Genomic DNA, 115244 nt, shown 5'->3' with positions numbered 1-115244 from the left:
CTAATTTACAATTTATAGATAAGAAGAGAGGCAAGAGGCAAACAGAACCAGCCATCAAATCTTGAGCTACTTCTGTGTAACCCAATAGTGAGATGCGACTGTCTCAATTATAATGCATCCACGAACCCAAAGTCTGAGCACGATTTTTTTCATTTGCAGTAATGAGACACGAACGTGTAACCAAATATCCACAATTCGGTACACTAACAAATGGACCGCGCTTAGACACAAACGAAAGAGGAATTTGCTTTATTTTTAATGAATAATACAAATAGAACCCATCCAACGATAAAAACCATTACAGCTGTGTGTTATTTTCTTCTTGTCACTATATTTATAAACTAAGTATAAATGTTATCCTCCATATGGAGCAAACAAATCAATACTTTCGTTCATCTATAACACAATATGTAATATACAACTGTTGAATTACACCGAACAACAAAACGTTTGTTACTGAAGAGAGCTCCCTATTAAGATTACGTACAAATGCATCTAAATATATACTAAATGAAAGATATATTTTTTAACTCAGCCGAATTTTCACTTCCCGCTTTCCCGGTTTCTCAACGATTAACCTGGGTTTTCACATACCTATTAGACCCAACACAGATAGCCAGTTTTATTGCTTTGCACGTAACAGGAAACAAACAATTCAAATTCTGTACAGAAAGTTTTAGCATTTTAATAAAATTATGATACTAAATGATCGTTCTGTTTCCATTGTGTCATATTTAAGTGTAAACTACATAATGCTCCTCTATCTGTCGGAATCTCACTGCCAAACCACTGACCATTTTGGTGTATGTATCTGTGTAGTCTTCTGTTGCTCAGCTGCCAGTCTGTAGGAATACAACGTTGAAAATCGGGTTTCGGTGGTGAACTTGTGGTGAACAGAGCAGAGATAGTCCATTGCGTCGTTTAGTATTTAACAACAACAACAAACCAGCAATCTTTAAGTGTAACATATTAATGTAATTGATACGTTTCTCCTATACATCCCGAAGCAGGCATTGCACAAGTGGCCCATGTGTAGTGTTGTGCCCAACAACAGACAAACAAAACTCTTACATATGAGGCAGAGAAATATGTACGTTGAATTTCTTATAGTACATTTAACATGGAACAAATATTACCAAAGTAAAGTGTTGTTTTTTAATTCAACTTACAAAGTTTGGTGAGTTTTAAAAGCAGAAGAAACAGACATACTTTTATAACAATCTCTGAATTATGATATTCGAATGTTTAGTCCAGGTTTTCGAATCTAAACTGCATTGCTATCTAACCTTCACTGGGATGTTTTTTTTTATTTGGAGACTAATTCAACTTCTTTGTAGAATAGCTAAGATAATTTTTAAAAGTTATTATAAATATTTTCTAGCACAAAAAATGTTTACAGTTGTTGAGCAATAGCTAAAGCACTTAATAAGAGCAAAATTGAACAAACTATGCTTTTAAGCTTTAACTTATATATTAGTTTTTCTCAATAGGTACAACAATGCTGCAACCTACCGGTTACATTCTTATAATATTACACCACCATTCGAACCTGAATAACGTTGCTATCTAAAATAAGGAATAATAGAAGTAGAATCTTCTATCTCGTTTTCCGAAAAGTGTTATTTTGTTACAAAGGTTATGTATTATATCCAGGTTATTCGAGTAATTTATGTGTTTGTTATTAAGTGCAAAGCTATACAATGGGATATACCTTAGGCTCAGAGAAAGGCTCTGCCCATCGCCAGTATGGTAACTCGAATTTTAGAGTTATAGCCTCTCAGACTCACAGCTTATCTTTAGGGCTACTCGAGTACATATTACTATGTCATGTATGAAAAACGGGCAGAAACATTCTTTCGAATATTATTTTAAGCAAATGACAGATACGAGTGAAATGTAATTCACGTTTTGATAACACTTAGAAATTTCAAAGACACAGCTTTCAATAGTTAGAAAGAAAACCATTATATTGTTAATATGATTAAGTTGTTTTGGCTTCATTTTCCACAGAGCTTATGCTAACTTTAAAGCAACGAATTCTTCAAAATTAAATTGAAAGACGAACAGAATCTACCGTCAAGAGCATTATACAACTTGAATATATCATAATAATATGGAGATGGTTATGGAAGTTCTCAGAGATTTACCGCCTGATTATGAAAAGTTTAGCTTTAAAAAAGACAAATTTACCATTCTGTAATTCTTAAAAAGCAATCTTGTGAATAAAAGTATATTCTATATCTATCATTAAAATCATATTTCCTGTTTTTATTATCCCTTTTATTTTATGGCAATATAACAAAAAATATAACTTTTTCTTGGAAAACCAAACAGTGTAAATTGTTCATAATTTAAAAAATTGGTCTAAAGCTAGCTAATTGACACTTTCACTCCCGCATTGCTCACATATGAGAGACAGATTTACTGTAATGTACAGCGTCACTCACATATGAGTGACACACGATACGTTGTAAAATCCGTGTCACACAAATGCGATTCGCAGTACTTTAAATTTTAAGAGGCTATTTGAGTCTGGTTCGTAAGGCTTATTCTTAAGCTTCCGTTATACTTTTAAAATAATGTTTAGACAGTAAAATACTTACCTGTATACACATGTGTTATATCCTCATACAAAAAGTGATTATATTTATACATATATGTTTGTACACAAAGCTACACGAGGGCTATCTGTGCTAGTCTTCTCTAATTTAGTAGTGTAAGACAAGAGGGAAGGCAGCTAGTCATCACCACCCACCGCCAGCTCTTGGGCTACTCTTTTACCAACGAATACTGGGATTGATTATCACATTATAATGCCCCCGTGGCTGAAAGGGCGAGCATGTTTGGTGCGACAGGGATTTGAACCCGCGACCCTCAGATTACGAGTCGAACGCCTTAATCCATCTGGCCATGCCGGGCCATTAATATCCTAAAGATGTGACACATTGGTTGAATGATACACGATTATAATGTGCTTGAATTCTGGTGATAATTCTGTAAGAAATACATTAAGTCTTAATTGATTTCTGTTGCACGAAACAGAAAATGTTACTCCAATGGTAAACAGTTGTTACGTTTTATCTTTTACAGCTATTATTCGAAACGACTACTTCCAGAAAATGATATTTTTATCCATTACTTATCACACGTTATAAGGCATAGTTCCTGGGCAAAATTGGGAATGGGAATTAAACTGATCTGAGAGAAAATACACAGGAGAGCTCAGTATACACAGGAGAGCTCAGATATCCAGTTACTTATATGGATGAACTGTAGTGGAAAAATACAGGTTCTTTGTTTTACTTAAGAAGTCGCGAAGTGCTGATGCGTCTTTTACTTTAAGAAAAGTGTTTCTTCTCTCCATTAATTTAGTTTTCATCTGAAAAGCTATCATCTAAAATACAAAGTAAATACTATTATAAAGAAACTTTAAAGTTTTTAACCTTATTGAATTTATATGTATATATACTTACAACGTTTCTGATTTTCCCGATTTAATTGTACCATATTTAGTTATTTAACGTTACCGAGCTATAGCTTGGCTTTATTGAACTGTTAATTTAAGTTTCATTATTCCCGTAAACAAACTACTCTTTCTTTTACTGTATTTTTTCTTCTATTTACTTCATGCAATAGTAATTTATACTTAACTAACTTTGTTTACATTGGTAAGAGTGAGACGCTTCGAGTCTATTGTTAATTATATCACGTCTTCCTTCAGGGATTCTACCTACAAGTACATATAGATATATATATGTGCACACTACGTATTACTAAAACTTTATAAACAACAATAGTTTATAAAGATTATTATGATTAACAAGTAACCTTGATAACAATAATTTGCGAAACTTCAGAGAAGATATACATTAACTCTGTCATCAGTGGTATAAGTGTTTGAAACATACCAAGCTGACCTACTCATAAACAAATCAACTGTGAATAACGTATAAAACAAATGTAAAGTTACTGGGTATGCTAATGCAGAATATTCGCACCAAAATAATCTCTCTTTGCTCCAAGAAAACCTTAAAACGTGTTATGAAAGGAAGTTGCACATTTGGCATGATATCCATCGTCTGGTAGTTTACATATGATGTAAAACTGTTAACTAACACGTGTACTATATGCAGGAGGAGCCATCTTGCTGGATATCACGATCCGATTGAGACCGTAAGCCGCTCAGCAAATTGGTAAATTCAAGGCTTCAACTCTACTGATAATATCAGTAACGAAATAATGGACCTATGGACCCTGTTACTCAATTTTTCCTTAGAGTATACTGTTCTGGACTAAGCAAAGTATCCTGTAGAATACTTTGAGTTTAATTATGTAGTCCTAACTTTAAAAGTAGTTGGAGAATAATGAGACGGCTTGTTTCTTTTCTGCTGTTTTACACTTGTTTTACTTGAGAGTAAGTAGAAAGACATGTGCCTTTTAGGTTGTTTGGACGTAGCTTAGTTATTATTGTTTAGAGAACAATTAATGTTTTCTTGTGTTGAGACATTCTGAAGAACTGTTTCCAAAGTTTAATTTTTTATTTCCTATTATAGTATTCCACACTCCATTATACGTCGCAAAAACCATTTATCTGAAATAAACATCACAAAAACTCTTCCTTAACCATCCCAGGGACTCCTAAACGAACCGATTTGGGGTGTTTTGAAACTCTTATTGAAGGACAAAAGAAACAGATCCAAATCTCATTAGTGTCGGAAAGCTGTTTTATAAGAAAAGTAGTTGATAAGAAGTGTTCGTTACAGTGTTCATGCTGTAGTTAGTGCCAGTTGAAGATCCGCTTCCTATTTAAATAGAATGGAAAAGCACGACACATGTGATGCATTGTTTTATGGTGGAATTTAGCATTCTTTTATATAATATAAATGGAAATTAATTAAATAAAAATATTTTATGCACATATATTTTATTTACTTAAATAGTACGACTCCTGGGAAAGAAATCTAGTTATTATACCAAAAAAATTCATTTTTTCTTGGACATTCAATGTGCCATAATCAATTTCAATCGTTTCGAATTATAGAATAACTTTGCATAATAAGAGGTTCTGCACACATTCATAACTAATGGCTCTGCCAAATCAGAAATATATCTATCAAATAATTATTTTGTAAATCAATGCTAAAATAAAGTCAGGCCTAGCTTAAAGGATAACATATTTAACGCTAAAGCAACACAGTTAGACAATTATGCACAGACTCTATATACCCACACAAATAGACAGATATCTATATGTACACCATCATAAGTATACATAAGTATATGTATGTACAAATACATATAGAAGTATAATGCACACGCTTTAACTTTATGGTTTGTATACAACTGTACATTAGCGTTTAAGTTGCAACATAATTTATTTACTTTCCTTGTAATGTGTCATAATCAATACGTATTTGATTACTGAATTTTCATTTATGATATAATTCTTTGAATCCAATAGGCAATGTTTCTGTCCTTAGAATTCAACTGTTGGACTTCTTGACCTCGAGACTGGACGTTCACGTTATTTTTGCTTTCCCCAATGAACGTATCTTTATGTACGTAAACCTGGATTTTGGAAGATTAACTTTTTACTGCAGTGTATTGTACAATAAATATTAGAAATATCAAGAGAGTATGTAAATTCCAACCAGGGTTTAGTTTTAAATGTTGTTGCGTTTAACTTTCAGCCGATGTCAATGAAGTATTGATAACACAATATTTGTTGATAACGCGAATTGTAAAAAGTAAAAAAGAAAAAAACCTTTTTTGAACAAACATGTCACGTAAGTGCTGTCCTCTACCAGTAAAATACGTAATCACGTGCTATAACAAGAATTCCATTACAAAACCAGTCTTTGTCACGAAGAGAGTAAATTTTAATTACTGATAATCCAATACACCTAATTTAATAATTGTTCATAGCATTAAAGAAGTTTTTTTTTGTCTTTAACTAATTATTAAATATAGTTACTTACGAAATTTAACATTTTCTCACATCTTGATTTTTCTTCCGATGCAATAGAACTTATAACAAAAACGTTTCAGCAAACTTTATAATCATTTCAGAAGCGCATATTTTTCATAAAGTATACTCCTAAAGACAGTAAACATATTTGTTCTTCAAGTGCGATAAGTATGTGTGTGTGTATAATTGAACTATGTTTTAGTTACAGTTTTATTTATATTAATAGGCATTAACCTTATATCAATCAGTGTATTAGCTTGTATTAATACGTATAAAATAGCAACCGAACATGCTCGCTCTTTCAGCTTTGGATACGTTATAATGTGACTGTCAAATCCACTATTTGTTCGTAAAAATGTAGCTCAAGAGTAGATAACTTTAAAGCCTTGTTTACAGTAAACTTCTAACGCTATTAAGTATTTAAAATTATATTTTAACTTGAAACATTCAAGATTGAATTAATTAGATATAAGTACAGAAAAGTGTTTATGAAATAGTGGAGACTTGGGCTAAGAGTTGGGAGCAGTTTAAGAGTTTTTACTTACGGGATTAGGCCCGACATGGACAGGTGGTTAAGGCACTCGACTCATAATCCGATGGTCGCGGGTTCGAATCCCCGTCACATCAAACATGCTTGCCCTTTCAGCCTTGGGATCGTTATAATATTACGGCCAATCCCACTATTTGTTGGTAAAAGAGTAGCCCAAGAGTTGTCGGTGGGTGGTGACGACTAACTGCTTTCCCTCTAGTCTTACACTGTTAACTTAGGGACGACTAGCGCAGATAGCCCTTGTGTAGCTTTGCACGAAGTTCAACACAAACCAAACTTAACGGGATTGGTAGCTCAAAAGAAACAAAATATCTACACATACCAGCTTTTTGGCGCGTAAGACCAACAGAAGCTATATTTACCATTTTTGTAGCTGATTAGACCAATAACAGAATCTGTATTTACTAGTTTTGTACAGACAAAACCAACAGTGGAATCTATATTTATCTGCTTTATAGACGGCAAGAACAGTAACTTATTACTTGCTAATAGTTAAATGTCCTAAAACTGATATTACAGTTAATTTTGTTTCAGTTTCCAATAATATAGGAAAAAGAAAAACGTTTAAGTAACATGATTATCTATCTTAATGGTGATCACAGTAGCATAATGTATTATTTCAGAGCACGGAAAAATGTGTTGGTTATACACTTTCTCAGATTGTATACTCACAATCAGCTGCGTTAAAACACTTTTTATAGTGGGAAGGCCGAAAGCCATTTTATAAAACTGTAAACCCTGTATACGTTTATGATTGAAGCTGTGTATTCATTTTCCACGATTGTATTAAAATACGTTAGTAAACCCAGAAGGTGTACAGGTCCACTGTTCTTCTTTCTACAACCTTACAACCCGCACCTTTGTTAATGACAGACTACAGCTTTAGTAAAGTTTGCTTTGTATTCACAAGAGCAGAAAAGAACCATACTCTCTAGCCCCTGCATATTCGTACACTCTACTGAAGAGTTTATTTGTAACCAAGGTTATAAAAATGTTACAACTACAAAACATACAACTGGTGTTTCTATTAACAGTTCTTGTTAGATAGATTTATCTTTCATTCCATTCAATAAAGCTGCAGAAAATAGTCAGTTAATTTTGTTTCTATTGTTTTTCTATTTCTATTACTTTTAATGAATTATCATTCATTATTAAACTTCTGTATTAATGATAACAAACCTTTTATGAAATTCTCGCTATGATTTTAAAAGCAGGGTATACAAACAAATTAAGATCTTCATATTATTTTCTGCGCGGGTTTGTCCATTCTTTCCGATTTTTCTTGTTTTAACCAAATGCCATTATCACTAAATCTCTTGGTATAATGTTTCCATTACAGTGTATTCATAACGCCCTCTTTTTCATTTATCATTCCTATCCAGACATTTCAGTTGCTTCACAGACAATCTGGTGCAAGACATCTCAAATAGTCCAATCAGTCACTTTACCAAGCTTCTACCAACTGGCTTGATAAATAACTTACGCTTATTCCTATCGTGCCCGGCATGACCAGGTTGTTAAGGCGCTCGACTCATAAACAGAGGTTGCGGTTTCGAATCCCCGTCACACAAAACATGCTCGTCCTTTCAGCCGTGGGAGTGTTATAATGTGATGGCTAATCCCATTATTCGCTGGTAAAAGAGTAGCCCAAGAATTGGCGGTGGATTGTGATAACTAGCTTCCTTCCCTCTAGTCTTGCACTGCTGAGTTAGGGACGGCTAGCGCAGATATTCCTCGTGTAGCTTTGCGCGAAATTCGAAAAACAAACCAAAAACCAAACCTTATCCCTATCAAATCTACAGTAAAGATATTTAAAAGTAGTATTTATCGGGAATCACACGAAATATTCAAACCAGAGAATGATAATTATTACTGGTTAATTATCTTTAATCTCTGATCAAAGCAAACTACCTCCTGCACAAATCAAGAATAAAAATATTAATCTAGTAATTAATGCACCTAATTTAATGTATTGGCCCAACTAGGAGTATGTGATGCCATAGACGAAACCTTATAATGATCAAAATGCACTGATTCATTGGTTAGCTCGCTGTTAGTATTAACGAAATATTCAGCCATAAGTAGAAGACACTATGTTCCCAATTTTTTGTAATGATTTATACTTATGTTTGGGTCCTGATAGTTTATTCTTCTGACGATTAAAAAATCCTTTCTATTTCATTTCTAATTCCATTGGCATTATATTTTGTATATAAATCTTATTTAAACGGCCCGGCATGGCCAAGCGTGTGGCTCGTAATCTGAGGGTCGCGGGTTCGCATCCCGGTCGCGCCAAACATGCTCGCCATTTCAGCCGTGGGGGCGTTATAATGTGACGGTCAATCCCACTATTTCCGTTAGTAAAAGAGTAGCCCAAGAGTTGGCGGTGGGTGGTGATGACTAGCTGCCTTCCCTCTAGTCTTACCCTGCTAAATGAGGGAGGACTAGTACGGGTAGCCCTCGTTTAGCTTTGCGCGAAATTCAAAAACAAACTCATTTAAATATAGTATGTGGCATTAAAACAGCTCTCATTTTATCATTTGTGATTTCCTATTTCGAAATATACACAGAACTTTTATTATTTGTAACATATTTTTTTCAGAAAAAGGACGTGTGTGATTCCGTGAGTGGTATTTATTTTGTATGAATATTAAAATACTTTCTTTATAAAACGTAAATTTTTTGTCTCTAATTTAATACTAGAAGAATCGCAAATCTAGGAACGGCGTTTTTGTGTTATAATTATTAATCGTGGTATTCATACCTCATTCAAAGCAAGTGAACATTTTATTTAAAATAAGAGGGAGATTTTTTTCTAAGAAGCACAGGAAAGTATTTGGATTGTGTTCTTTAGTCAATGAGTGGCTATTACATCAAAATAATTCAATGTACACAGTTTGAAATTTTAATAAATGTTACTGATATACACTGTAATGTATTATATATTAGAAGTGGTACCGAATAATAATATATATTTTAATAACTCCATTTTCTCAGAAGTACATTTGCAAATTACGTCAATATATGACACTAAGTAACAAAATATTTACTTTTTCTTGTTCCTGGGCAGAAAGTGTCATTTCCCAATTGCTTATGCCTAAAGTAAAAGGAAAAGACCTATTATTTTCTTCAAACTTTGCTTTTGTGACCTGGGTAATGAAATTTTCAAATTTACCCATTTTCCAGAACATTCCAGGTAGATTTTGTGCCGAGTAGCTGATAGAGAATTTTCTCGAAATCACAAGAATTTTCAAAAACTTTCTAGAATGTTGTAGAACTTCACTCTTCAAGATGGGCTCTGCTTCTACCACAATGTATCTGGTCTGTGCAGCGATTGGAATTGCCTGTAACCCAAACGAGTGGCGCCTCTTCATTGACAGCTCATAAAGAAGTCTCAAAGCTGTGCTGCTCCATAACGGGAATAAGTATCCGTCTCTTCCCCTGGCTCATTCGGTGCAGCTCAAAGAGGAATACAACAGCGTCAAGATCTTGCTAGAAGCTTTGAAGTATGATGAGTATGGCTGAAAGGTTATCGGAGACTTCAAAATGGTGGCATTTCTGATGGGTCTCCAAGGAGGCTTTACCAATTTCCCTGTTATCTTTGCCTTTGGGACAGCAGGGTTACCGCAGCGCACTACAACAAACTAAGCCAATTATCCACAAATTTCTGTCAATCGATATGCTTATCTCCATACCTAAATTCGTTTATCCATGTCTATATGTGACATATTCGTACCTTTATCTTTGCATCATTGTTGTGTATCTATTTTATTATACCCCTATCTCTGTCTATTTATCTATCTGTCTATCTAGTTACAGATCATTTCATTATATTTATCTATGTATATTTCTATACATTATTTTTATAAATATTTATCTATTTATCTCATCATTTTTGTCTAACGACTTTTGTACTTTGTTAATGTATCTATTCATTTATTTACCTAAGATTAATCTATCAAAATAAATTACGTCTCCATATTTTCATTCTATAATCTCTGTTTTATGTATTTAACTATATTTTTATGTTTCTGGCTGATTATTTAAGCATTTAATCTACATTTGTCAACATGCAAGATATTGCTATAGTGATTGAATGAATTACAATAAAACAATTTTGGAACCTCACTATCTCGTCACGTCCATTATTGAGTGGTTTTAACTTTTATTGGCTCACAAAGAAATTTACCGATGTTTGAAAGCCTCGACTGCACTTTTCTTCCTCTTTGTTGGTCAAGTTTGATTTCGTAAACTTTATTTATTTCAGTTATCTATGAAATGTGACGTACACACTAATATGGGTTTGGTTTGGTTTTTTGGAATTTCGCACAAAGCTACTCGAGGGCTATCTGTGCTAGCCGTCCCTAATTTAGCAGTGTAAGACTAGAGGGAAGGCAGCTAGTCATCACCACCCACCTCCAACTCTTGGGCTACTCTTTTACCAACGAAAAGTGGGATTGACCGTCACATTATAACGCCCCCACGGCTGGGAGGGCGAGCATGTTTGGCGCGACTCGGGCGCGAACCCGCGACCCTCAGATTACGAAGCGCACGCCTTAACGCGCTAGGCCATGCCAGGCCCAATTTTTGAAAACACCGAGTCCACCACTAATATGGGATAGAGGGTGATAGTATTTGCCCATTCATTTTTGACGGGCTATACAATAGCTTATAATGAAACAGGGTCCACTTTGATTCATTTTGCTTTCTCATGAAGTTAATGTTAATTGGTGAAAACGGAATCCAAATTTAAGATGTTCGTCTTACTTTATCCTTTCATAATAGTTTAAATAGCTTCACTTTACATAAGAACACAGACGTTTTTTACAAGAAAAAATCAATTTTGTGTAGTTTAATAAATCTGTATTGATATAATCAAATAGAGTAAATAGGATGAACCTGAACACAATGTTTTCAACTAAAAATACAAAGCAAAGAGTCGTCCATCTAAACATGGTATGTACTTTCCTCCCTTTGGACACTTTCATTGATTAAATAACTTGATATGTAATATTAGGTGAATATTAAGAACGTGACGTAGCTAGTGGGATAATATCTGATGCCAGTTGAAACTTCTCTCATATAAGCTTTCCATATACGATCTGCTAGTCGAAATTTTAGTTGCTTATATGGGTATTTTGATAAGATTTGCTGTTGATAAAACCTAATTATTTGGACTCGTCTGATAAGATGATGTCAGTTGAAACTTTAGTCAATGAAAGTGCTTGTCTGATAAAACAACTTGTCGAAAATTTAACGTTTGAGATAGCTAGTATGAAAAATGTCGGTGTTTGTGAAAAATTATTTTCTGATATTTTCTTTGGGTAAAATACATAATAATATTTTATTTAATATTACAAATAATACTCGTATGTGTGTGTGTGTGCGATGCTTTTTAGGGATTAATAAATTAATAAAAGACTAAAATGACCGCAAAATAATTAAAAGCTCGCGTATTTTTTCTGGTTGTTTTAATGAGAATATTTTGTGTTATTTCTTTATAATTCAAAGCTTTACACATTAAGTTACAGAAATGTTTTTGTATCAATCTCTAGCTGTACGGTGCACATGTTGCGTCACATGAGTAGTTTTATGTTTTTGTTTGTAACAACATTCAGTATCAACAACTGAAGAAGAACAATTAGTTGAAACCTCTCAGTTCATCTATAGCTACAAAGGAAACCTCAGCAATAACTACTGAGGTTAACTGTGATAATGGTTGATATTTGCATTTAAAAGTTTAAAGTTTTTCCTAAAGAAAATGAACTAATGTTTGCATGGGTGACTTATGCTATTTCGAAATTAGTATACAAAGTTTGGTTGTATTCCTTTAAACAAATGTTTTTTAAAATTTTAAAATCGGATAGAATTAGAAGTGTATTCACTTTGAGGTTTTGTTTTGAGTACAACATTTTGTGCATACTTCAAATAAAATAAACCGTGAAACAAGGAATGAAATCCTAGTTTGTTTACTGACATGAAGCGAATACAATCCACAGAGCACACAATTATTGTTAAAGCTACGATTAAGATTACAGAGAATATGAAAGTGGTATGTACAATGTTACTGGAATATTACTCTACACTTCGGTTTTCCAATTTTCACCTGCTTATCAACCTGAAATAGAATATAAAGATAAATTAAATAGAAAACAGTTTTGTTTAAAACAATAATTTAATACATAGATGCTTAAGAAACATTTAAGAATTAATTTTATTTAAATATATACAATATTGTGTTTCCATTCCAAAGAGTTTGGATTATTTATCACTAAAATAGAACTTTTCGTATTCTGAAGAAAACAATATTGATTTAATTTAAATTTTATTTACAAAATTACAGCCATATAGGATAAATTGTTTTGTTTGTTTTTTAAATTTCGCGCAAAGTTACGTGAGGGCTATCTGTACTAGCCGTCCCTAATTTAAGAGTGTAAGACTAGAGAAAAAGCAGCTAGTCATCACCACCCATCGACAACTCTTGGGCTACTCTTTTATCAACGAATAATGGGATTGACTGTCACATTATGATGAACCCACGGCTAAAAGAGCAAGTATGTTTGATATGAAGGGGATTCGAACCCGCGACCTTCAAATTACGAGGCAAGCGCCTTAACCACCTGGCCAGAGGATAAACAATCAAACATCCTAAAATATGTCTTACACAAATGTTATTCCACTTAAGAGTTTAAGTCTTAATAAATATGATTCTTAGAAAGCAAACTGACTTTCTTGATCCTGTATGTTTTAGGGTAATCGATATATTTGAACTAACCATAGTTTTAAAAAATAAATAGATTAAATGAGAAACAAGTTGGACTTCTAGTGTTTTTTGTTTTGTTTTTTTAGATTGAGCTTCCGAAGAATCATAATAATAAGTGCAAGCAAAGCATCCAAACAAAATTAAACTCCAAGCTGGCAGGGTATTGTTCTAAACAATCGCTATACCAGTGTAATACGTTATACAATAACATTGAAGTAAATTAGAATCTCATGAAGCCTCATTTTTAAATCTTTCTTTTCATAAACAGGCTAATGTAAGTTGTTGTTTTTTATTAAATTTAATACTAAATCAAACATTGAGCTCGGATTTTAAAGAAAGCTTTGACTTGAATTTAAGTATTTTGCATTATTGGATGAAAAATAATTAAGCGACGTAAAAAGTAAGGAAGTATTGGTACGATTTAAAATTGCCTATTTAAGAAAAGTTCAAATAAAAGTTCAAACTCATTGCACAGTCAACAACAAAATTACAATGTCGTCATGTAAAACACTACTTAGAAATTATTAGACCCAAAATATAAATGATAAGACTGAACTGGTTATTTATTTAAATAAAGAGAAACAGTGGCACTGTTTATTAAAGAGTTAATAATTATATTTAAATTAAAAAAACACTGCCTGATAAATCTACTATAAATTATTAGTTCAGAAAAACCAACGTTTTAAATATATTAGTCCCAGATAACGAGTAATGAAAAATAATTCAGATAATGAACAATAATCCAGTTCTGTTGTGGTTTTTCAAAGAAATAATATTATATACACGATTAAGTCTACTGAACAGCCAGCATCGCTTAGCGTAACACCTGTTCATTTCACTTTGATTCTCTCTTTAAAAAAAAAATAAAACGCATATTTATACCAAATTTAGCAAATCATAACTACTACTGTCATCTCAAATAATGGCATTGTAATAGCAAGTTACACACACTTAAAGAAAAATATTTTGTTTTTATTGAATGTGATAAAAAATCATTCTTGACTAGAAATGTATTATCACACTCAATTTACGGATTTAACAAACGAATAATAAAAAAGCTTTATAAATACGCTTTGTTTTTGCTTATAAATCAAATGCTCTTTCCATGATCTCACAACTGATTTAAAAGATGTGTGAAAATGTAAGATATGTTAAATTACGCACGTTTGATGGAATATAAAGCTCCTAAATAGTACCAGTTACTTAAACACCGAACAAAGAAATTTCATGAGAAGACAAAATTATTCACTGTAAGTTATTCAAGTACGTTACTGTTCAAATTAGTCTCAATAGATATGTTAGAAGTCTTTATTACGTATTCATATGCTGTTGGCATCCGAAGAAATTTACTGACTTAAAGACAAAACATTTATTACTAGGAGAATAGTTATGTAAACCTACACTTTAACTATTTGTAAGGACATTTTCCCACGTTACAAGGTTTTCGTTCTATTAGAGGTTTACAGGGAAGACCGCCACGTTTTCGTTCTCTCTTAACTTTTCTGATCCTTTCCTGGAAGCCACCTGTACCACAGCTCAAGGAACAGCTAGACCATTGACTCCAAGATCTCAACTTGCAGTGTACAGCTACAAAATAGTTATTAATTAATCATATCATAAATTTTTCACAACTGTTTTATTCATAGTAAATGAAACTATCCAACAATGTACGAACAAATGAAAATTGAAAAACGTGTTTTACTTAAAGGGAGTGTGCCATCGTATAGCACAATTTTCTGTTACAACTGACACGAAACTGTGTTGTGCTAGCACATTAAAGTTTGTACTCTGGAAACACGATTAATGCATGTAATTAAGGCATTTAACCTTGTATGTGTTTTCTGACTGTGGTTTATTTCTTTTAATTGACAACAAAATAAACAGTGAAAGCGAAAATTATGTTTATCTATCGTAATTATTTTGTTGGTCAGTTTATCAATAATACGCCAATAAATTCTGATTAAAACAAACGGATTTGATTCTAGAGATTATTTATTTATTTAACTGGAAAGCTGTAAAATGGGTTATCTTCGCTTTACCCGCCGTATGGATTCAACTCCTAATTCAACTGTTATAAGATAATAGCTGAGTCACTGTGGTCCAAACACCGATTAGATGCGAATTAACTTTTGTTTTCATTGGATTTATTGTAGAGCAAAAATACGGTGTTAATAGTAATTAGGATTTTTTTATCTGAATCTAAATTACTAAAATACTAGAAATTTATAAGTAAAAACAATGGAGTTGAAATTAATGGTTTGATACTGAACTTAAGCTTTCGATTGCCATTTCAATTTTGTCACGTTGTGGCGACAAAACATGGCTTATTTTTATGTAGTTGGATGGCCAATCAACAAGTAAGTCAGTAACCATGCACTGAAATCCATATTATGCATTTCTAGCACTTGAAATTTACAAAGTTTAATATTAATTCACTAAAGAAACAGGCAAATTAATCACTTAAAAATGAAACAGCTGGGACCCTTCTGTAAGAAGTTAAATATGAAGGCAAATGAAAGAAGAAAAGATATATGAGAAGCAATAGGAGAGTCTGAGATAAGAAAAGGTGAATTTAACTGCACTACCTGAAGGGATGGCGACTGTAGCAGCATATTATTTGTCCAGAAGTGATGAACATTGTGGCAAGATGTGCTTATACAAAGCAAGAGTAATGGAGGTTAAGGCTGAATGTTGCTGTACAAACCAAGATTAAGGAAGATCGTGCCAGGATGTAGCTGTACAACCAGAAGTGATGAAGGTTGTAGCAGCATGTAGATGTTCCACTGAAAGTGATAAAGTTTGTAGTATCATATAGTTGTTCCACTGAGAGTAATGGAGGCTGTAGCATCATGTAGTTGTACCAGCAAGAGTGATGAAGGTTGTAGCATCAAGTAGATTTTAGAGTGATGTGATTGTACCTTCAAGTAGTTGTTCTACTATAAGTGATGAAGGCTATATCATCAAGTAGCTGTTCCACTAGGAGTGATGAAGGCTAATCATCAAGTAGCTTTTCCACCAGAGATGATGAAGTGTGTAGCAGCATATAGTGTTCCACTAGAAGTGATAAGGTTCGAGCGCCATGTAGCTATTCTAACAGGAGTGATGAAGGCTTTAGCATCACGAAATGTTTCCACCGGGAGTTATAAAGATTGTAGAATCATGAAGCTGTTCCACCAGGAGTGATGAAGGTTGTAACAGAACGTAGCTTTACAAAACTAAGACTGATAAAAGTTGTAGGCAAAGAAGAGATGTCAGTAACTGTATATAGAAATCCACGATGTAGAAGTTTTGTGGGTTAAGGAATTCAACAGTTTAGGCGTTATAAAACGGATGTGATAAAATTAATATTTGTATGTTCTTCTTGTCATTGTAATAGTCGCAACGTTTACTCGTGAAAAGCTATCCTAATGTGTAAAGAGCTTTCAATGAGCAACTGTATGTGTTTTCATATGGGTTTGGGATAAATAATATAAATGTACGTATATAACCACCGTTGTGGCTTGGTTTGTTTTGAAGTTCTGCGCTAGCCTGCTTTGATTTAGCAATGTAAGATCAGAGAGAAGGCAATTAATCATCACCACCCACCGCCGACGCTTGTGTTACTCTTTTACCAACGAATAGTGGGATTAACCCGTATCATTATAACGCCTTCACAAATGAAAGGGCGAGCATGTTTAGTGGGACGACGATTCGAACTCGCAACCATCAGATTGCAAGTTTAATCCTAAGCACCTGACCATGCCGGACCATTACCATTGTAACAATAGTAAGAATGTTTCCTAGGGCTATGTTAAACGATGTCTGTTTATTTTTCTCGAACAAGGGAACTAAATAAAACTTCCAACCGCATATTTACATGAAATGAGTGAACGGGATGCCATAGAAACCTCTAAATGAAAAACTCAAGTGGTTAAAAGAAGACGTAAGTAGTTAATTATCAAGATAGCGACAAAGTTTATTAATTTTTTAATTTTAATTTCGTATACTTGACACACACACAAAACTAACTGTGATGACGAGAAACCCACTTGAAGTAAAATGTTTCTCATGATGGCTGATATGGATATTAAAACTTTTATTAAAATAAAGTAGGGAACAACGTTTTGACCTTCTTATGTCATCTTCAGGTTAACAAAGAGAGTTTGCAACTGACCGTTGCAGGGCATATGTCTTAGGGACGAGAGCATAAAGAAGTACGGGATTGTAGGGATGTTAGGTTAGTAATTAGTATAGGTTTAAATGTGTTCCTTTATATTGGTTTAATTTTGATTTAAATTGTTGTATAAGTTGGGTTTCCTTGATGTTTGGTTTGTTTATGTTTGTTTCCCTACTTAGTATTTGGGAGATTTCTATGGATATCTTGTGTTTATTTGATTTGCAGTGTTTTTTATGTTATTTAAATCTAGCTTCCATTTTTCTGCTTGTTTCTCCAATATAGAAGTCTTAGCAGTTGTTGCATTGTATGTTATAAATAATGTTGGTGTTGTGTTTGTCAGTGTAGCTCTTACTCAGTTTTGTTCTTGGTTTTTGAATAAATTTGGTGTTTACTGGAATTTTGTGTCTTGTTATAAGTGGTTTTCCAAATGTTGGTTATTTTTACGTTGATATCAGGAATATAAGATATGCAGCAGTGTAAGGTTTTGTAATTTGTTGTTTCTTGGGATTTATTATTGTTTGTTTGTTATTGAGCGTGTTGTTAATCTAGGTGTGGGCATATCATTTCTTTAACAGTTTTTGGAGAAAGTTTGTTGATATTGATCAAGTGTTGTTTTGTTTTGTTGATTTAATCGTTAATTTTATCGGGTGAACATAGTTTTGTGGCTGTGTTTATTTGGTTTCTTAATATGTTGAGGTTTTGCTTTGTTTCACGTGCTGCGTTCCAGGGAATGAATAGTCAAGTATGGGTGATTTTTCTGTGAATTTCTGTTTCGAATTGAGTATTTTGAGGTTGAGAAATGCTGTTTGGTTAGTATTTTGTATTCACAAGTAAATTTAATGTTAGTGTGTATAGAATTAACTTGGCTGAATAAACTAAGTATGTGTTCTGTAGATGTGAACCTTCTTTTGACCTTCTTATGTCATCTTCAGGTTAACAAAGAGAGTTTGCAACTGACCGTTGCAGGGCATATGTCTTAGGGACGAGAGCATAAACAAGTACGGGATTGTAGGGATGTTAGGTTATTAATTAGTATAGGTTTAAATGTGTTCCTTTATATTGGTTTAATTTTGATTTAAATTGTTGTATAAGTTGGGTTTCCTTGATGTTTGGTAACAGGGATGTAAGGTATCATCAACATATATGTACCATTATAGTGGCTGGTGTAATGCTGAATTGATCGCTTGAGATTCAGTCTGTGTCATGAAAATGTTGGCACCTTAGTTTACCTAAATTTTGTTGTAGCGGATACTTTGTTGGTTCATTGATGTTTCAAATAGCACAGCCATGCGATGGTTTTATTGTCTTGAAATGTTTACATGTTCTACGCTAATTCTTGTACACTAAATCCGAAAATTATATCCATTGTCCTCCATCACGTATAAATGTTAACAAAGTGTGATGTCTATTTTTACATAGGTGAATCATTTTCACTGAAACTGAATCACATTTTGTTATATTTAAAATGTTGACCACCACTGGCTATAGAACTCCCTAGCCCAATTGCGACGTAAGAGTCTTATCGATTATTCTAGATAGTTTTTTGTAATTAAGCACAAATCTACACAATGGGCTATCTGTGCTCTGCCCACCACAAGAATCAAAACCCAGATTCTAGCGTGATAAGTCCACAGACATAGGCTGTGTCCTAGGATTCCGATCATTTTACAACCCACGGGAAGCACACTACTAGAGTATTAATGGTTAAAAAGTTACATGACGTTTTATTTTTGGATAATATTTGTTTGTGTGTGTGCTTTTGACACTATTTTTGTATTTTCAATATTATCCATTTGTTGTTATGGTAACAAGAGGTTTTGTAAATAATCCAACCATATTCTGTTATATTTTTGATAAATCTGTTGTAAAGAAACCAACGAAAAACATTAATAAAATTTGTCAAAAAATCATATTTGGAATAAAACTTGAGAAACTAAAAAATCATGGATTTCGCACAAAGTTTGTACCTTTTGTATCGAAGAGTTGAGACAATGGACTGAAGGTAAGAGAACTTTTTTGCCCTTTTGAATTCCAGTGATCTGGCGTGAGCCTAAAGTTCATGGAAATAACTAATATAGTTGCTTATGTAACGTGCAAAGCTACAACACTCGAAATACAAATAAACTTTCTTATCCAAACCTCAAATCTGTTACAAGATTTGTTCCTCATTGACCTGTACTTACTCCACCAAAGACTCTTGATAAAGTTTCGTCTGATTTTAAATCTGGTGTCAATAGAAAAGATGATAAGGATTTTTTCAACCTGAAAGGTCTGGTAAACCACAACTGTTCACACAAGGTGAACTTTATAAGTTGGTGAGAGATTTTGATCTTCCAAAGGATTCTCAGATGTTGGGGTCCAGGCTTAGGGCTGAGAAATTACTTTCTTCAAGAACATCATTTTACTGGTAAAGAAATCATTATAATTAATGTCAATAATCGGAGCTGCAGTTTCTGAATCAAGTGAGTGACGATTGTTCGTTTATTTGTCCAAAAGAACTCTGAAAGGTGTTATCCTTCACAATGATAACATCTATATTATGCATCTATTCTTATTGCTCATTTGATTCACTTGAAGGAAACGTACGAAAATCTCAAACTTCTTAATAAGGTAAAATACAAAAACATGGCTGACTATTTTATGGAGACTTTGTATGTTGTTGGGTCAGCAAACCAATTATACAAAGTTTCCATGGGTTTTTTGCATAAATGGAAAAGCAAAGCACAAAGTCAGCTGTGGATAAAGTAGCAATGGCATACAGAATCAATATGATACCAGGATTGAAAAACATTATACGTTAAATTTACGTGACACAAAGAAAGTCCTATTACCTTTACTTCATATGATACTGGGTTTAATGAAACAGTTTGAAAAGACCTTAGACAAATATGGCAACTGTTGCAAGTATGTACTGGGCAATTCCCAGCTCTTTCAGAAGTGAAACCTAAAACAGGGATTTTTGTTGAGTCTCAGATTAAGAAATTAACTTTAGATGAACAGTTTGAATTGACTTTTAAAACGTTATTGGCCATTTTTTTAGGAAACAACAAGGACCCAAACTACGACAATACGTCAATAACATGCGCGATGAATTCACAACTTGATTGTAATATAAGCTTAGAAGTTCAGTTCTTACACTCACATATTAAAAAAAATTTCTGAAAATCTCGGTGTCGTCAGCTAAGAATAAGGGAAAGAGTTTCATCAAGACATCAGAGAAATCGAAAGAAAGTATCAGGAAGATGGAACATCAGCATGATGGCTGATTGCTTCTGGTCATTGAAACGAGATGCTCCACATGCAGTACATAAAAGAAGGACCAGAACACTTAGTTTTGAGACTAAAATACATAGAATTCACAATACAAATCAGGATAAATGAGGATACATATCCGTTTAACATCAGTATTCCTCCCTTCTGTTCCATTTGTTTCTATTCTTGTTAAGAAACGTAATAATAAACAATGTTGATTATGGTAAATAAAATAATAATTTGTTTTACTTTTCTTAGAGAGTTTTTTTCTTCCCGATTTGTAAAACATCCTTACGCATTATAATAGAATAAATATCATTTTCGAAATATGCATAGCTGAATTATGGAAAATCCGTTATTAAAACCAAAACAACTTTTATCAAGTTTAAGTTCGCAGCCTTGTGTAATTTACGATATAGTGTGATTTGAAATTTAACACGTCTCTCATGAGCCAAAGGGTATTTTTACACTGCAATTTGTTTAATATTAAAAGTAAGTTCAGCCAGAAACTCCTAAAGAGGATTGTTATCGACGTTTCTTTCGAGACAAGTTTTTGTTTGTTAGTTTATAAATATTTAAATGAAATACAGCATCCTCAAGTCTTCATACTAGCTAGTACTAAGGTCTACCTGCTGGGAGCAGATTCAGTATATATCAATAAAACCACATTCTCAGCATCATTGTTTTGGCAAATTGCCAACCTTTTATGCTCCTAGTATTACTTTTTTTATTTTTCGTTTTCAGTTGAGATGCGAACAACTTCAGCTGCGATTCAGTGCAGAAGATCGAAACATCACGATAGTCAGCAGTAGGATAAGCAGACAGAAACACTTTGAAAGCAGCTACAGGCATAATATTTTACTTGGCTTACTGTATTATATATACTTAGGTTCTTGAATAATCCTGCGTGTCATCTGGAAACATCCGTGCTTCTCATGTTTGGCTGTTAAGCTCGTGATGCACTGACGGATTTTAGTCACTTTACCACTTTGAATCACTTTTCACAGCCCCAACACTAAAAGAGTACGGGAAGTACCTTCTTTCAAGCCTAGAAATTCATCCAAAAATTTTAGTTCAAATTAAGAAAAATCAGATTGGGTTGGTTTTATTTTCTACAAAAAATACTCCCCACTAACTCGTGAGAGACCTGTTAGTGTTCTTTTGAAATACCCAATGCAGGTTTAAAAATAAAAAAAAAAGGTTTCAAGGGCTTAAGTCTCACACTCGTGAATATAAGGGCACTGTGTTGATGAAAATGGTCATTTGTAATAAATGGTCTTGAAACGTCACCAGAAATTAAATATGACGTGAAAATTAAGAAATATGTTAGCAGTTAATCCTTAACTTAAAATGTAATTTGGACCGAAAAGTTAAAAAATAATTGATTCCTCAGTTTATTAAATGCATAATTTGAATTACAAGTATCACAGTTTCATAAAACTATAATTAATCTATTTTAATGTCTATATAGATCATTACGAACGTAACGAACGCTGAAACTACTGATATTTGTACTCTGAACTCTATAAATTCAAGCTGTAAGAAAATCTGTGTAAAACAAAAGTGTTCTAATGTATTTACAGGAAAGTTTATAACACAAAGTTACACAATTGCCAACCTGTGTTCTCTCCGCCACTGAACCTAAATTTCAGTGCCGTAAGTTCGAAAACGTACCACTATCAACCTATGAACCATAAGTGTTTTGTGAAAAGCTATACTATACAGAAAAACAGGGCGAATATATATTTAACATCAAGGATACTCAACTGATGATATAATATTTTGTAATCTTTCTAAATAAGAACGTAAGAAAAGTATTTAATTGGCTACAGTCATTAGGAGTTTGATTTTTAATAGATAACTGGCAGTGACTGGAATTCATTTAAATTTAAAAATTAAAGCTAACGTGATTTTAAAGATATAGGGAACTTATTTATTTCTGGAATTACACTTAACTTAGAAAGTGTGGGTAAAGCGTCATTTGTGTTGACTGATCTTAAAGTTATTATATTCTAGCAGCTGAATAACCATGCAAATATCGCTGGATTCATTTGCATATTGGATCATGCGTGGGCTAGCGTAAAAAATACTGAAATTATATGCAGGATGTGTTTTTTTTGCTGTAATTTCTGGTTTATTGCTGTGCCTGACGTAAACACTGATAAAATTTGGAATTTTAAATGCTTTCGAATTATAGAAGTTTTGAATATTTTATGGAAACAGACTATAACAGAGTACTGTCGGTAAAGAACTGAACAAAATTCCAAGAAATTAATTTTTTAAACTTTTTTTTAATAATCTCTAATAAAGAAATCGCAGAAATGTTAATGAATTGCTGTTTTAGTGTATTCAAATATCGTAGTTTGTAGACTTGACAGCAAATCTAAAATTATTTTAATCTGTGTATAAGTTGTGTAATCAGAGTAAGACTGAAAGTGGTCTCGGTGTAAATTCGTGACGATTATTTTGAGAAAGCGCATCTGGATCTAATTTTTTTTAGGATTTTGTTTTTGTTGTTGACGGAATTAAGAATATTTATTCAAACGAGTTTAGCGCAAGAAATTAACATTATTTTATAGGCTTTTCATTAACATTCAGAAGATTCAAAGACATCACAAAGGCGAGGGTAACTGTAAGTACCTGTTCATAACTGAAAGAGGCTTAGGAATAGTAAACTGGGAAAGTTTAAAAGGTATATTAAAGAAGGTTCGTATTTTTTTATGGCAAAAATACTGAGGCTTTCTGTAACTGTCTATAGTTCTAAGCTACTGTTCAGAGGGAAGACAGCCAGTGATCACCATCCTTCCATTTACCACCCACGCTAGCGTATTCACTGTTACTAGTATAACACACTCACAGCTTAAAGTACAGTGAACATTTTGTTGTATCATACGAAGCCAAACCCAACCTTTCAAATTCTAGAGCTGTATCACAAGAAGATATGAACATATATGTAGATGTAGATGATTCATGAATTTTAAACCACCATTAATCAAATTAATAAAAAAAAGAGCAACACTGAAAGATCTGGAGCACGATTCTGATGAAATCACAGGTTCCAGACTCATATCTGTTCAAGAAGCTGAAAATTTCGTAATTTTCATCCTAGAAATGTCAAGAGGGCACAAGATCAAAAGCTAAAATGTCACAAGATGTTTCAAGTTCGAGCTTCACAAGTCAGGCAATATGAGAAGAAATCATATCAAAGTTTTAAACACAGAGAATAGTTTCCAAGTATTTAGATTCTGACAAAACTTCCAAAATTTATAAGAAAGTAAAGGTGGTATTATTGGACCACAACATTGTGCACTCTTCAATTTTATTCTGAATTTGTTTGCTTGCTTTTGAATTTCGCGCAAAATTATACGAGGGTTATCTGAACTAGCGTTCCGTAATTAAGCAGGGAGTGGATAGAGGGAAGGCAGCTAGTCATCACCACCTGCCTGGCTATGCCAGGCCTTTTGTTGTAAACATTAATGGAAAATAAGATCCATTAGCAGATTTGGTCACTGAGTAATACAGTAAATATGAAAATTATTTCACAGAAATCAATTTGTGAGAGTAAACTGTTTTACTGTAACATGTCGAGAGTGGGTGATTAGGAAGTCAAAATCAACAACGATTACTTGAGTAAACAATTAAAGAAAAGAAGTCCAAAAGACCTTACAAGGTTGATGATTTCTTGATTTAGCATTCAAATGTTATCATTTGTAGAAGTTTGTTTGTTCGTTGTGGATTTTGCACAAAGCTACACGAGATTTATCTGAGCTAGCCGTCCTTAATTTAGCACTGTAAGACTAGAGGGAAGGCAGCTAGTCATCACCTCCCACCGCCAACTCTTGGGCTACTTACTCTTTTACCAACGAATAGTGGGATTGACCGTCACATTTTAACGCCTCACGGCTGAAAGGGCGAGTAGGTTTGGTGCGACGGGAATTAGCACTGAAGAATGAAAATAAAATATCTAACTCTGAAACAAGTAAATGTGGATATGAGTGCTAGTTGAGTATTGACACGGGTTATAGGTCTACAATATTAAGGTTAATATTAAAGAAACTATTAAAGTCAACATAAGAAAGATTGACCGTCACATTATAACGCCAACCACGGCTAAAAGGGCCAGCATGTTTGATGAGAGAGGGATTCGAACTCAGGACTTTAGATTAGGAGTCGAATGTCTTAACCACTTGGCCATGCCTGGTCTATTTGTAGAAGGAATAATAAATAATAAAACTTACGATAGGCCTACTTGAAATCGGGATTAACTTTATCTAAGTCACTTTATTCCATATCAGTAAACATTAAACGTCTGTCATATGTGCCCCAGCATGCCCAGATGGTTAAGGCATTCGACTCGTAATCCGAAGGTCTCGGTTTGAAATCTGGGTTGCACCAAACATGCTCACCCCTTCAACCGTGGGGGCGTTATAATGTGACGATTAATCCTACTATTTGTTTGTAAAAGAGTAGACCAAGAGTTGGCGGTGGGTGGTGATGACTAGCTGCCTTCCCTCTAGTTTTACACTGCTAAGTTAGAGACGGGTAGCGCAGATAGCCCTCACGTAGCTTTGCGCGAAATTCAAAAATAAACTGTCATATGTAAATAATTTTAGGCAAATAAATTAATTAAAAGTTATTATTTGTGTTTCACAGATCATCAGCATATGTTTATTTCCCATTACGTTTGTTAGCCATCGGTCAGGTTAAAAAGTCTCAGATGAATCCAGTTAAAACGTTGATATATTTGCGTACATATACAGACAGATATGTTTTTCCTCTTCTTATCTTTTTGTTTTTTATAAAATAAACGTAGTTGTCATTGCAACAATATCGCAAAAGATCAGGCAACACAACCTTGTCACACGTATTTTAAAACTGAAAAACACAGAGCGTTCTTTGTTCATTGTTCATTCGGACCATTCTGAATTTTGAGAAATATTTAAATTACACCTATTTATCAGTTTAGGAATACTTTCGACACACCTGGTGCTAGCTGCATGAAAGTAACTTACCTTGTATATGCGATAATATTAAAAACCCATAATATTACATTATGTTACAAAATAGAAATGCTTCACGTTTATTACGTCACGTTATACCTGAAAACTGTTCATTGTTCTCAGGCAATTAATTAATTTTTCAGGAGATTCACGTAAAAGAGCAACCTCGAACAATAAAATGAATTATTAATCTAGTTTACAAGTTCCTACAAAGTACATTCTTCTGTTATAAGCCGCTGAGTGTTACGGCAACTAAGAAAGGTTTTATAGTTAGTATTTCTGACACAGTTATAAACACAAATAGCACCTTGACACTCGATTCTTGATGTTTGTGTTTTTGACTCGATAGGTTTCAAGAATGTTCATAATTTATAAACAAACATGCTGAAATAATAAAATACGTAAGATATTAAAGATTCATCCTTTGTGACTCCCCCCCTCGTGGTTGAACAGCAAGTTTACACTCACAAGAGTAATTCCAAATGAGATAAGGTATTCCTGAATATTGTCACAGCTCTCATGCACACTCTAAAACAAATAAAATATTGTATACTTGGGCGAGATATCTACTTTTTCACTTAAAAAATAGTTTGTTAATATACTCTGCCTGACAGGTTGCGACGTAGTTCTAGACTTCATATTCTCAAACAGTTTTAGTAAACAGTATTAAACTGAAAATTGTCCATTTCAACAGACAAGCTGAGAGCGATGGGAGAAAAGACACGTCAGAAGTTAATAATATTTTTATAAAAAAAAAAAAGTGTAGGTTAATTGGTTTCTAATGGTTTGCCGTCTTTTGGGACTTAGAACATTATTTTTAGCTACATAACTAGTTTATTTCTTTTTCAACAAAAATTTACATTATAGACTATGTACGCCATTTTTACAAGGGAGAAATCGAACCTAGAATTTTAGCGATTTAGTTCCGTAAACTTACAGTTATTTCACTATACGAATTACTTGACTAGTGACTAATTAGATCATTATAATATTTGTCAGTCAGCAGCCACCAACACTACTATTATTTGTGAAGATGGTTAGTTTAAAGAGAAATTATTCTTATTTTCAGAATTTATATCAAATCGTAAATTTGAAACAAAGCAACATTACGTATTTATCACCGATAGAGTCGTTCCTGTTTTCATATAGCTAAAAATAAAATACTTGAACATATGTATTTAGCTTTTAATTGTTTTAAGTAGTTATAGCCAAAATAAAAACATGTTAATATCACTTGATACGTGACTATAAAGTAATTGCTAATGATTTGTTAAACAATCGTTTTTATCACTGCTACATTTTACCATCTAATATAGAACCATTTTTCTATCACTAGTAGAAGCAGTTTGTACACTTACCACATTTAACATTATTTCTGCATTTTCGTCGCTGAATAAGTTTCTTGGGACACTGGGATCCTCCATTCTGAGGATACACCTCAATCCTTCTCCGACGTATCCTCCGCGCTTTACCACAGGTGGCGCTGCATGAACTAAATTCGGACCATTCAGAAACTTGACAATCAGTGGAAGGCATTTTGATCTGATCGTACGTTTCAGCTGGTGACGTTGGATGTGTGGTTAGAGGTACTGAGGAAAAGTATTGAAATACTGAGTATTATTAAAGGATTAATCGTTTCTAGAAGTGTTAATGGTGAAACACTAATGGAAAAACCTTAATTATCAGTGTTGATTATTTATGAATACGCATTTTTGTATGGTTTGTTTTGAATTTTGCGCAAAGCTACTCAAGGACTATCTGCGCTAGCCGTCCCTAATTTAGCAGTTAAGACTAGAGGAAAGACAGTTAGTCATCACCACCCACCGCCAATACTTGAGCTACTCTTTTAACAACGAATAATGGAATTGACCGTCACATTATAAAGCCCCCACGGCTGAAAGGGCGAGCATGTTTGGTGCGACGGGGATTCGAACCCGCGACCCTCAGATTACGAATCAAGTGCCTTAACCACCTGGCCAGGCCGGGCCGATCTTTGTATGAACATGAAGAGTAAAATGTTTTTAACTTTATACCCCTTGTTTTAATTATTCAAATGTAAACGAGTCTGATTAATCCAGCTACTGTTTATCATCAACTGTCTACCTTTGGATAATTTTTAATATTTAACATAATATTTCTAGAATGCGTAGATTTTAAAGAACGACAAAGGCTCGTTTTTGACAAGTCCATATAAATCAATATAGGTGCTGATTATGAAGGAACCAGAGCCTACTAATAAAATAATCTTGTTTCACGATATACCACATTTCCACTATCAAAACCTAAAGATATATAAATAGTATACCATCAGATTTATTTCAGAGGAAGCCTGTTGATGCATAAAGTGTCTTTCTGAAGATGTCAAAAACGGATTTATATATACATTTTAATTTTCAGGCAATTTTAACTTTTTCTTGAGATTAAAACTAATTTATAAATATATTAATTAGGTGTAAATCTAAGTAAAAATGATATAGTCACCTATTGTGTTTTTTAATCTAACTATCTACTTCATCTATTTTCTCAGTGATAATCTACGTCAACAACAATAAGGATTAATGCTTTATTTGTTATTTAGTAACTGGAACTGAGTGGGCGGGGAGTTGGATAGCAGAAAAACAATTCGCAACTCATACGAATAAGCGATCTGTAAAACTAACACAAAACACTCGGTTCCTCAAAGTAGCCCTAGAGCTAACACAATAAACTCAGTTCCTCAAGGTAGACCTATAGCAAACGTAATAAACTCAGTTCCTCAAAAGAGCCCTAGAGCTAAAACAATAAATTTGAAATATCAAGGTAGTCCTAGACTCTAGAGCTATCCTTATAAACTCAGTTCCTTAAGGCAGTCCTAGAGCTAACATAATAAACTCGGTATATCAAGGTAGTAGTAGGTAAGATCATTTATTACTTTAAAATCAAACATTCGAATCTCCTCTCAATCTTTGTTTTTCTTTCCAATTTAGTATGATTGATCCACCCTCTGATATTAGATTTTCGTTAGACTTCATTAAAAGTGTATCCAGCTTTGCCATTTCTTATCAATGGTCGAAACTAATAATCAAATATTGGATTGAATTATCACGTATGAAAACAATTAAACCATTTTACTAAAGCACTAGCAGTAATATCATTTGATTCTTCAAAACGTGATTGATTTAATGAATCTCTTTGTTATGCAGATATATTGTTCCCGCAAGAAAACAATAAAAAAGTTTAGAATAAAATCGTGCCACAAAACCGAGCCCTTATAAAAGATTTACACGTTATATAAAATATTGGAATGAGTAAAAAAACAATAATATATTAACAATCCAAATTATTTCAATTATACGTTCATTAAGCCTATAAATAAACACGTGTTGATACCGAAAAGTCTTTTTATTCGCACAAGTATCAAAATTTGCAGAAAATTAATTTGTTTATCATTCTAATCTTTATTAATAAAAACAACAAATTCTATTTATGTTTTAAGCCTTTGTTGGTTTGAAAGTAAGCACAAAACTACACAATAGACTATGTGTGCTCTGTCCACCACGAGTATCGAAACCTGGTTTATAGCCCTGTAAGTCACACATACAATTGTGCGGCGGCATTAAGTCGTCCCAATGTTAGAGAATAACTTAAATAATACGTGTATACACCTTATTTTTAAAACCCATATCAAAAATGATAATATAATAAGAGTTTTAATTCAAATGTATCTCATAATAATAGATGTAATGACATAAAGCGAAACAGTAGCTTTTTTATAGCACTTAACATGCAAAAAACTCAGACACGTGAAACGAAATCAACATGTCTTTCAAAGGAGAAACGTTGCGCTATAAATGTATTTCTGTTGGCCCTGTACGGCCAGGTTGGTTAAGGCGTTTGACTCGAAATCTGAGAGTCGCAGGTTCGAATCTACGTCGCACCCAACATGCTCGCTTTTTCAGCCGTGGGGGTGTTATAACGTGACGGTCAATCCCACTATTCGTTGGTAAAAGAGTAGCTCAAGACTTGGCGGTGGGTGGTGATGACTAGCTGCCTTCCCTATAGTCTCGCACTGCTAAATTAGGGACTGTTAGCGAAGATAGCTCTCGTGTAGCTTTGCACAAAATTACAAAAAAAAAAAAGCATTTCTGGCTGCAAACACAACAGCTTTTTTATTCCGAATTTATAAAAAAACGATGAAAAATCGATATTATTAGCAGTTTGCTAAGTTCTTATAGTATTGTTTGTTACACCGCTTTATTTGTCAGGAGATTCCACATATTTGTTATACACAAAAAAAACATTTTGGAGATTATCTTGGTCAGGGGGAAGGTCACAGGTCATTATAAAACACATCGCATCACAACACATAGGAACCATTTACAGAAAGAAACACGTTAATAAACCCACGGCGTGCAAAAAAAAAAAAAAAAAGAAGTATATGCTCAAAACCATGTTGTTATTATAGCACAACATGAAACAAGATCAGATAGTTTTTAAGTCAGCTTTGTAGGGTCATAAGCGGACGTTTTTACACACAATAATGCAAAAAGTCTAAACATATGATAAAGAATTATATTTATTAATTATTAACCACACATTTAGATTGCACTGCTATGATTTACAACTGCCACTGTGGAATTCATTAATATCTGGCACACGAGGCTAACTTTGCCCAAAACAATTGCAAAAGTAGCGGAACCTAAAGGGGACCAGAATGACCTGACAAACTTGAGAAATGCCGACAAGAAGAGAGACATAGAATTCAATTTGTGTGAACTAATAATCATTCACACTATTTCTGTAAAGTCAATGATATTAATATCACTCATCCATAATAGTAACTACAATTATCGGAAAATAAACTTAAGGCATCCAATTACCCTTTATTGGAGGAGGCATTTTTTGCTGTTACGCAATTGATCTTAAAACAAAAGATACTGGAAGAAACATTTTTAATGTTTTAGCTACAAAAACATTTAGTTAGGCCGAAGAAATTTGAACAAAACCTCAAGATTACTCTTTTGAAGAGTTTTAAATGAATATTAACTGAATCAGAGTTTTGGTTTTTATCAATAAAAATAGTTCTAGCATAGACAATGTTCCGAGATTACTCAACATTGGTATCTAATGATTTAACCTATATTTGCCATAATAATACTGAAGCTTTGGAATAACTTTAGCACGTTTCAGTAATTTTAATTAAAACTAGAACAAACACTTCTTTACTGCTGTTTAAGTCTTTTTCTTTTCTGTTTCTTAAACAGTAAGTAAATAGGAGACGTTGACAGAATAATTTAGGATTAATTCAATAAACGTAATGCCGATGTTTAAGCCGAATTAGTTTCACATTCTTGGAAATAAAGTACGAGCGCATGCGCATTTTCAAGGTAGATAAAAAGTTAGTTTTAACGTAGTAGATTGGCTTACCAACCACTTGCGTACTCTTCTCGTCGAATGAGATGCGTTTTAAGTTTTTAGGATTTCTCCAAATTTATGCTTCTTAATTCGAGTTGGTAAACAAGGTAAATAGACAGCATAAAGTTATAAAATAGCTTTAGGTTAAACATTACAAAACATATAGTTTTTCACATAGTAAATGAATTCGTGTAGTAATTAATAAGTGACTATAACATACGTTCACATTTATGAGATAAGTTTTAAGCCAAAACCAGGTCGTTTCTATTACCACCCAGAGAAGAGAACTATTTGATGTACGAATATCTATTTATATTAGTGGATAAATATCGCTGTCATGACATTCATGAGGCCCGAATGGAATGGGAGATAATTAAAGAAACAGAAATACCTTGCCTCTTAACATACCTCTCAACATGTTTTCACATGTTTTTCTACAATCAGCATAGAGAATGAAGTTGTTTCTGTTGCCACGACAACCACCGTAGACAAACTGAATACAAGCCTGCATGTTTGTGTCGTAATACCAACGTTTAAACATACCTTGACAGGGACCCGCATTTTTTGGGTGCGTACAGATCTCTAAAATGTTTAAGACAAACCAATTAAAATAATATTTCAAAAAATTATAATACTATACAATACAATATCATATCCATTTTAAAATACATTCACAACTAAAGGCAGAGGCATTGAAAACAGTGTATTTAGATATTTCTGATTAACCTATAAAAAAATATTTTGTTTACGTTGAGTTCTAAACATCATTTAGCATTTTTAACATTTACTTACAAAACGTAAGTACCAATACAAGCGTTGCGTTTTAACACGTTATCAGAGTAATGACCATATATAAACAATGATAAACCCCAAAGTTCTTGTGATTAATAGTAAAGCTAATTAAAATAAACAATAGTAATAAGATACAAATAAATAAATAAGTGGTTTTAAGAAGATATAAATATTAATTTTTACCCTAAAACCCAATACGTAAATGACTCAAATAACATTGATAATAATTACAATTCACTTGCTTAATCTGATTAACATCATAACTGTTGATGTACATAAAAACTTATGATATATATATATAAATATAGAGTGTGCATCCAATGTCTATCTTATCTTCCCCCTACCCTTATAAGACTTGACATTGGATGAAAAGCCTCGCTGACGTTGGTTTGTGACCTGTAGCATAGTTAACATATCATTGTATGTTCTCTGCTGGTTTTACTCATAGGTCGTTAGAATTACAATACGGTACGGGTCACATTCTCTGTGCTACTTCTTCCTTACTTTTTATATAAAGTTTTGAACAAAAGAATACTAAAACATTATCGTTCAGGTGAACTTTTGTTTCGGTATTTTACTACAGTGTTTCGAAAACCCTTGTTCAAAATAACGTAATATAATCATCGATTTTATTAGCGAGTTCTTAAGTCAAAAAACCTGAAAGTTGGCGAGGGGTGTTAAATAGGTTTATCTTTCTTTCTTCATTTTTTCAAAGAAGTGAAAACTATTAAAGATATTTTGGCTAAACAACCACCTGTGTTCCAAATATTGTAATTTTCATTTCGTGGTTGATAATAAGAGATCTTTATAGAAACAAGCTCAAAATAAATATTTCGTTCATTCCCATAAAACGAAACTTAAGTGTTCGATAATCAGTAGCTAACTAAGATGGCTAAGTCATATACATGTTAAGAAGGTTCGAACTCCTTAAGGTCTAAGTATTTTCTTGAAATAGATTATACATTCGTACGATCTATTTCTTCATAATCTCTGGAACTAGTCTCTCTTTGTTTAATACTTTATAACAACTTACCTACATTAGATAAGTAATAATGTTTATAAATGAGATCAATGTATAGGATTTTGTTTGAAGTTAATTACAAAGCTAGACAATATCTGTGCTCTGCCCATCATAGTTGACGAAACCCGGTTTCCAGCGGTGTAAGTTTGGAGACATACCACTGTGCTACTGCGGAACACTATCCAGGGGCACATTACAACTATGTGTTATGAAAAGGCCAGTTACTAATTTTAAGTGTAATATACTACTATGTAGTATAAAATGTTCGAGACTAAAAGCACCATCAATACATTTAAATATAATTTAGAATTTATTGCCCGGAAATAAGAACGTTGAATTAACATTAGACTTTAACATGGCATTCAACTTAAGATGTGATACTTATATTTAAAGGCAACGTTATACAATGGGATATTTCCACAGTATCTTCCACGGATATTGAACCTTTTACACAGCGCCATACGCCCTCAAGCTTAACGCTGTGCTGTCAGGTAGTCATATGATGACACTTCTGTGAAATTAATTTAAAAAAAAGATCTTACGAAATTTATTTTAGGAATAGTAATTTAAATAAAACAATGTTTTTACCCCTGGCGTCTGAAAACTGAGAGAAACAGGCGGGGCTTTCTCTTTCACATGTGGTTTTCTGCATAAGTTCCGTGTTACACAAAGACAGTACAGAAGGAAGAAGGTAGAGACGTGTTCGAATCTTCATCCCCCTACCGCAGGTGACAGTACATGGCGACCACTCAGACCACTGAGTTACAGCACATTTGTTGTTTACCTGTGGAGTATAAGTAATAATTTACAGTAACAAGTCTTCAAATGCTCTATAGCGTCAATTCTTACACCACTTGAGATATCATTTATCTATATAAGTCTTTGAATTATTATTGTAATTGGAAACAACTGATTTATGTTGTCGCATGAACCTTTACATCACTTGATAAATCATTAATTTACATTACTAAGTGAATCATTACATCGCTTGAAAAATCAATAGCTTACATCAATTGAGAAACCATTACATCAGTTGAGAAATTATTACTTTATATTTACTGCGTGAGCCATTATATAGCATAAAATATCTAATTTACTTTTTTGTATGAACTATTACATCACTTGAGAAAATGTATTTACAGGGAATTATGAACTAGTAAAACATTTAGTGTTGTGTCTATCAGTACATTTCCATTGGCTGTCATTATGTTATATGTAAATAAAAATATAAATTTATAATGTGCTGTGAATATTTCACAATTTTAAAAGGAAAAACAAAAACAGGCCCGGCATGGCCAGGTGGTTAAGGCACTCGACTCACAATTTGAAAGGCGGGGGTTCAAATCCCCGTCACACCAAACATGCTCGTCCTTTCCACCGTGGGTGCGTTACAATGTGACGGTCAATCCCACTATTCGTTGGTAAAAAAGTAGCTCAAGAGTTGGCGGTGGGTGATGACGAGTAGCTGCCTTCCCTCTACTCTTCCACTGCTAAGTTAGGGACAGCTAGCGCAGATAGCCCTCATGTAGCTTTGCGCGAAATTCAAAAAGGAACAAATGAAAAAATAATGTATTTTAATGTTTCTCCGACTGTTAAGTTAGTAAAGAAATACCTTGAGAAAGAAAATTTTAAATACACTTATTTAATTAGACATCCTTACATCAAACTTTCGGACGCCAAAATAATGTAAGACATTTTCCTAAACTTTAGTTCAACATTATCATGTTTAAATGTTTATGATTTCATTGTTTCAGTACTTTGGTTGAGTGAATGTTTCAAATTACAGCGAATGATAGAATCTGTTAATTGTTGTTGGTTTGTGTGCATGAGTATGTTTTTCGATCGATAACAATTATCTTCCTCTTACGTGAGAATAGATCAATAAATAGAAAGTGAGTAAGGTCTAGCGTGGCCAGGTGGGTTAAGGCGTTCGACTCGTAATCTGAGAGTCGCAGGTTCGAATTCCGGTAACATCAAATATGCTCGCCCTTTCAGCCGTGAGAGCGTTATAATATTACGGTTAATCCCACTATTCGTTGGCAAAAGAGTAGCCCCACAATTGGCGGTGGATGGTGATGACTAGCTGCCTTCCCTCTAGTATTACACTGCTAAATTAGGGACAGCTATCGCAGACAGCCCTCGAGAAGCTCTGCGCGAAATTCAAACGAACTGAATAAATAAATGTTATTTTGATAAAAGATACCCAACAAAATGTAAGTATTTTTAAACATGAAATGTGACGTGTTGTAGAGGTTATAAATAACAGTTGATGATTATTAGTCAACTATTTCAGGCAGAATTAAGTTACTGTTAGTGCCATCTAACAACTAAATAACTAAGTGTGAAATTGAGATATATTTGCCAGGTAATATAATAAAAATAAGATTAATACAACGAAAATGATTTTTATTGTAAACATCTGAATGCTAGAAATACACGACCTTATAACACCTACAAAAAAGCTATCAGTTTCGGTTTGTGTTTTAGTGAAACGCTCGTAAAGGAGCTGTAAAACGACATGTCGAGTGTTTAATTAAATAAAAACAACTAAAGTCATTTATTTCGAGAATTAAAATATTTTCTCAACACCGATAAACACTACAATAATTACATAATGGATTTTTATCCTTCCATAATTACTAAATTACACTATTTTGTTGTAATTATTAATCATTTTTATATTACTTTTTGCATACGACGTCAGTGTTGTTAGGTTTGTTTCATCTTTACACAAAAAATATTTATTTCTATACAATGGAAAACATGTTACTTTGTTCTAAAGTAATATTTCATAAATATATATCAAAATATTAATAGTATTGACAAATCCAAAGATGTCTAGCGATGATATACTGAATAAAATATTAAAGATCGAAACCAAAAACATTAAAAATTTGAAGCGCTGTTTGTGTGGTTTTAGAGTTTTATCTGCTGGGAGGAATCGAACTCATTAACACAGTACTGATCCACTGAGAGTAAAATTCAACGTGTATTACATCTTAAAACATATAAAATAGCTATTTCTGAGTTATTCTAATCTAACGATAGCATTAGAAATTAGCAAAAAATAGCTATTTCTGAGTTATTCTAATCTAACGATAGCATTAGAAATTAGCATAAATTCAGTTACATTTTCTTACATAATCTATTTTAAATTTAATTCAGGAAAATTCATTTTTCTTTAATGCAACAGTATTTTGTTGCAGTTCTGTCTTTCGTAAAGTAAACCAATCTTAAGTACACGAAAAAAAAATTTCATACATTGTGTTACCAAGTAACCACGAAAAACATTTTTTAAAACTAGATACGTTTCTAACCTTATATAGTTTTAAACTTTAATTTATATCCTAATCCTATTTTGTATGTTTAACTGCATTTCTAATAACGAAAAAAATACTATTTTAGTTTGGTATCACAAACAAGTCCAAACATATCAACATAAAAATGGAAAATTTAAATAAAATTCCCAGGACACCTCAGTAAGGAAAGTTTATTTTGCCCATGAATTTAACTGAAGCTTACTTCACAGTTTCTTCTTTCCGTACATGTTTCTTTTTCTATCAAGTCTTCCCGACACACGTGATAAGCAATAAGATTCTTATAATGTCTACGACGAATCCTTAAACCAGTTCCACAAGTCACATTACAGGAAGTCCATTCACTCCAGTCACTTTTCTGACAATTCACATTCCTAAAAATTCCGAAATGTTTACAAGTCTTAGAGTTATTAATTCATAAAATATAAATGCAACCTGTCAACATACAGCATAGTTTAAAACTAACAACAGTAGTCTTTCTTTCTTAGCACGTTTTACTTTCTGTCATATGGTTCTGTCACATCCTGAAAAACAAATTGAACAATTTATGGATAGACCTCGAAAGCTATAAAGCTCGTCTTCTTTATCGTATTTTTCTATTAGTAATTTTATTTTTATTTTATTTCAATTTTAAGAAGAATATTTTTCCGTTAACATTTTATAAATGAGAACCTGAGCGTCGTTGTTACCTAATCTAGCCAAATAATAAGGTAATAAAATTCAGTTGTTATCGTTAGTAAATTTTAAGTTAATGTTGTTGATGAGCTCACTTCACTAGATTATACTAACTTCACGAGTTAAACTATTAATGAAATCTCAATTAAAACTAGTAGCTATGTTTAAGCTATGATTACATGATAGGGCTTTTGTTAACAACTAGTATACTAGCTTCAATCTCATAGCTGTTGACTTACTGCTATCAGCGCCACTGTTGTTGTTTAGATGTGATTATATATATAGTTATAGCATCATTTAACTAAACGAGAGATGTCTTCAACATGTTTAATGGATATGTTATTTGATTCGTGGTAAATTAATACCAAACACATGTGGTGAGCCTTATATGCTTGTAAACCATTTCTTCAGTTTGTGGGTTTTTTTATTGTTAACTAAACTCCCTACTTTTAGTATTGTTTTATTTTAATATCCATGCATGTTGCTTGTTTCACATTAATAGCTTACTTTTCGCACACCGTATCACAAGACTTCTTTTCCACTAGATTCGTGACGCATTCCACAGTTCGAGCCTTTTCTTCATTTACATAGCTTCTGGTTCTCAACCGTATTCCTCGTCCACACGACACGCTGCACGAGGTAAAGTCTGTCCACTCTGTCACCGCACATTCTCTCAGGTCAGGATAAGATAGGTGTTTTCTAAAAGGAACTAAATGCAGTGACATGTTTGTTACTGTCACGAGACTAACTCTTTTTTTCCTTCCACCATCAAAACCTTTGACTTTTATCATTTGCAATAATTTTCCTGCAGGTTAAGTATTTATAATATTTCTAAATAAAGTTATTATTAAAACAAAATCTGTAACATAATTGTAAACACAATTATATGGGTCAAAACTTCAGGTATGCTTATTCAATTCAGAAACATGAGATTCCATAGAAACACACAGAATCTTTATTACATACTGTGCTTGTAAGTGTGAATAGTGATCTTACTGAAAAAAAAAATCATTATAAAATTCTGTAAGTTAAAAAAAGGTTGTGTAAGTTTTAAGCAGTGTATATGAAGTACAAAATTTTCTGTTAAATACGACATTGAAGTCAAAAACTAGTGTAATTCATATATAGTTTTCATAACTTCAGAACAAAATAAACGTGTAGGTATTCAATATATTAAACCACGATTTTAGTAATGTTTTAGTTATTGGCTTCTTTCTCGTATTATTAAAATTATCATCATTATGTGAAAGGTAAAGACAAGAAACAAGCTTGGTCTTTAATATAAACTGCAAATGAAAACCTGACCTGTGTGTCCTCTGGTGAGACTAAAGAAAGTCTATGAACTTGCATCCTTAAAATGCGAGGTTCTATTATTCACGGTAAACACAGAAAATGACTTTGCTCTTATAAACGTGTATGTTTCAAAGCTCAAAGTTTTCAGTGTTTAACTTTTTCATACGATACAAAGTAATCACCCACTGGTACTTCAGTGGTAAGTACTAGTTATAAGGATAAAAGTCGGATTTTGACACCTGTGATGTGCAGAATTCAGACATTCATCCCATTGTGTAGTTTTATGTATCGCAAGAAATAAACAATACGAAATACTCTACAAAATTCAAGTTATTCGAAAAGTGTTTAAGGAATTTCCACAATAACTTGTAAAACCTTTCAAAATTTAGTTTGTTTCATTATTTTAACTGGTATTTAATCAGTTTTCTTGAAGTATTCCTACGTAATGATCAAATAATCTCGTATAAGCTCGAACGTCCGTTTTCATACTGTTGTCAATATGATTGAATCAGTGGTAGATTCAAGGTTGTGTGGGCCTAGTGGCAACTAATTTATGTGGAATCTACATCCTATGTAATTTTACATAGAATAAGATTATCAAGTAGCCACCATTAAGACCTTGGGCCTTGGGGTTAAGCCTTCTATACTGCCTACCTGAATACGCTACTGGATTCAATCCGGCGCACTGGCTATTAAAAGAAAACCCTAAGATAATTATTACAGAAAATTCTTAAGTATTTGATTATACAGTCACGAAGTCAAACATGTTTGTTTAACTTCATTTCTGTTTTATTGTATATATATTAGAAAATGACAGATTTGAATTTTATGTTTGATATGATTAAGGCCCGGCATGGTCAGGTGGGTTAAGGCGTTCAACTCGTAATCCGAGGATCGCGGGTTCGAATCCCCGTCGCACCAAACATGCTCGCCCTATCAGCCGTAGGGGCGTTATAATGTGACGATCAATCCCACTATTTGTTGGTGAAAGAGTAACCCAAGAGTTGGCGGTGGGTGGTGATGACTAGCTACATTCCCTCTAGTCTTACACTGCTATATTAAGGACAACTAGCGCAGATAGCCCTCGAGTAGCTTTGCGCGAAATTCAGAAAACAAACAATGATATGATTATAGTTGTCTCTTTTTAACTATAATAATAAAAACAGAATATTGACATGACACAACTTAATCTAAGACGTTAAAAAATTAGTCAACGAAAGTTAATTACTGTTTATTTTATAGTGCAGAACCGTAAAAAAGTACCTTACTCATACTCGTATTTATTACCTATGATTCGGTTAGGGCTTACAGTTACTTCACATGATTTCTCATAAATTCTTTGTCTTGTGATTGTTAGTCTAACTACTGGTTTCATAGGATTTCCAGTAGGATCGAAGAAAGGCGTTTCTGGGTCACTCGAAATTAACACTTTTATTCTTTCTTGTGGTATTGTTGGAGACGGTTCAGACTAAATGAAATAGAAACGAAAGTAAAAAATATTATCTTATTGTAATCAAAGCTGTATATTAAGGAAAATCTATCTATTAAAAACAGTTACCAAATTATTCATTTTTTATTTTTTACACAGTTTTGCAAAATCATTAGAAAGATAATATTCTTCAGTTCACATTTCTAAGAGAAGCATCTGTTATTGTATTTCTGTTCGTATTTTTGAAAATTCTGTTCTCTCCTTTTTAATGGTCGTATGTTTGTATTAGTCTATAAAATATTTTATCTTGGTAGTTGTAATATAAAAGTCTTATATGTGTTTATATTTCAAAGTATAGCTTCAGTTGCACTTTAATTTGTATTTGTTTGTTGTTTTTGCAATCAAATAAATTTGCGATTTACTATGATTTCTCGACTATTCACATGGTCGGCAATCATCAAGTGTTCTCAAGGTAAAGAGTTATTCCGTTACGCATCACTACGACTGCCTTTTTTCAAGAAAGAACACACGACTGAATTGCTATAACAGAAAGAAACACGCGGTTTTTCCTATTGAGTTTCCCGTTATACGTCGCTATCAATAATTCGAAACACTTAAGTTCTTAGTCTCATTTATAATCAGAATCAAAACTGAAACAACGACGCTTATCGTTAGCAAAACTTAGTAATTAAATTGCTGGTCGTTATTGCACACTTTCTATTTAGATTAAGTTACTAGTTGTATTTGTTAACTTGTTGACTGCCAAGTATTTCAGCTGCTACGGCAACTCCGAACTAAGTTCAAAATACAACTCTAATGCTTCTTCATTTTGTAACTTTTTCGTGACGCCATTTTGAATCGAAAGTCAAACAATTTGTACATAGGTCAAATGCGTGTGTGGTGCTGACATCTAGCGTTGAATTTAGGTATTATTGAGAACGAATTAACTCGTCCGTAGCACTGTGTTACCGATCGGCTTGGACGAGTTATTTCGTCTATGGCACTGAACAGGTTAAAGCACATTCTTCGAGAATTATTAGCACGAAACACTGTAGTTAACTTACATAATTAAGAGCTTTCGAACTATGAGTTATATGTGATACTTAACATCTTAAAGTCTCTATTTAGGAAAACTGTTGATAAAAATATATCTGTTCACATATATGTTTAAAATAATGAAGTATGATTCATAAGTTAATAAAGTATATTATGTTACTTCTTTCTTGGTTTCATATTTCTCATTATTCTTGATTTTTCTGAAAATTATTAACTTAACAAATTGATTTAAGTTTCCTCATGGTAAATTCACGTATAAGGAACAGTTTGGTAACAACTGGGTCAAAGTTACAACATTCGTGAGCTTCCACAGAATATGTTAGTGATATCAAAGATAAACAATAAAAATCTGCACGTGGATACAAAGTGTTAAAAACTGGTCTCAAACAAACGTAGATAAAAAACGTTGAGAGACCTTTATTAAATTAATATTAACCGTTGGTGAAACAAGTTATCTAGATAAATGTGAATTAAAAACCAGTCCTGTAATCCGTATAGCTAATTGAATGTAAGTGTTCTTACATTCTTATTTTAAAACATTAGAAGGTATTGTTTCCTTATTTGAATTTCTTTGGTCTAAGCGGTGTTCCTGATTAGATTTTTAATTGACACTTACTAAATAGGATCGTCCATCATTTATTCCAGCATCCCATGGATAAAGATTCATAACCTTTTTGGTTACCCATGAACAGTTTTTCATACATAACTCCAAAGCACTAATTCCAACGAACCAATCAGGACTCGGATTTAGCTTGCTCAGTAGTGATATTAGGTGGTGTGTTTTGTCAACTCGAAATACAGCAAATGTTTTCCCGTTCAAGTTTGGATACCGTAGTCCCCTTGCTTTGATAACAGTTCGGATTTTTTCTGACTATGACGAGGTAGAGAAATGAGAAAAATCCTGAGCGGTTAAACGGATTACATTTGTAAAAAAAGAAAAGCAAAAAGATATAGCTTTTATTACAATGTAAAACAAGCACATTTACTACTTTATAACCTAAGTTTTATATCTTCACAATTATCGAATCTATTTCCTAGACTTTTATTACATTCACAAGAACAGTTGTGCTGTCGTGATAACAGTATTTTATCATAAATGCTTTTTATATAATCAATTATATTACTTCATAAACGTTTATTATTTTACAATAAATAATATGGTACAAAAATCTATCATCCTACTGATCAACAGTACACATCCTTAAAGTGCATCGTCTTCATAACAAACAGAACCAGTTTATCATATTCCCAGAAAGTCAGGAATGCACATATATTATGATATGTTATATTACCTACCGCACTTATCACTATCTTGTTGATGAATGAAGCACAAGAGTTAACATGTCTGAAAGGAAATCAAAATATAATAAGAATGTTTTGGAAAACGATACAGAACTTTCTTACCTGTGTTTTTAGTTCAGACTCAAGCTTTTTGGATGTACCTTGCTCCCCTAAATGACGCACACCCTCAGTAGCAAAACCGCCATATTCCCACATACGAAAATTAACCGTGTGTGAAGCACCAATGATGTCCAGAAATTGTGTCATCCATTCATCTAACATACAAAATTAAAGTAACATTACTGTGATTGTAATAAGATTTTCCTCTTTGTACAGAAAGTTAATTACACTAATAAAATTAGTTGCATATGTTATTGCAGTGGCGATGTATTTAATATCCATATATTTGGCTCGCAAAGAATTCTCAACCAACCGACAACATAATGCTACCACTTATGGTTAGAGATTATGGTTGTGTTTATCGTTCGTTTATTATCTCCTTCTATCATTTAGTTTATCTATGAATTTTTAATTGCATTAAAATACTAACTCACCTTCAAACTAATCATTTGTATTTTAAGTAAATATTTGCTTGCATGATCAAACTGACATCAGCTTCCCTACTGGTGGTGAAGTACAGATACTATTAACGTAACAGAAGATTATGAAAATTTACGGTCACGTGAGGTGTACTCTCGTGATCTACTCTGTGAATTAATACTCTGCAAGAAGCTTCACCAAACGATAAAAGGAATAATAAGATAGCTATTGAATGATATAGTTATTGTTGTTGAAAGGTATTGTTAAAATATTGTACTTGCTGTGTTTTTAGGGGGTGAGTAGGGTTTTCTGTGTGGTTTTTTTATATGATTCTGTTATTACCAATTTATTAACATTTATGATAAATTATATATTAATATTTGTGTGAAGGCCAGGCACTTGTTTATTAATTGTGTTTCTGATAAGTGCTGAATTTATTTCTAAGTGTCCCCGTGTACCAGGGACGGGATAATTTTTCTGTTTTATAACGCTAAAATCAGAGATTCGATTCCTCTCGGTGGACACAGCAGAGAGTCCGTTGTGGCTCTGCTATAAGAAAACATTTTTTTTTTTTTTTTTAGAATGAACGTATATTGAATGTTATGATATGTACTTAAGATACTTTTCATTTTTCTTACAGGAAAATCGCACGGAGCTTTAGTAAAATTCATGAACTATCCTTTCTGATGAGATTTCCCCCGAACCACAACTTATGTTCCATTTCTTCTGTTACTTAAGATAACGCTTAACGACTAAAATATTTAAAATTTAATTGCAAAAGTTTTGAACTTAAATTATTAATATGCACTGCATTGAATTTGCTGGTATTTTTATAATATTCGAAAAAATTATTATTTTAACATTTTAAGTTCGAAAAGAATCTAAAATGGAAACACCAATAAAGTACGAGACAGCTTATTTAAAACGCTTTTAACGTAGAGAGAGTATGACATTTGTGAGAAGAAACTCTCAACTTTGGACTGTATTTATACGTTCTTGTCATTTGTTTTAGTTCTATATCTCAAAACGGACGCGGCATGGCCAGGTGGTTAAGGCACTCGACTCGTAATCCGAGGGTCGTGGGTTCGAATTCCGTCACACCAAACGTGCTCGCTCTTTCAGCTATGGGGGCTTTATAATGTTACGGTCAATTCCACTATTATTTCGTAAAAGAGTAGCCCAAAAGTTGGTGGTGGGTGGTAATGACTAGCTGCCCTCCCTCCAGTCTTACACTACTAAATTAGGGACGGCTAGTGCAGATAGCCCTCGAGTAGCTTTTGCGCGAAATTTAAAACAAACCCTCAAAACGATGAAAAATATTCCATTTTTAAACCGTATTTATGCTTTTGTATCATTTTCTTACTTCTACCAAGCAAAAGGAGTAAGAACATTTCATTTATTACAGTTTGTTTGGTTTGTTTTTATTTAATTTCGCACATAGCTACACGAGGGAATTGACCGTAACGTTATAATGCCCCAACAGCTGATAAGGGGAGCACCTTTGGTGTGACGGGGATTCGAACCCTCGAATCGAGTGCCTTAACCACCTAGCCATGCCAGGCCTTTATTATATTGTATTTTTATAATGGTGCGGTCAATCCCACTATCCGTTGGTAAAAGAGTAGCTTAAGAGTTGGCGGTAGGTGATGATGGCCAGCTGCCTACTCTCTAGTTTTACACTGCTAAATTAGGGGCGGCTAGCGAAGATAGCCCTCGTGTAGCTTTGCGCAACATTAAAAACAAACCGAACAAACAATCTTTAGTTCTTTCAAAAAAAAAAGGATTGTTTTTTACATCAAATAATCATTGTGTTAGAAAACTGGCACCAGTTAAAACTTTTAAAGAACCGAAGTTATAGGCTTTTCCTCTTTTTAGAAGTGTTTTTTGAAGAACGAATGTAAATCTTGATTTTCATTCATAAGGTGCATGAAATCAATAAAAGAATTAGAGATTTGAAATTTGTCGTCTTAATGGGGAAGAGTTAAATAACGAATATTTTTATTTTATTTAACTTCACTTAAATTCAATTTAGACTATTTTAATTAATCCATTAGCATAATAAGCACCTAGAAAACAGTACTAGTTAAATAAAACTAAGACTTACTTTCATAAAATAAACTTTTAAAATGCTTATTTTTTCTTTGTATCAGTTAGTCTCTGTTTTGCAAAACTGGCGTCAGTGTAAAACGTATTTTACGTTTTTCAATATCAAAGTATAAAAATAACAACTATGTATTTATTTTATTTTTGACCTACTTTTATTAGTCTAAAATGAAACATTTAAAAACATCTCACGTGTTCAATATTAGGAAGAAAGTCTTCATTTAAAACTTTGCTTATGACAATTAAACTAAATTATTTTGAGAATCAAAATGCATACGTAGCTCATTCTTATCAACCAATAATTAACAAGTCTGTTTTGAATTTCGTGCGAAGCTAACTAGGGCTAATTGTTCCTAATTTAGCAGCGAAACAATTCAAGAAAGCAGCTAATCATCACCACTAAGATTTGGGCTACTTTTTTATTAACGAACAAGGGTGTGTTTGTGTGTGTTTTTTGTATAGCAAAGCCACAAAGGGCTATCTGCTCAGCCCACCGAGGGGAATCGAACCCCTGATTTTAGCGTTGTAAATCCGGAGACATACTGCTGTACTAGCGGGGGGAAACGAACAAGGGATATACTGAAAGGGCGAGCATGGTTGGAAGAATAGGAATCCAACTCGCCTTCCTCATATTACGAATGTAGCGCCCTAACCACTTGATCATGCTAAGCCCAGATGGGGTTAAATGGCACTTTAACTTATTGTAATTTTCACCGTTGAAAATTCAGTTCATGAAAATGCACATTATTTTAAAATGAGTCCAAATTTATTATAAATTCAACATCTAGCGAGAACAAAGGGGTGATCATAGATATTTACAAAAATGCGCTTCTTGTGATAAAGTGCTATTTTACCTATACGGTTGGAAAATAGGTAGCCCCAAGTGTGGGAGAGATGGTCTATCATCGAACCTTTAACAAAAACTGTTGTTAAATTTTACTAAATTTAAACTTTACTAAATGAATCTGTCAAGGCTGTGCGCCATGTTCAAGTTATACGTTCTCTAGAACAATGACATAAAAATTGAAGGTAGTAGTGTGAGCCAGTAACATATATTGCGGATGAAGCCTGTAGCAGAAATGTATATCACTGGTATGGTGTAAGATGACTAAACAATTCAAGGATCATACCCGAGTTCAGCGAAAAACTATTGCACATTGAAGAGATCAGTGAATTTGAGCTGTGTTCCCGTTAAGACATATTGTATTTGGCTGTCTATAAGTCCTCATTGCTTGAAATAGATTAAAAATTTAAAATGTTTACTTGAAACTAAAGTTGTTAAAAAAATTAAGTTGGACTTTGATAAATCACACACGCACAAGTTCGCCAAGGTCTTTATGCACGAGATCCCGTGAACAATAATTACATGTAATTCACCCTGATGGTGCTGAAAATATACCCTAGAAAACTCAATTTTGCACAAGAAGACCGTCGTACCTCACTTTCCCCTAATCACAGGAAGAGAAACATGTATCGCTTACTTCTGAAAGTATTGTTGGTTTGTTTTGAATTTCGCGTAAAGCTACACGAGGGATATCTGCGCTAGCCGTCTCTACTTTCGCAGCTAGTCATCATCACCCACGGCCAATTCTTGGGCTACTCTTTTACCAACGAATAGTGGGATTGATCACCACATAATAACGCCCCCACGGCTGAAAGAGTAAGCATGTTTGATGCGAGGGGGGATTCGAACCCGCGACCGTCGCATTACGAGTCGAGTGCCTTAATCACCTGGCCATGCCGGACCAGTATTGTTGGTACTTATGTTGAAAAAAAAACACGTTTTATGTATATGTACTTCAAAATAGACGTTTTTAAAAATTACATATTTGAAAATAAATAATTTGTAGTATACGAATTTGAACGGGTCCTTGAGGAGGTCCGTACTTGAAATTAATCTTGAAGCACACTTATTTGATAGGATTTACTAATTTCAAAAAGATATTACATGTTTACTTTCTCAAATGAATTTGATTTTTCCACATATATCATTATATAATTTTGTTTTTACCTTCTTCAAGAAAATTGTTGACCAGGCACTTATATGAAACTAAGTCTGTCCAGATGTATCTACCTGGAAGTTAATAAATAACCTTTGTTGTGTTCTGATTTGAACTTATGTATTCAAAGTATACTTAGATAACAAAAGTCTTTATTGAGCACACTTTTTGTAAAATATGTTTTCGATTTATATCCTTGTAAAAGGAGGTCTTTCAGACGTAACTTGTTAAAAAGAAATTTTTACAGGATACTCATTTTAAAGTAAATTATAATTACTAGGACGAATATGATGTATTTATTCTTTTGTGGGAATTCTCAACAGTGTGATTATTCTGAGGTGTTTGTTACTGTATGTTGTACTTCCTTGGAAAATACATTTTATTAAATTGTTTCTTAATATTCGCTACAGAACAAATGTTTAGGGAAAGCATTAATGAGATGTCTGGAGAGTGAAGTGACTTTTTTTGAAAAATGATTTAGTGTAAGCTTACTTGAAGGAAAATCTTTAGGATGAGTTTGTCGAGACCACAATCCTTCAAATTCGACTTCATATTTAGCTTCATTACAAGCACAACAGTTTGCAATGATCTCTGGTTGTCTGTCTCGTGATTCTTGTTCTGCAAAACAAGAGAGTATGAATTAATATCAGTAGTTAAGTGGACTCTTCAGATACCGCATGATTTGGCTGTCTCAAAAAAAGAGGCGGGGTTACAGACGATGACGTTATAGTGCCACGAAGAGAAATTAGAGTACAAGGTGCAGGGGCCGTTATGACACTTGACACGCTAAAGATGACATTACATTTGACGATGGAGGATGTATGCTACCAGGTAGCGTGTTATTAGGAAATGTCACATGACATCGTACTTAGAGTATTACTCAAGAGAAAGCTTGTTGCTAGAAATCATTGTTACAGGAAGTGGCATCAGTGCGGGTGTTCCTAGAATAAGCATGCAGTCACGAGTGAATCACCAGTGGATGGTATCCATCAACGTTTTTTCGAAGTGCATGAACATCTATATTTATAAGTAGTTATTATTTTTATTGATTATGTTTCTATGTATTGTCTATAATCATAAATGAGTTCTTAACAAAATGACAAAGTTACCATTCTTCAGAGAATGACTAATTAATCAATGGAACGTTACCTTATTGGATAATCACACTTTTTACAAATATTTATTCTGTAAAGGACGGATTTCTTGTGCTAATATTTCTAAATATCATGCAACAATTTAACACGCAACTTGATTCACAAGTTTAGTTTTCTGGATTAAATATATTCTTATGGTATTCCTCAGGCTATGTAACTGTGATGTTTTACTGTGTATGACAGTAACTGAGCTATTGGCAAAATATTTTTACAGTTTTTACATACGTATTACATATGTTTTATGAAAACTGACAGTGCTTCCATTGATAAGAGGTGTTATTATTACAAGGTATTACTGAGATTTTATAAGAAAATGGTTTTGCTAGATATATTGTGTGTTTTACTAAGGCAGATGGTGTTTCTACATGTAGACTGTGTTATTATAATTCTATGTTATTACACACAGGTTTGAACTTGTCTCAACTAATACTTCTATTTTTAATTCACATATATAACTGTATTACATACGTTTCTATAGAAAGATAGTGTTATTATACATTCAAAGTAACGCTAAAACGTTTTATGCATATGTTTTTATAGCACAATCACATAGGGCTATCTACTATCCACAGAGAAAAAACACACCATATTTTACCATTGTAAATCCACTGCTGCCCTATTAGGGGATGAAACTTTTTATGGCATCTAATGTATCTTTTTCATAAATATTGAAAAAAAATAATTAGCACGGTCAATTGTGTATTTAACCATGGTATAGGGGCTCATATAATGACTCCAACTTTTTTTTTCAAGTATAAACTTATAGCTCATAGCTCCATCTCTTGACCGATTTGAGATGTAAATACAGCCGTGGCTACTGAGCATTCCCTTTTGTTCAGGTATCAATTTAGCATACATTTATCATGTCGATTATAGTTTTTGCGACTATAACTAATTTGCATGACTTCCATTTTCTGAAATTTTATGAGTAAAACATTTATTGCTAATTCATTTCAATAATGCAAGCCTACGAAGTTAAACTTCATAAAGGTTGTTTGTCCTTAATAATGTATTTTTCATAGTTCAGCTAAGAATTTTTTAAAATAATATTCTTTTTCTTTTCAATCACGTAAGGATTATTTACAAATCGGGAAGAAAAACTCTTATTTAGATTAAGTTATTATCTTGCTTACTATAAAGAACTTGTTTATAATGCTCGTTATGTTTGATATCTAGAACGATGAATAAGACTCACGTCACGATAGGCCTAGAGAAATATATAGCTAATGGTTGTCAACATTCTAAGCATTGTAAAATGTGGCCCTGTTTTACTGAAAATGATTCACTTATTTAAAAGTATATACCGCTGTATAACGTTTTTGAAATAATCTGTACATGACGGAGAAACATGGATACCATATTCAAATTCAGTGTACAGTAATTATTGTAAAACATGTAAATGTTTTAATACAATAAAATCGTGACAGGCCTGTGTAATTACTATATTTTACAATATCTAGTCTTTCTCAAAGGCACCTAACTCTCTAAATAATATACAGTAATTTTCATTTGCTTTATAAATTGGTTTATTTCAATAAAGTTTAGTTTCAAAGGACCTATATAAATAACTTTTTCTAACTGTTACTATTATAGAAATGATATTCATAATTTTCTGTATATATTTTTAACATTAAGTGAACTATTACATATAGATGTTCATTTTACTTCTATCTGAGATTATTAACATTGAATGTAAATGATGAAAATGTCCAAAACACATACAATCATCATATGGCGTGGACGTTTTAATCACATTGGATGTGTGGTCTGACTCGTCATTGTTGATGGTATTACTTTTACTAAGCGAGAAGGCTTACAAAATTCAAAGTTCAATATGGCAGAAAGAACGTTACGAAAATGAAAGTTGAACAAGTCAATTATAATAAAATGTACATACCATTATATATAGTTACCTATTTATTAACAGATATAAATCTCATATATATATTTACATTATTTTTATTACTGAAAATAAATTGTTCCAACTCAACGAAATTTTGTATTTGCTAAATTCAAAAACACATATTGAAACATCTATTAACAAAACTTTAAAAATGAGATACACTAATATAATATTTATGTAACCATCTTAGTTTACAATATACTGAATTGTCTCATATAAATTATTTTTCTACAACATGTATATATTATGTTTATCTTACTACTTTTTTATTTTAGCTCAATACATAATATTTTAATACATAATGGAAATTGTTGGCAGTTAGCGAAACTCCATAAATACGGAATTGAGGAAAACAAGACAATTGTATATTTTACAAATACATCATTTATTCACAAAATTAATTATTCGTTGTTAGATATAAGTACAATTTTTGTAATTATATTTTGTAATGATAAACAATAGATTTGATGTATTTATAAAATACGAAGAAACCATCTTTTCTTTTAAACCACATATTTTATCACAAGAAGTAACAAAATTGAAATATTTTGTCCAGAGTTTTTATCGTTTTTGTTTAAAAGCTTCAAAGTGGAATTTATGTTTAATATTTGTAATATATCATGAGTAAAGTCGTTTTTAACTGACACAAAATATTTTAACAAATGTTTCACTATGTGCGATACATGACAAGTCTTTCAACTGTCAACTTTAGGGAAGGGGTACTATAAAGGTCAAGATCTAATGTTCTGCAAAAGAGCGAAAGCCAATTTAGCTATAGATATCAAGTGTGTGATATGTTTTATAGAAATTCCAAAATGAAGCTTTTTATAATCTTATTAGCTGCAAAATTTTGGGAAATGTCTCTCATGTTTTGTTTATGGTGGTTTATTTTACTTTTGACTAATAACATGTTAGAACAAGTAAATACCCCAAGTATTATTACATTGGGCTGTATTTCAGTATTTTATAAACTAAGACTTTTGTAAATAGTATATTACTGTATCTTTAAGTTTTGCGAACAATTTTTTCAGTGCGCTTGTTAAGTGTGTGAGTTTACTTAAACATATTAATGACAACATATTGAACTAAGATGAAACGCATTTTCTATAAGGCATTAACTGAGACTTCTATTAGATGTTCAAACATAGTTATAAGAAACTGACGTTCATAGAGGTGTGATTTATCAAGAAAGACTAAGTTAGACACATAATTATCTAGAATTTTATCGTTAAAATGTTCAGAGTCAAATTAATTTATTCGTGGATTATCAACGGAAGATTGGTGTAATTTATGTTTTTTCAACTGACCCTCCGAATTATTGACTGATTTTTGTATGTTAAGAAGTTTAACCTTACTGAAAAATTAGTGTAAAATAATTTATATGCAAAAACGGCTCGTTTGGGTTGAGAAAATATTTTACATAGAAGAGCGAACAACGTTTCGACCTTCTTCGGTCATCGTCAGGTTCACAAAGAAAGAGGTAACTGACCGGAAGCTGACCACATATTTGAAAGGGGTTGTGTAACTGTGTGTCGAAATGTAGAGGGCGGTATTAGATGTTTGAATATATAATTTTATTTATTTTATTATATTAATATAGGTATAAAGGCGTTCCTTTATATTGGTTTATTTTGGGTTTAAGTTGTTGTATAAGTAAGGCTTCTTTAATTTTGCGTTTGTTTATGTTTGTTTCTTTATTTAGTATTTGAGTGTTTTCTATGGTTATGTTGTGTTTATTTGACTTGCAGTGTTCGAAAACGTGTGAAGGTGACTTTTTATGTTCTTTGAACCTGGTTTCCATTTTTCTACTTGTTTCTCCAATATAGAAGTCGTGGCAGTTATCACATTGTATTCTATAAATAATGTTGGTGTGGTGTTTGTCAGTGTAGTTTTTACATAGTATAGACCTCAGTTTTGTGCCTGGTTTTTTGAATAAATTTGGTATTAACTGGAATGTCATATTTTGTTACTAATTTTTGCCAAATGTTGGTTATTTGTTTGCTGATGTCAGGAATATATGGTATACAGCAGTATATGGTTTCGTGGTTTTTTTATTCGTGAGCTGTATTTACTTTAGTTGGTTGATTTTGCTTTTTGTCTAGGTGTGTGCGTATAATGTTTTCTACGGTTTGTGGAGGAAACTTATTGATGTTGATGGAGTATTGTTTTATTTTGTCTAATTCATCGTTAATTTTATCTGGTGAGCATAGTTTTATGGCTGTGTTTATTTGGTTTCTTAGTATGTTGAGTTTTTGTTTTGTTTCATGTGCTGAGTCCCAAGGAATGTATAGTCCAGTATGGGTGATTTTTCGGTGGATTTCTGTTTTGGATTGTGTGTCAGTTCTTGTAATTTTGAAGTTTTGTGAGTAAATGCTGTAGTATGCGTGATAACAGTCTTACTTAGAGCTTGAGATTTTGCTTACATATGGAGACTTGTATTAGATGGTTAAACACATTTTTTTAGAAATGTAAATAATCAGTAAATGGAGAATAATTGAATAGAAAGTATACAAGAATTGTGCGCTAACTGAAATGCACATGTTTAATATGGCCCATTAAATATTACAGATATAACGTCATAAATACACACTAAGTATTTTGTAAAGTGGTAGAACTACTAAACTATGTTTACTGACATTTAATGTCAATGATACACAAATACTGAACATCAATTTTTTTTTCAAAATATGGTGAACATTAAACTTATAATGCATTGCTTTCGGATTTATGAAGAAAATATATTATTCTGAGAAGTTTGAACAGTCTATATTCAATAATATGAATGATGTGAATATATGTGTGAGATTTATATCTACTAATAAATATATAATCATAAATAATGAAATCTACACTGTATTATAATTCACTTGTTCAACTGTTATTTTCATAACATTTTTTTCCATATTAAACTTTGAAATTTATAAGCCTTCTCTCTTAGTAAAAGATCAATATACCGTCAACTGTGACGAGTCAGACCAAATGTTCAGTAAGGTTCAAGTATCCACACCATTTGATTATTGTATTTTTGTTGACCTTGTCATCAGTTACATTCAATGTTAATAATCTCAGATGGAAGCAAGAATAATATCTATTCGTAGTAGCTCATTTGATGTTACAAATTAAAATATTTACAGAAATTTAAGAATATAAATGTCTATAATAATAATAATAGTTAAACAAAGTTATTTACATAGGTCCTTTGAAACTAAACTAGTGGAACAAATCAACTTATAAGGATAAAAATGGAAATTATTGTACATTATTTGAATATTTAAGTAAGTATCATTTTCTGAACGTATACATATTATACAGTATATTAGTTACTTGAAATGAATTAACCATAGCGTTTGGCTTACAAAATTTCAATTAATGCTAAATGTGTGTCTTGTGAAAACTATGATCAGTATGCGAAATAGATACTTAAAAATAAACCTATCCGCTATACTGACTGTCTTGTGCAATATTTATGAAAAGAATATATTAGATATAAACATTTCCAGCTATATATTACATATGTTAGCAAAATTATTCTTCTATAGGGACACATGTAATACAGTTAAATATGTAAATAAAAACTGTAAACATAAGTTGGTACAAGCTGTAACTTGTATGCAATTCTATACAATTAAACTAAAATTGTATGGCTATAGAAACACCATCCACCTTTGTAAAACACACACAATAAACCTAATAAGACCATTCGACTATAGAATCTTAGTAAGACCTTGTAATAATAACATCATTTGCCTATAGAAGCACTGTCGTCCTTTGTAAAGTCACTGTACACTTATATATTTATTAACAGACATGTTTCAATATAGAATACAGGAAGTAAATATGAATAACAATTATAAACAATGTTGAAAGTGACCTCCGTTGGCATCAATACAGGCCTGGATCCTTCTTATTTTGTTTCTAAACACCGCTATCAGTTGCTGGCTTGAAATAGTCTGAATAAAATATGATTACAAAACTACACAGTGACTTTCCGAACACCCTGTATATGTAAGTGAAAACTGTAAAGTAAGTGTCAACATGCGTAAAAGGAAATATTTTGTCAAGACCTTATTTATTATTATGCACAATAAAAATCATAGTTGTGTGGATAAAGGAATAGTACAAGTATATATTTAATTCCTAAAGCCAAACTAATGAAACAGTAAAATTATATTGTATATTAGATTATTGCATGGAACTATGACTCCTAACAACATCATCTCTTTCGAGTAACACTCTATCTGTGATGTCACGTGACATTTCCTAGTAACACACTTTTTGGTAGCAGACAACTTCCTTCGTCAAATGTCATGACAACTTCAGTCTATCAAGTCTCATGGAGGTTAGTAACCTACCCCTAATAACATGTCCGCTGATGCTAATTTGTGGACTCCTCTCCAAGTTGTACAGCGCTATGATTGCTAGAAACCGGGTTTCGATACTCGCGGTAGGTAGAGCACAGATAGCCCATTGTGTAGCTTTGTGCTTAATTTCACAACAAATAAACAAGATACTTCGTAGGTCTCTGACGACATTATTTCTACCACCTTCCCATTCTCTGATGCAGCCAATCAGAACACAATGTCTGGAACCTCTATCTCCATCTATAAGACAGCGTCCCATTCAATAATTTTAAAACAGTATTTAAACGTTCAGATTAAATCATGTTAGAATAGTAAATATCTTAATGTCAACATAATAAAATAATACAAAACATTAAGCTCGTTAATTCTTAAAGTTATGTGTTGAAAAGCGTTATGTGTTATAATGCATAATTGACTTAACTATCATAATACTTATTTGTAAAGCTACTAAAACAGTGTACAGGTAACCTGAAGACGAAAGGCGAAAAACATTCGAAACGTTGTCCTCTGTACTTGTGTTTTTACAAAAGGCAGTTGCCGTCCACTCACCTAAATTTCATTAACTGTTTACTTTTTGCAGTAACAGTTTCACAGAACAATAATTCTTTAGTTGTTCATTTAAACAGTAAAAATACAGTTTCTGAACATTGGAGTTAAACAGTAACTGTTTAGGTGCTAACATAAAAACATTTGAAAAACATTGATTTTGTCCAAGTAATCGTGTCAAAATGTTAAATCGCTAGTGTCTATACATCTTAGCCTATAAGTGTTCCAAGTTTCTTATTTCTCAACGGAAAGAAACGGTTTATCGTTTCACTTCTCATATTCACACAATAAAAAAAATTTCAGGTCATCTGCAGTTTCAAGATGGACGAAGTGTATCGAAACGTTGTTCTGTACCTTATTTTAATTAAAGTTTTAATACCCATACCAGCTGTCTTGAGAATACATTTTTACTTCAAGTGGGTTTCTCGTCATTATGAAAAAGATCTCTACAATCAATACCTATAATTCACTGCATCGAAACACAAGAGTTAAAACCCTACGTATGTATTTGGACATACAGATTATTACCATAAACCTTGTATATACGCCATCTGTTGAATAGATACTGAATGTTGAACTATTCTTCTACATTTTTACTTGTAGCAAAGATTACTCATATAGGTCGTCACACCCATTTCTCCCAACAATCTGTTATTAAAGAGTCTACTCATTTGTTTATAACTTTAATTATAATAGTCATTCAGCCAAATTATTGTACTTTGCTGTAGAAAAAAAAATTGAAAAGTAAAGTATAAGATTATATACATATCAACATATTTAGCTTGTACGTTAGCTTGGATTTAATAAGAAAAAACAAATGCGGTAAGTGTTGTATTTCAAATAATAATGTATAATTGAAAATATATGGGTATTTCAATGAGATATCCTTACGTACTTGTAAGAGTAATTAGTGCATACCAACACATGATTGTAGTAATTAGTCTTCACTTTGCTAATTTTATTAGAGCTGAATAACTGGCCTGGCATGGCCAAGCGCGTAAGGCGTGCGACTCGTAATTCGCGGGTTCGCGCCCGCGTCTCGCTAAATATGCTCGCCATCCCAGCCGTGGGGGCGTATAATGTTACGGTCAATCCCACTATTCGTTGGTAAAAGAGTAGCCCAAGAGGTGGCCGTGGGTGGTGATGACTAGCTGCCTTCCCACTAGTCTTACATTGCAAAATTAGGGACGGCTAGCATAGATAGCCCTCGAGTAGTTTTGTGCGAAATTCCAAAAAACAAACAAAAGCTGAATAAATTTCACTTCGTCAGTGAAGACTCGCAATTTAGTGCTTTTCATCTTCTATTAACTGTGGTATATTAGTGTAAAGGTCATCACGTGTTGTGTAATTGTGACAGGTTTATGTTAATTTTTAAATTACCTAACGCACAGTTTATAAATGATAATATGTGTTTTAGTAAAAGAGACATAATGTTTTCAAAAGGCTTCCACCATGTAGATACACACAACTCTTCGAAGAGTTATGCACTTCACTAACACCGTGAAGTGTTAGCTAATGCTCAGCTAGTCATAAGATTTCTGCTTTTATAGTTCTGTGATCTATCTTGTTTGTTTGTTTTTTTATTTTGCACAAAGCTACTCGAGGGCTATCTGTGCTAGCCGCCCCTAATTTAGTAGTGTAAGACTAGAGGGAAGGTAGCTAGTCATCACCACCCACCGCCAACTCTTGGGCTAATCTTTTACCAACGAATAGTGGGATTGACTGTCATATTATAACGCCCCCACGGCTGAAATGGCGAGCATGTTTGGCGCGACGGGGATGCGAACCCGCAACCCTCAGATTGCGAGTCGCACGCCTTAACACGCTTAAGTTGGTGCATAATTCAGAACTAATAGTTAATTTAGTAAGTAATGTAGGTTATTTAATATTTCGGTCTAATTAGGAATATGCAACGCTATAAAACAACATCTTATAACGATTCAATTCATAAGATAGGTAACATCACTGTTAGCAATATTTTCGGCCGTAAGTTCAGAAATTCATGTACTAAGCTAATAGTTAAAGTACAATAAACAAATTAAAATTAATAGACATATATCATATACGTGACCATTTAAACCAATACTGTTAAAGAAATTGTCTTTAGTATATGTTATTGTACCTACCAAACTTAAAAACTAGTTGTTTACCTATCCAGCATCACCTATTTTATGTTGCTAACAGCACCAGATGACCAATGAAAACCCATTTACAATCAATCCATATTGAAATTTAGGTTAGCTTAAGATGTAAGATGAATAGCTAAGACATATGTTATTTTTACCCATATAGTTTATGGTAAATAATATAGTAAAAACTCGTTTTCATCTAGCTAAAATATAACATACTTTTTCAAAACCTAATCATCTAACAAATTGTCATAATATTAAAACTATAGTTAAAAATAATATAAATAAGTACACTAAAAAGAAAAAGTTAGTGAACATACTATAAACTGTATCTATAAGCATTTAAGAAGGCGCTATGTCTTATACAAACACGGACAACTTAAATAATCGAAAGTCACTATCAGACTCCACAAGGGTAACAGAACCATGTTTCAAGCTATGAAATATCCGCTTTCTCTCTCCATCTGTGAATTTTAAGTACCTGTTGATAGTTATTTCAAAAGGTAAGTATAAACAACTTTCTGATAACATTCTTTTTTATAGGTTATAAAAAATACTTTATCATCTTTTAAAGCGCTTTTGTTTCTCATGGGTCTAAATACGAGCGACAAATTTAAAGTTCAATGTCCGCTGTAAATTGTATTTCATTCTAAGCAACATTCTTCAAACAGTTTCTGTCTTTCACACAGTTTTTTTTGTCGGTTGTACGGTGTAAAACTGTTACTCATTTTGTTCACCCAGTTTACCTGGCATCATCAGGTGAGGTAGAAGATGATGCAGGATAAACCTAATGAAACGTTGTGAACAAAATTAAAGTCTTACTACGTTCAACCGATAAAAGGCTTGTGTGAGTTTTAAAAACATGTTTTTTCCCTAACATTTTATTAGTTTCTATTTTTATCCCATGATACAAACAAGTTAACCCGTTAAAACCCGTTAGTTTTATCGTGGAACAACTGGAAAGTAGCAATAACCTTACCTTCCTCACATAGTTCTTTAGTCAAGCCTCCGTCATCCATGTACCATAATTCTCTAATTTCTATAACCATTGCCCTGTAAGAAATAGTGTTTTTATAACAAGATGAAACAAAACATAGCAATAGCCAGGAACTTCTGGCTGACTTTGCTTTATAATAATGTATTTGAGTATTTAAAACATAATGAGTATGTTGTAAAAGGAAGGCTTCACTTTTAGTGTTAGTAAGAATACACTAAATGAAAAGCAGCTGTACTAATACGCTTTAATGAAAAGTATTTACCAAACAATACATAAACAGAAAGAACTTTAGTCAAGTTATAGCGAACCTCTATAACTCGGTGTAAATATGTTTCTCATTAAACGTTATATATCAACATATGTTGGTCTTTTCACTTATAAGTAAAAGTGCGAAACTATTAGGAAATAATAAAAAATAACTTTCACACCAGATTGTATATGTAATTTTCGACAAGAAGCGTCAAACTTGAAAACATAGCACAACATATGAATATTTGCAGCAAAGCTTATTGTTCCATATACGATTTTAATCAGTCAAACTTCAGAACGATAAACGTTAGAGAATAATAAAGCTTTCAAGTTTAATCGTCATAAGATCCGAATAGCTAGTGTAACACTCTCATTTCTTTGTTCATCTTGCGTGGAGTTACTCGAGTGCTGTTTGCCATCCATAACTTTGACGTGATAGACAAAGAAAAGACAACTAATCAACGTAACTCTTATACTGCACCCATATTCCTAATATACGGAGCAAGCCTTAAATCCTCAATCCGACACTTTATCAATTGTGTCACTTTGGGCCAGCGATATGCTAAACCTGGACTTACTTGAACACGACACAACCAGATAATGGAGGAGGAGCAGTCCACATCACTTGTATCTCTGACTTTGGGATGTTTGATGTCTGGAGGACAGCATGAGGACATTCTTCAGAGAATTTGGAAAGAGCATCTCCAAAAAGCTAAGGAGAAAAATGAGAAAACATTTTTAAATTTTAACAATATTCTGAGGAATTCGAAGTCAAAATTTTAGCTTTCATTTAGCTGCTTAGTAGTTGACGTTTGATTAAAGTAATATCTAAGTTTCCATCGGAAGTTTCCAAATGTAACAAAACGAGATAGATAAATACCTGAAACATGCCAACGTTTGGAGATGATCTGCTGCTGATGTCTAAGTCGTTTACTTTGCTAGATGGCTCAACCACTAACATAAAACCAATAAACGTTTGGATTCTGTGTTGATTTTTCCTTCCTTGGATGGAAACTGTGAATCAAAAAACATTATAATCAAGTAACTTGTAACTTCATAGTCCACGGAACTCAGATCTTAAGAAATTGTCTTACAGCAAGATTAAAGAGAACTACAGTTTGGAACCATTGTTAAGAGCATACTAAAACATTAATTTGTATTTCATAAAGATATAATACTTCCAACTAACATAATTTCTTTCATTAAAATAGTAATGAAATTATGTTGAAATATAAGGAAAGCATAAAATATTTAAATATACCAAATCTGAGGAGTAGTTAATATGTCATCCCAGTAGAATAATTTTTACAATCATTTTTAATTAGATATGATGCGAATGAAATCACAAACAAGTACAGATACAAATATTATACGCGTGCATACAGAAAGTTTTATTAGATTAGATAAACGTCGTTTGTGATACTGTGATTACGAAGGTACCAAGTTGTGATACATACTGAAAGTATTTGTTCAATATTAGACAATGAACATTTTGTTAGTGTAAGTACATAAAGCCTTTGTTTTATTTGAATAGTGTAAATCATTTGTGAATTTAATTTATTGTATTATTAGTATTAATACAAAGATCCTGATTCGTATGGAGTGACTTTAAGTAACTTTTGAACGTTGGAGTATATCCTCACTGGTTTTTCTAACCAAGGAAATTCTGAAGTGAGGTTTATCAATCTCCTAATTTTGACATTTACATCACCACGTCCATCTACCACCATCAAGGCAACTTATCTAAATTGCAAGGTACAGCCATATATTCTGAACTCTCTCAGATATTTCCAATGTCGGTGGTTTGGTCACCCAAAGACATCATGCCGTGGTTCCTTGACGTGTGTTCGTTGTGGTGGCAAGGACCATGATACCTACGAGTACAAAATGGGCCCTCACTGTATTGATTGTAATGGCTGTCACTCATATTACTTTCGTTTATGCTCTAGATGGGTGGAAGAAAAAGAGGTATAACGTTTGAAAACGTTTTACAACATTTTTTTACCTTGAAGATCGAAAGTTACTGTCCACCACTCCATCTCGTACCTATACTGCTGAACTCTGCTTCACTGCTACAGTAGGAGTGCTTACAGATCTCTCCGTGCCTCTGACAGAGTCGTTTCCAAACCACGTGAAAACTCTTTTGCCCTCTGTGGTTAAAAAAGTTGGCGAGTCAACACCCATTTCTTTCCCTACAATTCGTTCCAGCAGCTCTCCAGCTGGTTCCAGGTTCGGGTGTTTCCTCGGCGCATCTTCTTCTCTGGCCCCAAGATGTGGAATGATTGTTCATTAACACCCTCAGTCGCTGGAATTTTCTTGCAACGACATAGACTTACCCAAAAGACCTCTTTCTGCTAAAGAGTTTAAAGAGCAAAGACGTGGTCGAAAACAGAATGGCTCTCTGCCCAACTTTCCTACACATAAATAAAAATGACCAAATTGATACAGTGGAATTGTTAAGATTTCCGTTCTAATTTAACTGACATCAGGGCACTGATAGATTCTTATCGCGCTTTGTGTGTTTTTTCATAGGAAACGTTTTTGAAACCTGCCAGTATAGTCACATTTCGGAATTTTTTAATACCGCAATGCCAGTTTGTGTGATGGATGAGTGTATAGAGGTGTGGTACTGCTGGTTGAGCAGTACATGCCCACTCTATTTTTGCCACTTGATACATCCTTGGAGACCGTAGCCATTTGTATTTCCTTGGGTCGTACCATCATTGTCTGTTCTCTCTACCTGTCTCCTGGAAAGACCTATGATCTATCGTACCATGATGCTCACATTGAAAAGTTGCCGTCTCCCTTTATAATTCTGGGGGACTTTAATGGACATAATGCCCTCTAAGAAGGTACCGATATTGACTAGAGTGGTCGCTCCATTAAAAGTATCCTCTTGGATTACAACCTTTCTCTTTTCAATACTAGTGTTTAAGCTTATTTTCATGGACCTAGTCAGTCTTTTATTGCTATTAATCTCTCTTCCACTCCTCTTCACTTTTTCCTTCGTTTTATTGGGGGTGAATTGACAGTGACCCATGGACAGTGATCATTTTCCTATCATTTTGAGAGATACTGGCCGTGGTTCATGCCACACGATCTGCGTGCCCTAATGTAAGCTGAACCAGTCCAGTTGGCCTTTTTTCAGTGCTCTCTCAGAACTTCATCCTGCCGTCGTCTGTAAGTCCAATAAACGACTGTGTGGCAGCAGTAACTGACTGTGTCGTCCATGCAGCTGCTCAATCTATACCTTAAACATCTATACGTTTTCCACGGTATCCTCGTTCGTGGTGGAATACTGCCTGCCACATGGCACGGAAGGCTCATAAACGGGCCTGGGATACCTTTCGTACGTACATCACATTTCAAACTGCATCACAGGTAAGACATTAAAGGCAGAAGGACTCTTGGATTAAATTCACAACGAGCATCTCTTCTACCACCAGTTCCAAAGTCATATTTGAAAGGTCAATGGGCAGTACACTTCTGTCTTCCTTTCGATCTTGCTTTCCAATGACCAGGACGTTGCTGATGCCCAGAACATTGCTAGTACTCTCAGCAATAGCTTTTGCCGGATATCTAGCATTTCTCCTTCATCTCCCACCTTTTTAGTCATCAAGACTCGTGCAAAGCAATCGCATTTTTCTTTTCGAGCCAATCGTCTCAATGATTATAATTGCTCCTTTACGTTGGTGGAACTCAAGCTTGCTCTTCATCTGTCTGGGAGTACATCGTCTTCACTTGATGATATACGCCACGAGATGCTGCACCATCTCTTTCCTGTTTCTTGCTATTCTTCTGGTTGTTTTTAATCAGATCTGGTAGAAGAATGCATTTCCTGATGCTTGGCACCAGGCTATTGTCCTACCTTTTTCTAAGCGTGGGAAGGATGCCAAGATTCCTTTACACTATAGTCCAATTACTTTGACGAGCTGTTTTCGTAAAATCTTAGATATTTAATGCTCGTCTTATTTGGTTTCTCGGATCAAACAACCTCCTCTCGCTTATCACCCAGTGTGGGTTTCGACATTCCCATTTATACAGATGGTTTAAAATCAGGTGACGCTGTGGGCTCTGAAATGGTTTGTTATAGTTTGGTGGTTGCACACGGAATCTCCTCTACAATTTCTCTGTTCACTGCCGACTTGTACCCCATCTCTCTTACCTTGGATCACGCAGAAGCTATTCAATACATGAACTGTGCTATTGACACTGACTCATTTAGCTCTTTACTGGTCCTGGAATCGCTTTACGTTAGTTCTCACCCTGTTCTCGCCGTCGATACTCAAAAACGATTATCCCATTTTTCTTTATCATCTACTTCTATCCAGTTTCTCTAGAGGCCAGGCCACGTTGTTATTCGTGGGAACGAGCTCGCTGACATTGCAGCTAAGTCGGTCTGTTCTGGCGCTATCACTTCCATACCTGTTACATACATGGACAATGATTCCAGTTTTTAACTCATTGTTTTTTATGTGGAAATGATGCACCAATGTGTTTGTCTGTGTGGCACATAAGTCACAATAGCCCACATTTTACTGTCGTGCCATCATTACGACTGTGAGAAACGGCAATATTTTAGACATTTTTTAAACATAGGTTCACCCCTCATGTAATAAAATTTTTACTTTTTTTTGTTCCTGGGCAGAAAGTGTTATTTCCCAATTTCTTATGCTTAAAGTAAATGGAAAAAACCTGTTTGTGTCTTCAAACTTTGCTTTCGTGACCTGGGTAATGAAATTTTCAAATTTATCCATTTTCCAGAACATTCCAGGTAGATTCAGTGCTGAGTAGCTGATAGAGAATATTCTCGAAAGTTACAAAAACTTTCTAGAATGTTGTAGAACTTACAATAATATTCTAGAACTTTCCATAATAACATATATACAAGGACTCACCACTCACCACTTCAGCTTAGTTTTAGCTGACTAAGCGAACGAATAGACCTATCTGATTTTATCAGAGATGACATCAAGAAGCTGCAAGCATTCTCCAGACGCAAGACAAAAGCGAAAACGTACTCTATGACAGCATCTACTAAAATGTGTGAAGCCTAAAAGGCATATTTCGGCATGCCTGTCGGGGAACAAGACAAACCCTGGGCACCTCATTTTACCTGCAAGCACTGCAAAAACTCTAGAAGGTAAGACGGACAATTTTTCTTACTTGAATAGTAAGATTTTACATTATGCAAATATTAGACCTTTTAAAAATTAAATATATTTTGATGCACCTCAAAGAGGAATACAACAGCGTCAAGACCTTGCTAGAAGCCTTGAAGTATGATGAGTATGGCTGGGAGGTTATCAGAGACTTCAAAATTGTGGCATTCCTGATGGGTCTCCAAGAAGGCTTTACCAAGTTTCCCTGTTATCTATGCCTTTGGGACAGCAGGGACACTGCAGCACACTACAACATGAAGCACCGGTCACAACGAACCGAGTTCTCTGTGGGGAGGCACAATGTCAAGTGTGAGCCACTAGTGGACCTCCAGAAGGTGTTGTTCCCATCATTGCACATAAAATTGGGTCTTATGAAACAATTTGTCACAGCTCTTGATAAAGAGTCTGCAGTCTTCAAGTACCTTCGAGACTTCTTCCCTAAGTTGTCTGAGACAAAGGTCAAAGCTGGTGTCTTCGTTGGACCACAAATAAAGAAGATCTTGGAGTGCACAGAATTCTTCAAGAAGCTCAGTAGAAAGGAAGAAAAAAGCTTGGGGTAGCTTGTCGCAGTGGTTTAGGGCTTCTTCGGTAATCACAAGGCCAAAAATTATGTGGAACTGATTGAGGCTCCGGTGAAGAACTATGGCAAAATGGACTGCAGGACGTCCCTAAAAGTCCATATCCTTGACGCTCATCTTGATAAATTCAAGGAGCGTATAACGAAAACATGATGGGAGACTATATTTGGGGGCTGATACGTGAAAGTGATTTACATTACAGTCGCAAATCTCGAAAAACTACTCACTTCTAAACATTTTTGTATAACTTTAATATAAATACATGTAAATCTTGATTCATATGTTGTTTTATTCAGATCTTATGTGAATAAAAATGTGCAGATTTGCCCGTTTTTACATATAAAATAGGTTAATTTCTAAATTTCATTATCCAGGTCACAAAAGCAAAGTTTGAAGGGAATAATGGCCATTTTCTTACTTTTACAACATAAGCAATCAAGAAATAACACATACTATCCAGGATCAAAATTTGTGTTACATAGTATATAGTGACACTGTCCATATTACTAACGTTTTTAAATTTTTGAAGGCCATTTGCCTTTTTAACTCTATTTAAGTTTTTATCAGCTGTTTAAAGTTTATTTAGTTTTACATTAATTCATTTTTTTATTTTAAAAAGATTTTACTTTTATTTCTTTTTTACCGGTTATTTGGCGCGGACAGCCTAATAGCTTTCCACCAATGAACGTCAAACAACCAATCAACCAGTGAAAAAATACAAAGTAAAGTAGCAGATAACCTGAAGATAATGAAAAACAGTTAAAATGAATCTCCTATGGCTGTTTCATGAAAAAATAACTCAATATTTTCTATAAGTAAAATTTAAAAATCAATATTGAATTTTTATTCCTTAGCATATCTAGTCTTGATGAAAACCCATCCTTGGCAGACAGTATCATTACAAGTAAAACGGTAAAAAGTAAATTTATGACTGATAAAATTTTCATTTATTTTTACCAATTTTTTCGCTCTACTTCTTTCTCCTAACATTTAAGTTTCTGTCAATAATTTCATTACTCCCCACGCTATATAATAAATTAACTTTTAAGTAAACAATATTGCACTTCAAAGTACACTTCAACATCTGTCAAAACCAAACAACCAACATTCTCTTATCCAAAAAATTCAGCAGGTGCACCAGACTATACATCCAAGAGTCCGTTGGTAAACGTTGCCGTAAAAAAATATTAAAAACGATTTGCACTTCTTAGTTGTGGGTACGTTTTAAAGTGACGGTCAAACCCAAATATCTGATCAGATTAGCCCAAAAGGTGATTATGGGTGCTGTTGTCTCAATTAGTTATTTTTTACTCTTTCAGTTCAAAATTAGAGACCCTTCACACAAGTAGTCCTTGTATATATTTGCGCGAATATACGAAGCAAACAAATAAAATTAGCACGAACATAAGGTGGCGTCTTTCTTTTGTTGTTTCAAATGTCTGGATCTTGTTATTACTAAATTAAAGACTCGATAAAGATTGTAAATCATACAGTTATTCACTTCTTGTACTTACCTTCATAATGGAAATCATAGACACTCTCACTTATTCTCTAACAATTCCTCCCAATGCACAATGTTTTTACGCAACTAGAAATCGGGTTTCGATACCAGTGGTAAGTAAAGTAGAGGTAATCCATTGTAATTAATTTTAATCAGTTTTTTACAACACTACTCATTCAATCGAGAAATACTGTTTCGAGTTATTTCAAAGTAAAATAGTTCTTTTGACTATTTAGGTTTTCCATTATTGTAACACATGCATTGTAAGATTTGTTGGTTTTAAAATTATTATTAGGATTGGGACCTGATGATTACGCTAATTAAAAAACCAACAGATGTCGCTACTTTACTTTTCAAATCTGTGAATGGTATTAAAATTCAAGGTACTAACTAGATGTTATCGCCCTTACAAATAAATTAATGGATTTGATACCTACCACAAAGATGTTCCAATGTTTCCCACAACATTTACAGTCTCGTGCAGTTTGTACTGTTGGGACAATACAAGTAATATCAGGCTATTGTAGTAGTTTTTTCTATATTTTTCTGCCATTAGAAAGAAAGTGAAACGGTTTCCCAGACCAAGCAACACACCTCCAATCATTTATTAATCAAAATTTGGCTCTAAACACATGTGAGGTCATGTTTTCCTACTTACATCTAAAAAAAGTAGTTTTTGGACTATTGTTTGTTGCCACATGACAGGATTTTAAACAAGTGTTCTATTCTTAATTTTGTTAGTGTTAACTGAAGTTTCTTACTTGAAGTGTTTAATATACTGAATCAACAAACGTCGTTCTCCAGCTAAATGTTTTTAATATTTCTTCTTAGACTTTAGATAAGGAGGTTAAATCTGTACACAGAATTCTAAGTGAGATTTAACTAGAGTATTTTCTTTTGAACTGTAATTAATATACCTCTAAATACACCTTAATCTTTTATCAACTCTACTACTTCACAGTGACTTATTCATCACCATGTTACGATTCTTTACTTCAGTCATGCTACTGAGTTGATCCTAATGTATATTTATACGTAAGATCAAAATTAAAATAAACAAGTGCATTATCTTGCACTTGCTGCAAGTAAAGGTCTACTATCAAAGATCTGTGAAACTAAGCAAATGATCCAAATCTTTCAACATCATCAGACAGAAACAAGTTGTCCAAAGTTTAATGTCATCTACAAATTTTACAAAGGCAATAATGCTGCCTCCATCAATATCAATAATGTAAATAAGAATAAGCAGAGATTCAAGCACTGATCTCAGAGACACTTCATTGGTATCGAAGGTTCGGACTGAATAGGCTTCTTGAATAACAACTTTCTGATTTTTATCATTCAACCATCCTCCAACCTAATTTACTATTCGTTCCCAAATTGATATTATTTCTTAGGTAATTCTTTATGTGACACCTTATTAAAAGTCTTTTGAAAATCTACGTAAAGCAAGCAAGTACCCTTTGCACCCTTTAGATAACACCTAACATCTTTAACAAAAAAGCTCTTACTCTACCTTTTACTCAGTATTTCCTGTTGGTATTAGGTAGCAAATCACAAATGCTCCTTTTCCAATAATAATTCTAGAAACTAACTGATTATGAACTTTGAGATGTGATAATTGAGTTTAAAATATATAATTAATATTTTCTAGCACTTATACGTTATAAATGGAACGTTATAAAACAATTATCTTTCTTCCAGTAGCTATTCCTGGATCACAGATTCCAAATTTCAAACAACTATTTTGTTGAACCATGTAAGTTCGGGATTCTAGGAGCAATCAATAGTGATTATAATTTAACGATCTTATTTTTTTTTTCACATCTGTCCAGGGCATAAAGAAGTAAAAATGTTTTTATACAGAAAATAACATATAATTTAAATGTTTTAGCAGTCAAACTAACACCAGTTCTCCAGAGTTAAAAGAAATTATCAGCCTTTCGAGCTTACTGAACATTTACAAAAAAGGCGAAATTTTACTGAGGCATAGAAGATGGCGAAACAAATCATTTTATTAAGTATAACATATACGATGAATAGTGCTTTTGATATTAGACAATTTTATTATATTCTCGTTATTTAATATATTAAGGAAATCAAATCAGGATTGTTTTAAATAAATTTAAGATTTATCTTTTGGCTGTCACGATTCTCTGTCACAGAGGTTTTTACAAGCAGTAATATAATATATCATCTGGGCTGTGCCTGTGGCAATCAAAAGTCTATCTAATACGTTATTTGTAAATGCAATAAGAAATTATCCTTAATCTATGACTATTAGAAAACAATAAGTATATCTTAAATGTCGTTTTATTCATAACTGATTTATAATATGTTACAAGATACTTAAGGGCAATGTGAAAAATATAGAATTTTTACTGTTCTTTTAATAATTAGGCGCAAAGTTGCACAACGAGCTTTCTGTGCTCTGTCCACCACAGGTATCGAAATCGGATTGTAACAATGTGAGTCCGCAGACATACCGTTGTGCCACGAGAGGGGGTAAATTTTATTCTTTAGGTATTTATTTTCTTTTGTTATATTTTATATATTATAAATTATAATTAATATTTTTCCATCCATTCAACGAAAACTTCAACAACAAAACGCTCCAATTGTTATCCCTAATTCCGTTAAATGACCTATCCATATTAATAACATCCAAGAAGATGAATGTCGCTAAGGTATTTTTTTTTTTACTCAAGTGATGTTCGTTCAGCGTTTATGTGAAGAAGTTGAGATGTAAGAGAGAATGTATTCATAAGTCAGTAAGTACTTTCGGTAAGGTTGTGATAAGTAAATTCAGTTCGTTGTTTTAGATGGTTACTTTTTGTAATCACTCTATATCAGTTACTAAATAGCGTATATCTTACTTTCGAGCTGTTAATTTACTATAGTCTTCACTAACTATATAAATTATTTAATGGGATATTCAGGCTTTCCTCACTTCTGAGATAGGTTAACTGAATTTACTATCAGTTAGGTAAACTTATAAGATTTCGTTCCCTCGTTCGTGATTTATATCCTTTTATTGTTTGGTCTTATACTCTGGTAGGATGGGTTGTTGCTGATAGATTGGTGTTACAGAGTACACCACCTCTAGTACACTCCTCAATTCTTATTTCTTTTGTGTTTTCTATTTCTGCTGGAATTCTCTGCTAGGATAGCGATAAGTCTATGGCTTTCCAACGTTAAAATCAGTGGTTTGATTCCCATCGGTGGACACATCAGATAACCCGATGTTACTTTTCTATAAGAAAAACACACATTATTTTTACTGGAATCTGCTGTAAAAAAAATTGTTGGTGTTTTCCTTCATTATTTTCTTCTTTAGCAAGTGTTATAAGCATCTTTTGTCTAGATGAATTGTAATTATGTTTTTATTCCGTCTTCTTACCTTCGATATTACAAATTTTGTTCAGTCTCAAAACTAAGCAATATACGACACCTGTTGAAGTAGTTTGATTGATGGTGTAGGTATTTGCCTACACCTGCGGCTTTTTTGTAAATGCATGTGGTATATTATATTATTTGGTTTGCTGCTCACCACGTTTAGGAATGAAACGTTTCATATTTTTCAATTTCTGCTATGAATTATATCAGGCAGTCCATGAATTTTGGAACCTTGTTATAAGTTAGTTAGTTTGGTTTGGTTCGAATTTCTTGCGAGGCTACACGAGGGCTATGTGCGCTAGCCGTTACTAATTTAGCAGTGTAAGACTAGAGGGAAGGCAGCTAGTCATCACCACCCACCGCCAACTCTTGAGCTACTGTTTTACCGTCACATTATAATGCTCCCACAGCTAAAAAGGCGAGCATGTTTGGTGCGACGGGGATTCGAACCCGCGACCCTCGGATTACGCGTCGAACACCTTAACCCACCTAGCCAAAGCCGGGCCAATCTTATAGAATGAAAAAGTTGGCTCACAAAGAATTCAAGATATAAAATTAAAGAAAAACATCATACGTTTAATTTGACTGATATGAGGCTTAAAAGAGTGTAGAATATCAAGAAAACTTGTGAAACAAGAAATTAGGGCATCAAAAAGGATATATGAGAAAAGGCTGGTCGAAAATGCAAAAACTAAAAGTAAGAATTTATGTAAGTACTCTAAGGATCAATAAAATGTTAAAATGTGGGCAGGACACTTGAGCGATGATATCGTAAGTCTAGCATCTGATCCTTATAGGATGGCTTAGTCATTAAATTTTGGTTTTTCTTCAGTGTTATTACATCTTAAACAGTTGATAATTGGAAACGAGATCAAACAAGATGACTGCATTAATTCTTAGCTGATTAAGAAAAAATTGGGAACTATAAAAAAAGATAATACTCCTGGGCCAAATAATATTTCCCCAAGGATCTTGAAAGAACTTAAATATTAGATATGTGAGTCACTTACTACTATTCTTCGTCAGTCCTTGAATAGTGTGCAATTATCAGAGTATTGGAAGATAGCAAATGTAAGTCTTTTTTTTTTTTCAAAAGAAGTGATAAAATTTGACCCAATGATTAAAGAAAACACACGTTCCTTAAAGACTAGATATTTTAAGATAAATATTGTTCGTGCAGCTTTGTACTTAAAGTTTAAGTCTGGAAGATTTTTTTTTCTTTATCCTCAAGACGTGTTTGACAAAAATTCATAATTAGATACATCTCAGTAATGGTAGAACGAAGCCAGTGCAAATTAAAAATGTTTATAAATATAAAATACTTTAAGCAAACGAGTCAGTGCTGTTTCAGATTAGGCTGGATAATTTGTTAAAACACACGAGTGCCAAACCAGACTCTCAAATTCGTGTTAATGTTGTTTTCCTAAGCCTTTAAGCATATTTAATATTTCAGCTGCTGCCTTTTGGTGTGTATAACATTATTTGTTTTCCACTAGCTGGAGCACCCATCCGTTTGACGGGTGAAATAAAACCTCATTTGTAACAAAGGATAGGAAATTGTGCTTCTATTTTTTCTTAATATAATAAACATTGAAAGTGTAATATAAATATAGAAAGGTACCAATACCGAAAAGAAAAACATACTGCTATCAAGAATTCTAACAACGGTGGTTCCGTATCTCATTCTAATGCTAATAAATACGCAATATTGGTATGTTTTCCGACATTAGATATTAAATTACAGGAGGACCGAAACCCCCTAACGTCCTTTTTTATGTCATCCTGTATCAATGCGTCAAGCTTGGTGCTGATTGATCAAGGAGATATGTATAAGGAACAGATACATACACATATTGACGTTTACTTATATAAAAGTCAAACTACTTTAGATTATTGTTGAAAACAGTCTTAAAGGATTATACTTCGAGTACATGTGATACAGGACGTCATCAGGTACCATGACAACCAATATGCTAACAGCCTTAAGGTATTTGGTTTCTTCTCTACATTCAAGTAAAAGTGGCTAGAATTTTTGTAAACGTAATTAAGACAAACTTATTAAATCAATATTTAGCAACAAAGTTACTTATACCTGACTAAGTTAGTTTTTGATTCAAAATAAACATGGAAGAAAGTTCATTTCTTATTAATACAGTTTTTTTTCTGAATTTATTCGAAGATAAAAGAGAACTGGCTTCAAAAATCTAGAATCTGAAAATGCTTAAAACTTTAATTTTATGACATGCCGTGATGAATGTAACATGACTTTGTACAAAGATGTCCATGAAAAAAATCTTTTATTAAGAACATGTATATTTCTTTTGACAAAACATAAACTGTCTGATATTTTACATCTTCAGAATATTTTGTATTGTTTGTTTTAAATTTCGAACAAAGCTACACAAGAGTTATCTGCGCCATCCGTCCCTAATTTAGCAGTGTAAGACTAGATGGAAGACAACTAGTCATCACCATCCACCGCCAACTCTTGGGCTACTCTTTTACCAACGAATAGTGGGATTGACCGTCACATTATAACACTCCCACAGCTAAAAAGGCAAGCATGTTTGGTACGACGTGGATTCGAACCTGCGACCCTCGGATTAGGAGTCGAGTCTCTTCACTACCTGGACATGCCGGACCTTTTGTTCTGTCAAACTTGAAACAAAAATATTAAGATTGTTTGGGGGGCATTCGGTATCTGTATAAAAGTTAAAATCAAAAAATGAATAAAATACGACGTTTATCTGTTTAAGACCGCAATGTTCACGGCTTCAACCACAATGTTTACGGCTTCAATAAAAACGTTTTATTGTAGTTAATTTTATTTTTGTCCTGCGTCCTATCGTTGATTTCTGAAAGTCTCTTACCACACTGCACTTTGTATGTTTGTTGTATGTTCTATAGATGTGTCCATGATGGAGCTAATTATTATAACTTCGGGCTTAAAATCGCAAATCGTAATCCAACCCGAGAAATATTTTTAAATGTTAATCTTGTTCGTATGACCTAACGAACATGTGTTACCAACTATCGTATATCTAGCTGTTAAATGTTAGATTTTTATATTGCACTGAAAACAAATCTCCAAAAATCGTTAGAGCCCACGAGACAAATGCACTCATATTTTACACAAATTTACAAAACTACACTGTCGATTTCTGAAGAGTATAAATGAAAAACAAAAGGGTAAAAAGTCAGACATGTTTTTATTCTTATAAATATGAATTTAATGTATCAATAATCAAGTCACATATTTCTATGAATGATTTATTTCTTATGTAAAAATAGATGAAGTAAATGCTTAAATTTGGAAAAGAAGTATACTTAAACAATTTAGTTGTGTAATTTTTATTATATATTAAAGATCTGACAAAAATATTTGTATTGTATTTAAGATGTGATGTGTACTTACATTAAAAATAAACAAAAATGTCAGCTAAGAGATGATGAAATACGGTGATATAATTACAGTACTTCTAACGCTTTTGACTAAACCTCCGTTAAAGCAACACATGATCTATTATTTATCAGTTGACGTACCAATACGTTTTACGAACACTCTGTATCTTAAATTAAAATTTATTTAATATCACTCTTATGTTTATCCCAGAGTCTATTCGGGATTTAGTCAGAATCCTGTTGTCTTTAAATGTATAACACTGAGGTGTTTGCACTGTGGCCTTTTTTAACTTATTGATGTTGTGGTTCTAAACACAGCATCTGCTTAATCTTAAATTCGATGGCATCTCGATCCCTGGACGTAAGTTTTAGGAAACTAACGTTCTGGTTTTGTTTTAATTTTTTTCAAACTTGTCTCTAAAATAGGTGGTGTGATACCTTAGCTAGTATATTTTGATGCCCCGAATATTGTCCTGTGATGCCAAATCAAAGATACTATAATTTCAGATTAAGGGCTTTTGACGTCTAATATAAAAAACTGAATTACAAACTAGGAAACTATGGCATTCAAACAAGATTCCTTTAATGCACGATGGCTTTGGGCCATTCAAACAACGAAAGTGTGCTTAATATAAAAGAAAATGATATTAGTTTGAAACAAATAGACTAACAAAAAGAATTCATTAACTTCCATGGTACCAAGAATAACCTCTACACAGTAACAAGATAAAACACTTGCCAAGTGAATACTAGAAAACGTTTGGATTTAAAAGAATATGAAGAGATCCAGTGATTTCATAACACAGTGACGTCATCGTTTCCTACATATTGTTGTGTATTTTGAAATTAAAAATTGAAAAACAAATTGTTCATAAGAACTCTTCAAGAACTGAGCAACCTCATACATGATCAAGTTTTGAAAGCAGGCGTTTCATCTCCAGGAATCCACTCTTAAATAAAGTAGATCATCACAGATGTGTTGATCAGTTCGGAACACAAGACATTTCCTTCATTGTTTTATATTGTAAATACTGCAGTAAAAAAAGAAGCGAAAAAGGTGAGACAGCAACAGTGTTGTTGTCTGAATTATGTTTAACATGAATTTACACGTTTGAAGTCAATGCTTGTAATTAAAAACTGTCTAAGGTTTTTCGTATGTGAATATAGTTGTATGGTACGTGTTAATGTTGTTGATCTTAGAACATGATGTTGTCAGAATTACGTTTAACTCAAAGTTGTGGTGTTCAAAGTCTATGCTCAACATTAAAGAGCAGTATTAACTACGACTTTCCCATACGTGACCGTAATATAATTAGAACGTATAAATTAACTACTGATGTTAGAACATGATACTAACAGCTTATATCATATGTTGCTGTCTTTTATTGTTTTAATACTCAAGTAAGTGTATTTTAGCATACTGTGACGGTTATTTTGATACAATGTTTTTCAACTTCAAATTGTATCTATAAATAACTATCCTCGAATACTCAGCGGTAAGTTTGATGGCTTATAAAGCTAAATGTTTGGATTCGATCCCTGCGTTGTGATTAACAACAAATAAATAATCTTTAAATATACACACACTGGTTTAATAAACCGTGTTACTTCTGTTCAGTTTTATCTATTAACACGAGGCTGGCATGGCCAAATGGTTAAGGCACTTGACTCGTAATCGAGGATCGCGGGCTCGAATCCCCGTCACACCAAACATGCTTGCTCTTTCAGCCGTAGGAGCATTACAATGTTACGGTTAATCCCACTATTCGTTGGTAAAAGAGTAGACCAAGAGTTGGCGGTGAGTGGTGATGACTAGCTGCCTTCCCTCTAGTCTTAGACTGCTAAATTAGGGACGCCTAGCGCACATAGCCCTCGTGTAGCTTTGCGCGAAATTCAAAACAAACCAAACCAATTAATAATGTATTTGACTAAATATTATTTTGTTAGTTATTTCATAGAGATGTTATTCTTCTTCTATAAAATGATTACTTCATTGAATAACACTCCAGCACACTTCAGTGAATAACACTCCAGCACACTGTGTCACAAAATTTGTTCAAGCAACAGTAACTAGAAATTAACGTTATTTAAGGAAATTTGCTTTCCAAATATGCGTTCGTTCATTACATACCAAGCAGTTTTCTGAAATAAGCATATCTAGAAGCAACGTTTTTAAACACTAAATAGTAAATAAAAATAAATATCATCAGCTTCATAAAGAGAAAATATTAAGTTCTATCCAACAGAGTGATGTTGGATTCTGATGTTTAGTAGCTTAAATAGATTGAAAAAATTATCGTGTGTTGATTTAATAAAGGTTACTCGGGAACAGTTATTCAAGCAATTAATGATATAAATGGCGACTCGATTACTACTATGTTTGTCGTATCCCAGCCGAAATGATCACTTTTGGTGTTTTGCGAAAGGCCTCGTCGGTAATTGATTTCGTAATACACTGCGATCAACGTACTGTAATACTCTAATGTTTATTTTTACTCTCAAACTCTTTATAACGTGTAATATCTTATTACGTATGATATACAGATAGCATCAGACAAAAATCACGTTACATTTCTATATCATGTTTAATATTTGCTTGTGTATACAGGTAACATCAGACAAAAATCATATTACATATTTATATCATGTTTAATATTTACATTTACTTGTTAAATAATACTATGGTCAAATAAAAAAATACTATTAATGCAAATGTATAAAATAAAATGGATTCTCTGCACCACAGTAAAGCCTACTTACTTGTATAAATATCTCCTGGGACGTACTTTTCTGGGCCTCCAGAGATCTTTAATTGAAAACCATTGTCTCCAGGAGTCTTTGGGGTGTTGTAATTCTGTGGTTTTCGGTTACATCGACCTCTGTAACGCTGAGCAAGTGACAATGAAGAATGTACTTCCGATCGTCGATCTCGAAGATTGAAATTTTGCTGGTCCACACACTGAGCAACAAAAATAACAGTAACAAATGTTAACCATACAAACGCCATCTTTGTATATTTCTGTAACTTAGCGTCAACGAAATAGACACCAATTTAAAGAAAATCTTCTCTGACAATCTGTAGGACGATGTCGCACGTGGTCATTTCTTGGAAATCTTCAGAAACACCTCACACAACGTACATTTATCAAAAGAGTGGGAGTTCTCGCGCACGCGTATGTCACTTTTGTTTTCAGTTTGTCATAGACAGAAGCAGCTGTTGCTAGTCTAGTTGTCAGTCATTGGTTGCAAAACTATGAGAAGAAACTTGTATTACTGGTAAAGGGGCAGAATGTTTCATGGATATTCAAGATTTATGAAAATAAAGAAAATCGAAGATTCTGACTAAACGTGAACTTTATCTCAAGAACTATGAAGCAGTTGTGATATAGCAAAACCTCAAAATTGAATTTGATTATGAATAAACAAAACCATTCAAGCTGGAAGAGAACTACAGACTTATCAAAATCTGGATGAGCTCACCCAGAAAAACAGGATTAATGACTAATCGATAGTGATTGAGTATAAGTTAGGCCAAATGACTCTCCTATTAACTGGTGGGTTGCTTTTTTTTTTTTAATTTCACTTAAAATTACACGAGAACTATCTGTGATAGTCGTCCTAAATTGAGTAGTGTAACACTAGAGGAAAGAACATCACCACTCATCTCCAGCTCTTGGTCTACTCTTTTACCAATAAATAGTGGGATTTACCGTCACATTATAACGCTCCCATGGCTGAACGGGTGAGCAAGTGTGGTGTGACGGGGATTCGAACCCACAACTCTCAGGTTGCGAGTCAAGCGGTCTAACCCCCTGGACATGCCGGGTCTTAACCGGAGGTTTTAACGATTTTTCCTTTAGGTCATTCTTTGTAACATTTCGACCATACATGTATACAAGCAGCAAATACTTTGGATTTTGTTAAAACAAGACATATTTTACGCAAAGGAATTTGATTTTTAAACTGTTCACGTTGCATCAATAGACGAATAATGTTCACCTGCTTTCCTTTCACATTATGTTCTTCATACGGACTATACGGCATTTTTCTTGCCCAATTTCAGATTATTAATATTTTATTAATATAAAAGAGACGAGTTTCTGCTGCAACATTAAATGGAAGTAATAGAAGAAACAATAGGAGTGTTTATTGCGAACATATTAGTTGAATTTGAAGGATATCCAAAATTATTTGTTATTAAGTACAAAGTTACACTATAAGTTGTCTGCCTGTTGGTATATCAAGCACAGCGCCGCTCTACAAAACAGTCGTTATGGAAAGATAATAAAAGTAAAAATAAAGTATTGCAGAAAATTTACGTCAAGCGATTTTAGTGACATCACTTCCGTTTCTCTAACAAGGAAAGATGATCGCTACTGACGTGGATTTTAGTTTTACTTTTTACACGTTTTCTATTAGAGAGACATCGTGCCATTGCCCCAGGATCCCACACCTTTCCTTAACATTTTTATTTGATCTTTTTAAAAAATGTATAAAAATACAGAAGGGGTAAAATAAACGTTCAATTATTGAATGGACATAATAAATGTGTCACAAAAATGTGTGCATAAATGTAGAAACTGCATATTCCACATAATTTTGAAGCTATTATAAACGTGTTGACAACTGTATTTCTTTAGAGAAAACGATTTGACTGTAATAAAAATCACTAAGGACAACATTTTTTACCTCAAAACCAATGAAGAAGCCGTTGTCTTGTAAGAAGTCATGTATTGTAAATCTTATTTATTTATGACAACATAAAGAAATCTTCTAAAACTATGCAACGTGCTGTCCCAAAGTATCTAACATTTATCAATAAATCTTTCAAACGCGCCTCTTTGAGTTCAATCACTGACATATTTGCCCAAACAACAGTAGAATGACTTGCAGCCTTAAAAATACGGAAACATAATTCAACAGATGGCTGACACCATCAATATTGCTTTCTCAGAATACGAACCACAGAAACGGAAAATTTCTCGCTACACCAACGAATGTTGTTCTACTCAAACTGTTCTGACTGGGAAAAAATCGATAGAACGTCACCTTTCCTTTTTCACGAAACAGTGACTCTGATAGTCACGGTTCAGTAGTGATATTGTTACATTGATTAAGGTAGTAGAATGCTAAATCAAGCCGGGTGTAACAAAATTTGTCTTTTTTGCATCTATCTAACTTCTACTGGATGGCCTAAATGTTGATGACATCATTCCTGTATATAGACTGTTTTATCTTTAGTAGTTTTGGACATTCCAAACGATCGATATACATTCAGTGTAATTGCATATGATAGAACATTTTCATTCTAATGTCTCTCTTCTCTTTCGGCTAGAGCCCGGCATGGCCAAGCGTGTTAAGGCGTGCGACTCGTAATCTGAGGGTCGCGGGTTCGCATCCCCGTCGCGCCAAACATGCTCGCCCTTTCAGCCGTGGGGGCGTTATAATATGACGGTCAATACCACTATTCGTTGGTAAAAGAGTAGCCCAAGAGTTGGCGGTGGGTGGTGATGACTAGCTGCCTTCCCTCTAGTCTTACACTGCTAAATTAGGGACGGCTAGCACAGATAGCCCTCGAGTAGCTTTGTGCGAAATTCCAAAACAAACTAAACAAACAAACAGCTTTGTGCGAAATTCAAAAACAAACAAACGAAGAAACTCTTTCGGCTTATATACTTACTTATCAGCAAATCCATGTTTTTCCAAGAGATCGTTTTCTGTGTTACAAATTAAGAATTATGATGATTAAAGATCTGCACACCCACCACCCTCTGTGGTTTGACGATACGAGTGACGACTCCCACCTCTAAAAACTAAGTTTCGGTACTCATGGTGGGCACAGCACAAATAACCCATTCTTTACCTTTCTTCTTACCAACAATCAGTTAAAGATTCAAGATCTAAGTTATCTGCCAGTGTCCAACACTGTGGCGAAACGTGGTAAATATGTTGAATTAGAAAGTGTTACAACTATATTTGGTACGATATCTTTGATGACAGATGTCAGTTTTTATTTTAAACAGTTTACTTACTTGACTACTTTATTAAACAGGACGAGCTTGTATATATTTTATATCTAGGTGAAAATAAATGCTTTGCTAATTATCCGTTATCTCCAATTTTTAACAACAAATAAATAAACTTTAATATACAGACTGGTTTAATAAAACCGTGTCGTTTCTGTCCAGTTTTATCTTTTTTCTTTAAGGGTTTTGATAAAACAATAAATTAAGCCATTTTCTCAATAGAGAAATCAAGTTCATCTGCTTTCCTTTCACATTCTGTTCTTTATACGGACTATACGGCCCCTGTTATTCAGTCATGTTGTTATTCATCAAATTACACAGGATATGCATATGATATCTATATTAATATTAAGGATATTATTTGAGTTGTTTAACATATGTGAACAATAATTCAGTTTTATAAATAATAATGGATTAAAAAATTATTAAATTTTGCACATATTTTCTGCTTTTGTTTATAAAAGAGAAATATGTTTTAATGAACTAAATCATGGTATGTTTAGTAAGAACGATTTCCAAATCTAACCTACATTCGTAACTGAATGTATGTTCGTTAGTTACGTGATTCAACAGTTCTTATATTACTAGTTCTAATAGTTTAAGTGTGAAAGTAAATAAGAATGCATAACAATACTTCACCAACATTATGAATGTTATATCTAGTTCCGATAAGAGGTTTCTCTCGTAACTTTAGTTCATGGCAGGGTAGCTAAAACGCTCGACTCATAATCTGAGGGTTGCGGGTTCGAATCCCCGTCACACCAAAATTGCTCGCCCTTTCAGCCGTGAAGGTGTTATAATGTGACAGTTAATCTCACTCTTCGTCGGTAAAAGAATAGCCCAAAACTTGGCGCTGGGTGGTGATGTCTAACTGCTTTCTCTACGGTTTTACACTACTAAATTAGGGACTGCTAGCGCAGATGGTCCTCATGTAGTTTTACGCGAAATTCAAAAACAAAGAAATAAACCTTAGTTCTGTGTACCAACAATACTATTGATATTATAAAATTGCATGAACAACAAATGTTATAGCATGAACTAGATTATTTTATACCTTTATACGAGTCACTTACAAATAAAAATTAGGGTAAAAATTAATAATGCAATTCTGTTTATCCTGTTGTAATGACAACTATTTATCATTATTACTTATTTCTATTTAAAAATGCAAGAGCATTACTGTTCTCCACAAAAGACAGTATAGATGCACTTCCAAATATAACCTTATCCTGGTAATTTCGTTTTGAGGTATGTTCATCATTACCTTGTGAAACAACTTTAAACCATCTCAATTTATATCAAATGGGTCGTGATCGTATTATGGGTGTGAGAAAAGCAACTTCTGTCAAAAAGATAGTTTTGGAAGTTCAATGAAGTGTTATTGGCACTTATATCCAGTCACGCTTTTACTCATTAACATGTACATAAGCGTATGGCTTACGTAGTGTTGATGAGTAAAAGCGTGAATTAACTGAAATAAACGTGTTTAAAAGAAGAAAACAATAAAATGATCTTATGAATAATCACGGATTTAAAAGTATTAAAAAGTATTATCTATATAATACCATACAATATTTTGATCAAAAATATATAACCCTGGTGCAATAGCCTTAACTAAAACTTAATGTATCATAACGTCGTCCCTATTGTATTAAACTGGTTAACACATTCCTTTAAGAAGAGCGAATGAATGAATGGAATGTGCGACCTTCACGCTCAACAGACTTCAGTTTCGTGAAGCACGCAGAGGGTGTGACATATGTTGTCAAGAAACTCCAGATGTCGAATATGAAACTGAAACAGCTCTTTCAAATAAATGGTCGAGTATATTTTATAAACGCGCTAACTTTGAGAGAGTACCATCTGTGCCAGATTGACTTCACTGTTGGTTAAACCGCGATCATCAACCACGAAATCACATCTATACGCTACTCATTTACAAGAGCGCAGCATAAAACAGGTAATCATCAGACACTTGATCCGCATAATTATAAACTGAGAAAGTGGACTGGCATTATTCCATACCACTATTTTGCGTTGACATAGCTAAGGTAATACAAATTCCGATTGCTTTTGTTTTGTTTTGCACTTAATTTGGAAATTAAATAAATATAGACGTAATAATATTATTGCTAACTTACAGAGAGTATGCCTATTTCTTTGTTTAATATTTTTAAATTATCACAGTTTCAAACTTCATTCTAAAAACGCTATTATTAGTATTTATATTTGTACTTTTAGAAACGGAGTATCCTACTAAGTTAAGTATCAGAAATAAAAATCAGATGAGATATATTTACTTTGTCCATTGAAAACTTCTGCTTTATTCACAGTATTTCAACACCTAATTAATTATTCTTTTACTTATTGTTGTAATATTTTTATAACTACGTTTCATATATAATTACAAAATATAAAATGCCTCCTAGATCTTCTTGTTAATTTATAATTGTTCAAATTCCTCTTAACTTTCGCACCCGAGTAGTACAGGAAGAGCAAATTTACAATTCTAGAACTTGGGTTTCGATACTCGTGGTGAGCAGAACATGGGTAACCAATCGCGTAGCTTTGTGTTTAACTTCAAACAAACACAACTTTTATTTTTCATATATCTACTAGCACTCCGGTATGTTTATGGTAAATTCACAGCCGTACAGTACTAAAAGGACGGATCTGGTTCTTTGCGATGTACGAAAACGTTATCCAGTTTGAAGCTTTGCAATAAAAACAACAACTGCAACACGTTATATGAAATATCGTGTTTTGATTCTCTTCTTCAAATTTCAATATAATCTTATACAGCCGGTGTTTTACACACTAATCTGTGCACTTTGTCGCACTAATTTAAAGAAATACTAGTGTTCAATAATAAGTTCAAAACTATTCAAATACTTTGTGAATTCTTATATTGATTAATATAAATTATTTTGTCCACTACTAAATTCATAAGTTGTTCCATTACCTCATATGAAATTATATTTTTTCTAGTTACCACACACTTAACGCGATCTGATATTAATAAAACAGTTTAACCTCTTGATCAGAAGTTCCTTTACACTAATAGTTTTTGTTGATGAAAGATCTTATATCCTAAACTCCTACTCACTGCTAGATGAAGAGACCATATGGAAGGAACTAGGTGAAACTGGACAGTTACAACAAGTGAGCATAGATGCTGAATATTTTATATTCATAGACGCAATTTTGTAATAAACGGTTTATGCTACTACTGCAATATGCCTGTGATATTATTATATTCAAAAATCAACATTATTTTTAACCAGTATTCCACTTAAATGAAAACTGGCGTTATGTTATTTTGAAGTTTTATTAATTTGTTTTAAGTATTTCTGTATTACAATCAAAAATTAACAAATCGTCTCACGTTATAAACATTTTTTCCAAGAACTAAACATCACCAAATCCTACAGCTATAATATGTTTAGGTCCAATTAACGGCATTTTGAAATAGTTTTCAGAAAAAAAAAGATTTTTGAATTTGGACCAGAAATTATTCTTGAATTCCAAGTACGTATATAATTTTTTTTCTTGTATCAGTTTTGAGACAAACTTAATACACAGTTTCAAACCGTTTTTCTTTTCTTTAGTACATGATAAGCAAATCACTATCTCGTTTAAAACCTGAATTATTATTATGTAATTTGCTTGAACTGTTGACAGAAGACTGATAGTTTATTAGCGACAAAGCAAGTCAACCTAACTATTTATATTATATCAACCCAACTATTTATAATGTAAGTAAGTTCACAAACTAAATTTCTATCAAGCTAAAACTGGAGACAACCAGTAATAAATTTTCATATATCTTTACACAGTATCTACAATGCATTCCTCTGTTTTGTTGTTATTCTAAAACTGTCCCAGTTTCTATGAGCAAATTTCTTTCTTTCCAAGTGTTATTTCATTTATCCATAATTTACATAATGAAATATTTTATTTCATTTTTCTTCGCTCTATTTTGATGGGCATTATTTTCAACATTTATAATTTAATGCAGTTTTATCATTAAACAATTATTACATTAAATCAGTAACGCCCTTGTCCTACTATGAAGTCCTCCGGTAGTATAGCCGTAAGTTTACTTACTTATAACGCAAAAATCTAGGGGTTCGATTTCCCGCAGTACACGCAGCAGGTAGCTGATTGTTATTCGCTTTATAAAAGCAAACCCTGTTAATAAATCTGTCTATATCTAATAAATATCAAATATTTAGAATATATTTGATTTGAATTTTTTTTATTTTGCCCAAAGCTACACGATGGCTGTCTGCGCCAACCGTCCCTAATTTAGTAAGAAAAGAAAGAAAGCAGCTAGTCATCACCACCCACCTCCAACTCTTGTGCTACTCTTTTACAAACGAATAGTGGGTTTGCACGTGACATTATAACGCCCCCATGGCTGTAAGGGCGAAATATTAGGTGTGATGGAGATTTGAACCCTCGACCCTCAGATTACGAGTCAAGCGCCTTGGCAGAACCCACTATTGTTAAAAAAGTAATTGCTTCTTTTGAAAATAAGCCACAAACTGACACAAAAAGTGATTAGTTTGAATATTTTTCTGTGAACTGTATTTTACCGTTCATCCCAAACGTATTTCATGCTATCAAAAAAATCTGGATTAAAGCAGTCAGGAAGTATACACTGTACATTGAAGTACAGTTTACATTTTTACCTGAAGAAAAGCTAGGTAAACTGCTACAAGTATATGGATAATGACACTTCAGGAAATTTGAATGCAATAATATGTACAGATACTGGTGAAACAAACTGAAAACTTTCTACTTGGTTAACTGAACATTTGAAATGCCCATCTCATGTTTTTGAATAAATCATTCTTTTGATTCTTCTAAGGTTAAAATCCCCAGCAGAGAAGATAATATTAATAGACGAAATATAAAAGAAGTCCTACTAACACACTTACAGAAGGAAAGGTGTTTATTTATATATATTTTAATCATTCCCTTCTCTCATGTATGCACAAATAATTTCAGTACTTAGACCCAAGCCTAAAAGTTTTATTTATTATAAGTACATTTGACTGTTGTTGATAAATTACGTTATCGTTTGTAATTGGTTAAGTAATAAGGTTGTACTTTTTTTTTTTGTTTGGGAATTTCGCACAAAGCTACTCGAGGGCTATCTGTGCTAGCCGTCCCTAATTTAGCAGTGTAAGACTAGAGGGAAGTCAGCTAGTCATCACCACCCGCCGCCAACTCTTGGGCTACTCTTTTACCAACGAATAGTGGGATTGACCGTCACATTATACACCCCCACGGCTGGGAATTACATTACTGTTGTTACAGATTCTCACGCAATTCCTTTTCAATTAATTTCTTTGAGCCTCAGTTCTTGTATGTGACTTAATGATGCCAGTTAAGCCTAGTGAAAAGGTGTGAATAAAATGTTTTGAAATGACGTGAATGTCGTAGTGATAAATATAAATGTAAGACGTTTAACAAGATTTTGTTATCCGCAGTTACAGAGATACGTGAGTTTTTACTGCTATGTACAACGGATAAAAACTTGTGTGAATTCAAAAACATAGTTATTTTCAATATTTAATTCATGTTGTCGTATTCGTTGATATTGTGATCATTATTGTTTAAAACTCATGTTTTGGTTGTAAAACAATTTAATAAATCAAAATACTTTTTTCATCAGAAGGGAGGGGTAGCAATTCAGTTCTCTGTTGCTTATATTATGGTTGTTTTGAAGTTGAGCAGAAACCTACACGAAGGAATACCTGTGTTCTACCTACTACAAGCATCGAAACCCGGTTTCTAGCGGTATAAGTACGAAAACATGCCATTGTGCTACTGGGATCAGGTTGGTTTGGCATATAGTTTATCACTTTTATGTCTGTTTGTTTGTATTTAGGCACAAAGTTATACAAAGGACCATCTGTTCTATGCCCACCACAGGTATCAAAACCTGTTTTTTTTTGGAGGGGGCATTTATTTTACTAAAATAACTTTTCTTTTACACTGTAACACTCTATCTTGCTTTTATCCTTTCTATAGTAACTTACTATCCAAAAAATAATTAGAAATGTTTCATTTTTTAACATTTTCTACATAGGACGTTTCAAACTGGAAATCAAATTTACCTACTTTCATACATTTGCATATGACTCCCATAGACCATGAGAGCTTACTATGAAGATCAGAACGTATTGCCATATTTATGCATGTATTCATTTGACCGAAGAAGTGCTTTGAATGACTGTAATAACTACAAAATAATAATTTGTAAGAAATCTCCTGCGAGCATTTCTAATGTCAGAGAAGAAAATTATAATTAATTTCAGAAATATTTTGTTTGTTTGTTACCATGGTTTGTTTTGAATTTCGCGCAAAGCTACACGAGGGATATCTGCGTTAGCCATTTCTAATTTAGTAGTGTAAGACTAGAGGGAAGGCAGTCATCATCCATCCCCAACTCTTGGGCTACTCTTTTACGAGTAGTTGGATTGCCCTTCACATTATAACGGCCCCATGATTGAAAGGGCGAGAATGGCTGGCTGACGGGGATTCGAACCCGCAACCCTCGCATGACGAGTCGAGTGCCTTAACCACCTGGCCATGCCGTTGCCTATATTGCTGTGGTTTAACTCGATATGTGATTGTCTATCTACTGTTTGTCTATCTGCTGTTTGTCTACCTATTATTTCTATCTGTTAATTTATTTTCTGAACAAGTGTTTCGTTATAAACTAATACACATGTCTGAACTTTCATTACTGTAATTTTTATTTCCTTCATCATGATTAAACTTATATCACAAGAAACTAGGTTTCGATATCCATCGTAGACAAAGTACAGACAACCCACCCTGCAGCTTTGCCTTTAACTATTAACAAACAAGCACCTAGAGTAGAGACACAATACCTAGTGTAGAAACACGCCACCTAGAGTAGAGGCATATTACTTAGATTAGAAGCACTTCATCTAGAGTAGAGGCACATCTCCTAGATTAGAAACACGCCACGTGGAAAAGTAACCTTAAAATTAGCTTTAACTTAGTGAAAACTACGGTCCAAATATCCAATTACAGTGAAGATTGTATTGGATCATGCACAGAATATTGATTTTTAGAGAACAGTCTTGTGTAGCGTTCAAGAACAAGTGTTTCATAGGATCATTCTACGATCAGATTATTGGTACCATATTCTACGATGGGTACTTTTTTTCTCTACTGATATCATTAAGCATTATTATAACAGATCCCATTATCTCGTCAAGTGATTCAGGAATCATCATTTTTAGACTCTGTTTTTAAATTCATACTGACTGCTATAGTTCTAAAAATGAAAACATAATAAATTCTAACATCAAAATTTATTTGTATCATCACAAGTTTCCTGACCCTTGCTTGATTGCAAACAACTATTTATTAACGTTATTGTAAAGTTAAAATACTGGTCCATTGAATCTAGTTCTATTTGCCTCACTTAATCAATAAACCTTTAAATGCTCATTTCAGTTATCAGTTTCTATATTATTGTTCTAAGTATCATTTTATTTTGCTTTTTCACCACCTACGTAGAGTGATTGATTTGCAATCTGCGGGTTGCGAGTTCAAGTCCTCTCACTGAACCTTCTCGCCTATTTAGCCGTGAAATCGTTATAATGTTCACTCAATCCCACTTTTCGTTGATAAAAGAGTAGTCCAAGAATTGTAAGTTGGCGGTGTTGACTAGTTGCATTCAAATTAGATAAAGTTATACAGTATAGAAATAGCACAAAATACTTATTTATATAAAATATATATTTTAAAGAACAACTTAATATATTAACAAAATATGACAGCTAGAATTATTTATTGGCGAATTGTTTTCAGAAATTAGTTAAGTAAACTTTACTCAGAATTCAGCTAAATGTCATAATCTGTCTATGCGCAGATAATAACTTGATTATCTGGCCCATTCATAAATACATCAGAAAACTGAAATAATGAACTATGAAAATTAATCATAACCGTGGGGCCCAAGGAACTGCACGATTAAGATATTCATTAAACAACATTTTCTAAATAATCATCGTATATACAATCGTTTCTTCCAATGAGTTTATACAACCACTAATAAATCAATTTAACTTAAAGTTAATTATTAGTTGTTGACTGTACAAAAGTACAAAAACTAATGATAATCATTGTTTGTTTTTTATTTTTAGGTAAAGCTACACGAAGGCTGTCTGCGCTAGCAGCCCCTAATTTAGCTAGTCATAACCACCCTGCGCCAACTCTTGGGCTACTCTTTTACCAACGAATAGTTGGATTGACAGTCACATTATAACACCCCCACGGCTGAAAGGACGAGCATGTTTGGCGCGACGGGGATGCGAACTCGCGACCCTCAGATTACGAGTCGCACGCCTTAACACGCTTGGCCATGCCGGGCCCTTCTCATTTAGCAGTGTTAGACTAGAAGAAAGGCAGTTAGTCATTACTATCTACCGCCAACTCTTCGAGTACTCTTTTACAAACGAATAGCGGGATTGATCGTCACATTATCATGCTCCACGGCTGAAAGAGCAAGCATGTTTGATGTGACGAGGATTCAATCCGCGACCCTCAAATTACTAATGAAGCCCTCGTAACCACCTGGCCATGCCGAGCCACAATGATTAAGCCTGTCAAAGAATTATGTTTGTTTGTTGTTAAGAGTAATGCTACACAATGGGTTATTTAAGCTGTGTCCAGCATGGGCATCGAAATCTGATGTTTAGCATTGTAATCCTGCAGAACACCGCTGAGCCACTTAGTGACAAAACTCAAACTGTATTATTATATTAGCGTCGAAGCTTTCACGATCACAGAAAATTCACCACGTGAATATATAACTAATTAGTTTATACAAATGAGTAATCTGCACGAATATCAAAGCGATGCACATGCGCAAGTATGTGTCTTACTAATATATTATTATGTGTTAAGTGTGGTTTTTAATACGTCTCCAATAAGAAATCGCTGCCACGATTAAGTCGGTGACAGTTTTAAACATACAACTAACACCACATGTTAATTAATTAGGCATAATAATAGGGAAATACATGATTCGAATGAAGAGACACCTAGTGGTTTAATTTAAATATCCATGCATGAAAATACGTTTGTGTATTACTTTGGAATGTCTCAAAATTCCAAGACGTTCTTAAGTGTAACAAAAAGCCAGTAAGTCTAACTTGAATTGAAAACAAATAAACTATTGGTGTCAATGAAGTCACGTTTAAGCTAATCAACTAATTTTCTTTTGATACTTATACCATGATAATCTTAATATAGAAATACTGGTGTTATGGTTTTCTTTCGTATTTCCCAAAATTGAGCATTATAAATGGTTGTTTTATCGATTAATCTGTTTACATTATTAATTATAACGTTCAATGGATAATTATTATTTTGTAACCCACGCCTAATATTCCTAACTTCAAGAAAAACAAATTACATTTCTGTTAATATTAAGACCCTTTTAAGAAAGATGTTCACAAGAATAATTTTAAAATACATCAACACTAATCTGTTGGTTGCGAAGAGATGTAACTGCGTCATGACGAGAAACCCACTTGAAGTAAAAAATGTATTCTCAAGGATGTGGTTTCGACCTTCGAAATATTGTTCTGTAATTTATTTTGATTAAAGTTTTAACACCCATACCAGCTATCTTGAGAATACAGAAATAACTACGGTTTCCTTCTTCTAGTCCCCCCGCTTGTGCAGCGGAATGTCTCCGGATTTACAATGCTAAAATCAGGGGTTCAATTGCAGATAGACCTTATTCTAACTGTGAATTAAAGTATCAAGAAAAGATAGTTTCGAACGGTTGTTTTTGAATTTCGCCCAAAGCAACACGAGTTTTATCTGCACCAGCTGTCCCTAATTTAGCAGTGTAAGACGAAGAACAGAGAGAATACAGCTAGTCATCACAACCCACCGTCAACTCTTAAACTACTATTTTACCAACAAATAGTGGGATTGAGTGAAACATTATAGCGCCCCTACGGCTGAAAGGGCGACCATGTTTGGTGCGAGGGGGATTTAAACCCGCAACCCTTGAATTACAAGGCAAGCGCTTTAACCACCTGACCATGCCGGGTCTAGTTTCGAATGTTTCTAATGTTCATTTTAAAGCCTTGTGTGTTTCTGTGTACTTACAAAGTAACTTATGAAATCAGTTAAAATGTTTAGTATAATTAAAATCAGTATGGATGTATTGGTTTAAACTGAAATAATACAGAAGTTTTAACTTTTCAATTCTCGAAATATTCCTTTAACTACATTTGTTCGTTAGAAATAAAAATAGGATTTTAAAAAGGAAGAATAAATGGTAAAACATTAACCTGTACATATATAACTTCATTATATTAAAAATGACTTCAAGACGTCATCTGTCTTATCCTGAGTAGTTTTAATATTTCTTATCCACAATTATTCTATACCTGATATGAATTCTTTGCCTTGGTTTGTCTATGCGCGTTACATGATATGAAACATTTAAAATGTTGTCTTGAAAAATTGGTAAAAACAAAAATCGCATTTATGTCGCTCAACAGTCAAGTTCGTTGTCATGCATGCGTAATGTCACAGGATTACGCATGTGTGACGATAATGTTTTGAAGCACAGTGAAAAGTACTGATACAGTTAGGCCTAATTACAAAAGCATTTTGTTCAACCCCTAAAATTAATATAGACATATTATATGTAGTACGATTTCAGTTACATATAAAAAGCTGTTCAGTCGTCCGTGTAGAAATAATAATTAAGTAACATCCACCGTCATTGGTGATGAAAAACAAATGTGTAACATTCATCATTATTCATGTAGAAAGTGTAAGTATAGCATTTACTGTCATTAGCGTAGAAAGAATAAGTATGTAATATTCATTGACATTGGTGCAGAAAGAATAAGCATGTAACACTCATTGTCATTGGCGTAAAAAAAATAAGTATGTAACACAAAAAGGGCATAAATTAGTAGTTTAAAACTCGATTTCTGTGAAAGGATGAGATACATAAAGGTTTCAAATTCTTTATTGTGTAACCTCTGAAAAAGTTAAAACCTGACAAATTGCCAGAAGTTTCGAAATAATTACAGTTATATATATATAATTGTTGATTTGCATTTGCGCAAAATAATTCAGTTCTACAAGAACGGTTGTTTGTTTATTCTTGCCTAGAGTTTTGCAATGCATCATATACAGAGCACAGCTTTCCATTCCGAATCTATGAAAGACATTGACGTAATGGATTATCAAAGTTGTCTTGTTTCATTTCATAGCTTCACATACTGCTGTTGCTGTTTATGATGAAAGTTGCACTGACAAAGAAAATCCTAGATTTACTTCACAACGTTGTCACGAAGATGTTTTCCTTTTCTGTTCTTTTCTTATATTTTTCTTTCTTTTTCTAACCACTACAGACACCTGGTTTCATAAGGCCAAGCAAGTGCACGCTCCTATTAACTCCGTGCAACGGTCATACAAGTTGTTACTTATCCCGTATGACAAAAATTTCTGTGATGGTGCCAATCATTTATTGTTATAGACCTGCAACTTTCTGCACTATTTTTCTTTTTGTTAATTCATCATCTCTAAAGTAATCTACCAGTCACGGCAATGTTTCACATAGCAAAGAAGAAGAAAAAAAATATATATATGTACTGAACTTTGTAATACTCCAACAACGCGACCGTACTATTGATTTATATCCTTGGGAAAAAAAGAACAGAAACCAATTTCAGCAACATATGAAACAAGGAATATAAGCCTGTTCGTTTGACTACAGCTTTATAACAGCACAAGTTTAAAAATATATATTTTTAATACGCGTTCGCTGATAACTTAATAACACCTTTTTTTGTTCACATCTTATAAGAACTAACAAAACTTTTTATCGAATCTCACAATGAACCAAATATGCCAACAAGAAGTTCAATAATTTAGCATTACTAAATATTTATGCATACATATACATAGATAGATATACATTATTTTCTTGTGCTTTCGATGGTAAAATAATTTTTATTTTCAAAATAACTGACAAAAGCTTTCGAGATAAAATGATAGAGAATTATAAAAGCATTGTATTATTTTTCAAACTTTGCATCTAAATCATATCAAAACTAGAAAAGTTTCAAAATCACTTAATGTTTGTTTGAAATTAAGTACAAAGCTACATCTTTGTTCTTTGCTCTGACCACTACATGTATCGAAACTCCGTTTGTAGAGTTGTAAGTTCGTTGACATATCACTGTGCTATTGGAGAGACCACATAATGTTCAGTGACGCTTTAACCAAATTATTAACCTACATTTTTCAATTATCATTCGAAATTAAAGCTTTAAATTATATGTATAAGTACCGTACTATTCTTCAAAAGTTCAGAACAATGGGCAGCAATGTTGCTAACAATGTATTTTTAAATATAAAATATAAAGAACGCTTTATACACTAGCTTTGTTTGTTTGTTGTTAAGCACAAAGTTACCCAATAAGTTATCAGTTCTGTGTCAACCACGAGTATTCAAACCCGTTTTAGCGTAGTGTGCCTTTACAGTTACCACTGAATCAGAAGTGTGAAGGAACTAACAGCTTCTGCAGCAACATCGTAACTAAATGATGCCAAAAACATGGAGTTCTCAAAATGCTGTCCTCCAGCTGTGTGTCTTCGGATTTATAACGCTGAAACCAGGGTTTCAATACTTGTGGTGAGCATATTACATTAACAACGAGCAAATGAAAGCTGTGAGCGTTGATATTCGGTTTGGTTTGGTTTGAATTTCATGCAAAACTATACGAGGGCTATCTGCGCTAGTCTTCCCTAATTTAGCAGTGTAAGACTAGCGGGTAGGCAGCTAGTCATCACCATCCACTGCCAACTCTTAAACTACTCTTTTACCAACGAATAGTGGAATTAACCGTCACATTAAAACGCCTTCACAGCTTAAAGGGCGACCATGTTTGGTGCGACGGTGATTCGAACCCGCGATCCTCAGAGTTGAGTACCTTAACTATCTGGCCGTGCCGGGCCGTTGATATTCCGATAGCTTAATATCGCTGTACATCCTGCTTTATTCACTCGATGTCATTTTAAAGGGTTCTCTCCATTTATTCACTAAATATTGCTGTACATCTTGTTTTGGTCACTAAATGTCATTCTACAGGATTTTCTTCATTTGTGTATATGTGTTTTCTTATACCAAAGCCACAACGGGTTATCTTCTGAGTCCACCGAGGGGAATCGAACCTCTTATTTTAGCGTTGTAAACCCATAGACTTACCGCTGTATCAGCGGGGTAGTTTCCTTCATTATCTACTAAACAACGTTGTATATCCTGTGTTAGTCACCAGAAGTCGATCTACAGAGCTTTTTCCGTTTATCCACTAAGATCTTCAGCTTATCCAGCGTGCCTTCTAGTTACGTAAACACGAAAGTGATTTGCAGTGCTAATAAATGACGCCTTTTACAGTGTTCAACTTAAGTGAAAATGCTATTGAGACAGTTCTCAAAATAGTATTTTGTTTAAAGTAATCATCGACTTTATTTGTTAGGTAATTACAAATAAAATAAAATCCAATTGCACTAATTATGGTATGGCAGTGGTTTCCAAACTCTTATCCCCAGTTAAGTACTTGACCCAAAATATCATTTCTAATCATGTAGATACCAGTACGTTAAATAATCCTGGTGCCCTTTTACACCTTCAGAGAGCCAGTCATGCCATGCTACAGTATAGTCGGTTTAATTCTCCTGCGATAGTCATCATGAGCAAACACCTTCCTAAACCTTCAGAGAGCCTGTCATGCCAAGCTACAGTATAGTCGGTTTAATTCTCCTGCGATAGTCATCATGAGCAAACACCTTCCTAAACCTTCAGAGAGCCTGTTATGTTCAACTACAGTACAGTTGCTTCACCTCCACCATGACGATCATTATGAGAAATTTCTTTCTCCACCATCAGAAAACAGAGACCTGTCATGTTCGGTCACAGCATAATGAACTGAAACTTCCAACGGCAGCCATTTTGAAAGTTTAGACAGTATTTGGTTAATAAAACAGTGAATACAGACGCTAGTAGTGTTTTTAACATCTGGGATCTTAAACCTTAAGATTCTAATGATACCGTATCCAAGTTTTTAATTATGAGAAAATGTTCTTCACTTTATAATTCGCTTCCTACCATTTGTGATGAATCTTGAAATGGATTAGTACACAGAGTCTTAGACCAGTATTGTAGTAGTCAAAATTTTCATGATTTTTTGCAGAATATAGACTTCAGCTTTCAAACGTTATTTTGTGATCTTTAAGCTCTAATCCAAAGTGTAAGTAACACCTTGTGTATTATAATGCTGGCATCAACACACGTTTTGGATATATTTAATATCAAGTATGTCATCAGGTCTGTTAACTTTGTTTAGATGTAAATTGCTTTGATTAAACATTTTCTTTTTGAAAAATTAATCAAGAAACACAAGTGAACCCAAATTCACTTTGTACAGTCAAAGAAGGTTGTAGAAAATTCGATTGATTTTTATAAACATAAAATTCACTCATGGTCTAACTCACGTCTCACGTTTTTTAACGAACATAAAATCTATGACATACTTAAAGCTAAAAACTACTAAGGTACACTCAATTATTTCTTTAACGTCACTTTCTTTAATATTGTTGTTTGTTTAATACTGTTGTTGTTATTTTTGCGTTGTAATTATACTTTTATTATAGAGGTTGATTTGAATTATCAGCTTAATATAAGGGTTCACGACTAATCTAAATCTTAGCTTACCACACTTCGTGAGATAATTTTGGGTTTACGGTGAAAATACCGATAACAGCCAGGATACACAACTGATGAAACAATGTATGTTAAGAAGATAAGAAAAGTGTACTTAATTAGCTATACTTTTAACCAGTTTGATTTTTTCACTTTAGTCTGAGTAAGTAGCTTGTTCTGATTGAAAGTTATTATTAATAACAGATGTGAAGCCAGTGTCATATATCACAACTAGTTGTTGTTAGAATACAGGTATTTACTTCAAAACAATATTTCTTACTTTTTTCAAAAATTACTCACACGTACAAAATCTTAGATTTCTTTTTCCCTATGGCCCGGCATGGCCAGTTGGTTAAGGCACTTGAGTCGTAACCGAGAGTCGCGGGTTTAATCACCGTCACACCAAACATGTTCATCCTTTCAACCGTGAGGGTGTTATAATGTGAGTGTAAATCCCACTATTCGTTGGTAAAAGAGTAGCCCAAGAGTTGGCAGTGGGTGGTGATGACTAGCTGCCTTCCCTCAAGTCCTATACTGCAAAATTAGTGTCGGTTAGCGCAGATAGCTCTCGTGTAGCTTTGCGCGAAATTCTAAACAAACCAATCTTCTCCCGATAATACAATATTAACGTTAAATAGTGTTAAGCCTAACAAACAACCAATTGTGTCGTAATAACATTTTACTTAGAAAAGTAACAAGTAATTTTACTTAGTACGGAAAGAAATAATCAATTTTCGATTTAATTTCAGTTTTTTGCAACTTTCTAACATAGAACACAACTACGAAAATGGAAATTATACAGATTGAGTGTATTTTTTGCAAACGTTGATAAAACTAAGATAAACATACAAATATAATCATGACAAAAATAAAACATGTAAATGTGTTATTGATATAAGCGTCGAAGATTCAAGTGATTTAACTTTTAGACACTTTTTGTTTACTCGGTAATTTTAAAACACTTTTAGACACTTTTTGTTTACTAGGTAATTTTAAGACACTTTTAGACACTTTTTGTTTACTAGGTAATTTCAATACACTTTTAGACACTTTTTGTTTACTAGGTAATTTTAAGACACTTTTAGACACTTTTTGTTTACTAGGTAATTTTAATACACTTTTAGACACTTTTTGTTTACTAGGTAATTTTAAGGAGCAAGCAGAATGCAGGGAAAATTTTCCGCACAATCCTTCAGCAAATTTAGCTCACTTTCAATCTCACCATGTTTTTTTTTTGGGGGGAAAGAAAATTAAACGTCAAAAGAATCTCAGTATGATAGGCACACATGTGACGTAAAAACTTTGCGTGTGAACGATGGTAGAGTTCAAGGTGATTAGTGGTGCCTGAGAAGATTAATAGAATGTATCAAGTTCCCGCTATTTTTTTATATGGGTAGGGCAGTTTAATACCTACTGCATTCTGTAATAGGAGAGGAGTAAGAAAAGGTCATGACAGCTATGTAAAATAAATGAAAAAACAATATGTTTGTATAAGTTAGGCTATGAAGAAAAATAAGAAACATAAATATGAAAACGTGTTAATGTCTTTATACATATGACTCACCTTGGACTGTAATCATTTTTAAATAAATGTATGAATTTTAGCGTCAAGCAAAATAATTTACTCTATAGGTCTGAATAACACCAAGGCATAAGAAATTTTATTTCTATGACGACACTTCAAAGCAGCAATCACTAAAATGCATTTTATAGATAAGATTCATAAACAAATTGAAATTTTAAAAATCTAACTCTAAGCTTTATAAACAGAAATTTGATCGTTTACTCAATGCTGCAAAGTTAATATAATTATTGAATATTACAAGTTTTAACAATTTTAGCAGTAATTCAGTGAGTTAGGGTACCCGACAAAAATTCAAGCATTATTGTTTTTTTTTTGTTTGTTTGTTTTCGAAATTCGCACAAAGTTACTCAAGGGCTATCTGTGCTAGCCGTCCCTAATTTAGCAGTGTAAGACTAGAGGGAAAGCAGCTAGTCATCACCACCCATCGCCAACTCTTGGGCTACTTTTTTACCAACGAATAGTGGGATTGACCGTTACATTATAACGCCCCCACGGCTGAAAGGGCGAGCATGTTTGGCGCGACGGGGATGCGAACCCGCGACCCTAAGATTACGAGTCGCACGCCTTAATACGCTTGACCATGCCGGCCCTTCAAGCATTATAACAGTACATTTTACGAATTATCGTATAATGTGTTGTCTGGCAGAAGATATAAATATAAGAATTTGTTCGTACTTTTTTAATTTTTTTTGTAAATATAACTTTAAAAGTTTACAGTATAAACACACAGAAGATCTCTAGCGCTTTTGTAAAGTAGACTATCTTCCCTCATATTACAGGTTTCCTATAAAAGTATTTCTTGTCTAATATTTAAATTACAAGAATTAGTGTCAAATAGGCTTAGCATAGCCTAATAGTTAATGTACCAGACTGTGAATCCGATAACCTCTGATTCACATCTCATTAGCGTTAAATCTTTTTCCTCACTTTAGGATTGTGGAGGCGTTGTGAGAGTGACGGCCAAATTTCACTATTCGATTAGAACTGCTGTTGACTGGTTGATTTCCCTCTTATTTAATAGCTTATAATTTAAACGGTAGATGGCAATTGTACAAACCACAATAATCCAAGTTATTCTTAAAATAAGCTACTAAAATATACGGGAATCAATTAAAGCAATATCAATCTGTAGCCACTACTTCCATGGAAAGAGATATTTTTGTGAAACAAGACGTTGTTTTGAAAAATATCATATGGAGATAGTAGTGTGAGTTCAACTTATATTTTTTTATTTTAAAGTGCTGTCAATAAAGATACTAAGATCTCACTGAAAATGTTGTTTGAAAAGCTCATGTTTCAAGAAACATTGCCTCTGTTAAATAATAAGAACTTCAAGGTTTAATACATAAAACTTAATATGTGGCACAGTGGTATGTTTGAGGACTTGCAACTCTAGAATCCGGTACCCGTAGAGGGTAGAGAACAGATAGCCCATTATGTAACTTTTTGTTTAACTTCAAATAAGTAAAACTTTTAATTTTCTAATATCTAATAGTACCCCGCTAGGTTAGTGGTAAGTTCACGGTTCCTTGTGATAGACTAAAAAGTATAAATTGGTGCTTAATTACAAACAAAAATACTTAATACTCAGGTGAAGATCAACACAGTATTCGAAGTAATGAAAACTGTTTCCTTAATGGTAGTAATCTTCTAAACAAAAGACATCTTCAAAAGATTTCGAGGAAATTGAAAATTCAAAAGTTTGGTTAAAGTTCGTAAACAATTACAATATATTTTCATGTAACATTTAATTAATAATTTTATTTCAGCGCGGGTTATTAGGTTCATGCAGATATGACTGGAAATAAGCAGTAAACCAAAAAATAAAAATCTTACTTCCTGGAATTGGATTTATCTCTCTCAGCTACCTGCTAGTCTGAGCAACATCAGTAAATTTCATGTATAGTTTGTCTTAGAGTACCACGCTATATCTGTTGATTTTTTAACTTTTTTATGGGTAAATAATATTACCTGATATTGCTATAGCTAATACAAATGGTGAAAGAGAATTATTCGTTTGAGTAACTAGTAGATAATGACAGTGCGGCCAATAACTGTTTTCTTTGAAACAGTGTATTCATGAAACTCACAGTTTCCTTAGAACAACAAATCCAGTTTCAAGTGTCCACAATAATTTCTTGATCATATACACAAATGAACATTCAACCAAATTAATTCACGTTGTGTAAGTAATAAATTTTTTTCTCATCAGAAAACAAAACCTTCGTCCACTTTTCTACATCCCATGTTTAGTGCTTCTCAGCAACGTTTAACCGAGCTGTTTCGTGGTCTCGTAAATGCCGTCTTATTGTTCTTGAGCTGCATTCTGCGCCTGTAAGTGCCTTAATCTGGTTCGACGATCGGCTGGTGTCTTGCCGGACAACCCGTCAAATCCTCCTGCTCAACACTGGCGAAATTTTCTTGGCCCGACCACTTGAAATTCTCGTTCCGTATCCATCAGGGTCTTTTAAGAAATTTGCAATGGCAGTTTTACTAAGCCTAATCTCACCAGCGATAGCACGTTGAGAAAGACCTTGCTTTTGCAGCTCGACAATTCTGCCACGTTCAAACTCTGTGAACTTTTTAGCCTTTGCCATGTTTTTACCCAGTATAACACAGGAGATGTCAGTGGTAGATGTTGACAACGCTAATGCTTGAACGCAAAAGACTAAATTTCGTTACGTGTTTACCAATTAACGCTTCGTTTCAGTGTGGTCTTAAACTTTTGACCAGCTAGTATTTAGGCTAATTTCATAGTGTTTACATTTCTCCTATTAAATGCTAAAAACGTTTTTTATTTTTATTTTCCCTATTCTTATTTTCATCTTTCGAAGCTATACTAAAATAAGTGGTTGAGTCTAACAACGCAAAATGCGTATTTTTTTCTTTATGTTCATTGGCCTTAAGATTTTGGCCAGCTGTGTATATATATGTGTGGCTTTTCATGAGACGTGCTTTTAATAACAAAACACCAAGCTACTACATTATAGTTCAGAGAAATTGTCATTGAAAAATAATAACTTTGTTTTTATTAAACGTGAAGTTGGAACATTTGAATTTGAAGTTAGTTCATGTCTTTAGAAAGGCAGAGTTGTGAATGAAGGATGATCTTAAAAACTTTATACAAAATATTCAGATAATTAATGCATATGACTTCATGTTGTCTCTAATTAACTTCACATTCAATTAAAGATCTTATACATTTAAACAAATATATACATGTATATTTAAATCTAAAGTAAATATTGAACGAAGTCCACACATTTCCTTTATGCGACAGTTTTAATTTAAGTCACTAATTTTATTACAGTTCCTACAAAACGTTTTCATTTACTCAAAATCGGAAGCAAATCTATAAATCACTAATGTAAACTGACTGATGAATAATTATTTACTTATCTTTAAATACTGTGGCGTCATCTCACCAGAATGTTTTTTTAAATGTAATATAAAAAACTTCAACAACATACATATTGGAGCTGCACAGAATGAGCTCAATCGAAAAATATTCATTATTTTACGAACATAACGTTTTACTGTTTAGAAGCTGGAAGAATAAAAGTTATTACTAAATTTCTAATTAACCAAATAAACGAGACGATGCTTAGACTTGCAATATCCGATGGTTATAGTTAGTTCATATAAATTATGCTGCTATGTTTACTTTTTTGTATTTTTGTATTTAGTTCTATGTAAGGTATTAAAACATTTGACCTTTCATTTATTTGTCAGAATTTTCGCGCAAACTTTCAAAATGGATATCTCAGCGTAACCGTCTTCAACTTTTAAGCGATAGACTAGGATGAAGGAAACTAACTAATAAACCTTACCTCCAGCTCTTGAACGAACCTAGCCTCATCCAACAGGATCAATAAGATAATGTTGTCACTATTCACGTGTACCCCACGACCAAAAAGTGTGATGTAAGTTTTTGTGGCAACTGGGGTACTTACTTAACTTAAGGCCCTCGCTAGTATAGCGATAAGTCTACAAATTTACAACGCTAAAATCAGAGGTTCGATTCCCCTAAGTGGGCTCAGCAGATAACCCGATGTTGCTTTACTATAAGAAAAACACACATATACTTAACTTAAATAATTTTAGAACGGATCACTGTTTGAAACTTAACTTTGAATTTTTTCATCAGAAACGTTTTAACATAAACTTACAAGTTCCCATCTTTTATAGTTATTTTCAGTTAATGAATGGTCTAGAAGTTTAACTTTATTTCTCTCAAAACGTGACATAAGTTTCTCAAGTTTTTAAATTGTCAATCTAATTGAACGTGAACTTCATTATCTAGATATTCATTGCAACTAAGAAAGAAAAGTACCAAAATATGATTTAACTATCACAGTCAAAGCAAGCGAAAAAAGAAGTGTTTGATATTTTAACAGTACAATATAAGACATGTTTTCTTACCCTTGCTTTAAAATTTTAAAATTTAAAACGATCGTATTTGTTCTACTCCCTCTCTCTTCTGATACTGTCATCTCAGTTGAAACAGCTGTTCATTCCAAATACATGATAAGTTCAAAAAAAAATAATTCCCACCCTTCTTCACTGTACAGTGTACAAACACACAAACCCTTTTCCCCTACCCAGTTCACCAGATGTACAATTTTACTTTTTTATCTTATTAAGCAACACTGGGTCTCATGCAAAATTATAGATTATTTGACTTAGAGCTGCTTTTGCTATGAAGATTTCACAATTACAGTTTTAAATAGTTATTTGTCCAAAATAATAAATCAAAGAATTTTATTTGTCATAATAAATTATGGTACAGTTTTGTTCAAAATATAATGTTAAGCATGAAAGACTATACAGCGAAATAGAAAGGAAAACACAGGTACAAGACATAAAATATGTACATTCATAAATTATACTTTTTTCTTGATAAGATTTTAACGACATCTGAGAAAACAAAAATTTAGTGAGAAGATCCATTAACCTGGTGTTCGTTTTCTTTTTATAAAAAAATGTTACTTCACACATAACGAAAGGATTGCATCATAAATGTTGGCCTCCAAAGAGTTTGGGATAAGTCTACATGCTCTAGTCTTACACTGCTAAATTAGGGACGGCTAGCGCAAGTAGCCCTCGAGTAGCTTTGTGCGAAATTCAAAAACAAATAAACAATACAACGCTAAAAACCTGATTTCAATATGCATGGTGGGCAGAGTACAGATAGCCCATTGTGTAGCTTTATGCTTTATTTGATTTTAAACTTCTCGTAAAACCGTCCATAGTTTATTAGTGAAACACTACTGGGAAACCAGCTAGACATCACCACCCACCGCCAACTTTCAGACTACTCTTTTACCAAATAATAGTGGGATTGGCCGTCATACTGTAATGTCCCAACGAATGAAATGCTAAGCATGTTTTTTGGGACGGGAATTCGAACCTGCGACCTTCAGATTACGAGTCGAACATCCTAACCACCTTACCTATCCACTAAGTTTCGTGCTTAACTATGATACAAACTTCCATAGCTGTATTTCATTAAAACATTTTCTATACCGAAACAAGAGGAAATATTTAATAGCTATGACACATGAAACTCTTTCAGGTAGGATTAGAGTAAATTAATCTATGACATATTTCTTCTCTCTTTTTATTAGCAATATTTTTTTGCACCAGCAATACCAAGCGTGGGGTGCGCGTGTACCAGATTCGATTTTATTATTCCTCAGGATCTCTACCAGCCTACCATCAAATAGAAATTATTTTCAAGAAGATTAGAGTAAATTAATCTATGAGACCTTGAGTGAGGTCAAATACATCAATTAAAAGGATTTGATCTCCTGCGTCTGAAATTGTAATTAGATTTCTAATGGGTCAAGAGTTAACGAAGATATTAGCTAAAAGTTTCTACTTGAAACAAAAAGTCAGATCATTTCCATGAGTCGCTGTGCCGCGGCTAAAAGTAAGTTAAAAAAATATACTTGTAAATTTTGCTCTTAGTTTTAGCTCTTGGAGTGACTTTGTACTTACAAAATATAATTTCACTGTTTAACACACATTTTAAAAACCGTAAAAACGTCATCAACATTGCAGTAAACATTAATCACATAATACAGAAACAACTAAATTATTGCAATTACTTTATATTTCATAAGTGTTAACATATGATAATATTTGTAGTTTCTGGTTGTAATTTTTTTTTTTATTAATTGTATAAAGGACTTTAACATAACTGTTATAAATTTCTAAAAGAGTTATAAATAGTGTCATAAGCATTGAGTCCACAATTCAATGTCAAGTAATATTATTTAAATACGTTTATTTTTTTATTTCGAGTAATCAAATGTATATCTATTAAAATGTTAAATTTAAAAATCTAACAACTAGTTTAGGCCCAACATGGCCAATTTGTTAAGGCACTCGAGTTGTAATCCGAGGGTCGCGGGTTCAAATTTCCGTCACACCAAACATGCTCGCCTTTTCAGCTGTGGGGGCATTATAATGTGATGATCAATCCAATTATTCGTCCAAGCGTTGGCAGTGGGTGGTGATGTCTAGCTACCTTTCGTTTAGTCTTACACTGCTAAATTAGGAACGGCTAGTGCAAATAGCCCTCGTGTAGCCTTGCGTGCGCGAAATTCAAAAAACACCAATCTTCATGATCTATGAGCATAGTTATAGTACTTTTGTTGTGACCATAAGACCATAAGTTTGACATTTTTATTAATATATAAAGAAAATATTAGTCACGTTCAAACCAAAATTTAAGAATGAATTAATAAGGAAATAAAATTATTAACAAAGTTAAAAACAGAATAATCTTTATAATACTGGTATTTAATAAACAATTATTAAAAACAAAATAATCCTTATAATACTAATATTTAATAAACAATTATTAAAAACAGAATAATCCTTATAATACTGGTATTTAATAAACAATTATTAAAAACAGAATAATCCTTACAATACTGGTATTTAATAAACAATTATTAAAAACAGAATAATCCTTATAATACTGGTATTTAATAAAGAATTATTAAAAACAGAATAATCTTTATAATACTGGTATTTAATAAACAATTATTTGTATTGTTTTACAGAACGATTTCTTTTACCTCCTCTTTTTTGGGGAGGGAGATTTCACACACATTAAATTTGTGTGTATTTCAGTTAGTCTGTCATTTCGTGCAGTTACTTTTGATACAAGAAGGAAATAACTTGAGTATATCAGTTGCAATATATCTGGAATTTGAAAACCAGGTCCATCCTTATTTGACACTTGTTTGCTCTTAGAAATATTCTATTTCTTCTCTGTACTGTAGTACAATTGCTTACAGTATGTTTGTCGATGACTTTGAGCTCGTGTAAAATTTATTAAAATAATATAGGGAAGGAAAGACTGCCCTGAGCAGTGGTTTTAGTTAGTGGAATTAGTACGTGTTCTTCAATGTTTTATGAAACCAATCTAAACATTCACATAATGACTTTTCTGATTAATTCTATGGTTATCAACGTTGCAAAACATTTTCAACCATAACGAAAATTTTAACTACGTTATAAACTATTATGAGGTAACAAACAATCTACAAACACTAATTTAACGACCTAAAAAGTTGTTTTTCTGGATAGATGATCAATTTTAGTCCATGTTTATAACCTCCCAGTGTGCATTATTCATTTTCAACCTACTTTGATGAACTATGTAATTAATGAATCTACAAGTTTTAATATTGATGTATCTTATTTGATGATTACCAACATTTTATTTCACAAAGTTTCCACTTCTCTAGCTTTGGTTAAAACACGAGATTTTAGAAAGCATCCACGTATACGTAAACTGAGAAACCCACGTACAGTTAAAATTTGATCTATGTGGGCAAAATACCAAAAGCAAGACATAAATAAATTTTACATTTTATTATTTCCATCATACATACACAATAAAATTACTATTCAGACTTTACGTTTAACCATTGAATTGTCATCAGACGTTTGTAAAAAAACATTATGAAACAATGATACACAATACAATTGAAACAACTGGAATGTTTTGAGAACATACATATCTGCCTATGTTTTCCCAGAGATTTAAAATCACACCGTAAATTTTCGTCCTAATTATTTCTTCGTCATAATTTTTAATAGCTACTGTAAATACGTCAAAAATATGTAAAAAATATCTTTCAAAATGGCCTTAATTGGTGCAGTTGTAAAAGTATTTTACAATTACTTCTTGACCAATAATGGCTAGCATTATCAGCATACGGTTCATCAGTGTACTTGCTCAGATAAAACATTGTTAGTTTAATTTTCATTCTTGTTAACGTTACGCCACGCCTGCATTTACCGAGAATTTTGTCACATAGATTGTTTGTTTTGAAGTTCGCGCAAAGCTACTTGAGGGCTATCTGTGCTAGCCATCCCTAATTTAGCCGTGTAAGACTAGAGGGAAGGCAGCTAGTAATCACAACCCACCGCCAACTCATGGCCTACTCTTTCACCAACGAATAGTGGGATTGACCGTCACATTATAACGCCCCTACGGCTTTGTCACAAAGAAACTCAACCAGAAAAACAAAGCTCAGCACACTGTATATTACTGTTTCCATTATAAACAATTGGCCACCAACATTTCTTGGAAGGAGGGAATTAAAATCGACCTGTTATGTTTCTTACACTTAGAGTCTTGCATGCTTTCTTGAGGTAAAAAAAGGAAATCAAACTATGTATTGTTATTTGTACTTTAATCTCCCGAACTTTATTGTATTAGAACGACTTAAGTATAGTATTAGAACGACTTAAGTATAGTATTATAACCAATGACTTGCCTCCATTCTAATAATTTATTAGTAGCAAATACAAACTTAGAGATGAAACAAATTGAAACGACCAAATAGAAACATAACAGTTATTATTACAACTCACATTGTTATATCTCTTCTAACTACTGATGAACTGCTAGTTATGATTATTCATCAGTAAAAGTAAACGATTAATTGGTGAGCAATTGAATAAAAAATTTAACTGTAAACATAGAATTATTAAATGATTATCAGTTGTTATTATGTTTAATAGTAAAATGATTATCAGTTGTCAGTATGTTTAATTGTTAAATGATTATCAGTTGTTAGTATGTTTAATTGTTAAATGACTATCAGTTGTTACTATGTTTAATTGTTAAATGATTTTTAGTTGTTAGTATGTTTAATTGTTAAATAATTATCAGTTGTCAGCATGTTTACTTGTTAAATGATTATCAGTTGTTAGTATGTTTAATTGTTAAATGATTATAAAATATTTCTATGTTTATTTTTAAGCGCAGATTACACAATGGACTATCTAAGCTGTTTTCAGCTTACACCCTTGTGCAAATTAATTGAAACAAGACGGAAAATTACGATTTTTTCAATTTTTTGCGTTTTATTTCTGAGAATCCAAAATTACTCACAAATTAATACATGATATGACCGCCTTTATTTTTCAGAAGATCATTAATCCGCTTTGGCATCAAGTCCACGAGTTAACTGCAATCTTTAATAATTTTTGGATCGCGGTACCACACCTCAATTATGGCCTCAATTAGCTTGTCTTTCGTAGTAATTTTTTTTTCCCGAAGTGTTTCTTTACAAATCGCCCAAAGATTTTCAATAGGATTTACGTCTGGAGAGTTTCCAGGCCAGTTTAGCACCTTTATTCGCGTTGTAGTCATAAAATTGTTCACAAGTTTCGATGTGAGGCACGGAGCCAGATCTTGCTGAAAAATGCCAGATCCATCTGGAAGTCTCTTTTTTTCAATTCTGGAACGACTCTTCTCTGCAAAACTTCGATGTATTGTGGTCCTCGCATCATACCTTCTACGACATGTAAGCCTCCGACGCCATAGTAGCTGAAAAAGCCCCAAAACATCTTCTTCGAGGGATGTTGTACGAACTGATTGATGTGAGATTTTCGAAGTTTCTCACCTGGCGATCTGCGAACATGCAGACTTCTTTGACCCTGTACGAAGAAATGAGTCTCGTCACTGAATAACACCTTTCTTCATTGTTCTTGCATCCAGTTCTTGTATTTCAGACCCCATTGATGCCGTTTTTTCTTCGTTGAGTTGATAAGAAGTTGTTTTTTGACTGGTCTCCTTGCCTTTCTAACGCAATTTCGAATGACGTAATATTCCTCAAAATTTCGTCATATATCCCAAAAATAGATCGACTATACTGCAAAACACAGCTAATGACGCCGTCTGTGTGAAAAAATGACTATTAAATTAGTTAGATTTTGAATTTCGCACAAAGCTACTCGAGGGTTATCTGTGCTAGCCGTCCCTAATTTAGCAGTGTATGACTAGAGAGAAGGCAACTAGTCATCACCACCCACCGCCAACTCTTGGGCTACTCTTTTATTAACGAATAGTGGGATTGACATTCAAATTATAACGCCCCCACGGCTGAAAGGGCGAGCATGTTTGGCGCGACGGGAATGCGAACCCGCGACCCTCAGATTACGAGTCGCACGCCTTAACATGCTTGGCCATGCTGGGCCAACTATTAAAGGAAATCAGCGGGTCCAGCGAGCCTACACCGACCACCATGCTGAAAATATTGTAAAATGACCATTTGTTTCAATTAATTTGCACAAGGGTGTAAGTATTGAACAACAATTTTAGCGATCTACGCCCTCAAGCTTAAAGTTCAGCGATCTGGAGAGGCATCATTATCAAACTAATATATTTCAGCAGACACAACATTTCTTGGTGAGTCTGAAATTGTTACCTTAAAATCTTTTTATTCACCAAAAACTAATATCTATGGTTTTGTAATAACGGTAATTAAACTTTTTTCCGCTTCTTCACAAAATAACAAAGAAAGTTTGTTTGTTTTTTTTAATTTCGCCAAGCTTCACAAGGGCTATCTGTGCTAGCCGTCCCTAATTTAGCAGTGTAAGACTGGAGGAAAGGCAGCTAATCATCACCACCTACCGCCAAATCTTGGGCTAGTCTTTTACCAACGAATAATGGGATTGACCGTCACATTATAACGCTTCCACGGTTGAAAGGGCGAGCATGTTTGATGCGATGGAGATTCGAACCCGCAAACCTCAGATTACGAGCCGAACGCCTTAACCCACCTGGCCGTACTGGGCCAACAAAGAAAGATGTTTTTGCTTAACGTGTTAGTACTTTGGAAACCTAGCAGATGGCAGCACTTCATAATGAACTACAGCGTGGTTATTAAGAGTTTCGTGTAAGAATGAAGACTATTTGCTGTTCACATGTAAAAATATGTTTCTATGAATATCCTAAAGTTTGAATTAATCTACTTCCATCAATATATAGAAAAGAGTGACTGGAATTTTTATTAACGTGCTAATAATCCTTCAAAAATAATTTTGAAGTATAAACGAAGATCGCCTCAAGAAATTTGTGACACTGTTTGAATAAATAACCGTATTGAAAGGATTATCTTTCTGACAGACTTATAATAAAGCGAAAGATGTAATCAACCCAGATTACCATCGTTTGATAGGAAACTATTCTCCATACGTACGCAATCCTCAATAAGTTGAGAAACAAACGTCAAGTCCTAATTAGTCCAGTGATCTACTAGTTGTGGTATTAGGAACATGTTTTACAGGACCAAACAATTTCTCTCAATTCAGTGAATGTTTAAGATTCTAAATATGAAACAGAAAGAAAGAAAAATGAATTAAAGTGAAGCAGTTTTAAAAGGATTTACTTAACGTTAAGGTTTCAAGAAGTTTTCGCAGGAACGGATGCTTATAAGGATAAAGAAACTGAAATAGTGGTGACGCTAAAAAAGAAACACAAAGACACAATTAATCTTTAATATCCCAGATATACTCCCCGTAATGTAAAAGGTTGTTGTTGTTGTTTTTGAATTAAGCACAAAGTTACACAATGAGCTATCTCTGCTCTGTTCACCACGAGTATCGAAACCCGGTTTTTAACGCTGTAAGTCTGCAGACCTACCGCTGAGCCACTGGAGGGCAATGTGAAAAAAGTCACGTGCAGAAAACATGCTTTGAAACATAAATCAGTTTAATACTTAAACAGTCTAGATAACGTCATAGGGATCAATAGTCTAAGGAGAATACTAAACACACTGTAAACTGTTTTGATCATAATTGAAAACTATGAAGTTGTTTGTTTTTCTCAAAATATTTAAAAAGTTTATATTAATTTACAATTACAACACATACAGTATAAATGAAAATCAAATCCACATACGAGCGAAAATACAAATCCGTGTATTATCGAATTTGTTTTTTTTTTATTAAAGTAGTTGTTGGCGTTAAATACGCTTATAAAAATATTCGAATTTATTGCTAACTATTCTTTAACGTTAGAACTTTTCTACATCCATCAATTATGGTTCTGTTTAGGCATTCATCTACAAATTAATCCACATTATCCTCTCCTGTGTTTAAGTATTTCGCTACAGATCAGTCCATTGTACATTTATCTTAGTGGTCATAGAATACGTTCGAAACAAACACGACAGAAAGTGTTATACCTAACGTTTAATATACAACTCCCAGTTAACTAGCACATGTTATCTTTTTTGCTGTCTTTGAAGAATATAGACCATCTAGTTTGTACTTTTATCCACTTAGATCATCTCCTACCTTTCGTAATTATATTTCCTTATAAACTTTTCCCATAATGATGGCCCGGCATGGCCAGGTGGGTTAAGGCGTTCGACCCGTAATCTGAGGGTCGCGGGTTCGAATCCCAGTCACACCAAACATGCTCGCCCTTTCAGCCGTGGAGGCGTTATAATGTGACGGTCAATCCCACTATTCGTTGGTAAAAGAGTAGTCCAACAGTTGGCGGTGGGTGGTGATGACTAGCTGCCTTCTTTCTAGACTTACACTGCTAAATTAGGGACGGCTAGCGCAGACAGTCCTCGAGTAACTTTGCGCGAAATTAAAAAAAAAACAAACAAAACAAACCCATAATGATAATTATTCAAATTGCCTGTTACTGAATATTTTAAATGCGTTCATTGTATAACTGATCACAATTTGATCACCCTAACTGATCATGCTGACCTACTCAATTTTCAGGATTGCTGACTATGATTCTGTGTTCTTCTTTCTTCCTTGTTCTCTGCGCCAGCTTGATTTATCTCCAATCCAGTTTCTAGCGTCATTGAACCAAATGAGTTTCTGCCTTCCCTTCGCTGTTCTTACTTTGATTTTTACTTATCAAAATCCTCCAGTCTGCCCTCAGATCTCACTATATGCACAAAGTAACGCATCACCTATCCATGCATATACCCGACTGTTATTTTCATTCTTTTAGCATGTTACAATACTTCGTTAATTTTTGTTTTGTTATTTTTATGCAAATAATTAACTATAAAACCATAGTTCAAATGCTTCCAGATTTGTTATTGTTGTTGTTTTTTTCACCATACAGGATCTGTATTTCCGCTACGTATAATAGGGCAGACCACGTGTCACATTTTTTGTCAATTCAAGTTTAATTCTTCTGAGCAGTTATCTGAAATATAAAATGCTATTTTCGCTGTTCATATCCTTTGCTTTATCTTTTTACCACATTTGTCATCACTACTGATGTTCATCTCTAAATAAGTAATTTTCTATACGTCTTCCAACTCTTTATTTTCTATTTTATGCAAATTTTGTGAACTTCTCCAGATCATGAAATTAATTGTCTAAGCATTTTGTTGTCGTTTTTTGCCATTTGAGTCTTTTCCTTTATCAACCAGCACTACAAGTAACCCTTATATATTTTCCTCGAATTTACTCTATGTATTTTATTATTAGCATACCTTTTATCACAAATTCCATTCCCATTAGCCTCGATTTCTTCTTTATTACCAATAATAAACAGCTCTGAATACAACTTATATTGGTAGATGGCAGCACACGTTCTTGTCAAATTTATCTTGAATGCAAACCATGTGTTTCATTTTTTGTCAATTCGATCGGCTATATCTTAATCCTGATATCAGTTCTTCAAGGATTTTATATGTGCTTAATATACCCCATCCTGCCGCAGTATCTTCATTGAGTTCTTTAAAAGTCTATAGAGGATTCATAAATATTTCTGTGGGCTTCTATATTTCTGTTACCTAACATCGCAAAGCTCTTTCGTATGTCCTGACCTTTTCTAAAATCACTTTGATCTTCCAACAACTCCTCCTGAGCCTTATACTTAATTCTTTTATGTGATATTGATAAATCTGATAGTTTTGTATTGACTACACTTTAAGTTTATTGAATATCAGAATAACAACACATTTTCTAAAGTTATTTGGCATTGTCCCTCTTCTATAGTTTTACTTAAAAATTCCAGTTAGATATTTAATCCCTAAAATATTTATTTGCTTGAAACATTATGTTAAAATCTCGTTTGATGGAAGGTGGCCATTTCTTAACTTGTTACGACTTTCTATTTCTTCTTTTCAGAACTACTGAGCTGTTGCTAAATGATTTTACCAGCCTTTCTTCCCTGGAATCATCATACAATTCTCCCACAAGCTTCAACAATCTCACTTTCATATAAATAGTTTCAAGAAGTAATAACCGTCCTTACTGTTGATGACTCCACTGAAACACGTGGTAAGTTTTATCTTTTTTTATATATTTTATCCTGCTGTGTATTTCGTACACATTATATTTTGCCTACACGTCTTTTGCTTGTTTACTTAAACTTAATGGATCCATTACACTTCTGTTCCCCCTCTTTATAAATGTTTTATTTTATTAGTATTTTTAGAATCTCGTCGTTCATTCAAATTTTGTTTCTATCCATATTTCCTTTCTCTTTCTCTCACAATCTTCTCTACTGCTCACTGTAACATTTCTTTTAATTCAACCAGCTGATCTTCATCATCCTTACTTCCAAGTTATTTTACTAATACTTCCAATCGGTTTTAGTCTCAATTACAAATTTCTTGTCTCTATTGCTTTTCTTAATTGTCCGTATCCAGGTTTACTTGTTTCAGCTTTTTTAGTTTTAGTCTTACTTGTTTGATGATTGGGTTATTATTATAACCAAAGTATGTTCTAAGACAAGTTCTAATTGTTACGTAGAGCTTCTGAAGTGTTCTTTGACTAGAGTGTAGCCTAGTTGATTTCTCATGTTTTTTCACAATCCTATGGTGACTTCTATGGATATAAATACATGAGGTAATGTTTAAACCAGATGCTACTTATCACTGCTATTCCTCTAAACAATTATACATAATCATGTTTCATGTAGTTCTTGAACACAAAACAGAAACTTACAGCCATAAAAACTAATTTAAAAGTATTTTTGAAGCATTCTTGAGTATCGTGTTTATTCGCGTCACGTGACACTAAAACACTGAAAGTGTTATGAAAACAGTTCCTTCAGGGAAGTAGTGGAGACTGTTTGAAGACTTTAACAGCACTCTGATTTTAAATAAGTAAGTCAGTTTCTGGCTGCCTATTTTTTTATTATTACCGCTTTTAAATAAGTAAATCAGTGTTTGGTTGTCTTCCTCCTTGTGATCGCCACGTTTAAATAAATAAATCAGCATCTGGCTGTCTTCCTGTTTGTGGTCGCCACTTTTAAATAAGTAAATCAGCATCTGGCTGTCTTCCTGTTTGTGACCGCCATTTTAAAATAGGTAAATCAGCATCTGGCTGTCTTCCTGTTTGTGGTTGCCACTTTTAAATAAATAAATTAGTTTCTGGCTGTCTTTCTTTTTGTGGTTGCCACACTATTTTTATATTACAGTGAAATGTCACGGAATGCAGAGATGTAAAGTTATCTCTACTAAAAGTTAATTTATGAGTGGAAGCCAAATGACCGATCATTTGCAGTTCTAATCACATGACGGATCATGAAATGCCTAATTCATATACAAATAAACAAAGGAAAGTAATTTTAATAAGCTTGCCTTTTATCCTTATGAGCGTTATATGAAAAGGTCAATCTCACTTTTCGTTAGGAAAGACCTAGCCAAGATTTGGCGGTGAATTGTGTTGATTAGCTGCCTTTACTCTAGTTTATCACTTCTACTCTAGGGAGAGCTAGCTTAAATAGCCCTCGAGTAGTTTTGCTCGAAATTTAATAAACGAGCAATCGTTTAGTCAATTGTTGAACGAAACGAATAATTTAAATTATTAGCTACAATAACTTCGTAATCTGCCACAAAACTTAAAAGCTCGCAAGCCTGTATATTTAACTGTCACTTTTAACAAGTGAATCCTGAATCTCATAAGAATGAAATTTTTAAGCTGAGTATCAGAAAATATCCGTATTTGATGTGTACTAATTTCATGTTGTGTCGTCGATTACCCATTGGAACATAAAAAAAAAACAACAGTAATCTTGATTGTGTATTTTAGGGCGGCTGGTATGGGTATTAACACTTTTGTTAATAAAGCAAAAAACAACGTTTCGACCTTCTTAGGTCATCTTCAGGTTAACAAAGAGAGAGTTTTCATCTGACCGTTGCCAGACACATGTCTTAAGAACGAGAGTGTAAACGGGTGCGGGATTGTAGGGGGCGTTGCAGTTAGATGTTAGGTTATTAATTAGTATAAAGGTGTTCCTTTATGTTGGTTTAATTTTGGTTTTAGTTGTTGGGTAAGAAGAGCTTCTTTGATCTTAAGTTTGTTTATATTTGTTTCCCTACTTAGTATCTGGGAGTTTTTTTATGGTTATGTTGTGTTTATTTGATTTGTAGTGTTCAAGAACGTGTGAAAGTGTATTTTTTTATGTTCTTTGAATCTTGTTTCCATTTTTCTGCTTGTTTCTCCAATATAGAAGTTGTTGCATTGTATGTTATAAATAATGTTTGTGTTGTGTTTGTCAGTGTAATTTTTACATAGTATGGACTTTATTTTTGTACTTGGTCTTTAAATACATTTGGTGTTTACTAGAATGTTGTGTTTCGTTATAAGTTTTTCGCTGATGTGGGTGTATGTTTTTCTTATAGTAAAGCCACATTGGGATCTCTGCTGTGTCAATCGAGGGGAATCGAAACCCTGACTTTAGCGTTGTAAATCCGTGGACTTACCGCTGTTTCAGCGTGGGACGTTTTCGCTGATGTCGGGAACATGTGGTATGCAGCAGTGTAAAGTTTTGTAGTTTGTTGTAAATCAAACAATTATCAACTTCCTGTACGAACACTCATAATCGAGTTCATAAACACTCGCACTTATTCTATCGTATAACAATTCCCCCTGTGACACAGCGGACTCAAACCGCTAGAAATCTGGTTTTGATACCCGTGATGATCAGAATACAGATAATCCAGTATGTAGCTTTGTGTTTAATTCTGAACAATCAATCAATTCTATAACAACACTACTCTTCCAATAGAAATATCCTGTTTAAAGTTATTTAAATCGTGAAATGCATTTACTTTCTAGACAGTCAAAGTAAAATACTTCTATTTACTATTTCATTTACTGCTGGGACAATACAAGTAATATCGGGCTATTATTGTAGTTTTCACTGTATTTTTCTGTCATTAGAGAGAAAGTGAAACAATACTCAGACCAAACAACACACCTCCAGTCATTCATTATTCACAGTTTGGCTCTAAACACATGTGAGGTCGTGTTTTCCTACTTACATCTAAAAAAAGTAGTTTTTGGACTATTGTTTGTTGCCACATGACAGGTTTTTAAACGAGTGTTCTATTCTTAATTTTGTTAGTGTTAACTGAAGTTTCTTACTTGAAGTGTTTAATATACTGAATCAACAAACGTCGTTCTCCAGCTAAATGTTTTTAGTATTTCTTCTTAAGCCCCCCAGTGGCTCAGCGGTATGTCTACGGACTTACAACACTAAAAATCGGGTTTGGATACCCGAGGTTGGCAGAGCACAGATAGCCCATTGTGTAGCTTTGTGCTTAATTCAAAAACAACAACATTTCTTCTTAAACTTTAGATAAGGAAGTTAAATCTGTACACAGAATTCTAAGTGAGATTTAACTAGTTTTTTTAACTGTAATTAATATACCTCTAAATACACCCTGATGTTTTTTAGCTTCATTGCTCACAGTAAAGCAGTAGTTAATTCATTTTTTAATTTGTTCCCACTGGTTGAAAGACAGTCATGATTTTGTGTTGTTGTTATTTAGCATTAGATAGAATAGTGTTTTGTTTTTTTTGTTTAATAATTATAGTCTCAAAGGGACAATATCCAGTCATTCCGTGTGGAAAAATATCTTTGTTAATTATATTCTCTTCTGCTAACAATTACAAATGCTGATGAAGTTTTTGTTGTTCTAGCAACATGTGTCGTTAGGTTTCTTTTCTTTTAACAATATTTTTCTACATTACGTTTCTGGAGTACTTCAGGTGTGACTATATTTATTTCTTGTATTATGTGTACCAGCTTAAGAAAATACTTATTGTCACTACCTTTTGGATTGGTTTGGTTAGTTTTGAATTTAGCACAATGCTACACGAGGGCTATCTGTGCTAGCCGTCCCTAATTTAGCAGTGTAAGACTAGAGGGAAGGCAGCTAGTCATCATCACCAATCGCCAACTCTTGGGCTACTTTTTTTATCAACAAATAGTCAGATTGACCGTCACATAATGACGCCCTCACGTATTGAAAGGGCGACATATTTGGTATGACGGGAATTTGATCTTGCCACCCCAGATTATGAGTCGAGTGCCTTATCCACGTGGCCAAATGCAAAAGGAAAAGTCTTTTAAAAACAAGTGGAAATGTACTACATCGCTCTGTGTTTTAACCCCCTTCTCGGGCTAAAATCATAAGACAACCCATGTACACCATCGGACAGGTTCTAGTTACTATATTAAAAAATTACTATAATCATGCCAACCAAAGTTGTGTACAAAGTGAAGACGTACGTTTCAGGTGTTGTTGTTTGTTTCTTCTCGGGAAAAAAATCCTAAAATGAAAGAGCCTATGCACACGTTCTTACAATTTACAATCACCATATAAACATTATGGTAATCGTGTCAGTCAGCTCTGAGTCATAGATTCTCTAATACACATACACACATAGAGAGAGAGAGAACACATACAAAAATTGGGTAATTGTTAAACAAGATTAAAATGGAAGGACGATAGGACAGATAAACAGACTGAAGCCGAAGTAATAGAACATTGTTCACCCTTGAATACATTCTGAGTTGTTATGGACTTTTTGAGGTTTATATTTGTAAGTTTACTACAATTTTGTACAAAAATTCCGAGAAACTGAAACTGAATTGAATTAATTAATAGAGTTACGTTTAAATATTTATTTTAAACGGAAGCAAGCTCAGTTTTCTCACCTGAACTGGTATATCAGAGATCAGACTGGTTTGAACTTAAACCTGATTTTTGTTATAAAAACGGTCTCGTCTTCACTAGTTATCTCGATCATTCGGTTCTGGTTATTCTTTTACGACTGTTAACTTGAATTTTCATGACGAATAGGTGAATAATAGAGCCGTTCGAGGATCCAACACTAATTAACACAACTAGATACGATATCTGAACGAGCAATTTCTATCAATTGAGTAGTATGTGCTTCTCTTAATCATTACTAGATATTATTATATAAAATCAGTAATTATCGCTTACCATCAGTAAAAGTGTGACTCCACTTTTTTCAGTCACCTATCTTAAAATACCTAAAACTTCGGGCATCTTGTAGAACGAGACAGAGAAACAAACACCAACTAGAGCAATAACTCATAATATGTCAAAGTAGATCATAGATCCTAAACCCAAGAGAAGGGTCCCTCTGGGGCTTATAATGTTTATTAGAAAGAAAATATGTAATTTTCCTAGCAGAGTTTTAGAAGTTGTATAATAAATCTGCGCTATTTAAATGTTCCCAATACAACAATATGGAATAAAAAATGTGCCTGCCCACATGTGTCTACCAGTCATCATGTAATGTGAGCAAAATATTCAGGGTCAGGTAACTTGGCGTATTAAGGTTGAAGATCAGAGAAAAGGATAAGACTGAAGAGATAAATTAATAACGGCCAAAAAAAATTATATTTTAAGAACTACAACGAAAGACCTTAAACTGAGTTAGAAAGAGATATTTGCGGGAAGTATCCTCGAATCAAAGACAAAATGTTTCTATGGGTGGTATTCATTCATCCATTTAAGTAAATGAATGAATTAGGTTTTTCATTTTTCTTTTGTATGTGACTTAATAAACTTTCTGGGCAGTTTCTTTCTTAATTTCTGACCTATGAAAGGTCAAAAGTAACTTTACTAACATTTCATCATGGGCTTGGTGAAGGTCAAAGTAATCAATCCATTCATTTTATGTGTACTTTTTTAAAAGTTACTTCCAATACGTACATCACAATGTCACACGATAAAAGTGATCTGCCTTTATTAATAATCGGAAACATATATTATCAGAATATTGTTATTGCTATTAAAATGCAAAGATCGAGTCATTAATCCTAAAGGGTAAAGTTTTCTCAGAGAAAAGGAATAATATAAATGTTTTATTATTTCAACAGAACAATGTATATCAAAATGTACAAGTATAAAAGGTTCTTATGCCTAAAAGATGTATTTGTTTTTCTACGCTAACCGTCCCTAATTTAGCACTGTAAGACTAAATCATCACCCATCGCCAACTCTTGGGCTACTCTTTTATCAACGAATAGTGGATTGACCGTGACATAATAACGCCCTCATGGTTTGAAAGGGCGAGCATATTTAGTATGACGGGAACTTGATCTCAACAGAACAATGTATATCAAAATGTACAAGTATAAAAAGTTCTTATGTCTAAAAGATGTATTTGTTTATCTACGCTAACCGTCCCTAATTTAGCACTGTAAGACTAATTCATCACCCATCGCCAACTCTTGGGCTACTCTTTTATCAACGAATAGTGGATTGACCGTGACATAATAACGCCCTCATGGTTTGAAAG

General features: G+C 33.4%; 1 protein-coding gene and 1 long non-coding RNA gene across 3 annotated transcripts; one reads left to right on the top strand and one right to left on the bottom strand.

The window, feature by feature from the left end:
• Positions 1-12471: 12471 nt before the first annotated feature.
• Positions 12472-75106, bottom strand: LOC143225632 (spondin-1-like). The gene is made up of 15 exons (XM_076455404.1): positions 74729-75106; positions 58810-58943; positions 58508-58641; positions 57663-57736; positions 47083-47208; positions 42071-42222; positions 41283-41537; positions 39469-39649; positions 37396-37597; positions 36419-36587; positions 33485-33680; positions 31492-31665; positions 27048-27278; positions 14683-14868; positions 12472-12636 (listed from the first exon to the last, which is right to left on the bottom strand). Exons 1-14 carry the CDS (start codon positions 74973-74975, stop codon positions 14690-14692), a joined length of 2454 nt encoding a protein of 817 aa, XP_076311519.1. The 5' UTR covers positions 74976-75106; the 3' UTR covers positions 12472-12636; positions 14683-14689.
• A 4636-nt stretch (positions 75107-79742) lies between these two features.
• Positions 79743-114819, top strand: LOC143225631 (uncharacterized). Of its 2 annotated transcripts, XR_013013967.1 has the most exons (4): positions 79743-79954; positions 83732-83842; positions 108798-108950; positions 111302-114819. It is a non-coding gene; the product is annotated as an uncharacterized LOC143225631 (long non-coding RNA). The 2 variants fall into 2 exon arrangements; XR_013013968.1 differs by lacking the exons at positions 79743-79954; positions 83732-83842 and adding an exon at positions 103672-105093.
• Positions 114820-115244: the final 425 nt, after the last annotated feature.

This window comes from Tachypleus tridentatus, chromosome 9 (assembly GCF_004210375.1).
Source record: "Tachypleus tridentatus isolate NWPU-2018 chromosome 9, ASM421037v1, whole genome shotgun sequence".
Lineage (NCBI taxonomy): Eukaryota > Metazoa > Arthropoda > Merostomata > Xiphosura > Limulidae > Tachypleus > Tachypleus tridentatus.
The sequence above is the reverse complement of the archived record's forward strand: the minus strand, read 5'-3'. Positions and strand labels throughout refer to the sequence as shown.

Bases quoted from the DNA above. Each gene is read 5' to 3' on its own strand.
- LOC143225632 (XM_076455404.1), bottom strand. From the start codon at position 74,975: ATGGCGTTTGTATGGTTAACATTTGTTACTGTTATTTTTGTTGCTCAG. The intron at 58,944-74,728 runs GTAAGTAGGCTT...TTTGATTCACAG, and splicing joins CCCAGGAGATATTTATACAA to TTTCCATCCAAGGAAGGAAA. The intron at 37,598-39,468 runs GTAATAAATACG...CACTGCATTTAG, and splicing joins AAGCCCTAACCGAATCATAG to TTCCTTTTAGAAAACACCTA.